Here is a 144,179-nt window from a genome sequence, read left to right as displayed (position 1 = left end):
ATAATATGTCATTCATAGACTTTAGCGAAATCCAAATTTTGTCCACTTGTTGCCTCAGCAGTCTTATGTGCTTAAGGTATTTAATAGTTCAAGCAAGCTTCTTTTTTCCTCATGTTATCTTCAATATATAGGATACAGAAAAATGATGAACTTGCATGTATGCTGTGACCTCAACATGGGAAATATTTCGATAAGGCCTAGTTGTAAATCTTTTTTGTTTTTAAATAATCCTTTATTAAATATACTGAAAAGGGAAAGAATTCAAAAACCTTCCCGGCAAGATTCTACCCGGGCATTTTTTGAAAAAAGGGGGATTTTTTTAAAAAAATTTTGTAGTTTTTCCCCATTTTAGGTGTCAAAAGTTTCTTTATACATTTTTTTTTGTTTTGTTTTTTTGGATTGTCAAAAAAGGCCCTATCTGCCCCAAAACCCATCCTCTGTTTTTTCTCCGGATCCCATTGAAATTTATATATGTAATGTTAAATTATTTTAAAAAAATATCTTTAAAATTCGTACATATGTAATTTTTTAATTAATTGAAGGTACACAATTGGGGGGGCAGAAGCAGCCATTTTTAGGTATTCAGGTGCCAGTAGATACGCAGACAGATAAAGCTCCTGGAGATATACCATCACTGAAAGGTTATGACTTTCATGGAGAACCAGGAGGGCAATCTCTAGAAAAGTTAGTATATCTTTAGGCTAGACAGTGTTGTCCATAAGTCATAGACACTTTCAGAATCATAGCAATATATACTGCAATATTTACTGCAAGTTACCAGTTCTTTTGCCAAGACATGAAAAAATAAAAATGCTTTAAAATCACTTTAAGAGAGCTGAAATGTTGTCTTTTTACAAGTTTTTGCCGCCTTCTGTAACACCAAAGGAGAGCACTGGAGTTGCCTTATAATTATAATGTTACACCCAGGGCATTCTTATCATATTTCAAAACTTATTACTGTAGTATAAAATATTTAGGATAACAGTTTTGTTTAGATTATAAGTGTACAGTAAAACCTGCCCATGCCCAAGGAAATCAATCATAGATGGACAATTATGTGTAATGACTGTATGTCACACTATTAAAGATGGTAATGTAATAGAATTTCTTAAGTAGGTTAAATAAGAAAGATGACCATTACCTATAAGTGCAAACATGTGTTCAGCTCTTTCTTTAGAACATGTCAGTTGCACTGATTTTACTACATATGCTTTTTCTATTTCGATAAAAAGGTTGACATCTTGAGTTGCCTAATATATTTTTAGTGAAAATCAAATGTATTTTTGATATTTCATGTCTTTATTCTTCATTTCCAGAGCTTTGGTACATTTAGATCGCCTCAAAAATAATGGTCAGTTCAAAGCAAGGTGAAGGTCAGACTGGATCTGGTAGGAGTTACTCCCCTTTGTGCACATATGGAAGATAATTTTTAGACAACATAATTGATGAAATATTCATGACTTTGTATAATTGTCAGTGACATAAAAAACAACAAAGGGAACTTATTTATTTAGTTTTGGAAAATTACTGCAAAAAAATCCCTTTTTGATATTTCTTCTTTTTTTCTAGAAAATTTTTTGAATATTGGGACATTTTAAAATGTTTTCCATAATCGGGAAATATTTAAAGGGTTTACTTTATATATCTGTGTGGGTTAAAATTAACATTCTGCTGGCTTTTTTTTTTCTTAAATTATAAAATTGTTAAATCACTTTTATCAAAATCTTTAAAGCGTTACTTTTTTATAAAACAAAAATTTATTATTTTTACATTTTAAAAAGCTTAAAATCATTTATTTTGCCCTTTTACTTTTTTCATTTTTTTGACTTTTTAAATAGGGGGGGGGGGGGGGGAAACTGAAATAAAGGGTTTAATGATGAAAAAAAGCAGTTTTCTGGGTTTGTTGTTTTTGAAAGTTTTGATGTAATTTACAATAGAGTCTGTGAGACTTCGAGATCAATTTCAGCAGCATTTTCATAGTTAAATGCAATCAAAATTATATTACTGGAGAGTAACTTGAAGATGCATTTGACAATATTAATCAAAGGAAGCTAGATTTTTTTTTGTGTTAGTAATAAACAAAACGACAGCATCAAAAATTTGAAATAGAGACCCCTTTCCTACCTCAGAATTTTGATGTAAAAGTTAAATTTGGCTTTAAATTTATTACTTTAAAAAGGTGATTTTTTAAAATATTTAAATTCAATTATTTTTAGAACATTTGTAATAAAATTTTATTTTTTCGCAGATGATTTTTTTTTTAAAGAAATTCCCAAATTTTGTTTAAACTATTTTTTTCATTTTTTTAGTTATTTTTTTTCTTTGACATTTTAACTGATTTTACTAAAAATTTAATGGGGAAATTTCAAATAAATGGGTTGGAATAAAATTTGCGTTTTTTCATATTTTATTATTCCCCCCCCTTTTTAAATTTATGACTTACTTGAAGGTTTTTAAAAATGATGGGAAAGAAATTACTTTTTTTGGAAAAAAACATGAAAATTTTTAATTTTTCCTAAGAATCCCATTTTAAAACAACAACTATAAAATTTTATCCCCAACCCCCCTTGAGAAACCCTATCCTGCCATTTTTAATTCGGGGGGGAAATTTTTAGGGTATTTTTATTTATTTTTTGAAAAATTATTCAGAAAAAGTTTTAGAAAAACCCTTTTTTTTAATAGTTTTTTTTTTCTTTATGTATTTTAAAAAGAGCTAAAATATTTGGGAAATTTCCCAAACCCATACTGACTTTTTAATTAAAAATTTTATTCTTGAATTTATTTCTAGTTATTTTTAAAAGTTTAAAACTTTTTCAAATTTCAACACTTTTTGGGCTAGGGCTTCAATAAGAAAAACTTTGAAATTTTTTTCTTTAAAAAAAGGGGGCATAACTGGAAAATATATTTAAATTAAATTTTAAACCCTTTTTTTGCATAAAAAAACAAAAAGAATGGCGGGATTTTGCTTTAGTTTTCAGCAAATTTTGTACCAAATGGCAGGGAATAGTCCCATAAAAACCATGTTTTTGAAATCAAAATTTATGTGTTTCTTAGCTACAGTTTTGAAAGTTACCTACTGCAATTAAAAATTGGCCTAAAATAAGCAGGACAGATAAATCAAATGTTAGGACTGTGATCCCCAATTTATTTATCTTTTATCAATGTTCTCCTATATATTTGCTATATAGTTTTTAAATTAATCCCTTTTTTGCCTTGCAAAAAAAAATGAAGAAAACTATTAAAAACATATTTAAAATTCTTTATAAGGGAGCCTGCGTGGTCAAAGAGTTTAGGTCCCCTAGGTTTCCAGTCACCCTTTGAATATCCTGCTAATGGATATTGAATAGTTTTACTAGTATACAGGTTGTATGTTACAAGATGAATGGTTTACATTTAGTGCCATCTAATGCCTGAAATTATGCCTATCCCACAAGTAAAGCTTAAAAATTTGCAAATACGATGTTGCAGTTTAGGTGTTGGTGCTATTTAAAACCCAAACAAAAACAGGTTCTACAAGAAACGAAGTAATTGTAGTGTTCTTGCAGATTATTTCCCCAGTTAAAAAACTATTTTGCAGAGTTGCAATACCTTGAGCTACTTGCTTACTAACATCATTAGTATGGTACATACATGTACATGTAGTTTGGCAATAAACCCATTCATCATCTACATAATTAAGGTTTTAATCAATTATAGAATGATTGATTATTGATTTAGCATAGTATTCACCAAAGGTTTGGCAATTATTATCTGTTTGATTGTACTCTTAAATTTCCCAAAGATGCTATTATTGTTATTCAGGGATTTACCGGATGCAGGATCCAGCATACAATTATATCCCAAAGAAAATCATTTAACTACTCTGGTCCTGTGGTATGGAACAACATACCAATACATGTTCGAAATTCTGATACCCTGAGGAAATTTCAAGCCTTCATATCCAATGGCAATTTTCTAAACTAAATTGATTGTACATATGTTTCCAAAAAACAATAATTTAATGTATAAAATAAAAAGTATAATAAAAACTGTTATTAGAACAGCCCTATAAATGTCTAATTCTTCAACATTGATCTACTTTTTTTTTACTTTCCATTCTGAAGTTATGAAAATGTCACTTCTCTATGTAAAAAAAATAAAATGTTTATTTATTTATTGTATTGATATGATGTTTATAATGTACATATTTTGTTGTCTAAATGTTGATTGTGATTGTATTTTATGTTGTTATGATATATACTGAGGCCCCGCATGGAAGATCGGGAAACTGAATGTGTTAGCCTCATTAAATAAAAGTCGTTACTTTACTTACTTACTTACTTACTTACTAAAATGCCTACTTGGAATGCAATCAGTTCTTTTACCTCTTGCATTCAATGTTACAGGGGTAACTTCTGGCGTATGTTTTGTTAATTTAATAGAAATATATAAGAAAAAAGCCTTAAAAACATAAACACTTATAATACAAGTTAATTAAAAATACATAAAATACAACGATACAACAATGAGCAATGAGAATTATTTTAAGTGAAAGAATGAAAAATCAGTAAATAATAAGATATTTTCTTCTCAAAAATTCTATGATTAAACAAATAGAAATTTATTATTTACGAATACAGTTGAATTGTTTTGGACGTATCCGTGAATTTTCGCTAATAAGCGTACGTCACGGAACCATTCGATACGATACAATGGCAGATGAAAACAGTCGCCACGGAAACAAACGACAGTCGACGCATGCGTGGACATTAAGTATAATTAATTAAGTTTTTACGTGATCGACTATACAAATAAAAAAATAAGTTAAGGACTATGAAATATAGACAGGACTGACTTTGAGAATTTGGCTCCCTATAAGATGCTAGAGGCTTTTTGTAGTACAAGTGGTATCTCGGTGTATTTAACCTATTTAAGGTATGCTGAATCCGATAAAGGTGGATACCAAATTGAAAAACTTGATCTTGACCATTGAAATGGCCATTTAAAATGACCACTAAAATGGCCGCCAAATTTCTTTAACATGAAATGGATGATATATCAAATGGATGATAAAAAAACAAAACAATCCAATATGGCCGAATAATCCAAGATGGTGGACATTTTTCTATAGGCCAATATAATAGTAATATAGAAGTAATATTAAAGATAGTACTGAAAATTTTAAGGCATTTAAACATAAGGGTTTTTAAGTATTTAGGGTTTTCGCAGCGAACACTAGATATAGAGCTTTCATGTATTTTATCTGGCACTCTATGCAAGCATGCCTACTCAGTTTCCTACTGCGTGATCATGTGATCATTAAATTAAAGGCACCTTTCTCTGTTATCGGTCCTCGTCGCAGTTCTCTTGTTGTCAGTTCTTTTGTTATTGGTCGTGATCTTCGTTCTTCTGTAATCGGTCCTGTGTCAGTTCTTTTGTTGTCAGATGTTCTGTTATCGGTTCACGTCTCTGTTTTCGGTCGTCGTCTTTGTTCTTCTGTTTTCGGTTCTCGTTTTCGTTCTTCTCCGTTTATTGGTCATCGGTTCCCAAACTCTGTTCTTCTGTAATCAGTCCTTGTTCTCCGTTTTCTTGTTGTCAATTCTTCTGTAATCGGTCGTCGTCTATGTTATTCTGTTATTGGTCCTCTTCTCTTTTTTTCTGTCATCAATCCTCGTCTCCGTTGTCTTGTTGTCAGGTCACTGTTTGTGTTCTTCTGTTTTCGAACCTCGTATCTGTTTGATTGTTGTCAGTTCTGTTGTTATTTGGTCCTGTCTCTGTTCTTTCTGTTATTGGTCGACGTCCTCTGTTCGCTTGTTGTCAGTTTTTTTTTTTGTTCACGGGTACCTGTCTCTCTCTTCTTCTGTTTTCGGTCCTCGTCTCTGTTCGCTTGTTGTCAGTTTTTCTGTTATCGGTCCCTGTCTCTGTTCTTCTGTTTTCCGGGCCTCGTCCCCGTTCGCTTTTTTTGTCAGTTTTTTGCTCCCTTCTTCCTTTTTTGTTATCGGGTTTTTCGTTTCGGTCTTTGTACTTAGGTAAATTGTTTTTCCCGTTCCCTTTTAATCCTTTTTTTCTTGGTATACTAAAGGGTTTTTGTCCCTTTTTTGTGTCGAAAAGGGGCCCGGGGGGTTTTGGGGCAGTCTTGTAGTTTATTTTTTCGTTTCAGTGGGAGTAGCCCGGGGGGTGAAATCACGACCCCCTTTTATTTGGGTTAAAAGGGAGACAGTGTTAAACCCCCACTGCCCCATCGGTTTCCGGGTCGAATAATTTAAACCCTTTTTGAAAAATCTTTTTACATTAAAAAACTTTTTAATGGTAACAAAAAGGGGGTATTACAAAATATATTTTAACACCTTTTTACTATTGGTAGCGCCAGGCCCACGTGACTTTTATATATGGTGAAAGAAAATATTACTCGATTTATTACAAGTAATATTTTTATAGATAACTTTGCTGTTACCTTTTAAGATATCCTGGATTTATTTGGAGGTACCCCGGAATTCTAATGTATATCAAATGCCTGTGATTTAATCTTCTTGTAGAATTTTCTTCAAAACCGTGACTGAATTCCAAAATTTTCGAAGAGCTGGGGCCATGGTAAAAAGGCAAGCACACGTAGCAATCTCCCCGGTTTTCAGGACATTTTATGACTCGATGAAAATATGGTGTTGTTATTGTTGTTGTTGTTTTTTAACTTTTAACGCTTTAAAATTTTCAAAATTAAAATCAGTCACTTATTTTTAACAAGAATAGTCATTTTTGGTGTTTTTCTGTTTAATTTTTTGATGAATGCTGATGAAGTATACACTTCTAAGTTTAAGATGACTTTTTATCCATCGTATATCTTAATGCAGATATAATTGAATCTAAAAAAATGAATTATGCAGATATAATTTTCAGCAGAAAACACAACAAATACAGACAAAAACCACACACAAAAAACTTACATGCAGCATACATGTGTAATGTTCACAATGTGCTGAAAAAACGGCTCTTTATTAATTTCAATATTTCAGCAAGTGACACATTTTATAAAAGAATGGGACAGAAATATTGTTGTAACCATTTAAAAAGTAGGATTTGTAAAAATGTGTAAGTTGGATATTTTTTACCTAGTTTGCTCAACACTCAATTAACACATTTTTATATATAAACCTGAAGTAGAAAACAACTTTCATAGATTGAGATAGAGCCATAATGTCGTAGATATTTGGGTTACAAAAAGTTTTTGATCCTGATAATGTTTCAAGTAGGATAAACATATTACAAGCTTATATTCTTAAATTTTGTACTGCCTTAATTCATTATTTTTAAAATACGTGCAATTATGTATTATTATGTCTTTAGTTAATAGTTTCTAGAGAAAAGGCTTTACAAAGGTGGTATCTTTTTATTTTATATATAAATTTTATAATGTGTCACATGTCGCCTTTAAACAGATTTTGTGGTGATTTTGCGCATACTTAATCCCGCTTTTGCATGTTGGAACAACAATATTTCAATATTTTATTTGTTTGTATACACAGCCTAATTGCTTATTTTGTATAGTCTTATTTTATTGACCTGTCAATTATGAAAACATTACAGCACTCATTGAAATATTAGATTCCACTTCGATTTCGTTAGTAAAGTTTACGAAGAATTAATAGAGGACATTTTGTTTGTTTTGTCTTTATTTCATCGAGTGGGCTTTAAAAACAGTATTCCCACGAGTGGCGTAGCCACGAGTGGGAATACGGTTCTTAAAGTTTACGAGTATAGTAAACTATAAAACTAATGTTAATGAAAGGGGGGGGGGGGGTTGCAGTATATATTTTAAAACACTTTTGTCTCGGTTTGTGTTGTGTTTATGGCATTAAAATGACATTTTTTGACATTTCAAAAATAATTTAAAAGTGACATTTTCCACACTTTCTCCCGTAATTGTTTTTACGAGATAATAATTCCCAATTAGAAAATATTATTTCGTTTTAACGAAATATAAAATCTTAATTACGAAATATTGATTTGTTATTACGAAATATTATTTCGTAATTACGAAATATTAATTTGTTATAATGAAATATTCATTCTTTGGTAATATTTATAAAGAAGGATTTGAAACTAAGTTTATTGTTTTAAAAAATATAAGTCAAGTAAACAAAACATAAAAAGTGATTTTCTTTCAATCTTAGTCTTATACCTTAACGCGCTAGTAAAAAAACAGTACTGTATATAACTGTTATTGAGCCATTAGGCTTATTTTCGTTATATTTGGTGGCCAATCTCATTAAAATCTGATCATATTGAATAATCATTTGATTTTGACAAGAAAATAATTAATTGCATCATATTGTATCATAGTTTTTAATGGCCAATTTTAGTATTTTTAAAGCGGCCATTTTGAATTGACGTTTTGAAGGTCAAGGTCAATTTTATTATCTTGGTATCCACCCTCATCGTCCCTTTAGGCCATAACCCCCTATTTTGGTTAAAAACTCTCTCGATATTCTTGTACATAAAATGCCTCTTTTGCCCTTCAATTTTTTTCTAAATCCAAATCTGGGCTTTTAAATTTTGAAAAAAATTTTTGTTTCAAAGAACAAAAAACATCTATTTTAGTTATTAAAATCTATATGGGCCCTTTTTTTGCATAAAAAAACAGGGGTTTGGGTGTTAAAAAACGGATGGGGGGAAACCCTTTGACCAAAAAATTTGTGCGTTTATATGGTCAAATAATAGAGTTGACAAAACCCTCCCAAAACCCCGGGAAGAGGGTTTTTCTCAAAAAGAATAAAAAAACCAAACTGCAAAATCCCTTTCATTGGAAGCTTTTTTCGCGGACAAACTTTTTTCCCACAACCTGGGGGTAAAAAGGGATAGCGATAAAAATTCGGGCACTTGATGCGTTATTTGCAAAAAATGAAAACAGGCGTATGCCTACTAAAGAAAAGGAATATGTCAAGCTTATTGCAAAAGCATCTATTGAAGAAATGCAAAAATACGATGTTTTACTTTGCACTACAGCAGTTGGTGCAAATCCAAAATTAATTAAAGCATCAGACGTGTCTCAGGTTAGTTTGTTTTTATTTTTTCAGGCCCTACAAAATGTTAATACCAAATGAATTTACAAACACGTTATATAAGGTGTTATTTAATTAAATTGTATGTGAGTTAGATAAAGTAGAGTTTTCTTAATTCTAAAATTAATATTTCGTATAGTTTGATATCATTAAAAATATATATGTTTTATCACTTGAATGAATATTAATTTTGTTACATTGCATTTATCTTCTGGTATGTTTTGTTCATCATACGAGCATATAAAACATTTCGTCCGGAAAATCTTATACCATTGGCACTCAAGATATTAATAATTGAAAGATTTTGATTATACGAGGCAAAGCAACAATGTAGTAAGAACTTTGAATATGTCTAAAAAGTATAACTGTCGGTGTATAACATTATCATTTTAAGATCATTATTGATGAAGCTGACATGTGTCCAAAACCACACTGCCTTGTTCCTATCATTGCTACAAATCCGAAACAGGTCGTTCTGATTGGGGATCACAAACAGCTTAGACCAATCATTATGTGTATAGAGGCGGCAGAACTCGGACTAGACAAGTCATTGTTTGAGAGCTATGCGCACAATCATTCGTCAACGGATGCTTCATTCGTTATGCTAAACGAACAGTACCGGATGGTATGTTTAGCTGTAATTTATAATGCTACAAAAAAGATGATATGATCATATATAGTTTTATATATATAACAGATATAACAGAAAGACACGTCCGAATGTTATAATATAATTTATATTGGTGTGATATGTAGGAATATGTAGTTGATGATTACAGCGAACCTTTAAATGTAGTGTGTAGTCATTACTAAGATTGACTTGTTAAAATGCTGCTTTGCCTTATTTGCTTATCATTATCTTAAGATGAACAAACAAAAAGCAAACTGTTGACTTTAATTTTAGATATTTGACAACGTCTTCTACAAAATGTTCTACAAAGTTTTTTTCTTTGTAATACACGAAGACTGGGAGGGACATTTCAACATCACGAATACATAATCGATTTTCGATTTCATCATTTTGAAAACAAGACCTGTGTCATAGTAATATGTCTGATTTTAATTATTTGAAATGTACCAGAGTAATATTATTATTTTAAATGATTTTGTGATTTTTATCAGGAATTCTCATTTAAATAAAAAAAATAAATATGTTGTTTTAATTAAAGCAAGCAATTGAAATGTTACATATAACAGTAAGGTTATAACCTTTTGTACGTGTTTTTGTAATTTTGATATCAAATGATTCAAATCTAGCGAATATTAAAGGATGCCTGTATTTTCTTTACAAAGCATCCTCAAATATGCCAGTTTCCTTCTGAACAATTTTATGATGGTGCTTTGAAGACCGGTAGAGGCGTTTGGACACATGAGCAATTAGATATCTGGCCGCATGATCATCACAATGCGTATCCTCATGTTTTTATCCATATAGAAGGTGAGGAAAAATTTCTAACAGTCTCTACAGAGGAAGGGAACGAACAGTCGAGAAGTAATTTTGAAGAAGTTAAACACGTTGTGAGTATGCAACTAATTTATGTTGCACGTTAACTTGTTTACGAATAAAACGTGGCTTTTTTCAGAGTATATCAACCACTTATTTTTCTAAGCACAAAAATAAAATTATTTCTTTCTAATGTAATGATTAAAATGTATGTATTTCATAAGTTATCTTTAAAGATAATTATCTGGGGCTTTAATCAATCCTGATTAAAATGTCAGCAAATGTTTCATCCCGCCATTTAATTTTCTAATTCAGCTAAACTGAGATCAAACAATTGCCAAATGGTGATGACCATTAGAGCTAATTCTAATTAGCTTGAAACAATTTGAATATATAAATGGAAAAAAGATATAATTATGGAAAAAGTTTTTGACCTTTGTTTTATTTATTAATTTATGTTCCAACCTAATCGTTGAATACGAAAATACTTACAAATATGTGCAATTTTTGAAAAAATGACATACTCATTTAAACTTTAATGTTTTAAGCACTCAATTAATATAGATGTTTATAACATGTTTGCTTCCCTTAAGGTCAATGTGTATAGTTACTTCACAAGAACAGTGCCATCAGAGTCCGTTCAAGTTATTTCACAATACAATGCGCAATGCCATGAAATAAAAGCAGAGCTAAGAGAAAAAAGGGTTTGTTGATGTAAATGTCAGTACAGTTGTATCGAGTCAAGGTTTGTATGTTTGAATTGCGTTTATAGAATCATTATCATTAACGCATATTTTTCAAAGTAAATATTGCAAATATTTTAAAACATTTTTATAATTAAAATGTGTCTTTGCATCAGGAAAAGCATTATTAACGGATAAATTTATGCAAGCACGCGCCGTTACTGCACTCTTTTGTTGTTGTTGTTGTTGTGTTGTTTTTTTTGTTGTTGTTTTGTACATAAAGTTGACTCGGGCTGCCAAACTGGGCATTAATAGTTACGATAAGGTGAACGAAAAAACCTCTTTTTATTTATAACAAGAAAATAACTTTTGTCAATATTTACTTTTTTCCTAGGTGGAGAATGGGACTATGTAATATTCAGTACTGTCAGGTCATTACCTTCGTATAAGATAGAACGACATCCAACTCTTGGGTGGTGCAAACACAATCTCGGCTTTATTACTGACAGAAACCAAGTAAACGTTGCCTTAACCAGAGCCAAAAAGGGACTGATCATAATAGGTGAGTTTATCCAATAAATATTGTCAATAACTATTTATAGTATCAACATGATTTTCCGAAAGAAAATAATTAAAATCCTAATTAATGTTCTTGTGTTTTATTGCAATGATAAAATCAAACTACGTGATGGTTTATATTAAATAGAAATATTGCCTCCCAACTTTTTATAAAGATATTGTATTACAATGACTGTAATTACCTTCCCTGACGTGACCTTTCACAGAACCTTTATATTACCTACGGCTCGGGTTATATTTGCAAATAGCCTTTTATATAGGGCCATATAACCTGTCAACAATCTTTATAACGAATTTATAATACAGCAATCATCTTTTTTTAGAGAAAAAAGTAAGAGTTCTTCATGAATCGACAGCAGCCGTGTATATAAAACTTTATAATACTGCACGTTTGTAACGTCATTTTTCATTGGATAATCGTGACGTTTATACAGTTTTATATACACGGCTGCTGTCGATTCCTAAAGAAATCTTACTTTTTTTCGCTAAAAATGATGCTTGCTGTATTATAAATTCGTTATAAAGATTGTTGACAGGTTATATGGCCGTATATAAACGGCTGTTTGCAATATAACCCTCGCCTAACGGCTCGGGTTATATTTACAAATAGCCGTTTATATAGGGCCATATAACCTGTCAACGATCTTTATAACTAATAATATAAACGTCACGATTATCCAATGAGAAATGACGTTACAAACGTGCAGTATTATAATATGTTATCAAATAGATTTCTTAAATGAAGCCAAATATTATGTATTGAGTATGTTTTCTGAAGATTTTTGTTGAGATTCTTTAACGATATGTTATCCTCGAAATTGATATTTGAAACTACAGATAATTGCTACATGGTCTCTTTTAAATAAACATTTTTAAGTACACATAGAGAAGATATGTTGCGCATTAAGCTCTATTAAGTAAAGGTAAACAAAGTATGAACATAGCGTGAATAGAAAAAAACTGACAGTCTTTTTAAGAATGGGCCAAATTTATCTGACCAGTAATAGGGAAAAAATCTTCCGATATATATTTTGCACATATTCCTAATTGAAATAAGACCTATTCAGTAAGAGTTCCCTAGATTTCATAAAATTTATGCTTTAAAATGATTTTTACCCAAAGATGAGCATATCCTGAAGGAAATTATGTATATATAAATTGCATGAACATTGATTCTTGAAACATAAGTAATCTTTCAGAGATTTTTATTGTTTCGTATAGGAAACAAAAATCTACTTTCGTGTGATGAAGTATGGAAAAATCTTATTGACTACTACGAACTAAGAGGTTGCATATTGTCTCCAGATAAATTCCCATCACCTTTCAAGAAAACAAGGCAACAGATTATGGAAGAGGAATTCGAAAAGCATGCGCGGAGATTTGGAACTAAGAGCAAGAAAGTGCCACAAGGAAAGATAATTCATCATCAGGGAAAGGATAGAAGGAAATAATTTTGTGACAATAACTTTCAATATTTGTAAAGCAATATCATTTTAAATGATATTAATAAAATTTGTGCAGCATGTAAATGTGAATAAGATCATGAAGTGAAATGTATTGCTTAATTTATCAAGGCTAATGTCATGATGCCATAAAATAGTGAAGTCATAATTTTTGCAATGTCTATAAATACATTGTATTTTGCCATAATTCTACATGGTTTGTGCAAATATTAATAAGTTTGAATAAATTACATGTATATACATTTTCATGTCGTGAATGTTAGATTGTTTGAATATAATTCGCTCTGATATTTCATATGTCTACAAAAGGCTTTTAGCAAATGTATGAATGACATATTATTATTTTATATATTGTATATAGTAAATGGTTGAGCAGGATCAATGTTAACTCCCTGTCCACCGCAATTAAAATATGGATAGATGGCAATATTGACCTTATGTACATGCAAATTATTTTGTTTGTGTTCATATGTTAAAAATGTGACTGCTTTGGCAACCAGTTAATTTGTAAGATGCATATGCAAAAAATTGTTTCAAACTTTAGAAGACTGTAGATTTTTAACAAGATTTATGTGATGAGACCCGAAGGGTCAGTTTTCTGACATGTGAAACTCTTACATATGATGTCTTAAAGTAATTTTCCGTTTTTATATTGAAAATGTTTAAAAGCATTATAATATATATTTTTTAATTTCTTTAGAGCCTATCACTATATGTGAATATATATGTGTTATTGTTAGTTTATAAGATACATTCCATTCAATAACTTTTTCCGTTCTATTGACAACAATTTGCCGCTGATAACTTAAGAAAATATAGCTGATTGTTCATTCTCCTGAATTTTTGATCTGAACAGACTTTTACAACTTAGTTGGGTGTTACAGGTCATACAGCGACGTGCATTTATAACTATGTTTGTTGGATTGAAAAAATGTGTGTCATTTACTCATTGTATACGACAACAGTATTCATTCCTCTTCTCTTTTATTATAAATCATTATTTGAACTTTGCAATATCAATTGTTATTCCATTAGTTTAATGGTAGTTCTTTCTAGATTAAAAAGTACTAGTAGGTAGGAGACTTTTTCACTTGAAAATATTTGCACTTGAATTTTACATTTTGAATTACTTATATTACTGTTTGCATCAGCTTGAATATGCCTCTTTCTAAAGTCTGGTAATATAAGTCAGTTTGATATCAGTTAATTCATAGCATTCATAACAAACCATTTTATGAGTGTCTTATGCCATTAATAATGTCTACAATAAATAGTGTGTATATTTGAATTAAACAGTATATATGTATTTGAAGAAATATACTACTAAACAAATTGTTCAATGTAGTTTTTATTTCCATGTAGTTTTTTTTTCTTGCATTCATACGTTACAAATATGACATACTGCACAATTATTTTAGTTTTGGGAAAAAAAGAGAAACAAGTATTAATTAATTGAAAGAAAAATGCTTAGATGTTATTCGGGGAAGAATCTCAATTAAAACACATATACGTGCCTAGCAAATTTAACAAATGTATCAATTTAAAATTTATTAGGCGAACAAAATACATAATAATTAAAATAACATTATGAAATTAGATCAACGTTTGCCATAAGGTTATAAAAATCAAGATAAATAGTAGAAACTGTATTATGATTGATCATTAAAAGCTATCCATTTAAGTTTAACCATGTTTCATGTGTATCAGAATGCTTCTTATTGGTGAATATATTATTCAGTCCCAAAATTAACACAACGTTCATTTGAATTAATTACCAGGCCATCTGTAACATAAAATAAGTATTCCTTGGGTACTTCATTCGCATTAGCTAGTAGAAGTGAGTACCTATACTCAAGTGATTGTGATAATGACAACATATCCAGTACATAATTGTTTAGATAAAAACAGAGACATAGAAAAGACGTGCATGGTTTATAATAGGTAGGCATCGAGACTAGGTTTTGGTATTGTCACAGGAGTTATCCATATTGTGTTTATATTATTTGTTTAAAATTTGTTTAAAAATAAAGTTAATTAATTTACATTCAAATCATTTTAAAATCATTAGTATTCAATCATTTAGGTAAGGAAACCTAGAGGAAAATTATTAATGTATTACGAATATTTATAAGCTCGGTACACGTTACAGAATCGGTGGCAGCGTCGGTGGGATAGATCTATTATACATGTAACTTATAGATGAAACACAATCACCAGTGCCAACATTTGAAGAGATACATTTTAAAGGGTACGTATAATTTGTAATATAAAACAAAACAAAAATATCTTTTGGAAATAGCCGAAAAAAGAAAGAAATCAACGTTCATTGATGGATGATGAATATATGTAGACTCAAAATAGAATTTTGAAGATAGAAAGAGTCTCAGACTACACACGAAAATTCGAAAATCAGTACAAAAAAGTACACCAATGAAGAAAGATTAATCAACAGAAACTAATAAATTATAATTAACAGAAGCAAATAAATTTGACAATGACAGGAACTTATCGCATATTTTATTATCACGTATTCATACCTGTAATAATATTCATACCCGTAATAATAAAGAAAATGGGATGTCAATTGTTTATGAATGAGGCGGAACATAGGACAGATTTGTAACAAAAAGGCCACGATTTCGAAATCACAATGAAAGTCATAATAGTTTGAAGTCTGAAAAAAGTGCAGTTTATATGAATACAGCCCTGGCTCTGGTTCCGGGACTGATTTACATTTTAATTTATGTCCACAAATATTTAAACGGACGGATGATAAGAAAGGTATATATCTAGCGTTATTGTTGCGTGGACAAGCACAGCGTGTATTTAATGCGGTGATGAGTATAATTCAAGAGAGCGTGTTACTTTTTTGAAGAACGTTTGGCGCCACCCAGTTAAACTGAGTTGCACACATATAGACAGAACGCAGCTCCGAGCAAGACGCCAGAGCTGCAGAGTCATTGTCAGAAATGGGTCAATATATAAAACGATTTACGAATTTAGCTTATCATTCAGCCCAAGCAGATGTTAGAGAAGTGCATGATAAAGCAAAGTTTATTGACTCACTTATAAGTACACAAATGAGGCCTCGCATTTTAAGTCTTAATAATAAAAGGTCGAAATAATTTTACCACGTTAGAAACAACTTTATATAATATAGCGTTTTCACCATCGTACTTTCGACCTTTCACCGTCGTGATTTCGTTGCTTCGTTATTTCAGACTTTTTATCATCGTTAATTGCCAAAGCACGTACAAAAGAGATGATCGAACGTAAACTTAAAATGGTACAGCATTGTTAGTTTGAATTCGGAATAACTAAAACAAAAGATAATTCAGCCAAAAAGATAGAAAATGACAGAATTATAATATTTGTGTCAACATATTGAATTGTAATTTTCTTGGGACAACGGCCGATAAAAGTAACTGTGATAGGATCGAGCCTTAGAGTGACCGTAACTTCTCTATCTGATTTTTTCTTCTTTCTACGAAGGATCACTGGTACTGAAAACAGGCGTCCGTCAATCTGTTTTCTTTTAGCTTAATAACACGGGAAAATTGACATGCCAGGTCAAAATCTACTGTAAGGTATACAACTTTTACAAATATTGCTAGCACGGAACGTGATCTACTTTTTGCATAGGTCATTCGTGCTTCAAATGAGTTGGTTTAAAATTTTTCCTGCCCTTTCAATCCAGATTGAAAGGGATGTATAATATTTCCCTTGTAATAAATATGCTAAAAGTGCATTAACATCCCTTAGACAATTTCTTTCTTGAGAGGTCAGGGTACACATTACTATAAAACTAAACTATATCCAAAGCACATTGCCTCGAAGGTGCTTGAACATCTGTTTCGCAGCATACCCTTGTTATCTATATATTAAAATGATAGCAGGATTGTAATAGCAACTGTAACGGGCAAGAGTGATGTACTTTTACTTTGTATTCATACAGATAATAAAACAATAAACAATTACGTCACGTCATCCTCGGGAATAATATGAAAACCAGATCGTTTGTCATTTACATAATCAGACCAGGTTTCCAGAAATAATCTCAAGATATAACACATAGTCCTAAACTATTTAACATTTATGCAGATACAAGATGATTCAAAAACGAAAATAGTTTTGATTTACGGTCTGTACATTTTTACATATTTGAAATAATAACTGACATTTTCAAGCATCTAGATATATGAACCTTTTTATTATAAAATCATGGTGTCAATGCATTTTTACAAAGCATTTGGAATATAATCTAGATCTCTTTATAAATCAGTGATCAAATATTTACAATCATGGAAGGAGATTGCGGTCGAAAAACTAACCCTAATTTTATAAGACGTCGTGTACTTTCTGAAGACGAATATATAAATATATTTTAGGATGATTGTACAATAGATAGTTTATTTGAGTATCTGTAATGATATTCCTTTAACAAAAATAATTTTACATATAAAGTCCCCGACAGCTAGAAATTGACTTTTCACAAATTATTCAAATTATAAATTAATTCAATTTTTTAATGCATAATGTTGTGCTATAATGATGTATAAATGGTAACTGAGTATAATATTGTTTTTCGTTGAAAATGTCGTAAAACCTTAACAGAACTGTTAAAAAGGTTTTGTAGATGAAGATATTTAACGATCAAAAAGTTCAAAAACTATTGTATCAAAGTTTATAGCCAATCTTTCATACATAAATTGAATGTGATCAAATAATAGATATAAAAGATCTTCAGACAAATAATAGATTTTTAGAGGATATGATGTCATGAATAAATCGATGACATGAATAAGTCAATGCAAACTGACGTAACAGAGCAATAGGTCATTATAATGCAATAGTTAAATGAGCATTGTACAAGAAATGTCAAAAGATCGGTGACCAACTTTGGTAAGATATATGTCAATATCAATAAAGACACGTACACGTTTTATCGTTCTACGATAAAAAGCTCGGAACATGTGTATCTTCCTGCCTGATATGATATGGTAAACAAGGAACAAGAACAAAATCACGAAAGAAACCATGGGATATATAGTTGTTTATTGTTTCTTCCGTAAATTATCACATGCTTTCTCTTCATTCATTGCTCGTAGGGGATTTCCGTTATTCAGATTTTATGTTATGGTAATATGAGAAATAAATCAAATTCTTATTACAAACAGTTTTTACTGTGTAAGTTTAATCTTTAATACTTATGTAGTACTGCAAAAGATTTGAATTATATTTGGTATCGTCACCTTTACTTATCAGTACGAGGTGATGTCTAATTGTAGTGCCTGTACTATTACTTGTATGGAGAGGGCAGAATATGGACTTACAGAAATTGATAGCGATTCTAATGCTGACTTTCACCTTCGTGAAAGGTAAGAGATTTTTAGTAATTTTCTCATTACGATATTAAATACATATTCAAACATAAGAGTGGCAATATGGAGTATAGTTATGTGTACATTTCCATTTCATATTAAGTACAACCAAAAAGATAAAGAAAGTATCTAGAGCTAAATGATAAAAGGATTTTGTACTTGAAAGGTCTCCGTTTCATCTGAGGAGTGTTGTTGGGGCTATTTAACATTTATTCCGAGAACTTTGCCCTTCCTTTTAGATTAACTTTCTCATATTGTGTAATGGCATAAGAAATAATGACTCATTGTAGAAAAAATATTGAAAAGAAGAAATGACTGAATTGAATTTGATTTAAAAAGGATAAAGCATCCCCGCTATGAATAATAAAATAGATAATTTATACAAATTAACATATAATGTGACATTACAGATGGAAACATATTGAAACATAAATAAGTTATTTACAAAATTGCTACAGTATATAAAGTTCTTCGAGTAAATAGGCATTTTTAACAAGTGAAACGTAAAATTATATTGACTTACTGAGGTGAAGGAATCCAGAAGGATCCAATTCATATATTTTATAACGAACTTAAATTCTTAAATTATAGTTCTCTACTCACAGTTAACATACAAAATATTTGCCTAATTGTCGACGAATGTAAGTTTACACTTAACATGATAACCGCATTTATACGATATCAAAGTTGACTTTCAATCGTAAAAGTGTATAAAGTTATCTGTCTGCAGTCTGTAGTTTGAAACAAAAAGTATGCCGAAGTAAAACTGGTTAATTTGCATATGTAAGTTTTCTTAGGTTTTCTTGCAAAGTCATATAGAAATGTTAGCATAGCTTGCATAACAACGACATAATAATTTCTTGAAGAGTTATAAATCTTGAAAAATGGAACACTTTAAGATGTATGTGTTTCTAAACGAATATGTCGTGTTTAGGTAAGTACGTGAACTTTTCTAACACCAGCATCTATGCAGTCGGTAGTCAATTATTTTTATAAATACTTAATTAATATGCAAAAATATACAAAAATTGAAACATTGTATCAATTGAACACATCAATAATCATATGTTAGAAACTTATTGGACATCATAAAAAAAATTATGATAAGTTCTGAGATTATTTTTGTTATTTTGGACAAAATTTAAATTTCACTAGAAAATGTAATGAGATCTGATTGCAGTGTTTAATGTTTTGTGGGAGAAAGTATTGTTAAACAGAACTTAAATATCTGAGCAATTAAACTAGACAGTTAAAGAACTATCCTGTACATTTAATTTTAGAACCATCCTTTACATTTTTGTTTTGTAATGGCAAGAACTATCCTTCACATTTTAGTTTAGAACTATATTATAATGAAAGAAATGTCATTTTTATTTGTTTCATTTGTTCTTAGAATGACCAATGAGATTCCCAGACATCATTTTGTAATTTTAAAATGAATAGTGAAATCTCTTCCTATATTCAGTTCTTCTTGTAAATTTTACAGGAATTCAAATTGATTTTAGACGGGCATTTGGCCGGCAAAATATTTTTTGAAGAAAAAAAACATCCGATGAACCTGTATGAAAGAAGTATAAATATATATGTCCCTAAGATAATTGCTAAACGGTTACAACCTTATGATATTTTGTTAGGGAACAATTCATTCTCTTAACAAACAACTTTCACACGTGTTAAATTACAGAAACCTTCTTAGTTTCAACCATAGAAGGAACATAAGTCTTACTTTCAAAGCTATAGAAATATCATTAGATATATGTTTACACCCTTTCAGATGAAACATGAAACGAAATACCGACTCCAGAAAAATTATATGTGTTTAATTTTGTTTTGCTGCAGATTCCGTGTCTTTTAACCATGTCGGATTGTTAATATCTAAGTACTACTACAGCATTGTCTTTTTGTTGTTGAAATAACTGTCAACTCCTAAAACGTAGCAATTTGTGTCTCGACAGGCTAAATTGATTGTCTTTAACAGACTAAAATTAATGATGATATAAATTCCATGTTTTACCTAGCATACATAGCCTATCCATTTTATCTTTCAGAACTATATTTACCCAAAAACAAATGGTGTTACGTGAAAATGTTGCAGTTGGCCATCCATTATTTTAGATGATATATACATTTTTCCTATCACTTATGGTTCATTGAATCAAATGCATTATATGTGGAAGTTTTAATAGTCCTGACGTAAGAGAGGGATGATACATATTCCTTCATGTGTCATGAATAGATTCGATCAAGTGTGTTCGCAATTTATAACATTTTTGCATTTTTTCTGTTAATTTCTGCTTTTCAGAATTTATTGTCATTAGATAATAGAGATATAAATCTTATTCTTTCTTCGTCTGTATTGACATTATTATTTGTAGGTAAAGATCATTATTATTTATAGGACAAGATCATTATTATTTGTAGGACAAGATCATTATTATTTGTAGGACAAGATCATTATTACATGTATTTGTAGGACAAGATCATTTTTATTTGTAGGACAAGAAGAACTCAAAGAAGTATGTGGTTGTCAAGATAAGTGGATAAGATACAATGGGTCTTGCTCCTTTATCAGTGAAATTGCATTCTCTTTTGCAGATGCAGAGGTATAATATATGTTTCTTTATATGTTTCTTAATATCTATGTGATGTAGTGATTGTCTAGTAAATTCTAATTTGCGTCTGGGACATAATTAACCTACCATATAAGATTATGGAAAGCTCTGCCAATCATAAAATGTCTCGTAAAATAATGCTTTACTTCTTTTGATATCATGTCAAAACCATTAAACTAAACATAAAACGGTCTTATAACATAATACAAGTATATTCGTTTACGTTATTCAATATAAAAGCTTGGTTATCATTATCCTCTTTTTCTAATTCGGACTCCAGATTGCCAAGCTTAAATGCAGGTTTAAATAATGTTACAAAACCTAGATACTAGTATTATTGTTTCTGTATGCACATAATATATGCTTTATATATTTAGGAGCAATGAGTTTCTCGTGATGTTATCATTTTAAGCAAGCTTTTGGTTTGTGAGCAGTCATATGCTCATCTGGTTCATATAGACACAGCTGATGAAAATTCTTTTTTGAAGACATATTTGCTCAGAATGAAGGGTATGTCTTACTTATTTGTTTTAATTTTTTCTAATGTGCATCATAATTAGGAAGAATAAACATTTAATTGGGGAAACACAAAGTGCAGTTTTTCAACTGACGACTATATAAGTTATATTGTACCGGATATTTAAAAGGTACTTTCATTTTCTCTCAATGGTCTTTGTTGTGTCTGATTAAATAAGCAAGTAACTTAGTTTTTTTCTTCTTTTTGAAATTATCTAAGTTTAAGATACTCTTTTATAAATTTACCAAGACATGAAAAAACAATTTATCCTTACAGATGTTAATTACTGGATAGGTTCACATGACCGATTGATTGAGGGACTATGGACACCTTCACGGATTGGTCTCCTGGTCAGCCCGATTCTTGGCATGGACATGACGAAGATTGCGGTCTCCTGTATTTCCCTCACAAATATATGTGGGATGATGGTCCCTGTGGCAATAAAATTCACGCAATCTGTGAACTTAGGTACGTAGATCTTTTTATTCTTCTCCCAAGTAAGTTGATGAAACAGTAACTCTTGCTTTGTGATACATCGTTTTTTTTTCAAATTCTCATCAACTTTAAGCTTCTTGTAAATGTTCATTATGTCAAAATTTAACAATTAAGAAAAGCGGATTAGAGGTTCGATTGACCACACGAATCTAAGTAGGGCACAACAGAGGATGTTTGATATGTTGACATTTGTGTACGTGTATCTAAATAATAAAATCATTACCTGACACCGTTTTTTCCAGAATAAGCATATGTATTGTGTAAAATGACCTTAAATGAAAGGTAATGCAAGCACAAATTATCGATATTCAATTTACTTCTGAAATAATGTGCAGATTTTTCAACTTTAAGATCTTCACTTGATCTATATACAAATTATCAGTTAATTAAGTTAAAGAACTTTTTAACCTAAGTGGAGTTCCATTAATCATTAAGATTTGACCTAATAAACTCTAATTTGTTCGATGTATTATGACTAAATTTTATCAACAACATTTTACCTCTTAAAGGAAGCGACGACAGGGCCCCGCATATCGTTTACGTACAGATATGTCGAAAAGTTTTTATCAAGATAATTTCATTGCGTGCTACTCTGTTTAAATTAAATTAGTAAGTGTGTCACGATTAATAAATGACCTGTAGATAGCATTTATATATTTATGTGACACAAATTTTATCTTCTTTTTAAAAGGATTCTATTATCTGTTACTCATGAAAGTGCCAGTGTGACTTTAATTTCATATAGCAAACAAATAAAATATTTAAACAAAGAACAGATGAAATACTTTCAAAATAAATTCTATACTCCTCTATCAACATTGTTAGCACAGTAAAGAAGCCAATCACACATTCGAAATGATGGCTGAATTTTAAATCATTAAGCTGGGTAAAGCCCGTGGAAACATAAGACTGATTATATTTCCAGAGATTATACGCTAAGACAAAACATCATTTTGCACCCTATAATATCAGAATTTAGATTATGTCCTCTAGTTCATATGAATTTATAAATGAATGAAAGATATAGCATGCTGTTCCCAATTACATTGTTGTTAAAATTTGTCATTTTATGTTTTTATATATTGTTCTTACGATAATTTTACATTACTTTTCATGCAGGTTGCCAGAGGGAAACCCATTGGAGATAATTGGCTGATCGTTGTGAATAAATATAAAATTGGAAAAGTCAAACTTTCAAATACAACATATCATATCATGTGCTCTTGCTTTTTGTATTTTTTGTATAGTGTTAGTCTTATCTTGGTCATTTACAACAAATCATTCCTTGTTACTTTTCAAGGTCTGTGTTTATATATGTAAGATATATGATATTAGTGTTACAAACTTATCACTTAACTTTTTTATTCATCTAAATAGAGGAAATGTTGTTGTATTAAACCAAGCAAAAGACCAATCATTTATCTATTTAATCAAAGCAAAGCGCTACTCTGATCAAATTCACATTCTTACTCTTATTCCTATCTTTATTTTTATTTATTTTAATAAGGAAGAAATTTGAAGTTATTTGTACATGTGCTTTGCAATTATAATTACAATAATTTGATATTTGTGACCAAAAAGTCGATTCATAATATGTATGGTTGAAGTTGTCTTATGTAGTGGACATGGCATGTATTGACTCATTGGCGTTAAAAATACTCCAAGAGAATGTGGACAAATGTATTTCAGCAATAATTGTTTGTTCTTTTTTCTATCAATGGACGATGACTTATGAAAAATTTTCATGATGTACAAACGATTTCATAATTTTTAAAATGTTTGATTCCTATTACCAAAAGCACGCTTTTGCCAAATTATGCGTTTATCTAACATTCCAATCCACGGACTGACCTTGAATCATGCAAATTTTATTTCGAATTTTTGAAATAAATATCAATTTGTTGTGCCTTGTTGTTGAATAGTTCATATGCGCAGAATATAATCATGAAAGCCGATTGGCCTATATGATTTGTTGTAAAGCATTTGCACGAAAAACCGTGCATTATTATACTATAATGCAAGAAAAAAAAAATATATATCCGTTTTCTTGCATGCTAATAAAAAGGGATTTGCAAAAATTAATAGTGGTGAAATACAATGAGAGGAGACGTCATTTTCCTGACATCATTTGGAATATCCAGCCCGAGGGTAACTGTTTATTTCGAATTTACGAGTTTACGAGTTAACTCGTAAGAATAAAAAATACTTTTAATATAAACCGAGGCACAGATGTGTAATAAAGCCATTAAATAAAATGGTTTTAAAAATGTACCAGAACGCTTTTTTAGGAATCGAAATCTTCCTGTCTTTTTTAGTTCATTTTTTTTTTCATTTGAAGCATGATATCAAGATTTTATTTGTTTTGAGAAAAGGGTTTTCAGACGATACACTCTTTAGTCAATGCATTTTTATTGATTAAACCATCTATGCATTTGAGAAAAACCCAAGTTTTCATATTTTAAGTGCTTCATCATAATCATGGTCATCACCATTACCATCATACTCATCATTTATAGTATTATCATTATATAAAGAACATTCGCTGCTTTATAAAATCAATATCTAGGGAAGAATTCAAGAATCCAATGCTATTAACATTTATGGCAAGGAAAAGGTAATCAAATACAAAACACCAATGAACAAATTTAATTTTGGTTATTGCAATACATTTATTTTAATTCTTATTAGAATTCGATATCATAGTATGATTAGTTTTTTATTTTTTACCATGTTTTTACAAAACATTATTTTCAAATGAAGCGAGTAAACAGACGATTTATTGACAAAACAAATTGACCAAGTTTTATGTGACATGTCATTTTTTATGATGATTACCATCCTCATCTTCTAATTCTTCCATGAATTGATCTAGCATTTCTTCAGACATAGTTGTATTCTTCTTTATCGCATTGGCGAGCTCAGATGGCGAACATCCTTTGGTATCAATGCAAATACCATTGAACTTCAGATCGTTGCCTTCACAAAACTGGCGTTCTGGATTTGTTATCTTGATCCCTGGTCCTTCCATCGGTTCACACAAACAACATCCTACCGACTTATATCCTTCTTTACATTTCGGGTAGCACAGGGCACCATGCAAATCTTCATTTTCGCGGCACCTATGGCGTGATGCCAGACTAAGAACTATTCTTGGTCCACCATGTGGTTGACAAATACAACAACCAACAGGAGAGAAACCACTTTTACATCTTGGGTAGCAGCGAACGCCGTATTTATCTTCTGTTGCTTTACAGCTTAGTCTATCGAACAAAGTGGTCTTTATTCCTACATCGAGCTTTCTACACGTACATCCGTCGTCACGATATCCACTTGGGCATTTGTTGCAACACCCCCAAAGTGTACAGCAACATCCTTTCCCATATATGCGAGCATCACTCCAACAACTTGTACCATCGTCTCTGAGTCCAGATCCGCACGGAGCTTTGTCAGTCGGACGACCCACTCCTCTTCCGTATGAATCAAGCCAACAGCTTGTTCCATCGTCGCGTTGACCATTTTGACATGGTAGTTTGTCAGGAATACGCCCAGCACCTCGTGGGTAAGTGTCTTTCCAGCAGCTTGTACCGTCATCCCTTAAACCGTCTGGACATTTACGAATTTGAATGGGCTTTATTTTTGTGCTACAATCTGTATCAGCTGAAATATGATATTCAAACATGAATTGATACTGGAATTTAGTATATGTTTATATTTCGTTACGATTACAATCCATCCATATAATGAAGAATTTAGTATACAAACATTTGCAATAAATGCAATATATAGGCCAATACAAAAGCATGAATTATTGATTAAAACATGTTTTATTTTATTTATTAGGATATGCTCAAAAACATTTTTCTCAGTATCTATACCATCAGATAAAACAAGAAGGAAACAAGTGTAGAATGTGTGCATTCAGTACCAAACTTACCTTTGACAAAGCAAACGATGACAAACAGAAAAAAAATTTCCTTGCAGTAAAATTTGATTTGTTTTTCCATGCTTATTTGCAGATTATACAGGTGTCCCTAGCTGGTGATGTTCTGTAAATAATGAAATTTAAACTATGAATTAACTTAGTCTTTTATGGCGTTAAGAGTATATAATGTCATTTTGTATAAAATAACTGGAAAACATCTCAAATAAAGATAACGTTATTGTTCCATGGTAACATAAGAATAGTTAACATGTTCAAAAGTAAAGGATTGTGGCACACTGATTTTTCCAATAAACTAATTTGTCATTAAGAATGACCAGAACCATTTTTAAGTACGATTTAAATTATTTAGTTTCATTTTTTCACCAAATGTTATGTTCCAGGATATAAGAAATGTTTCCTTTTTGTTAGATACGTGTCAAATATTTGATGACAGATTACTAAGGTTTAATGCGTAACAGCCCAGGTTTTTTTTATTTATGTACCATATCAAGTAGTTAAAACCCCATTACAAATATGCAAAATTTTTAATTATTCACCACATCTATTCTCCAGAAAAAAATAAAGTTTTTAACTGTGCAAAGGCTAAACAACGAATATGATGTTTAAAAGTGCTCAAGTGATCAATAAACTGATATTTTAGAATCTACTCTTCATATAATATTGAGTTAATTTAATTCAAGTTTGTTTAATAGCTTTCAAAAAGTCAAAAAGTGGAAGAGTTTAGACGGTTTTCATAGTCATTACAGAGAACAGCATATCGAAGGAAGGTTTTTTAATAAGTTAACACATTTTATCATTATAAAGATAGTAATGCATGAACTTTCAATAAAAAAGAACACTTTAAATAACCCCAACGAAGATACAATACGAATTAAAAGAACTAACCTTTTCGTGTTGTCAGAGCGCCGTCCTCACAAATACAAAATATTTTTGGGCTCATGTTTATATAAACCTGGAAAATGCGCATGCGTATGGCCTGCTTCAATCGTTGAACCGTAGTTATAGATGTCGTTGGATGTATTCAGTATATTATTACCGCCTGCACCTTATATCAAGGTTTTCTTGTGTAAATAATGCACATTATCATGCGTAAATATACTCGGTTTTTAATCTTAAACTAGTTGCTATTAAAAATAGTATCTAATCATATTAAGAATAGCTATAAACATGGGTAAAGTAAGGTGGCTGATTTGTGCAATTCATGTTTTCGTCCCGTCACCCCGCCAAGCGAAAAGTTGAAAATTAACAAGTTAAAATGGCGGAGGCGTGCAGCGAAAACATGCTAATTAGTGACGGTGCCAGGTGAAGTTTAATAAATAAAACTTCGCCCCGTGGGGGCGCAGAGCGAGATTTAAGAACGGTGGGGTCGCAGGACGAAAACACAATAATAAGGGGGCGCGGAGCGAAGTTAAATAGATAAAACTTCGCCATGCGCCTTCGCTAATAAGCGTGTTTTCGCCCCACGACCCCGCCAAGCTTAAAATCGATAATTAACAAGTTAAAATGGTGGGGGCACGGGGCAAAAACACGCTGATAAGAGGGGGCGCTAATAAGCGTGCTTTCTCTCCGCGCTTCCGCCGTTTTATTTCTTAAATCTCGCCCCGCGCCCCCGCAGGGCGAAGTTTTATGTATTAAACTTCACCACCACGCCCTCACTAATTAGAGTGTTTTAGCTCCGCACCCGCCATTTTAACTTGTTAATTATCGACTTTTCGATTGTCGGGGTCGCTGGGCGAAAACACGAAGGGCACAAATCAGTCATAATAGTAACGTAATGTTAGATTTATGAATGTTTGTGTGTAGCTTGTGAACAATATTAGTGACTCAATTATAAACATCGTGGTTTTTTTTGTTTTGTAATCTCATTTTCCGTGGATACGATCTACTTTAACTATTTAATACATTCTAACACAAATTGATTGGTGTACTTGCAACTCTTCATGATGCTTTTAACACAACTTGGACTCACAAATGACAGTTTGAAACTGTTTTGAATTGGTGCATTTGTTGGAAAAGCTGCTTTACCGTGTTTGCTTCGTTTAAAGATTTTCTGTACTTTTTTTCGCATAAATACTCTGCTTACCTTCCATATGGCAATATCTACTTATAGATACAGATCCAAATGTCATTCGATTCATTCTTTAAGTTTTTAGTGTAGTAGATGATTTTTTTAATTTATGTGAAACCGATAAATGAATTGTTAAATTAACATAATATGTGACCTTGGGAAAGGTACTAGAGAAAGTCTCAAAATTTCGACAAGCAGTGATGCACATTCTTAATGGAGCTAAGCATGCATTTAACTACTTTTCAAGGAGCTTGAGGTCATGAGTAATTATAATTATTATTTTTATTATCATTATTATTATTATTACTATTATTATTATTATTTTTAAAACGTCTGTTAATACCTTAACATTTTATGCATAATCTATAACAGATCATCCAAATCCCGACGGGGTCTTCATTCCCCACGCTTCATGATCCACGCATGAATGCCTTGTTTTACAATTAATTAACTGAAATTGGGTTAAACGTGTTATGTTATGGGCGTTTTATAATGTCTGTCTAACAAACTCATGTAAATAAGAGCCTTTGAATTAGTTTTCTTTGAAAAAATGTGAAAAACGTATGTAATAGATACATAATTTTTTACTGAAAAAATATTTGCATCGTTGTATTATATGATATTGAAAAAGTGATACTTAAACAGATGTTCTACAGTTGCAATTAGGCATATGAATCATATAATAAATACAGCTACTTTATGGTAGTAGTAATGTAAACGAATGAAAATAAATTATTAATAATTTCCGAATAGGGGAACAGATTAGTTGTTTTGTTCTACGCTGAATCAAATTCACACCACAATCTCATAGTCATTATAAAAAACATTTTTTCGGGAATAAAGTTTCATATCCGGGAGCTCAAGTAAAAATAGGAATTGTTAAGTTGCATATAATTCTCTTATCAATAGGGTTATATCATTTTAAGAAAACATCCGGGAGTAAAGTTTAACCGGGTGTCATAAATTAAATATGCGCAGTAGCAGCTTTTGGGTGTTGCATTTCATGTCTCAAGGTTGCTTAACATTCTTATTCGCAGGTGTTGATAAAACCATGCCTAAATGTTCTCTTTGTTAACAATATATGCTATTCGATACTGTAGGTGTTTCAACGATATTTTAGGAGGGTTTGTAGTTTTGCTCTAGTGCATATGTAACACTATTTTAAGATGACCTAACTATACCAGATTTTTTTTTCATTTTTGAAGGTTGCTAAACAGCATGTTTTCTTAAAACTACAATTAAGTACATGAACATGTAGTTTATTCGCCCACTGTCCTGCTCTTTATACCATTTTTATTCTTCCTTACATTTTTGTAACTTCTTTTCAGGCCGGAACCTTCCTTCCTATCCTGTAGGACGTTCAGTTAAGGTATTGCTCCTATCTAATTCATTTTATTATATATTTTGTAATAAAAAATGCATTTTGTTTTATTTTAACCAATAAAGTTTACTTGTGAAATGAAATGAGAAATAATTTGCTATTTCGTATTTATATATCAATAATTATATGTTCGAATTCTTGATTCTAAAACCCTCAAGAAAGTGGCCAATGAACATGATGGTTTGTACAATTGATGTACGGCAAAACATCGGAATGCAGGTGCATACGTGCCTTCCTGCCAAGTGAAAAAATTAGCATAATGTCATTTAATTAGGGCAGGAAGTTTTTGCTCAATCATATGCCTATTGACATAATTCTAATTTTAAACAGGTTCAAAAGCATTTGGGTTAACAATCTGATGTTCAAAGGACGACAACTCAGACAATCACTTATTTAGAGTATATTGTTCAGGTATGCTGCAAAAATAGGCAACAAAGACTGCTTTTTATCATTTATTCATGCATTCATTCTAAGATAAGTAAGAAGATATAAAATATACGTACAATATAATACTTTCTTATAAGAAAAGATAGAAACTGTAGAATTGATACTGGTTAAAGATCCTGTCTGTTGTATTTAAGGATGTAACAACACTTAAGTGAAATTTTTATATTTGTATATAATTATTCTTCTGAAACACTTTCCAAACATCCAATAATATGTTAGATGCGTACTAAAAATGTTTATGTGCATTTTAAGTAATCTTTAAAATATATGCATTCATTTCTTATTGCAAATTTTGGCTGAGACTTTATCAAAAATAAATATCTAATTACATAAAATGTAAATTCGGTAATATCTTTACAAGTAATGCTTATTGGAAGTAACAATATTGATAAATCTTCATTTGAGCAACATATTTATGATATAAAACCATAAAAGTTACAGGTTCTTTAAAGGTTTAAGCATAATTAGAGTTTGCTTAATATTTACCTTTTATTGGAGTCTAAACAGCTAATTAACATGGAAAATACAAGGTATAAATCTGGTACAAAATATAAGAAAATGTATCATTTATTCATGCATTCATTCCAAGATAAATTAGAAAGCATAACAAAACTACGTACAATATGTTTATGTCTTTAAAGAAGTAGATAGGAAATGTAGATTTTTTTCTGGTTAAAGGTTTAAGCAAACTTATTTTTTACTTATTTACCTATTAACAGCAAATTAACATGAAAAATACAAATTATAAATTTGGTTAGAATATAAGAAAATGTGTAATAAGAATAATTTCCATTATAGCTCAAAAGTTAATTCTTCATAAGTTTATAAGCTTTTTTAACACTTCTTCCAGGGTGTCTATCAAACATATATGTAAAATTGTGTGTACCTGTTACTTACGAGCACGGATATGGTACAAAATTAGATTTGTAAAATTTATTTGGTGACAGACAACAAAAAAAAACTAAATAACAAATGCAGGAGTTGCGACTTGTTATGATGTTGAATAGGACTAAATATATCTCCGGTATCAAGTTACAAATAATCATATTTATACCATGTATACAAATGCATATATTTTATACCTAATTATTAAATATCAAATAACAAGAGGTTTTAGATTGAGTCATTGCCGTCTGAACATTTTACCGACAGCGTTTCAGAAAAGATGACACGCGGTTGAATGATTTTAAAATTCACTTAAAATATTTAAAGTTTATCCTCAAATAATGACAGAGTAAACTTTTCCTATTTTAACAACAACATGGCCTTAATCATATAAGATTTGAAGGCAGTAAACTTGTAAAGAAAGTGTTTCCTTTAACTCTGTGTTTTTGAAAATATATATTAGTTATCAACTAGTATGAAAAGCTTGTATTGTCTATATATGAGCCGCGCTATGACAAAAAAACATAGTGCGTTTGCGACCAGCATAGATCCAAACCAGCCAACGCTTCCGCGCAGTCTGATCAGGATCCATGATGTTCGCTATCAGTTTCTCTACTTGGATAATGTGATAAGACTGCGCGGATACGCAGGCTGGACTGAATCCATGCTGGTCACAAACGCACTATTGACAGCGCTGATCATATATTTATCTGTCATTTGGATACTTACTGTACGGTAAGTGTATAAGATATAACATTATGGTATACAGTTTGTGAAATGAACTAAGAATAATGGACAATTAAAATCGTTTACAATACAAATAAGTTAGTATCTCATTCCTTATTATAGATCGTTATAGCGCTTTGATCTAAGCATTTGTATTTGATCAAGTCCACTTGTTTGCCTTCCTAAATACTGCAGACAAAAAATATCTCAAAAGAAACGTGGAAGAAAAAGAAAGAAAACGAGCAAAAAAATCGGTTTTGTCCGATCCATGTCCTACCCCATCAACAATCCGACAAGCTAATATACATAATATCTACAAGCTGATATAATGAATTGTTAATATTACTAAAAACGTTACTTAAAAAGTGTATTTCAATTAACGATATAATTTGACAAAACATTTTCTTTTTTTGAATGTAGTATACTAATAACGTATAACAGAATTACGTTTCATCATCGATTTCTTGTTGCGGTTAAAAAAATTATTTAATTGTTTGTAATAGTTATTGTACATGTATCGAGTTAGTTACGAGGATATAACACTGGGTAGGGCGACATCAAGGGATGTTTCTGCTAAATAATGGCGAGGCCGATAGGCCGAGACAATTTTTTGCAGAAACACCCTGAGATGTCGCCCAGCCAGTGTTACATCCTCGTAACTAACGAGTTTCATATACTATAACTGTTTTATCACAATGACATAATGTTTTCTTTTTTGTAAAAGAAATAAATAAATTAATTAATTAATAAATCTTTAGCAACATTACAGTTTTTTTCAAGTTGTTTTCGCTGCCACAATAAAATATATAAAAAAAACATCCAATGTTAGAGGCGGATAGTAAACTGTTACCAATATTGATTCAAGATTAAAAGGCTTGCTTTTTTCGGTGGAAATAATTCATTCAGCGGATGTACCTTTTGATTAAATGAGAGTAAATTTCTTTTCAATAATTATCTTTGTTGATATTTGATATTTTTCATTTATTTTATTTATTTATTTATTTTATTTTATTGATTCCAATTTTTGTTTTGCTACTGGGAATGTTCGTTACCACTGCCCCATTGGAGCCTCTGTGAAAAAAATACAAGGTGCGAAAAAAAACTCAAACGCTATATAACAGTCGAGTTTTTTTTCCCTATATGAATCAATGAAAAACTGTACTGCTTTATATCAATACAGTTTTCAAATGCTCATTGAAGTGTACTGAGTATTATTGGTAAGAAAGAACAAAGGAAAAGTTCCAAACCATGCGATAAATAGAAATAAAAAGATCAAGTTTACTATTTTTGCTTGTCTTATTGCAAATGACTAGTCTACTTAGGCATGTACCGTCCAATTAGCTCAAAAGGAAAAGCGTTGGACAGTAAATCGCGCAAACCGGGTTCGATTACCGGACGATGCAGGTAACTCGTTGTGGTTGATCATGAAATCTTTTCTACGGTCATTCGTAATTTTCCTCTGCTTTGGCATGTACAGAAGTTATTAGTTCTTTGCAAAAATGAAGGCAACTAGTACTGATAAACTGATTGCCTTTCAGGGGACGATGCGGTGGCTGAAATCTACTCTGGTAAATTCAGTCTTACTGTAAACTTCCTACACCACTTATTAGGTATGTTTATCTGTATTTAAAGTAGAAAGTTTGACAAATGTAAGATTTTAATAAAATAAATATAAAACAACATTTGTTGATCAAATAGCAGAACCAGCAGAACTTGACTTCCATCTTCATTTTTTATATTTCTTTATGAACAGTTTACTCTTAAGAGAAGGTGAGTCAAAAATTATATTCTTGTTTTGATAGTGAATATAGTGCTTGTAAAGGGAAGAAACAAGTTTAATAAAAGGAATGTCATTTTCGAAAATAGCAACCTCTCTAGCATACAAAACCATTATTTTAAACAAAAAGGAAACCAGAGACATATAAATAAAACGTTTAAAGAGTCACACGAATGAATACACTAATAAGCTTACTAGTACTAGTACTATATGATATAGTTAAAACAATTGATATACAAAAGATAACTCATCTACATGTATGTATTTTGTTCTACTTAAACTCGTTAACAAGTTGTCTCATAACGTCTTACATATCAATGAAGTCCTCATATAAAGTCATTACTTTAATCGATCTAGTGTGAATTCATTTCATTTCGTGGGCATGACATTTTGGAAAAAACACAGTATCGTCGGTTCTTAATTTCGCGGATTAAAAAAAAAATTAGAAATTAAAATGCAAATTATTTTTTTTTAATAATCGTTCAACAAACGACATCAAATTTAGTTTGAACTTAAAACCACGATAATCTGTGTCCAACTAACAATAATAACATTTCAATAATCACCATGTTCTTTTAATATGTGTCTATGAGATTGAATCTAACCCACTTAATCAACTTAACTCTTTATAAAATTATCATACAATAACATTCAACAGCATAAACAATAAATTCATAATAACTACTTCATATGTTTAATAATAAAATGCATAAGTTCATAAGGATCATACATAATTTCATAACTTGGCATTCATACTAACTTGTTCATACGTTACATAATAATATGCATAAGAAACAGACACATTTTCGTAATTTAGCATTCATACTAAGTAGTTCATATTTTACATATTAATATCATAGGGAACATGCACATTTTCATTACTTAGCATTCATACTAACTAGTTAATACATTACATGTTAATATGCATAAGTTCATAAGGAACATACACATGTACATAACTTAGCAGCAGCTTATACAATAATCACACAAAATACAACAATCGATTTTACATTTAATCATTTTTTACAAACATTCTGCTATAAATGTTTATCAGAAATTATTATAGTTTATCAGATATACAAATACAATGTTGTTTATATCAATCAAAAGCTTCCTTGTTAAAATTTAATATATGCAGGATAATGTAAAATGGCACTCAGCTTCGACTATTCCGTTGGTGAATGCAATCGATATTAAATAACGTCAAATTTTAATTACTAAATTGTATGTTCATATACGAGAAAAAGTAAGATGTGTTCTCAAACCAGTCGTTTTATTTGTTACATTGACAGTTTTCAAGTTCATTTTAAAAGGCATTAGCTTACTATCTGTATATTGTCTATATTCTTCTTTGAATTTATCTGAAAGTACTAGTATCAACATAAAAATTCAAAAACATATTACTCAAGCTATACTGGATAAATATGATTTATCATAATAAGTTTCAAAGACATAACTATCTTGAAATCAATATATAACTGCATGTATCTTAAGATCAAATCAAATCACTTTAATCATCAATATAATTATACACAACCTTTATTTTAATTAAAAAGAGTTATTACATTGTTATAAAATGTTACTCATTCGCGAAAATTTCACCTTTGTTTTCAAAGAAAAACACAAAGGCATGCAAAAGTACACGTATCAAGTATTATTTTAAGACATTTCTTTTCAAACTAGGAGGTTAAATATGTTTAAAAGAAACTTATTTCAGCACCCAATCGGTCTATTCGTACAAATTAACATGAATTTTACATATTTCTTTCTTTTTCTACAATCGGGATATAAAATAACACTAGAATGCCATTTACCTTACTTATATATGAAAATAGAATCTAGGATGCAAATTTTTCTTGTAACATATATCATTTAATAAATTGTTCATTCAACAATCAAGATAGTAAAATAGGTAAAAAAAAATAATAAAATAAGAAGATCTATGCTTGAAGTCATTTGTTCATCAACTATACGTGGGGAAAATTGAGTTGTTATTTTTCTATATCTTTTTCACTGTCATTCTGTACAATACTTTCCTAATAAAAAATGGAACAATTAATGAAAAGAAAAGCTATCATAAATCTTTTAAATATACAAATCTACAAATTAAAAAGGAAGTAAAATTTACGTTTTCGTCTTCTCATTTAATATCAATTTAAATCTATTTCTACTTTTTCGTTGATAAAGGTAAGAATTCGACATAATTTAAGAAATGCAATTTTTGAAGGAAACAAACTTTCTAATTCTTTAAACAAAAATACAGAAGCGAATAAAGATTTAAAACAAGCATCGAAAACAATATTATCAAAGCTCAGAACAGAGGATTTCAAATCGGATCTACTTTAATTTCGTTCGAATAAGTAGGCATCTTATAGTCACCGTATGGTTTTGGAATCTGTCTAGCTTATTGTATCTGTATCAATAACTAAAATCATTCACTATAAATGTATCATTAGCTTGTGTAAATAATGCACATTATCATGCGCAAACAGACTAGGCTTTTTTAACCTTGTAATAGCTTTTATTGAAAATGGTATCTAATCATATTAAAATGGTTATAAACATTGGTTACGTAATGTTAGACTAATGAATGTTTGTACATGGTATGTGAACAATATAGACCCTTTCATTTAAGAGATAACAGTCAGGGAAGAGTTACTTCCCTTACCGGATGTGACGTAATTGGGGGATAAAACTATGCAGGCCGCATAGAATGTTAGCTTATTGAAAAGTTAAATGCGTAAATACTGGTCGTTCAATAAATTCAATATCAAGACAATAGAAAAGAATACAAAAACAAAGATTGAGATTAATTCTCGCTTCAGAGTGAAACAGCGAAATTTCAAAGTGAATATATTTATTAGATCTAGATTTTCTCTTATGCCAGGATAAAAAGCTAGTAAATCAAATTTTAATATTTTAAAAAACACCCATACACACTGAAATTGCCTATTATAAATTTAAATGGTCATTTTCTAGTTTTCTGTGTTATTTTCTGTCATTCAGAAAATTCCGGCGTATTATTTTATGACAAACATGAAAATAAGATTGCCAATGTCTTTTAATGCTTGTTTTTCAAGCTTTAAAAGAACAATAACAGAATGCATTCCTGTCAATACTTACTGATTCTTTTTCATTATGCCGTACAAAAAATATTTCAAGAACCAGTAAAGGATATAATTTTATAAATAGTCCGGAAAGAACGAAAACCATGTGGCAATGACTTTTATAATTTTAAATTCGCACCAGACGATAATAAGATAATTTTGATATTAAACATTATAAAAATAAAGACCTTTTCCCAGTAGCTCATTTCATAGATAAATAGATTTAAGCGCCACTGGGCTGTAACATATTAATTAACAGGGTGCATTTGTTGTATATACAAGCGGCACTTGGCTGTGATATCATAAATCACCAGGGTGCATTTTTCAGAGTTATAACATTACATCAGATAACGTCACTTTTGTTAGTTGTCAAAATATTTATGGTCCGAATTTTGTGATGGACCATCCTTGGGACTTTATTGGTCATGCCTTATTGATTTATCGATACTCGATGCAGGGTCCTACAAGCTGGCACAGTCAAAAATACGTAAAATTATAATTCAGTTTATAACGAATTTCTTTAAACGTGTTCACAACTTGTTTTTTTGGTGTGATTGTTTTTAAATTTGATAAGCAGTTAATGAATTAAAAAGTATCAAGTTGAAAATATTACTTTACCAGCTTAAATATATTGGTGTGATGTACGATTTTTTGAAAGTGCATTTTTTGCCGACACAAACAGTATACAGTCATGCACATTCAAAAGAATTTTTACTTTATTTGCATTTACATTTTTTTTTAAATTACATAATTTTGATTATATTTATATTGTTGTTTTTCTTTGTCTTAGAAATGCTTAAATAAAAAATGATTATTAATAAACCAGTATCTTGCAACTAATTATAACGCAGCCGTTTTTCGAAACGACAGAATCCTTACATTTTTGAAACTCAAAATATCTTTTGGGTATTGTTTATTAGCAGGGACATATGATACATTATCTTTTTCTCTGATATTAGCAATTAAGTACGATTTAACTGCCTGGTAAAATTTTCATTGTTAAGAATCTAACGAAAATGTTAATCATGATCAGTTACCCAGCAATATGGTCTACTTTTAAAACAAATCGTTAACCTTATTATTGTAAACATTTTATTCATTTCACCATCCTTTTTATGTATTATCTTATTCAATTACACATTTTTTTGCAATTTCAATCTGCCAATCTTAAAAGAGAAAAGATAAAGATCTTTATATCCCTCTATTATTGTACTTAATCGTATCGGCATTGTCCACCGTATCCCCTATGACGTCATCCAAGGGCGACAACTTGAATACGGTCTTAAATGAAAGGGTCTTTAAGTTACTCAATTATAAACATCGTGGATTTGTTTTGTTTTGTATGGATACCATCTACTGAAATGATTTGCTACATTCCAAGACAAAATGTACTTGGTGGGCTTGCAGCACTTCATAATCGACATTTTGCAATTGTTTTGAATTAGTGCATTTGTTGAAAATCCTGCTTTGCTGTACTTGCTGAGTTCATAGATTTATTGTACTTTTTAGATTGACGAGCGTCTAAACATTATTTATCAAAGCGCATATCATACACTTGTTCAAAAAAGTAGATGATTGTTTAAATCCATGTGAATCTGATAAAAGAATTGTTAAATTAATAAAATATGTGACAGCCCAGAGAAGGTCTCGAAATTTCGGTAAGCGGTAGTGCATATCCCAAAGGGAGCTAAGCAATTTACTACTTTTCAAGGAGTTTGGGGTTCTAGGTGGTTATTATTATTATTATTATGCTTCCGAAAGGTGAGCATATTGTCGCCGTTTTGTCCGTTCGTCTGGGCTAACATCCAATGGTCTGTCCGTCTGTCCGCACTCACAAGACAGTAATTATGTGGTAAGAGGGACAATAGGTAACTGTTCTTTCCCTTTGATGTCATTCATTCCGTAATCCATTTATGTAGCTATTTTTGTTAGATATTTCAACATGAAACTTTGTAGGTAGATAGATCTCATTGGATAGAACTGCAGTGTCAAAGAACCTAAACACAACATTGTCTAATTTTGAAGTTATTGCCCTTTGTTCATTTTTACATTTTGAATTTTACCCGGGACATAACTCTGAAACTATAAAAGATATCACCATGAAACTTTTAGATAGATCTCATTGAATAGAAGTGCAGTGCAAAAAAAACATAACTCTGTCTTGCCTTATTTTGGAGTTTTTGCCCTTTGTTCATTTTTTTTCATACTTTCCTGTGTCCAAAACCTTCTCGGGAGCATCTACCGGTTCAACCGGTTCTTGTTATTATCATTTTTTTTTATGCATGATTTTCATTAAAATTTTTCATTTTCATTTTCTTTTAATACCTTAATATTTTATGCATAATATAAAACAGATCATCCGAATCCCGACGGGGCTTTCATTCCCCCCACTTCATGATCCACTTATGAACGCCTTGTTTAACAATTATTTAACTGAAATTTGCGTAAACATGTTATGATATGATATGGCTGTTTGATAATGTTTGTTTTTCCAAAAAGATGGAACAAACTCATATGGAAATATTAAGAGCCTATGAATTAGTTTTCTTTGAAAATATGAAAAACCTATGTAATAGATAACTATTTTTACCGCAAAAATATCGTCGTATTATATGGCATTAAAAAGTGATACTTTAAAGATGTTCTACAGTCGCAATAAGGCATATGAATCATATAAAAAATACAGCTACTTTATATTCTGTTCTGTTCTGTTCCTTTATGGTAGTAGTAATGAAAGCTAATGAAAATAAATTATTAATCATTTCCGGATAGGGGAACAGATTGGATTGTTTTATACTACGTTGAATCGAATTCACACCACAATCTCATAATCATTATAAAAACACATTTTCGGGAAAAAAGTTTTATGGCCGGGAGTAATGTTTTACAGTTCAAGTAAAAAAAGGGATTCTACTGCACTGGACCACATAGGGTTAATGAGATGAATATTTGATCTTATCAGATGACCAAGCAGAACGCTAAAAGTATCCTATCAGAGTGGCTGCAGTTAATTTCTCTTAATTTATGAGTTTATGTGTTACTATTAGAATTGAGATTTATTCAATTATTCTTGTTAAACGGATTAATACAATTACTTATTTACTTTTGTAAAATGGATTAAAACGGACAAACCGGATTTGTTTGTTCATAACTTGATTTTAAGTGACAATATTCTGGATAAAACAATTGCTTCTGCTTTTGATTTGATTATCCATTTATATTTTCCACATGAATTGCTACAAGAATGGGCAAAGTGTTCAGTTCCAGTTGGGAACTTCACTTTTAAAGAAGCCCAACAGTCGCTATAACCAGTACAGTAGGTACTGAGGCGTACTGCGAAGACCCCAGAGTTTGCGGACAGTAGGTACAACATAACTCTGCAACAGAGCAGAACTTGGAAAATCTAGAGTTTGCAGACAGCAGGTCCAATATTAACTCTGCAACAGATCAGAAAATTCTGTTTCGTCATCATGGAATGATCGACAACAGTATGAAGCCTTGGTCATCTGCAACACGGATGATTGATCTTCCAAGTTTTATGCTACAACAACAAAAACTACTACTACTATTACTACACAGACAATATTGCTTAAACTTGAAGTTATCAAAGAAAGAAAATTAACAATATACTATTTAACAATTTAATTTCTTCGGATTATTCAAAATTCTAAATTTTACCAGTTCATGTTAAATGTTGAATTCTGCTAAAGCCGGTGCTAGGGGGCATGGACGGTAGTTTGCACTTGACAGTACCGTCCATGAACAGGCTCAATCAAACCGAGCCTGAAACATTTTCAATTTTGCCGTGTTGGGCTTTCTTTAGGGATTCTTATTTCACTCTATTTTGCTTGAAAACCATGGAAAACTTCAACAAAATATCGTTTATCACTTATCAACGCAATTTTTTTCACAATTTTTCATTTGAGAGTCCAGATACAGCACTTAATATCTTGTAATGCGAGGGGATGTAAATTGCTTAAGTCATTTAGTAATAAGCTTAAGTAATATCACTATATGTGAGAGAATTTGATGCTACACGTATGTGTACATTTAATGTCAAACTTGTTTGGAATTTTCTGTTAACTATATGCAATGTAATATTGCAGCAGGGGTCAAGCCTAATGACCTGAAAAGTTAATAGTCGTAGATTGAATGCTAATCATTGTACTTGGTTATGAAGTTTTAACGACTTATCAAAATGTGAGCATGGTATCTAAAATCTCATTAACCCTAGGTAGTCCAGTGCAGTAGAATTAATCAATTAAACGAGACTTACCTGCTTCTACTGCTACTGGACCACAGGGTTTAAGGCCCATCCGGTTACCCCTCCCGTATTATTAAGCCAAGGTCGCATTTTGCATAATAATGTATGCTCTGAAAGTCTGCTTGGTCATTTGATAAGATCAAATGTTCATCTCATTTAGCCCTTTGGTCCAGTAGCAGTAAAATAGTAATTGAATTTCAACTTCCAGGTAAGTCTCGTTTAATTTATTAATTTTTAAGTTGAATATAATTCTCTTATCAATAGGGGTATATCATTTTAAGAAAACATCCGGGAGTAAAGTTAAACCGGGTGTCATAAATTAAACATTTGCAGTAGTAGCTATCGGGTGTTGCATCTCATGTCTCAAGGTTGCTTAACTTTTTTTTTCGAAGGTGTTTATTAAACCATTCGGTAAAATGCTTTTATTGTTAACAATATATGTTTTTTCGATACTGTAGGTGTTTCAAAAATATTTCAAGCTGGCAGGGGTCTAACATATAAGCTAATCGGCGATCGTTATCAGTTTCACGCTAAGATGTCTGCAAAATCCGCCATTTTCCTTAGACAAACTATTTATATAAGACAATGGTGTTGCAGTATTTATATTGAAATTATTTTGATTTTTTGTCAATTTAAAGCTATTAAATCGGTATATCAAAGTTACCAACTATCCTGGGTGACATATAGACAGATGGAGTCATTTAGTTCATTTTACAAAAAAAAATATCAGTAACTTTGTATATATGAATATAATAAGTTATATAGCAGGTACAAAAGCAGTAACATAGATATTATCTAGATGTTGTCTACATCTCTGAAAAAAGTTAAAATAGAGAGAAATAAAGAATACCTAAATAACGTACAAAACGACAAAATTGAAAATGTTGCAGGCTCGGTTTGGTTGAGTCTGTTCATGGACGGTAATGGAATGTGCAAGTAACCGTCCGCGCCCCCTAGCACCGGCTTAAGCTGTATTCAACATTAAACCTGACCTGGTAAAATTTGGAATTTTGAAACATCCGCAGATGTGTTCATATGGTGGTTATCATGGAACCTTCAATGTGACACGTTAGTGCCATTCCATGAAAAGCGGCTTAAGGTCCCGAAGTAAAAAAAATTGCGTTTGCCCTAAACGAAAAAACAATGTGCAGAACTAAATAAAATGGAATTTTGAATGGCGGTCAGAGGTTATGATGCACTAAACAAGGAAAAAATTAAACAAATACTCTATTCCTTCCTTTATTATCCCCCGCCGAAAGGCGGTGGGGGATATAGAAATAGTCTTCGTCCGTCCATCCGTCCATCCGGACTAAATCTCAAAAAGTGTTTGAGATATCAACTTGAAAGTTCATAGGTGGATAGACCTCATTCAGGAGGAGTGCAGTGCACAAGAATGGTAACTCTACACTGCATACATTTTGAGTTATTGCCCTTTGTTATTTTTCAAAATTAATTTTTGTCCAGAGCATAACTAAAAAAGCCTTTGAGATATCAACATGAAACTTCATAGGTGCATAGGACTTACTCAGGAGGTATACATCGCACAAGAATGATAACTCTACCTTTTATAATTTTTGAGTTATTGTCCTTTATTTTCATACTTAATTTTTCACCTGAGTTGAGCATTACTTAAAAAGTGTTTGAGATGTCAACATGAAATGTCATAGGTGGATAAATCTTATTGAAGAGGAATGCTGTGCACAAAAAAGATAACTCTTCCCTATATAATTTTTGAATTATTGCCCTTTGTTCTTTTTCATACTTTTTTGTTAGGAGCTTATATCAAAAAGTATTTGAGGTATCAACTTGAAACTCCATAGGTGGATGAATCTCATTGAGGAGGAGTGCAGTCCACAAGAATGATAACCTACCCTGCATAATTTTTGAATGTTTGCCCTTTGTTATTTTTCAAAATTAATTTTTGTCAAGAGCATAACTCAAAAAGCATTTGAGATATCAACATGAAACTTCACAGGTGCATAGATCTCACTCAGGTGTGCACAATGATAATAATAACTCTACCTTTCATAATTTTTGAGTTATTGCACTTTGTTATTTTTCATACTTAATTTTTCACCTGAATGGAGCATACCTCAAAAGTGTTTGAGATGTCAATATGAAATGTCAAAGGTGGATAGATCTTCTTGAGGTGGAATGCTGTGCGCAAGAATCATAACTCTTCCCTATATATTTTATGAGTTATTGCCCTTTGTTTTTTTCCATACTTTTTTGTCAGGAGCTTATCTCAAAAAGTTTGAGGTATCAACTTGAAACTTCATAGGTGGATAGATTTTACTGAGGAGGGGTGCAGCACACAAAAATGATAACCTACCCTGCATTATTTTTCAGTTATTGCCCTTTGTTATTTTCAGCCATCAGTATTCACATAGGTTTCAAATCTTCAGCCATCAGTTTTCATTACCAAACGATCTCTTAAAATTTAATTATTCTGCTCTACTACATATACATTCTTCCAATGAGCAAACACATTCGACGGGTGATGACCATGTTGACACGGCTCTTGTTACAATTATGTCTATTCATAATCACATAATATATTTTAAGGTCTGATATGACATTTTTGTTTGTTCTTAACATAGTGTCAATAAAATGCTGCAGTAGAAAAATAAAATGAGAGAATATGCTATGAATATTTTATGTGACATTATCCTACCTAAATATTTCTATTAAAGCTCAATGAATCAAGATTAAATATTTCGATACATCTGCTTCAATAACATCATACCTGATCATGGGTTTAATTTAAAAACCGAGGTCTCACCGGGTCTGGTGTATGCAAACTTATTTAGAAGTGAATAATATTGCGTTTTATCACGAAACATATCTAATGTACAAATATACATATAATCATATATCATACTACAAAGTTACACAAGAGCAATTTTCTCATTTAATTAAAGTACCATCTTCATTGAAGTCAACGAGAAACATAACAACATTTTTGCCAAACGTTTTATTCATAATAAATGCATGAATGAAGTTATTTGTTACTCTTTTAGATACCATTATACAGTGAACTATTCAAGAAAAGCATTAAACTTATATATATACCAAATTATATCAGGAAAATTCATTAGTAACTTAAGTGGCATAATAGTTTCCTGTAAACGTCGGTACCGTGTTTTGTCTCAGGTTCTGAATGACCAGGTCACGTGAATCAGATGGCGGAGCAATCTCTTGTCTGGCGTAATGTCAATAACATGTAGTTTATTCGGCCACCTGTGTGCCTTTTGTGCCGTTTCTATTTTTCCTTACTTTTGTAACTTCTTTTCTGGCCGGTAATTTTCTTTCTATTTCTCCAAATGTGTGTAAGACGTTCCATAACGTATTGCTTCTATCTTACTCAATTTATTATATAGTTTGTAGTAAAAAATGCATTTTGTTTTACTTTAACAAATAAATTTCACTTGTGAAATGAAATTAGAAATATTTTGCTATTTCTTTTTTATATATTAATAATTATATGTTCTGATTCTTGATTCTAAAATCCTCTTGAACGTGGCCAATGAGCATGGCAGTTTTGTACAATTAATGTAACGGGCAAAACATCGGAATGCGGGTGCATACATGCCTTACTGCCAAGTGAAAAAAATAGCATAATGTCTTTTTTATTAGGACATGGAGTTTTTGTTCATTCATATGCCTATGGACACAATTCTAATTTTAAACAGGTTCAAAAACATCTGAGTTAACAACGTGAGGTTCAAAGGACGACAACTCAGACAATCACTTATTTAATGTATTTTGTTCAGGTATGGTGCAAAAATAGGCAACACAGACTGCTTTTTTATCATTTATTCATGCATTCATTCTAAGATAAGTAAGAAGATATAAAATATACGTACAATACAATTCTATCTTATAAGAATAGATAGAAACTGTAGAATTGATACTGGTTAAAGATCCTGTCTGTTGTATTTAAGGATGTAACAACACTTAAGTGAAATTTTATATTTGTATATAATTATTCTTCTGAAACACGTATTTCCAAACATCCAAAAATATGTAAGATGCGTCATAAAAATGTTTATGCGCATTAAAAGTAATCTTTAAAATAGATGCATTCATTTCTTATTGCAAATTTTGGCTGAGACTTTATCAAAAATAAATATCTAATTACATAAAATGTAAATTCAGTAATATCTTTACAAGTAATGCTTATTGGAAGTTACAATATTGATAAGTCTTCATTTGAGCAACACATTTATGATATAAAACCATAAAAGTTACAGGTTCTTTAAAGGTTTAAGCAAAATTAGAGTTTGCTTAATATTTACCTTTTATCGGAGTCTAAACAGCTAATTAACATGGAAAATGCAAGGTATAAATCTGGTACAAAATATAAGAAAATGTATCATTTATTCATGCATTCATTCCAAGATAAATTAGAAAGCATAACATAACAAAACTACGTACACATGTACAATATGTTAATGTCTTTAAAGAAGTAGATAGAAAATGTAGATTTTTTTCTGGTTAAAGGTTTAAGCAAACTTATGTTTTACTTATTTACCTATTAATAGCAAATTAACATGAAAAATACAAATTATAAATCTGGTTAGAATATAAGAAAATGTGTAATAAAAATAATTTCCATTATAGATCAAAAGTTATTTCTTCATAAGTTTATAAGCTTTTTTAACACTTCTTCCAGGGTGTCTATCATACATATATGTAAAATTGTGTGTATTTGTTACTTAAGAGCACGGATATTGTACAAAATTAGATTTGTAAAAGTAATTTGGTGACAGACAACAAAAAAATACTAAATAACAAACCATGGAGTTGCGATTTGTTATGATGTTGAATAGGACTAAATATATCTCCGGTATCAAGTTACAAATAATCAAATTTATACAAACGCATATCTTTTATACCTGTTTATTAAATATCAAATAACAAGAGGTTTTAGATTGAGTCATTGCCGTCTGAACATTTTACCGACAGCGTTTCAGAAAAAATGACACGTGGTTGAATGGTTTTAAAATTTACTTAAAGTATTTAAAGTTTATGCTCAAATAATGACTGGGTAAACTTTTCTACTGGCATTTGAAAGAATTTTAATAATATAAGATGTGAATGCAATCTTGTTACGAAGGTATTTCCTTTCACTCTGTATTTTTAAAATATATATCAGTTATCAACTAGTATTAAAAGCTTGTATTGTCTATATATGAGCAGCGCCATGACAAAAAAACATAGTGCGTTTGCGACCAGCATAGATCCAGATCAGCCTGCGCATCAGCGCAGTCTGATCAGGATCCATGATGTTTGCTATCAGTTTCTCTTCTTGTACAAGGCTTTTTAAAAGCGAAAAATCAAGTTTACTATTTTTGCTTGTCATATCACAAATGACCAGTCTACTTAGGCATGTATCGTCCGATTAGCTCAAAAGGAAGAGCGTTGGACAGTAAATCGCGCGAACCGGGTTCGATTCCCGGACGATGCAGGTAACGATCTAAGGTCATTCGCAAGTTTCAGTACAGAAGTTATTCGTTCCTTGCAATATTGAAGGCAACTAGTACTGATAAACTGATTGTCTTTCAAGGGACGATGCGGTGGCTGAAATCTTTTCTGGTAAATTCAATCATACTGTCGTGATTCCTACACCACTTAATAGGTATGTTAACATCTGTCTTTAAAGTAGAAAGTTTGAAAAATTTAAGATTTTAATAAAATAAATATGAAACAACATGTGTTGGTCAAATAGCAGAAACAGCAAAACTTTAAGTTTGACTTCCATCTTCATTATTTGTATTTCTTATTGATCAGTTTACCCTTAAGAGAAGGTGAGCCAAAAATTATATTCTTGTTTTGATAGTAAATAAAGTGCTTGTAAGGGAAAGAAACAAATTTAATAAAAGAAATGTCATTTTCGACGATAGCAACCTCTTTAGCATACAAAACTTTTATTTTAAACAAAGAAAGAAAACAGAGATATATTAATAAAACGTTTAAAGAGTCACACAATTAAGATACGCATATTAACTTACATATTTTGTATTTGTATTATATGATATAATTAAAACAGTTGATTACAAAAGATAACTCATCTACATGTATACATTTTGTTCTACTTAAACTCGTAAACAAGTTGTCTCATAACGTCGTACATAACAATGAAGTCCTCATATAAAGTCATTACTTTAATCGATCTAGTGTGAATTCATTTCATTTCGTGGGCATGACATTTTGAAGTTTGGTTTAAAAAAGACATTATCGCGAGGTTCTTAAATTCGCGAATTGACTTTTTTGCAAAAGAAAACAATAGACGAAATAAAGTTTCGTAGAAAAAGAAATAAAAGTTCGTTGAAACCTAAAATCTTGTATAGACTTATCCATTAAAACCAGGTAAATCTTTGTCCCACAAACAATAATGACTTTTTAATAATCACCATATGGTATCTTTTAGCTTATCTATATCAAACAATAACATTCAATAGCATAAATAATAAGTTCACATTAATTAGTGCATACGTACCATATTAATATGCATAAGTTCATAGGGAACATTTATATATGTTCATAACTTCACAGCAATTTTTACAGATACAGTAAACACACAATATACATTATTAAAAAGATTTTACAATTAATCAATATTTCACAAACCTTTTTCTCTTAACATTTATTCTTATATTAAAAGAATTAACAACAGTACTTGTATGTGTATTTTTTCATTTGCTGGGTTTATTTATAAGATATACAAATATATGTCGCCTATATTCAAAAGCTTTTTTCTAAAATGTGAATATGAATATGCAAAATATATAGGTAAAAAAGAACTCAGTTTCAGCGACTTGAATAGTTAATTTATCGTTATTTACTAACCTTGAGTTTCAATATTCAAAATATTAGCTCATCTATACAAGATTTAGTTAATGCATTATCAAGCAGACGTTCTTAACGTTATAAAAATAGTTTTCAATTTCAAAAGTTTCTTAAAGTATGTAAATTACTCATTTTTGGCGCATTTAGTATATACGTACAATACTAGCATATTTTTTTATGTTGATCTTTTATTCTCATTTGTACATAGCGAAAATACTTAACTCTATCTACATCTTAAAGGGACTCCACTGAGGTTTAAAAGCCTAAAACATAACATTTGAATTTTTTACATAAATGAGCTAGGGCACTTTAAACAGGAAAATCGTACTGTTATGCTTTTCTTAGCCCGATTTAAGTGAAAAGCGTTTAAACGCCTTTCATTTTGGGTCATTTTTTACCATTTGAATAATTATTCTGTAAAACGAAGTGCGCGAATGATCTGAAATTTTACACTAAAATTAGTGTTCTAAACCTACATCAAATGATACATTATCTGGAAAAAAATATTTTCAGTCCCATCATGTCTAAAAATTTCAGTGGAGTCCCTTTAATTCAAAACATACAGCTAAAGCCTTTACTGGTTAAGTCTATTTCTTACTATATTCATTCACAATCTTTATTATTAAATCAATTCAAACCATTACTATATGGTGGATATTTGTTTGTTTGTGTGTAAGATGAAATTTTATTTCATCGAGTGGGCTTTAAAAACAGTATTCTCACGAGTGGCGTAGCCACGAGTGAGAATACTGTTTTTAAAGTTCACGAGATGAAATAAAATTACATCTTACACAACAAACAAACAAATTTTCTTTTTATTTTAGGCTTAAAAACAAGTTAAAACGAAATTTCCTTAATATTTACGTTAATATTCTGTTTCCCCATTTAGAGCCTCAAAAAAGTGGAATTTCTCATTAAATATAAGAAGTCATGGGCTGAAAAATAAGTTCCACAATCAACGTTAAATGGTGGTGATAGTATTCATTTTATTAAAACAATATGTCTGATCGCATGTTTAAATAATAAAAACAAACAATTCTAGTAGGAGAAAAAGTCCAACCATCCATCTATATTTCTGTTACTGACTGCGAATTTATATTAGACCTGGCTATGTTAAATGTAAGCGGCCGCCATTTTTAAAGTTGTGTATTTCACTGGAGGAAAATAATTGTGTTTGATTCAGAGGGATATCATTAGGATAAGTTAGTCATACACCTTTTTAAAAGAAAGAAAACTTATTTGAGGATTGTAACAGACAATAAATCAGTGTTGACAGATGTGTAAACATTAAAAAAAGTGGATAGGAAATTGGAAAACTTGGAAGCCTTACGAACGCTGGGTTGTTTACATATTCTTCGACTGAAAGCTGCGGCATTGCTTTTCAAGTTTTCATAAAGCATACGGCAGTTTTTGCTCGTAGGATACTTAAATATTCCCAAATGTCATCAAGAGCAGTTTTGAAAGAGGAAGGAATGTATTTTTCAGACTGTAAAAATGAAACAAAAAATTAAAGAGACGGTATTTGGTGATTGGTAATTTGAATGAATAGAAGTAACTTACTGTAAGTTTTCTTCTTTTTATTACTTTTGACATATAAGTTATTTATCAATTTCAGTTTTGCTTTTCTTTAAACAGCCTGACATTGACTGAATAGTCAGCAAAAATAAAATTGAGGTACCACATGGGGAAAACCTTAAAAAAGTAGATTCGTCATTGAAAAGTGTGAAATTATATTTTGATAATTTTCACTGTGAAATTATCAAATATAATTTTCACGGATAAATCAGTAATCCGCTGAAAAGCATAAAATAAACATGTATATTACGTCTTTTTTCAATTAAAAAGAATAATAACGTTTTCATTCTATGCTGGTCATGAAAATAGTTATATTTAATACATTTTTACCAATAACATTCACATTCTCACATAAGTATATTTCAAACATTATCTAAAATATATCCTCTAAGATAGATTTATCTTTCTTTATAAGATAAATATACAAATTAACATGACTTTTACATATATACCATCTCAGAAACAAGGCATTATAAAAGCACTATAATGTCATTCGCAATCTGTATTTGTAAATACGAAAACATTTATCATTAAATGGTAAAGCATAACAGTTTTTTTTACAATGCAGAATAAACTTGCATTTAATTGATAAATAACATTGGTAAGCAAGATACTGCAAAAGTTAAAAACACTCATCAAATATATGCTTAAAACGACAACAGTTGAGAAAACTAAAATACTTAATATCTTAAATTATTTTAAGGTTGATTTTTGTATTTTCTGACCGAAAGCTGACGTTCAATCTCTGACACAGAAGTTCCCGACAGACCTAACAATAAGTTGTTCTCAAAACAGCTTAAAACTAGCGATTTAAAAGAAAGAAATATTTTTATTTTGTTACAAGTATCCAACAAATTATAACGCATTCAAAGTTTAAAAGTAGCGTTGGCTTATAGAATTGTCAATAAATGCACACTCACAAATTACGCGGATGAATTTGATTTTAATCAATGAAAATGCTACTTTTAGCGATGTCGATAACCGAATACAACACAAATAAATCTGACCTCGAAATAAATAAGGATTACAAACCCGGAATGCAATGGAAGTTCTAAATTTAGAACGACTTGATTTTATTCAGACATTGTACAATAACTACTCCGTGGTGCTGGTTTAGTGTGTGAGAGGTCTGGAGTTCAAATCCTAGTCGAAGCAATTTTTTTTAATTCTTTTTTAAGTGTCTTTGTTAAGGAAGTAGCCATGATATGCAATGATAAAGTGTGGCTGTCATAAAAAATGAACATAAATGATTTCTTGATGCAACTCTACTGTAGTTATGCAAAATTCCGATTGTATCAAACTCTGGTGCTTTTCAAGATGAATTATAGTACATAAAAATAAACTTATACAGGAAAATACATACAGATATAAAGTACGATTTAGATTGCAAAGATCAGAAAATACCACAGAGCTTGCAGCCCTTTGATTCTCTTCATTCTTTACATTTCTTACTTCATATATAAGTCATAAATGAAGTAAGAATTCACCATTGGTATTTCTTTATAACATTTAAAAATTGCGATTCTGAATATTTTCTTTTAAATGAAAAGGGTTGTGAGCAGGTATTTGTGCTTTCGTTTTATATTTTAACATCAATGATTCATTATTTCTTCTTTACTTTGGAAAAAGATATGAATTCAGAAATACAAGAAATGTCAATATAAAAGGATGCAACACTTTAACTTCTTATACACACATATACATAACATAGTCATTAAATTTTTGTTTAAAACGCGCGGCAATTAGCATTCTATGTCTTTTACTTAAAGTGTTCAAATATGAATACACCTCAATATTGCGAAAAACACACGAAATGAAAGATATCGGTGCTTTACATTGATACCACATTCATTAAAATCTGTTCAATTTAGCTACTGTAAATCATCTACTCGTATATAGTAATGCAACAATAGTTGGTAGAAGATCAGATAATGCCACTGAAGTGCGATCTTATATTAAGAATCGTTGTCTCCTTGGCATAGGGTTAATGAAATTTAGCTGTTAAGTATATGGACAAAATAAAATGGTTTTTTCAATCAGTTATTTGATGGTTAATCATCAAATGCGGGTTAATTTCAACTGAATATGCACCCTATCGTCGGTCATTAACAGCAAAACCTGCCAAGATTATCTCAAGAGTGTAAGAAATAGTAAATTCCGATGCAAGATACACGTCTAGGCAAATAACTGGTGTCGCTGGAATCTCATTTGGAGGAGCTCATACCATTCGCGAACGTGATTTAAAAATGAGAATGTTTTGTGCTACATTGATTCCCCATTTGCTGGCAGATGAGCAGAAAAAGGCTCACGGGAAATGCGATAAGTTGTTCTCAAACTGTATCCAAAATACAATGCACGGTATTTTGCAAATGTCGTAACAAAACATGGGTTCATTTTCATTAGTCAAAACGAAAACACCTAAAAAGATTTGGACTACAAAGTCTGGACTATGCATTGAGAGAATTACCATCATTAAAAGTTAATGTCTGCCATTTTTTTTACTACTCAGGGTCCCATCAGTTACAAGTTGGAAAATCTGTTAATTCAAAATTTTACAGAAGTATTCGAAACTTAAACAAATAAGTTCAAAAACGAAGTTCCGCCACATGTCAGATTGCTACATGACAATGCGACATCTCACAAGTCGTCTATAATGTAAGACTACCTAATGTGCTCCCCCATCCTACGTATTTCCCTCCTGACCTTGCACTTTGTGACTTTTTTGTTTCCGAAGCTTAAGAAAAAACTTTTCGAACACTTTTTCAGCACAAACATTTCAGTTCTGCAATATTCCAGTGTCTTCAAAGTAAACCTAGAAGGACTATGAAAATGCTTTCAATTAACAAATCCAACTTTGAATATTGAATAAAACTTATTGTATCTGTTGGAGGTAAATACTTTCAGAAAACAAAAAAACTGTGAAGAATCAAATTTTCATGCTTAGATGCATTCATATTTGAACAGTCCACGTATTAATATCAAAACAAAACAAAGCAAAAAACAAATACAATTACTTTTGAAATCAAAAAGAATCTAGCCTTCATTCATTTTCATTCAATCTCGTAATGTAAGCTTCTCCGAATGGTTTTAAACAAAGTTGAAAGATACTTATGAATCATCACTTTTGCCGATCCAGTGAGTAGGCATGAAATAAAGCTTGATTATTGGTATTGGTCTACAAAATTATATATATATATAAACAAAAACAGCAAGTCACGTGTCACGTTACTTGATCAAATAACAAATGACTTGGTGTCTCAAAGAAACAAAATATATTATATATGTTACATCATTGACATATTATACATTATTCAAAGTTTTTTTTATAAAATAAAAGAGATTTAGATAGAACCATATTTCATTTTGCTGTCAGACAATTGCTTTAAATTATACAGATTAAATCTACTCAAAACATATTTCTTGAAACATGTTTATTGTGAAAATAATTTTTTTATAACATGAACATTCTAAAATAAATGATACAAATCTGCAATCTTATTGCAAATCGTGCTTTTCCTATAAGTAACATTATACTTCTATCCCGGTGCTATTTACTCTGCTTTAAGATTATGTCGCCTGTGCCATCTACTAGTTTCCGTTTTAAGATTATGTGAAAGTATCAATAGAGCTTGTATAAGTTTCTCAAGAATATCAAAATCAATTATCCCTTTGAAAAGGGCTGCGTGAATTGAATTAACTAAACACTCGTGTAATAACAGAAAATTATTATCAGGAATATGTTGTTTTGAAATATTCATAAAGCATCAAAATTACTTACACCCCTGTGCACGCCATTCTTAATAAAAACACAGTGTAGATAGTTTATATCTGACTATAATAACCCGAAACATTTTATTTGGGTGTATATCTGTTTCAGTCAAAAAACATATTATACAACACTCGTGTATGTTGTTTGACACTGCTATTTTATCAGTTGAACGAAAATATAGGTATGACAATATATATTAAGTCTACCTTATTACTATATACATGCAGAACGCTTAACTCTTAAATACTTTTACGATACATATTATGCACTCGTCCAATGTTTCAACATTGTGAAATTCCAACATTTCACAAGAATAATTCAAAATTGGCAATATATATCTATGAATGGACACATCTGAAAAGTTAATGAATATGCTTCTTAATTGGAAATTGCGTTTTGTGCTTCACTTGCTAAAGCGCGTATTGTTGAATGATCTATCTTGTGTACATACAATACCAAGATATGACTGAACAAATATCAAAGACAAAAATTCATGTTTTGTATTTTTAGTCTTGAATACTTTTTACATTTAAAATCAGCATTTTGCTTATTTACAACCACCAAATATGAAAACGTTATACAATTTGTTAAGGTGACAAAAGCTCTGCATATTACACCTAATAATTCTTATTTATTTGAAGAATATAAGGTATTCTGGGTATGCTTGTGTATCATTAAAAACAACAAACATTTGATTATAATCGGGGTCGTCGATGACCGAATCGTAGAGGTTGTGAGGTCCGCCAACAGGTTTTGCTGGTGGCTGGCGTAATCCGTGGACACCAGTGGTATATTCACCGGTGAGTACTCGACTGTAATATATTCTCTTCACATCATTTGCGTCCGGTACAGAGTAAGTATCGTCACATGAGTAATCAGCTTCAACGGCGAAATAGACACCATATCCAAAAGCCACAGCTAAAAAATAAAATTGTCAGCGTTGTTCATGATGTATATGAAATAGATAAATCTGCAAATGCAAATTAAAACAGCATTTAACTTTTCTGAATTTGAGTGGTTTTTTTTCGTCAACTTTACAACGTATTTACTTACTTTTGAAAAAACTAACGATAATATTAAGAATGTATCCCTTTCGCTTCTTAATAAGAAACCTCCATGACTTCATATTTAAACCTCCATAGTGTTATACTCTAGTTATCCGATACACAAGTTAAAAATGTTATTGTGCTTAATAAGGATGACGGAGACATTACTGTGACGGTTTCCGATGGATTAATTTTCGTCGGATGTTCGAAAGTCAGCATACTCTCAGCTATTCATTTTAAGTGTCATGGCTCTAGCAGTTAATGTTTACCTTACTTTCGCACGACGCAATCCCGTCTACATACAGAAAATAGGACGGTCGTTTTATATCATTATGCTACAGTAGTTTAAAAGAACATTCATTCACCATTTTGTCCACAAAAGCTGCGATTAAATCCGTGAATATTAATACTGTCAACTGCTTCAGCTTTCGTACCATGCCACAACATTCTTTCGTTCTGGGTCTCTGGTTTATTTCTTGCTTCCAGTTGATTCCGTTTACTTTGGTACTGTTCCCAAAGAGTTTTGTTTTGTATTTTCTGAATCTGAAGTCATACATTTGATTGAAAATCAAGGTTTCTCAAAATAACTCTCATTTAGACTGTCAATGTAAACATTACAGAACATTGCAAATGTAAGCCTCAGGTGAACATTTTTGCGATCATAAATAGGAAATAATTTTTTTATAGTGATGTAATCTATGTGCTTTGCATGCGTTTAATGATATATTGACATTTTATTTTGAACGTGTGTTACAAAATATGTAATTATTACATTATTGATAAGCACCGATAGCACATTATTTCGTAAGAAATTTCCATTTAACATCACAATACGAGTTGAACTAGAAATGTGTCGAAAAGAAACAGATGCCCCACATTTTACTGTTTTTACAGTCCACTGACGTACATTAGAAAAGTACAAAAGACGGACGGACAAAGAAAATTCTGCAAGACTTTCCCTGCCCATAATGTTGCTTAAAAGGAAAGAGAAACAAGCAAAATTCCAGATGCACAACTACTGATGCTGACCTATTCCTTTAAAGTGTCATGAACTTTTTCGGTTATGCTAAAAAAGTTGCAAATCTTTTTGTAAGTCAAGGGCAAAAATACAAAAATACTGAATAAATGTACAAAATGATACCTAGATGCATAACTTCACAAACTAACTAACATTCCTGTAAAGTTTTATGACTCTAGGACGAATTCACTTTAATCACGCGCAATACAAATTTACAATTGCAAATTTTTACTAAGTCAAGGGCAATTACTTTACAAATACTGAATAAATCCACAAGCACACCCAACAGAAGAACGACTTCATGTGCTGTCGATCAACATTTCCGTTGAGTTAAATGATTTCATGTCAAATACTTTTTGGGCTACGCGTAACACAAGTTGAAATTACGTCAACGGCAGTGCATAGATCTCTGACCTGTCTGAAAAGTGGTTCCACAAAGAATATCACCACAACTGGTTTGTTATGAAAAGAACACATGTCACTGTCTGTGGTAAAAATGTATAATTATTCATATAAAAGGCCAAAGTAGAGTTCTATCAGAAGAAATGTCGAACGACATGTATGCCCCCTTTCAAGCCCTCAAATCTTATTATTGGCTATTTTGTCACCAGAAATTTGCCATAAATGGGCACATGGAAGTGCTCAGTTATGGACAAAAGAAAAATAAAGACCTACTAGTTATAACCAATTAATATGTAAAACAAAAAGACCTTGATATTTGAACTATGAAAGCTTTGTGACAATTAGTTTTCAAGATAGTAAGCGGAAACAATTCTGACATTTAGACCCCTGTGACATTGACCTTTAAACTAGTGACCCCAAAATCAATAGGGGTAATGTACTAGTTATGACCAATCATTACGTGAAATATGAAGCTTTTGTGATAAATAGCTTTCAAGATAACAGAAACCATACTAACATTCAACACCCCTCTGACCTTTACCTTAGACCAAGTGACCCCAAACAAGGGTCATCTACTAGTTATGAACAATCAGTATGTGAAATATGAACACCTTGTGATAAATAGTTTTCAAGATAATAAGCGGAAACCTTTCCGGCCTTTTATGACATTAAAACAACTGTGACCTTAACCTTTGAACTAGTGACGCCAAAACCAAAAGGGATCATCTAATAGTAATGTCCGATTGTCAGGAGTAATGACTGCCTTGATGTTATTTAATCTAAGAAAAGATTTAGTTATAAAAACAAAAATAAATTTCCAAGATATGGAGGCTGGGCAGCACCGCCTGACTTAAAATTGAAATATTCTTTGTTGGAAAACTAGCGTGTAATTGTTTAGTTAACAATATTTTTTAGGTATCTTTTATCTGTTTTCTATCTCAAATCCATATTTGCATTACATTTAAACTACAAACTCTGATCATTATTTACACAAAAATCAAAGAACTCGGATCATTATTTACACCCAAAACAAACACACATCATTTATCAGCCACTTATATGAAATATCTTTTCACGTATACGTCTTTATACACACCTGGTGAGCCCAAGCTCTAAACAGCTAATGATCAAACAAAAAAATAAAATAACCACAAAACGAAGAACACAAAAATAATATTTTTACAAATCTAAGATACTGTATAAACCACAAACTTTCAACAAACAATATAAACTTAACAAAATCTAATCAGCATCAGAAAACAACTTAACCTAAACATATGTGAAATATGAAGACTTTGGTTTTGAAGATAATAAGCGGAAATTATTCTGACATAAAAATCAACTGTGACCTTTGACCTAGTGACCCCGAAATCTATTGGGGTTATTTACTAGTTATGACCAATATGTAGTTTTTGGAATAAATAGTTTTCAAGACGATGAACGGAAACCGACGGACCGACAGACCGACCAACATAAGCAAAACAATATACCCACACTTCTTCGAAGGAGGGGGGCATTATAAATCTTCCAGCATTTTAAAGCTACACGTAGCACAACACGCACGCGCATATGCACGCACGGACAAGGAGACATAGAGTGGAGGTATAACAAATAGGGATTCCTTTTGCTCCGGCTTTTGTTGTGCTCATGATTTGCAAATTTATTTCTGTATCTCTGCTGTGCACAGAATGTTATGAATATACGAAATTTATTAAGATGTCAACCACTGATCAAAATTTAATTTAAACCTCTAGACTCGGCTGAACATATCATCGCTAACTTCAGTATTATACATTTAAAGTAATGCAATGCACATCTAAAATTCTAAACTATTACAGAAAATATTTCAGAAACATTTTTACATTATTAAAGTTATTGAAAGTTTAACCCTTTCACTACCCTAGGGACGGCTTATGCCCTCTTTTTTTCGGCGTATTTGCCATATAGACGGCCTTTAGCCGTTTCTATAATAATAATAAATTAATAATAATAAATTAATAATAATAATAAATAAATAATAAATATAAAGAAAATTATACCATCGACAATAATTATTATTATACTAACAGATTTGGAAACATATAAAATTATTATAATACTAAAAACAAATAATAATAATTACATTAATTAATAATATAGTAATTTCTAAGAAAACCCTCTGGCAAATAGGTGATCAATAAAACAATAACACTCTGGCAGCGAAAGGGTTAACTACACAATGATATGGAATGAAGACAGGGAATGTTGAAAAGCCATTTTTCATCTGATGTCCTATTTAGAAACAAGATAACGGCATGCAGAATATTTCTTCATTCCATGCCTTTCAACGATTTTTATCAATACTAACACGTTAGTATGAAAATGGAAATCAATCGTATAGAAACAGATGCCAATTTATTGTATTGTTGTTAAAATGATGAGCATATTGTCGTTCATTGTAATAAATCATTCTAGCCTGTCGGCTTTGGTCGTAATAAAGCAATCATCTATATTTTTACCATGCATAACTACACAATCATAGCACTTTCCATAAAAATTTATTTTCTAACTTATAGCTACTAAGCAACCGCAAAAGAAGCTTTGACGTGAAAATGAAAATTATACAGCCTATTCCATAAGATCGATTTAAGTATTGTGTTATGAAATATATATATACCTTTAAAACTTCGTAGTCTGAAGAAGCAGAATCCAAAAATTTCTGTTTCATTTCTATGTACTCTTGAGCATCTTGTTTAAGATCTATAACTCTGAGATTGCCTCCTTGCATATCACCCCAATTAGGCGGAATATCAAATGAACCTCCTTCAATATAATTGTATACTGTTTATTAAAAAACTTGTCATCCCGACTTATTACAGTTTTGCTTTTGAAGCTAAAGTCTTATCTTTGTCGTTCATTAATTACATTTCACATTATCTTGCAATTATTTTTTCTTCACATACACCCGACTTCAACTTATGGAAAGGTTATGCTTCCTGATACTTACCTCATTGCTAGCGACCGAATAGACGACTATGCAGTCTTATGATAATAAAATATAAATGAAAATCAAAGTATAGTAAAAGATTATATACCATGCAAACTTCAAGCGCATATGATCTGAAAACGTGCTTGATGGACACTTTTTAAGGTTTAAATAAACATGTACAGTTTCCCTTTGCCTTCATGTCTACATAAACATTTTATTTAAGACCTTATAAAACAAGAGCCGGTTGAACCGACTAGGATTTGGACACAGAAAAACTATTGTAGTTTCAGAGTTATGTCCCAGACAAAGTTCAAAGTGTGATAATTCCAAACTTAGGCAATACAGAGTTACTGTTCTTTGCACTGCACTTCTAACTCAATAAGATCTATCTACCCATTTGCGCACGACACGTCGTCTCAATATGGTGATCATTTCTGTGAAAAAGTTGTAAAATCCGACTTGAAATAACAAAGTTATGGGCCGGACACGATTTTGCTGCAAGATCATGCTGTGACATTGACCTTCAAGGTAGCGACCCAAATATTCCGAGCGACACGTCGTATTTATATGGTGATCATTTCTGTGAAATAGTTGTAAAATCCGACTTCAAATAACCAAGTTATGGCCGGACACGTTTTTGTTCTAGGTCATGCTGTGGCCTTGACCTTCAAGTTAGCGATGCAGATGTTGCGTGCGACACGTCATCTCAATATGGTGATCATTTCTGTGAAAAAGTTGTAAAATCCGACTTGAAATAACCAAGTTATGGGCCGGACACGATGTTTGTCTAAGGCCATGCTGTGACCTTGACCCCCAAGGTAGCGACCCCAATGTTGCGCCCGACACGTCGTCTTAATATGGAGATCATTTGGTGAAATATTTTTAAAAACCGACTTCAAATAACGAAGTTAACGGCAGGACAACATTTTGCTTCAAGGTCATGCTGTGACCTTGACCTTCAAGGGCGCGACTAAAATGTTGCGCGCGACACGTTATCGTAATATGATGATCATTTCTGTTAAATACTTTCAAAATCCGACATCAAATAACAAAGTTATGGGCCGGCAAGATTTTGTCTCAAAGTCATGTTGTGACCTTGACCTTCAAGCTAGTGACCCAAATGTTGCGCGCGACACGTCATCTAAATATGGTAATCATTTCTGTGAAATGTTAATTCTGACTTCAAATAACAAAGTCCAAACCAAATCTATAATAAAAATTCATCAATCGGGACTCGATTCGAATTTCACATGCATTCATTTACAAAAGTTTATAGTAAATACATACATATCATATAATACATACATGGTGAACATATTGACTTTATATCGAAATTATTTTTAAGTAATATGCAACTTTACTTCTTTTATTATAAAACGCATTTGTCTAAATAATGGAAAATAAATGACATGTACTTTCTTGTTGTTTATGGTTCCTCTATCTAGAATGGAAGCAAAGTAACACGGAAATTCCGAACCGTAGTGATAATTACTTGTGCATTAGTTATGTCGAAATTAAAATAAGTAAATAGAATTATGTCTAAATTAAAATGAATTCATAAATTTTAATTGTTTACATTTCTGCAGAATAGTTTCGATTTCTTATCCATGTTCAAAAGCTAGGATCGAGCACGAATATAGTAAATGACCAAGTTAATTAATTATTTTAGGATTATAAATATAGGAAATAAGATTTAATGACGAATAAATGTTATGTTTAAGTAACTTTCGTACGCTTTTCATTTATGTTTGCGTTTAAAGATTAAGTTAACACAGATAAATTATTGTTTAACCAAACCTTTCACAACATTCCTTCTAAGAACTTTTGCCACTGCCGTTTTGTCAGTCTCGGGATATTCTTCCATTGCTTCAAAGTTAATGATGTAATCCCTACCGTCTACACCGCTGTATTTGAAAAAAAAAATATTTACGATTTTAATACAAAGGCAACATTCTTAAACATACTAGATGATTGGGTACATACATTTCGGTCGTTGCTGAGATTTTTCAGTTTTATAAAATTATTCAATTCCTTTTCCATGTATGAGAGTTGGAAGATCTTATAATAGGTGGCTATTTGTCATATGTTTTTATGAAGATTGAAATCTACTTCATTCTACTTATCATAATTTAATTTTTCAATATCATTCATATTGCGGTGGGCAACTATCGCTCAACATTCTTAAATATAATAAGATTAATCACGAAAAATATATCAACATCAATACAAAATCAATCTATTTATTCTTTTTGAATTGTTCACCCTTTTGTTTGCTGGATATATTTTATAGTTAAAAAGAACGATAAACATGGATATATTTAAATAAATGAATGAATGAATAAATGAAAATTAAAATTAAAATTTCCAGGTAGCCTATACAAAGCATTCAGTACATTTGAGAGATCATTTTGCCAAACGTTTAAAACAGACTGTACAAGATTAAGAACAGGATAAAATACCTTAATAACGGTTCTTTTTCTCTCTATATTTTAAAGGGGTTCATTTCTCTATAAATATGCATATAAAAGGCAAAGGTAAACTGCCTAAATAAGAAATCTTACGTATATCCCATTTCCTGAGCATTTTGTTTATAACGTGTTTCTATTTTCAGGTTAAGGTCTCTTTCATACGGTTGAACATCTTCTCCGTCTTCTGTTACTTCAATGACATACCATTGAGCAATGTTCGACATGTAATCCATTTGTATTGCATCCTTGATAAAACTACGTAAATGGAAAGAATTATTTAATGAATTTAGAACACTATTCTAGCATGACTCGTGATTTTGTCATCGCACATTAAACAAAACTAGTGTAAACTTCAATCTGACTAAAGTTCAGATATACTTTAGTTATTTCTTGCATGTAGATCTGATTACCACCGTATTTGATTTGCCTTCATTGTCATTTGTTTTGTTTTTTCCGAGAAGATATTAAAGCCATGCAACCACATCATCCTTTACAGATAGGCATTAGACGAAGTATCAAAATATCGTATTCCGTGGAAGTAAAAAATAATGTGATTTTTGTTGGACAAAACTGTTTGAAGTATTTCAAATAAATAAACTTATAATTATAGACTTTATTTTACTATGCAACGTCCATAACTCATGGGTTGTGATAATAGTATAGCTTCTTTTTAAAAGAAATTGCTGATGCAACATCAATCTTCAAATTTACTTAAGGTATTGACTTGGAACTTGATGCATGTCTTAAAGATCATAATTGGAAAAGGACGAATAGCTTTTTTTGAATTCTTCGTTTAAGTTCAGCCTTCAAAACTAGTAATTTTAACGATAATTGATTCTTGAACATGCGTCTGCGGCATCATAATTCCATTGCAACTCAATATCCAAGGTTCCTAACTTAATAATGGCCCTATGTGAACTTAGTTAACTTAGAAAATTCTACATTAAAGTTGTGCATGCAACGTCAATCGTCAAAATTACAAAAGGTAATTGTTTGATTCTTTGTGCTTTTACGAAATATTTGGAAGATGCCTCAAATCAGAATTTCGGAATTATCAAAACAAGTAAAAACATTATACAACACTTAAGTAAGACACAATGAAAATAATGAAGCAGATTAAATTTATAAATTTGCAGAATTTAAATATTATCATAAGGTCGTTTATTCAAGTGTACCTATATTTATTTAAAGACCTTCTATAACTAACCTGTAACAGACTGTTGATACATAACATAAAGTTAATTCGTTAAGAGCACGTTATATGTAGAACCAGCAATTAATCTTTTTCTTTATCTTTACAATATACTTCTCAGCTCTATCATTCTCAAACTTTAAATGAAAGACTTGACAGGTTGTCTTTCTAATAGTTGTCTAAATAAATGGTCACTGCTGATGGATAGTTCCCTATTTAACCCCAACCTGTCTAATTCAAATTATTAGATAAGTGCATTACAATAACATAACATGAATTATTTAAAAAAACACACACACATGTCCATGTTTGTGGTTTAATTTATTGTTATTCAAATTAAAGGTCAAAGTAGGCAGCTACTAAGAATTTGAAGGTATTGTAGTCCCAAGTATAATATTCCTTCATACCTTTTTCAATTTACGGATTTAAGAAGTAAATTATACTTGATATAACCTAAATTTTATCTGAAAATTCTTCAAAAGTAGGAGTTTAACAGTTCCGGAATTCAGAGGTATAAATTACATTATCTCGAAATAGTCCCGATTTAAAAAGTTTCCGTATTTGAAAAGTTCCATAATCCTGCAGTTACACCGTTGCAACTGTTGATATATATCAGGTAACATTTTGAATATCACTGAAAGCGATTGATGCTTTCCGAATGATGCGCATTTGTCAATGTAGTTAATGTACGCATTGGGACAGATTGACATCTAGATTTTTCCAAACTACAAATGCATCAATACACATGCCGACTAACAGTTCTTTAATGTTTCATGACTATGACAAATACTGTTTAGGCTACGGAGGACAGAAGTTGAAAATTGAAAAATTATACAAAGTCAAGGGCAATAACGAGGTTGTGTCCCTTAGTTGTTTAATGACGTGCGTAAATTAACTTTCAAGTATTTTCAAAATGGGGAGAGATTAAGCTATCTGTAGGATTCGTATTGGATTATTTTATTGATATACAGTATAGATATGACGAGTTGAACGAAATTACAGGGAGTACTAGACCGAGACTGGCTTCACAACAGCGTGGTACGGAAACAATAACGTTTTTCGTAATAGTGGTGGTGAACTTGTTTTTGTCAAATCTGCATTAATATCGAACAATATAATAACTAGAATTTGAGCAAATTTTATTGATTGTGAAATTTTATATATGTAAAGTTTCAGGTTTCATTGTATGCAAGATGTTCTATTTTATATAGCATATGTGTGGTCTGAAGGTTCCAATATTTACAATAACAAAAAAGTGAAAAATGGGATTAAAAATATTGATGATAATATACTTATACTTAAAAAAAACTCTACTCTGATGCATATATCTATTTAGCGGGCGATGTCAATGCACGTTCTAAAGACGTGTTAGTTTTTATCCCTGCTGATAACAATAATAATATTGCTTGTACGAAAATTGATTATAATAGTGACGATTTCGAGATGAATCGGATTAGCAAAGAATTTGAGCGATATAATGGCTATGTCAAATCCCTAATTGAGCTTTGTTGTACATATAGTTTACATATTTTAAATGATAGATTATATGATGGCATTGTTGGTTATTATACATTTCTTACTCATGATGGTTCCGGTGAAGTTGACTACCATATTGTTGCTTCTTTATTGGTAACATTTATAACCTCAATGTTGATGTTAAAGATGACTCACACCACGTTCCTTTTAGATCTAAATTAAGCTTTATTAAGCATATCGATGACCATTCCGGGGATCGACAAGACGATTTTTCAAATGATTTTGAAAGAGTTTTTAAATACAAATGGTGTAATTCATACAGAGATACATTTATTGGGAAAAAATGACCAACGCATTTAATTTAAACGCGAATAATATCATAAATAGCATTGATATTCACATTAAATCCGCGGTGAGATTTTTATGCCCCCGCCATGTAATGGCCGGGGCATATAGTGTTTCCCTGCTCCGTCATTCCGTCATTCCGTCATTCTGTCATTCCGTCATCATCAGTTTCCGTTCATTATCTTAGTAACGGTTGCACACATTCAACTCAAATTTGACATATGGATATGTCATGAAAAATACAGGCCAAGTTTGAATTTAGTCATGGTTTGATGATTTTTGGCAGAGTTATGCCCCTTTTACTTTGAAATAATATGAAATTTTCAGTTTCCGTTCATTATCTCCCCAATGGTACAACACATTAAACTCAAACTTGACACATGGCTATGTCATGAGAAAATACAGGTCAAGTTCGAATTTGGTCATGGTTCGATGATTTTTGGCAGAGTTATGCCCCTTTTACTTTAAAATAATATGAAATTTTCAGTTTCCGTTCATTATCTCCCCAACGGTACAACACATTCAACTCAAACTTGACATATGGATATGTCATGAGAAAATACAGGTCAAGTTCGAATTTGGTCATGGGTTGATGATTTTTGGCAGAGTTATGCCCTTTTTACTTTGAAAATAATATGAAATTTTCAGTTTCTGTTTATCATCTCCCCAACGGTACAACACATTCAACTCAAACTTGACATATGGATACATCAAAGGAATGCGCAGGTCAAGTTAAAATTTAGTCATGGTTCAATGATTTTTGGCAGTGTTATGCCCCTTTCACTTTGAAAATAATATGAATTTTCAGTTTCTGTTTATTATCTCCCCAATGGTACAACACATTCAACTCAAATTTGACATATGGATATGCTTTTGGAATGCCCAGGCCAAGTTCGAATTTGGCCATGGTTAAATGATTTTTGGCAGAGTAATGCCCCTTCACTTTGAAAATAATATGAAATTTACAGTTTCTGTTCATTATCTACGCAACAGTGTTACATATTCAACTCAAATTTGAAATATGGATATGTCAAAGGAATGGGCAGGTCAAGTTGGAATTTGGTCATGGTATCATGATTTTTTGGCAGAGTTATGTCCCTTTCACTTTGAAAATAATATAGATACATCTTAGGAATAAGCAGTTTAAGTTTGAATTTGGTCGTGGTTGAATGATTTTGGACAAACTTATTTTTCCTGAATGTTGGAAAAATTTTGAAACTCATACTTTTGTGGAAATGTATGTAGCCATTATTTTGGCTACAAATATGCAATATGCTATTTTCAAAAGGTTAAGACTGAATAATTTCAGTGCCTTGAACATGAAAATGGTTTGTGTTAACATTGAAAACTTTTAAGGGCTTTGAACTTAAAATGAAAAAAATAATTTGTTCAAACAAATTTGGAACTAAATATTATAGCATCTGAAATTTTGGCTGCATGCGGGGGCATCCGTGGCATGATGACACATTTCTAGTTATCATAAATTTATGAATCATCTGCACAGAATATGCACATATACTATAGATATTGAGTTAAATAAAATTAGGTAAAAAGTCCTGGTGGGACGAAAATTGTAGTCATCTGAAACAAATTAATTACGCTGCGTTACGACGATTTTGATGGACAGATGATCAACAAGATTTTCAGAAATATATTTATATGCACAAACAGTTTAAGTTAAAAAACACCTTTATCAGCATACTAAAAGAAATAAGTCTTCTTGAGTTTAATAAAAATCCTAAAGCATTTTGGCAAATGTTGCAATCTAGTCAAAGGAAAGATGAAATTAAATCTCAAAATATAGAACCAAATACATGAAGGAATTGTTTCAAACGAAGAATAATCTCACAGGATTAAATAATATTGATTTGATTGAGACTGACTTAACCGACGAACAAAATGCTATTTTGAATATGCCAATTTTAAAAAGTATACATAATTCAAAAATCGGGAAATGGCAAGGAAAAGAGGGATTTGCGGCAGAATTTTATAAATTTTCATCAGACATCATTACGCCTTTTTTAAAGATTACTTTATAGATTTTTTGAGACTGGCGATTTTCCTGATACTTTGAGAGACATTTTTATTGCACCTGTTTGTAAGTCTGGCTATAAATTCGAACCATCAAATTATAAAGGTATATTGTTGATAAATGTTATTTAAAAATATTCTCAAATATTATTTACGATTGCTTATGTACATGGGCTGAAGAATTTCACAAAATAGACAAGGCTCAAGCAGGTTTTTTGGGCAGGATGTTCTACAACAGATAATATATTGACTTTGCAAAGTTTAGTACAAATATATCTTAGCAAACCGGTTGGTTGGTTTTATTTTCTTTATTTTGATTTTCAAAGGCCTTTGATGTATATTACATCACAAAGTGTTTAATATTTTACATAAGATTGGGGTAAGGGGAAGTATCTTGCGTGTACTTATATCTATGTATTAAAATCTACGCGGTTAAGTCGACAAAGTAACTTAGCCGTATAACTATAATGTTGGTACAAGGCAAGGGGGCGTATCTAGTCCAATAATTTTATTTTCAGTATTTATAATAATGAGTTATCTCGCTTCATGCTAATAACAAAAGGTCATAGAGAAATAAAATTCATAATATAATATGTATTCTTTTTGAAAATGACGTTGCAAATTGCACCAACGAAACAGCAAATGAAATACATTTACAATTAAATACCATCGAAGAATTTTGTAGTAATACGGGAATGACTATAAATCAGTCACAAACCGAAATAATCGTGTTTAGAAGTGGTCCATTACGGTCATAAGGACGTTGGTCATGGTGTTCCTGTAAATTGGTATTACATCTTGTTACAAATACATGGAATTAATATTAAAACCTAAACTTTCTTGGTCTAATTCAAAACCAGAACGTGCTGCACTAGCCAAAGAATCTGTTTTTGCTATTAAATCCTACATGATTTTTAACACAATGAATATTTTAAATCATTTGATTCAATGGTCAAACATATTCTCACCTATGGAGTGGAAATATATGGCACTAAATATTCGGATATTTTAGAGCAAGTTAAAATTCAATCTTGTAAAGATTTCTTTTTTGTGTTAATTCTTCAGTAAATGATTGTGTAGCTTTGGGGGAAGACTTTCATTGTGTATCAAATCATATCATATCAAATGTATAAATACTGGATTAATTTTTTATGTATGCCTGATTATAGATTTATTTAATGTTGAAACAACATGATACGTGACAACATGATACGTGTAGGAAGAATTAATTGGGCATCTTCTATTAGAAATTTATTATATAGATATGGATTTGGATTTTTTGTATAAACCAAACTATCGGTGATATTAATGTTTTTCTGTCTTACTTTAAACAAAGACTTGTTGATTGTAAATTGTATAACTGGTATCAACAGATAAATGATTCGTCACGTTTTGATACATAAAATTATAAACAATTCAAAACTATATCAAATCCTGAAAGACATTCATGTACTAATTTACCATTTTATATAAGGAAAGCATTTGTTAAAGTCATTGATTTTTTAATTAAAACTGGATTGGTTTTCTAAGAGAATATTCTTATTGTAAATATTGTTATGTTAATTTTGATACACGATATCTTAAAGATTAATTTCATGTCTTTAATGTTACAGATATAGACATGAACGACAACAATTTTTACTTAAATATCCTGTAACTTTTTTATTACCGAATTTACATTTCATGAAAACAAAGGGATGTAATTAAAAATTGTTTTCTATAAAGTATAAGCCAAATTTTTTCAATAAGAAATGAATGCATATATTTTAATGATTTTATTTACATAAAATAACATTAAAATTTTCAGTACATGTTTTATATATTCTTAGATGTTAAAATTTTTTTTTAGAAGCATGATTATATACATATATTAAATTTCATGTAAGTGTTGTAAAAACCTTAATAGCAACATGCAGGATCTTTAACTGGTAAAACGGTTTATTTGATAAGTTAGTCGCCAGACAAGCTTTACCGGTATTATGCATAAACAAGCTAACTTATGTAGAATTATTGTTCTTTAATATTGCACTTTCAGGGTCTTACCCTTTAAGATTTGGTGTATGGGACAAAAGTCTTGCATTACTGTTGAATTTCATAATTTTCCAAAGGGAAACAATCCGACAATCTTGTCAGACAATTTTCAAGGGATATTACTCTATTTGTATCAACTAATTTTATCTTATGTTTACATTTATTGGATGTGTGGTTAGTATTAAGAAATCAAATGATTGGTTTTTAAATGATTGATTTTAAGGTATTTTAATGTCGTCATTTCTTGATTGGAAAAGTCATTGTTTTTGAAGAAGAGATGTTGGAAAATTGATGTTTTGTGGTCAAGTTCTTTATTTCTTAATTTGGTATGTACTTATCCTGACTGTTGCTAAATGCTTTATTGTAAATATGGAGAATGCATTATTGTGAGTCTGTTCTATTTTGGTCCAGTCAATGATTGTGAAACTCGTAAATAAGTATGTGTTTCACTATGGTATAGTGATTGCTTATCTCCCTTTCTATTTCAATTAATGTAAACGATATTGAAGATACACTTTTACGTGAAGGATTTAAAGGCATAAATAACGGTTTTTTAAAACTTTTTCTTCTTTTATACGCAGACGATATTGTGATAATAGCCGAAAGTATAGATGATTTACAAAAAGGCATGGATATTTTAAAATATTATTGTGAACGTTGGAAACTTACCGTAAATATTAATAAAACAAAAGTGATGATTTTCAGAAAGAGTGGACGATTACCAAGAAATACTAGGGTTATGTATAATGGGTCTGAAATTGAAATAATGAATAAATTTATATATATTGGTTTAGTTTTTTCTTGTGGAGGGTCTTTCGAACACACATATAATGCATTGTCAGGTCAAGCATTAAAAGCCATTTTCAAAATGAAACAATACTTACAGAAATTTACTTATATAGATATAAAACATAAAATTGAATTGTTTGACAAGTTAATTAAACCGATTTTATGTTATGGATGTGAAATATGGGGCATGAATAAAGCTGATAAAATTGAAAATATACATACAAATTTGTTAAAAAATATTTTAAGGGTAAAATTACAAACCCAGACTAATTTTGTATACGGCGATTTAGGTAGAATGCCTTTAAAACAACAAAGAATAATACAGGTTTTAAAATTCTGGTTAAAGATAATTAAATGCGATAACGTGAAACGTACAATTTGATGCTTGAAGATATTGAACGAAACAATGAAAGTGCTAATTGGGCAACGTCTGTAAGAACAATTCTTGAAAATCTAGGCTTTGCATGGATATTTCAAGAAATAGGAAATGAAAACATTTTTATAGCAGAAGTCAAGCGAAGACTTGAAGATAATTTTATTCAAAACTGGATGTCTGAAGTTGAAACGTCACCTAGGGCACATATAAACTTTTCGCTACTTTCGGGTTTTCGAAATACATAGAACAAATCAATCTTAGTAAATACCGAGCTGCTTTAACAAAATTTCGTTTATCGTCATGCAGATTGTATATAGAAACCGGCAGATGGCATAAACCGCATCCGATTCCAAGAAATGAACGCAAATGTATCTTATGTAACACACTAGAAGACGAAATTCATTTTCATTTAGAATGCGAATTATATAAAGATTTAAGAATTAGATATATAAAACAATATTTTCGAAAAAGACCGAATATTCCAAAGTTTGTTGAACTTCTTTCCAGCGACCAAAAACAAATAAATACCAATCTTGCCATATACTTATTTAAAGCCATGGAACGCCGTAGCATAGTTTTATATTAAATGTGAGTCACTTTTCCTCACAAAATATATTTTTACATTTTTCTCTTGTGGAAGACTCTATTTTGATATATAAACAATATTTTTGTATACGTGTGCATATGTGTGTGCGCGTGCGTGTGTGCGTGTGTTTGTGTGTGTGCGTGCGTGTGCGAAGTTTAATACTCATGTTTTATACTCATTGTTTTTCTTTTCAATATCTCATTGACGATGACTATAATAGGTGTATAACTGTTTGAAAATTTGAGAAGATTTACATAAAAGCATTTATGATACTGTTGTTTCACCAATCGCCTCTTATAGTTCGCAAAATGATAATGATTGCATGCAGTGATGATTGATATTTTTTACGATTTCATACATTTATGATGATTTATATAGAATTGGACCGCCACTGATTATTTTGTAAAAAAAAACCCTTGTATTATATGTTTGTATATATGTACTCACAGGCATTTGCCTTTTGTTCAATAAAATTATTCATATTCATATGGAACTATCAAGTCAACCTTCTTCTTTTATTCACCTTTGACATTTAACATTGCAGTCACTGGTGTGATAGAGAGAATGTGTAATTTATTAGAGAAAAGGTGTAATTTATTAGATTGCATTAGAGAAAAGGTGTCATTTATTAGATTGCTGTATTCCACTCATCACTTATATGGTAAGTTGCCTGTGACGCATAGTTTATTGTATAAAATGTAAAATATGTTAAACTTGAGTAATTATATAATGATGCATATGATATATAAGGACTGTTGCTAAATAAAAAGAGCTGATTGGCCGCTACATATGTTGACGATTATGTTCTGGATGTGAAAATAAGATATGGATGATGATTAATGTAATACATTGATCCTTCTTTATTTTATTTTATATTTATCTATTTTTATATACTTGAGTATATGTCTGAGTGTTGTTTTGTACCTACTTGATGTAACAACCTAAAGTCAAGATTGATATATAAACATAATTGAACTATATTAAGCTGTTTGTTGAAATTGATTTAACAATCCCAGAATCTACATGACCCTCAGGGGCTCGGATAGTAATATATTAAATTTCGTCGGTTAATAAAAAAGCAATATGTTTCAACTTAGTCTCAGGACAATCATAATTTTATATCAAAAAGGGAGACCAACTAGTTCTATAATATTGCACTACCTCTGACTGGTTACTTTGTGCGAACGCTTCAATAAGATACTATTGCACAAGCATTATTTTAAAAAAAAATATCATAAAGGGTGATAATTGAAAAAAAAGCAATGTAGAATTATGATCCTTTTCGCTTCACTACATGACTTTTCACTGATATCTATCACCGATAAAATATTTAGTCATATTCCTCAAAAAAATTTTCAAGTTATTTTTTGAACAACCATTATTCAGAATTAGAAAAGGAGATAATAAATAAAAATAATCAAGGCAGAAATATGATAGTTCTTTAACACTGCACTTTCTATTTTGTGTCACTACAACTGTTTGTTTGTTTGTTTTTTACGTCACATCGACACAACATATGTCACATGGCTACGTTCAATCTTTACTGGTGGAGCAAGACCTCAGATGACCTTCCGTGCATTTTTTCTGGCACGAACTGGCACCTGAGTAGAATCACCGACGTTCCGTAAGCTAGCTGGATAGCTTCCTCACATGAAAGAATTCAAAGTTCATGTCGTGATTCGAACCTATAGCGGTGAGGGCAAGTGGTTTGAAGTCAACGACAACTGTTTGTAGTTGCAAAGATATCATTTTGGAAAATCCTTATTCAATATAATAAAGGGAAATGATTAAAAAAGAAAGTAATGCAGAATTATAATGGTTCTTTGACACCTCACTTCACTTGTGTGAATTTGAATGAGATATCTTTGAAAGTTTGCAAGATATACTCAGCACGAGCAATATTTAATATTTTGAAGTATCATAAAGATAGATTTAGCAAGATAACATAATTATTTTAACATTGCACTTCATTTTACTAATATCTATCACTGTGTGAAGTTTGAATAATTCTTACAATAGTTTTCAAGTAATTTTCGAACACTCATATTGAGAAGTAGGTAGATATTTTAAAAACTATTGAAGCAAGGTTAAATTGTGTTTTTTTTTACATTGAAGTTCACCCCTATTGCCTTTACAAATGTGTGTAAATTCTATTAGATATAATTCGTAATTTAAATTGATATTCTGGACAAACATCTTTAACTTAAGGGAGATAATTCAAAATTAGTGGCATGATTTTAGACACTGCGCTTCCTTTTAATGGATCTATTACTGCATGAAGCTCATATAAAATTCCTTCAATACGTTTTAAGTTATGATGGACGGACGGGAGGACAAGGTAGCGTCTACATGCTCTAACTTCAGGGAAAATGATAAAGATACAATATCTGCACCTTTTATTTTTCATCAGAATTTATATAGGAGGTATGATCAATTTGCTAAAACAAATTTGAACTGCAAATTAGCAAAATGATAACATGTTATCAAAATTAAAAATGTAGATTAATTTATTGATAACATAACTAGATTAATCAAACATTTGATCAATGAAATTATATTTTGTATTCAGACAAAATAAAATTTACATTATACCTGCAAAGTTAAAGCATCACTAAAAGCTTTTGTAAATATATTTACGTATCCGATATTTACATTAATTAAAATCCATTTTTTAACAATTTTAAAGCAATAGAGTAATACCACTTGTTTTATATAGTTTCGGACCTGAATTGCGTTTCAAAGCTTGTCAATGTATACTCTGGTATAGCTCTTATCACATTGCATTGCTTGGTAGAGTTCAAATTTATATACTGGTCAATTTAATTATTTAAGTATTTATCAATAAATGACATTTTTATGCCAGTGATTTTTTTTCAACTATTTTGATGTTTTTTAAGATATTTTAAATTTAAATTCAGCAGTGGGAAGTTATTATCTTCTGGGGGCATGCTTCTTTAAAGATCAGCGGATGTGGATTAAAAAATATTACCTTTGTATTTTATCATACGCCTTGAAAAAATTGTCCTTCATCCCACAGATCTTTATCATACAGCTTTGTTGATCTATTTTGATGTCAATGTTATAATGCTTTGCTATGGATGTAACTTCTGAAACCTAAAAATATAAAGCAGACACGTCTTTATGGAAAGATATTGAAGAAAATTTTGAATATTATGTCCCTCTTTCACAAAAAGGGAGCTTTAATAACATACCAGTATAAATATGTAAAATATAAGAACTTCTTGATTCCCGATAGGATTGAAATCTTAAAATCTTAAACCTTCAGGAGAAGAAAAAACATTATAATCTTTTAAAAAATGATTTTCTTGTTGTTTCAAAATATGCTTAAAATACCTGATCTTCATCAAGTTGCTGTATAATGTAATCAGTGAATGTCTTTGACTCAACTTCTTTTTCAATAAATGAATCAAGTTTCCTTATTGCCTTATCTATTTCATCCTCGCCGAGAGAATAGATATAAAATGTAACTTTGTTGACGTCAGTCTCGTCCTGTGACGAATCTTTTTGACTTTTATTTGGGTCATCATTATCGTAACTACCACTGAACACTCCTGTGTAATGTAACACAAGCTGTCACAACTATTACATTATATTAATTCAATTGCAACCAGAACAGAAAAAATGAAAGTATAGGAAAAATATGCACAACAAGCATTGTGAAAACAATAATTAAAATATCTAAAGGCTCTGTGGAATGTTTGGTAAATTCTAAACTACAAGGGTCAATAACCAATCACACAAATTTTCAAGACATAAATATAAATTTTCAAGGGTCATGTTTGGTAATACAAATGCAACTGATTATTTTAAAACTAATTAAATTAGTAACCAATCAATTTTATCTTCTTATCAGTAAGTTTTAAATTTAATCAAGAAATATTAATTTAAATTGAATTAGATCAAATAATTCAATAATACAGATAAACTTGCAACAATCAAGCGGAAATAAAAACGAATGATATAAAAATTTATCAAGCAGCTAATATTAAAACCAGCGATTTCAAACATAAATGAAGCTTGATTTTCTCTACATTTTATAAATTTTAAAAGGGTGTTCCATAATTAATTGTATGATTTTCATTTATCAAATGAATTTAATACTATTATTTTAAAAATTTGACTTAAAATGATGGCGTTTAAATTTGAATGCGCAATTGATATACATATCAGCATTACATGTTGATATTAAATATGCCTAAAATGATTAAACATCTGAATTTACCTTTGACATTTGACCACAGTTTCCCAATTAAACCTTTTTTACTTTTTATATCATTCGCATCATACGCAACTTTAATGAAATCTCGGAGCATCGGTCTTTGAAAAACCACAAATCTAACATCCTTCAAATGCTTTGGATTTGTATTCGAGAATTCTTCGACAGCATCGACCATTCCCCGACCGATAGTCGAAGAATCTGACGTGTTCATACCTAGAATTATTGGTTAAAAGTTCTCTGTTGAAATTGCATTAATAAATCGTTGATCTGATTTCGCAACATCACATAAACACACTGGCCATGGCTTTCGCAGAAGCGGTGGGTCCTTCGCAGCGGCGGTGGACTATTCGTCGCAGAAGCGGTGGATAAAATATGGCCGTTTGCTGTCGTCGGTCAGTATATGACTGGATTTTGTTTTATGTTTTAATGTTTTACTGGAAACAGTGATACTGGAGTCAACATATATAATCTTTTAACTTATTACAAACACCAGGTGCAATTCATTTTCATTTATGCAAACAGTTCTCTACAGTTTGACTAGGGGAATTCACTTTTGCCTAAGTTTGGTTAAAACATGTACAAATGTGTGCAAAACGACCCCAAAATACAACGGCATCACATCGTATGAATGATGTTTTCACAAATGAACCATTCTTTGGAAATTTGGGAAATTATTATTGCCTGTTTATGAAAAAAATGACAAAAAATGTTTTCAACGCAGACGGCAGTGGATTCGATTGAAGCCAGATACCATTTATGTATATTTTGAGGGTTTAACTTGACGTAACGCACTTTTCAATTGAGTACAACCATTTTCTTACTTTGACATCTGAGGAACGTGATTATTTGATGTTTAAAGCAATATTATTATATATATACGCTGGTACAAATAGATGTCCGAGTTCCGCTTTCAGTTTCCTTCCATTGAAAATTACTTTGGTCGTATTATCATAGAATAATCCACGTTCAAAAATTATTATTGGTTATTACTAAGTTTCAAGTATTTTTGTGCCTAAATGCACCATTTCAGTTGAAATGCGCAGTAAAGTAAGAAATATATAGTGTCCTTTAACATTATATTTGTATTTCCAAGTTCATCAGGGATCATGCATAAGACATCCCGGCAGAAACTAGGAGTCAAAATATTTGACCTTGATGCACCACCGAAAGGAAATTTAGCGATGCGCAGGGAGTTCCATAGATGTGATGAATCCAGACAAAATATCACGTGTCAGACATTTACATGTTACACGTGATCACGTGTTACACCTTTATACCGATGCCGATTTCTGACTATTTTAAATGGGCATGGCAGGGCCGTGCATATATTTTTGCACTACGGCATATGAGTTATACAAACATAAAGTTAACACATGTTCATGGCGTTTTCGAGAGTATCATATTAGTTATAAAGATTTTGACATACAATACAATATGGCCGTATATAAACGGAAAATATTTAATATATGTTTGGAAATATAATATATATATTAAATAAACAGCAGTCGTGTATATAAACTTTATAATACTGCATGTTTGTAACGTAACTTTTCATTGTATAAACGAGACGTTAATTTAGTTATAGACATTTTTGGTTTATTTGTAACTTTATTTTCTGATTCTTACCTACATGTACCAGTTTTATCACGAATTTCGATAGCTATTAATATTGAAAACAACCGTTTATATACGACCATTTTACGTGTCACATTTATTTCAAATAACGTATTCATAATACACCAAGCATTTTTTTAAAAAAACAGGTGAGATAATTTCATAAATCGACGTCACAATTATCAAAGGAAAAGTGACGTAACACACGCACAGTATTATAAACACATAAACGCAAAATTAAGGAGGTTCAATATGATTATATTCTTTAAATTTGGCATGATGCTAAAATATGATAACATAAACATTTCGAGAGAGAAAACACTTAGCAATATCATTTCTGTACTTTTCTGTGCGTGAATTTGATTTTTTCTTTATTTGGGGCTATTTCAGGGACGGATAACTTCTCTGAAAAAACCTTTTTTCCGCTTGTTATGTTCTCCAATATACGTGTATTTGTGTATATTTTCAAAGAAATACTAAATTCCATAAAATAGTTCTGTTACCTCTCATTTCACACATAGAATTCTTTAAAAATATACATGTACCATATTTGAGACCATTTTTTCTTCTATAAATGTCACAATTTTAAGAAAAAAAGAAAAAAAACTGAAGCTGTAAAACGCGCAGGTCTTAACAAAAAGTTATAGAGAAAACTTTTCTAAAAATAACTCTTACGCTGTAAAAAAAATTATATAAATTAGTTCCTTAGTATATGATAATATAACACAGTGACATTCAAAACTGAAATTATTTTCGTATTCAAAAAGCATGTTCTGTTTATCTTAACGAGTATCTCTTTTATATGTCTGTATGACAAAAACATTGAACCTGGAACTTTCGGTCCTTATAAGTCCAAGGTTGAACGTAGATTATTCTATGATAATTACGGCTAAAGGAATTTTCAATGGAAGAACAAATGAAAGAGGAACTCGTACATCTATTTGTACGAGCGTATATATAATAATATTGTTTTAAACACAAAATAAACACGTTTCTCAGATGTCAAATTAAGAAAATGGTTGTACTCAATTGAAATGCGTTACGTCAAGTTAAACCCTCAAAATATACATAAATGGTATCTGGCCCACCGCACTGCGTTGCAATCGAATCCACCGCTGTCTGCGTTGATAACATTTTTTCTATTTATTTTATAAACAGGCAATAATAATTTCCCAAATTTCCAAATTATGGTTAATTTGTGAATGTATCATTAAAACGATGTGATGCCATTGTATTATGGAGTCGTTTTGCACACATTTTTATGTGTTTTAACCAAACTTAGGCAAAAGTGGCGTTCCTTTGTCAAACTGTAGAGAACTGTTTGCATAAACGGCAATGAATTTCACCATGTGCGTGTAATAAGTTGAAAGAGTACATATTTGGGTTCCAGTCTCACTAAGTGTTTCCAGTAAAACATTAAAACATAAAACAAAATCCACTCATAAACTTACCGACGACAGGAAACGGCCATATTTTATCCACTGCTTCTGCGACGAATACTCCAACGCCGCTGCGAAGGACCCATCGTTTCTGCGAAAGCCTTGGCCATTGTGATAAATACTACAAGGACATAAATATGTGATAATTATGTGTAAATGTATAAAACTCATAAACTTTAAAATGACAAGTGGCTATTTTGTTGTTGTGATTGAGCAAACTGATGTCTCTTACTTCTTGTAAATTTGTAACCTGAATGTAATTATTTGTTTCTTAACAGTGAGCAATAGGAAAACATTTTTCATAATGATGATATTATGTATTATTTAGTATTTCCTCATTTCTGAAAAAGAGCTCTTCTAATAGCAAAGTTTTAGTGCAGAAAAAAAATGTTCATAACTCATAAACCACACGGTAAATTTTATTTAAATTTTGCATACAGGTGACCTTTAACGTCATATGTTGTCTATTTTTCAGTTCTTTATAGTGCCCATCAGGGGTGGTCTACCTTATCTTGCAACTTGTACGTAAAACGAATCTGAACGGAAATAAAAATTTGCAAATAACATTGTTTTGTATCCAAGTAAAATCTGATTAAGATATAAATGATATATGTCGAAATTCGAAGATTTTATAGTGTTTGCAAAGTAAAAATACAGTTTTACATAATATTTCAGTTGAAGTAAACATACATTGAAAAACAACTTCATCGCCTCCAGCCAATGTATGAAAATGAAAAAGAATGCAAGAGTGTGAAAAACGCTATGCCACCTCATTAATAATACATTAAATAGTAGGAACAGTTGATCTAATTTGTTTGTGTACACCTGAACTTTGCAATAATGAAAATGTGTCTTGTAAATTTGAAAGTCATGGTCATATTTCAACATGTTTAATGAAAGGCAATGTGCAGATGTATCTAATGCACCGATGTAAATGCTGTAGTATAATAATTGATTTAAAATAAAATTAAAAGTATTCTTACTTGGTAAACATTTAGACATTTATATAGCTGTATTAACCTTTGAAATACTGTCAGTTATTATCCTTAAATCTTTTGATTTAAAAAACATTAGCTAGTTCTGAAAACATACACAAAAACACACCATTAGAGACAATAAACATGTAGATTTAAACTAATCTAAACTACATTTCTTTACAAGGGAAAGGGTAGATTTGTTTGAATCGTTATGTTCTTATAATGTACTCAAATCATTTCATAAATATCTCTGAAAAGCAAACATTTCTCTTGCTAGAGAAAAGCAAGCATTTCTCTTCTTGCTATATATTCAATGACCTAAAAATTAAATCTCAGCTTTTGAAAAGAAAATTCGATTGAAACCAACAAAACATACCATGAAAATATGTACAAAAAGAGTTGTTTCCATTTCATTATTTTTTTCTTTATAGCAACGGTGTTGATTTTAAGAATTATAACCCAAAAGCTATAAGTTGAATACTCTAAGTAGAGGTTCACAAGACAATGTTTTATGCTTAACACTTGTAGCTTTGTAGGATTTTTAAAATCTTTGTTTCATACATATAAGGAAAACACATAACATTTCGGACTGGCCAATTTTGACCACAGAGATATAGTTTAACCTTTTACTCCATGAGCATGTTGCGATAAATGGCCGTTTTCATTGAAAAACTTCCTGTAACAAGTTCAAGCTGCTATGAAACTATGAAAAATGCTTCAATACTGATGAAACTTGGCACAAATGTTGACTACACCATAGCCTCTGTAACAGCATGCTCAATCGTAAATTTCCTGTTACCATGGCAACGGGGGGACGTCTCAAAATTGCCCAAAATCACTATTTTGCATTGTTTTTTCCATCAAAACTGATTTCAAAGTTCTGCAACTTCTCAATGAATTGAGATAGAGTAAAAGGCTTTTCAGCTTCAGTTACTATTACCCTAAGATCGACCAGAGGCCATTTTTAGCCTGTCGCATGGCCAAAATTTTCTTGGCGATGAGGGGACTCCGTCCCCCTTCACCCCCCCCCCCCCAAACAGAAGGGGGCACATCCCCCTTCTGGCAACCCCCTGATGTAACTTTTGGATAGGGGACGGCACCGAAAAAGTGGTCACTTTTTTAACAACATTTCTCAAACGAAAACCAGTGTTTGGGGCCTAAATAGGGTATTTTTTACTGTTTGAGGCCTCAAAAAAAGGGGGGGCAAAAAGCCGTCGAAACACGCTTATATGAGGGAAAAGGTTAAACAATCTTAGTAGAGGCCCACAGGATAATGCCTAAGGCAAAATATATTTGCTCTTAGCCTTTGTTTAAAAGAAAGTCCAATAATATTCTTTTCACTTGCCAATGCCATGACAGCCATTTTAAATCATTGAAACAACTTTGGAAGCCCTTTACCCAAGGAAACATTTTGCAAGTTTAAATAAAATCGGACTTGTGGTTTTTAAGAAAAAAAATTGTGTACACTTTTTAATCTTTGTAACGTGGCATAAAAACTCCATAACAACGTGTTAATAAATACCATTTGCATAAATGTAAAATATTGATTAAATAATAAAATAAACACATATCAATGAACCTGTGCCAAGTGCTGGGAAAGCTAAGCTTGTCATTTTTTGCTGCTCTGCTTCTTCCAGACATTTCAGGACAGTCTCTGTTATTTCATCTGTATTCACAACAATGTGCATAATTGAATTACTTGGTAAGTTTGGAGCACTTGTCACAACTAAAAACTCACTCTTCATCATATTCTCTGAAATGATGAAGAATTTATATTACAAAAACATTAAGTTTTTACAATGGAGGCGAGTCAAATTACTCAGTTGAATCACTTGAACAGTTACAAAGAACACGTTAAAATAAAACAGGTATTCTACATATGTATATTATTGCACTTCAAAATGTTTGTATTCGTTTATTTGATTTATTGCTATTTTTATTAACATGAACTGTCATTAAGGAAACACAAATAGGCTGTTTATGTTAATTAATATAATTGTTACAAAACTGTCTATGATTACAACTGATTATGAGTGTCACGTGACCGATTATGAGTTGCGGCCCGGGGCTGAAAACTGATAAACATAATCCATCAACGTCACATTTTATGTCATCAAAACAGCTAGCTGTAAAAATGAAAGTACTATTTTAGTACAAATTGCTTGATTTTAAGCGTAAAATGTACAAATACAGTCTTACTATAATTTCAAGAATAAAAATACGGCAATTTCATTCCAAGAAAGTGAAACGTGCTCCTGGATTCTAGTGGACTGTGTATGTACAAGCAACTCTGTATAAGTTACTGTATATTAGAAATTTACAATGAAAAAGAATTTCAATGAAGGGAATATCAATTTGAAGGCTTTTTGGGGTTTTTTTAAATGCCCCTATAATATCTATCAAGTGTATTAAAGACATTAGTACACGTCATCGACGGGCCAGAAAGTGGTTTACGGTCCTGAAATGAATAATGCCCTCCGTCATTCACGCCTACTAAACAGAGCCATCGACCAAACCGTAAACAAAGTTTCTAAAAATATCCAATTTAAAAGAACATGCTTGTTTTTTCAAAAATCGAAATATGCTATGCCTTGTAGAATATTTTTCTCATCATATCGGCTCCATCACATTTGCTAGGACTCTTTCACATTGCCGATGGCGCCAGTACCGTGTCGATGGCTGGATCACATTTAAATAAATGAAAGTATCTCATTTCTAACAAATATCTTTGAAATATTTTATGTGTTGAGCCAAAGGTGAAGTAGCACATTGGTACATGCAAGATTATGTGGGCCAAAATTAACTTTATGGTTGAGAAATCACTCAAGATGTGTCTTTTCGCGAAAGAAAACACACGAGCTGATATTTGGTAAAAAATTCAAGCAAAGTCAATTTGGGGTATTTAGTATCGAAATTGCATCCGAAATGATGAGAAAAATATTCTACTTTGCATAGCATTCTTCGATTTTTGAAAAGCAAGCATGTTCTTTACATCGGATATTTTTAGAAACTGTGTTCACCTTTTTCAGCTTTATTTTGGTCGATGGCTCTACAACGGAAGTGCCGAGGGCTCTAATTTAAACAGATCACCGAAATGTGAAAGAGCCACTGTTTAAGTAGACGTTTCATTGTGCGGGGCGATAATCAACTTACGGTTTTGAATGTTATAATAACTTGATATTAATTACTTAAAAAATAAGAGTTTTGCTTTTATCACATACATGTATTTACTAAGAGATTAATACACGACAGAATATATAATGTGTATTAATGTCTTTAATACACTTGATAGATATAACGGTAACATTTTTTGCAGATTGCAGATTTCTACTTTACAGTTAGTTCTACAGTTGCCTCCCTTACTTCTATAGAGTTGCTCTCTTATGTGTTTGCTTATATGAATAAAGTTTTCTCGGAATAAATTTTTAGTATTGTTTTCGTTAATTGCAGCAAAATTGTGTTTGTACAAAATACGCTTAAGTTCTCAGTATAAATTTCAGCGATTCGTGCGTAAAACTTACTTTCACTTTTTAAGTTAATTGTTTTCATGACATAACGTGTGACTTTATTGTTTCAGATTAAGCACGTACTCCAATCGGAACTTCCTCGGTAATTATCTATAATAACCTCGGAGTTAAAACGGATCGAAAGTAGTTCTACCACGTGATTTCAAATGTAAACAGAGAGTGTATTCTTCGAGTTGTTTCGGTACAATTAAGATTGAAAATATGTCTGACAACCTATTTAAATTTAAATATGCCCACTGATGTACAATTTTAAACAAATGCGACTTAAAATCAACAGGTTGGCATTTTGTATTTTCGGTTCCTACAACCATGATTATAATTATATAGATAATGTATTGCTGTCTTTTATATCTATGAATTTGTTTAATTCAGGTGGACATTTACATGATATATTGGAAAATTAACGTCAACAACTCCTAGCATAACATTACCATTTGTTTACATGTTTAGTTTCTTAGCGTAGGTTAGACCGAAATAACGTATCCGTTCTGTGTATTCAGAGGTTTTTAGCCGAAGACTGACGGAATGGCCGAAAAGTTGCGATTGTCATAATCAATTGAAATCATAGGCAGTTTTTTTACTATATATAGTAGAGTATATATTAATTTACTGTAATACTACATGTATCACATGCATAGATACGACCGGTGTGTGTGTTTGCGTTTATTTATACTCGCCATCGGTTGCACATATGGGCGTGTCCTCCAGAAGAGTATTAGTCATTTTAAATTTTGGAGGATAGTGAAGTTTCAGATACAGAAAAACGCCCCAATTTCAGAAGCTTCTCCTGGTTCTTTAGCGCGCCAAGTGTTTAAGCACCCATACACGGGACCTCGATTTAAAGTCTCATCCGAAATACTGATTAGTAATTTTAGTTGGCCAGCCCGGGAATCGAACCCACAATTCCGAGATTACAAGTCTTGCGCTCTAACCGATTTAGCTATGCAAGCTGGCTAAAGATACGACCATACACAGAAATTACGTTTTATCAACATAATGTCATCAAGAACAAAGGAACTGTTGTCTTTATGCACGTTAAGTTGCGCATTATACGATCTTAATTTAAGAAATCCCCTCGAGCTCAAAATATTTTACAAAAGTAAATATGATACTGCGCTCATGTTTATATAACCTATAAACACGACTTCTGTCAATTCATATTTACATACTGGACAGCAAGTTTGCGGTATTATAAACTCGTTATGAATAAAGATTCTTGATGGGTTTTATGGCCGTATATAAACTGCCGGCTCGAGTTATATTTGTCAACTGTTGTTTAAATAGGACTGTATAGCCTGTCAAAATCTTTTTAACTAATGATATACTTATTATATTTTTGAAAGAAATAGTTTTGTTTGGCAAATAAATAAGGAATTAATTATTTCTAAAGATTGATGAATAAAACGTACTTTTTCGATCAAGCTCTGCTTGCAACATCTGACCCCCTTGTTGTAAAATAACTTTTGATACGGCACCTAAAAACAAAAACTTCCATTTCATTACATTAAATAACAAATATATAAATGTTCACGTGACAGGAATGAATAGTATGTCACTTTTGAATCACAATAACAAAAAAATTATTTTTAATCGAAAAAAAATATGTCAGTCAATATACACAACTTTCGTGAATAATTCTTCAATCTTCAAACAAATGGCACCTAAGCAAACAGAATATATTGAAGGAAAATTAAATATCAAATGGGATCATTATCAAAATGATTTATGATGATCATTAATAAAAACGCTCTGGAAGAGATATTGTGCATAGAAGAAACAAGAACCTTCCCTGATTATGCAATTCATACCTTGAAAAAAAGTAATATAAATGTTGTGACGGTGTCAATTGTATTTTAATACATCTTTATTTATCTTTACATCTCATAAATGTATTTAATCAAAATTTAAAAACAAATACTAGTACTGTCATACCAACAGACAAATCCAAATCTACATTGGTGCTGTTAACGATACAGTGTGCCTTCTCTGCCAGTAAATCACCAAGTTTTACAGTAAGTGTGACCCTTCCGAACATACGTGTGATAGATTCGCTGTCATTTGACGGTAATTCATAGCACGTGTCTTCAAAATCATCTGAAATTATCTTATATTAATATTAGCTGTTTTTAAACACTTATCATATATGTTTTTGTGAGAAGAAAAAAGTTCCATTGTTTCGTTATCCGCACTGTATAATTCAGTGTCACAATTACTCGTTATTTATTAGCTTACAATACGAATAACAGAAAATACCATTCGTCAAAACAATGATATACGCTTATGGTGTGATGAATTACACTCAGTTGAACCTATTCATAATCTCAGCAATCTCGAACTAAATATCAGACAAATAAAAAATTATAATATTAATTTAGGAAAACATAATATATTTTGACTGAAATTACCTCCCTTTTTAGCTGATATTCCATTGCGAAGTATCTTTGACTCTTCATTTTCAAATGCCTTAAATAAAATATTTTAATAATAATGAATGTATCTTTTGAAATTTACAAGTTAATAAATAAGGTTAATGGAGATACCTCTTTTAAAAGTTAATTGATATCACATTTTTAAAATTACTGACTTTATTATACATGTATATGGAGATATCTATACAACGACAAGAGGGTAAAGTATACAAAGACGTCTTTATTCCAATTAATGCCAGTTATCAGCCAGTCATCCAGTGGAAACAATAGCCATGTTAACATGGCCATTAACATGGCCATCCCCCGCCGAATGTGTTTGCTCATTGGAAGCTAGAATGTACTTAGTATATGTAGTAGAGCAGAATGATTCAATTTAAGGAGGTATTTTGGTAATGAAAACTGATGGCTGAAGTGATTACTGATTTGAAACATATATGAATACTGATGGCTGAAAATAACAAAGGGCAAAAATTTAAAAATAATACAGGGTAGGTTATCATTCTTGTGTGCGGCGCTCCTCCGCAATGAGATTTATCCACCTATGAAGTTTCAAGCTGATACCTCTACCATTTTTTGAGAAAAGCTACGGACAAAATGTATGAAAAATAACAAAAAGCAATAACTCAAAAATGATAAAGGGTAGAGTTATCATTCTTGTGCACAGCATTCCTATTCAATAAGATCTATCCACCTATGCAGTTTCATGTATACATCTCAGAGACTTTTGAGTTTTGCTCCACTCAGGTGAAAAATTAAGCATGAAAAATAACAAAGGGCAATAGCTGAAAAATTATGCAGGGTAGAGTTATCTTTCTTGCGCACTGCACTCCTAAATATGATCTATCCACCTATGAAGTTTCATGTTAATATCTCAAAGGCTTTTTCAGTTATGCTCTGGACAAAACTTGAGTATGAAAAATAAAAAAGGGCAATAACTCAAAAATAATAAAGGGTAGAGTTATCATTCTTGCGCAGAGCATTTCTCATTAATAAGATCTATCAACCAATGGAGTTTCATGTTGACATATCATAGACTTTTTGAGTTATGCTCCACTCAGGTAAACATTAAGTATGAAAAATAACAAAGTGCAATAACTCCAAAAATATGAAGGGTAGAGTTATCATATTGCGCACTGCATACCTCTTAAGTGAGATCTATACACCTATGAAGTTTTATGTTGATATCTCAAAGGCTTTTGTGTTATGCTCTGGACAAACATTAAGTTTGAAAAATTATAAAGGGCAATAACTGAAAAATTATGCAGGTTAGGGTTATCATTCTTGTTCACTGCATTTCTCATCAATATGGTCTATCCACCTATGAAGTTTCAAGTTGATACATCAAACACTTTTTTGAGATATGCTCCACTCGGGTAAAAATTAAGTAGGAAAAATAACAAAATGCAATAACTCATAAATTTTGAGAGGTAGAGTTATCATATTGCGCACTGCATACCTCTTGAGTACGATCTATCCACCTATGAAGTTTTATGTTGATATCTCAAAGGCTTTTGAGTTATGCTCTGGACAAACATTAAGTTTGAAAAATTAAAAAGGGCAATACTAGTAACTGAAAAATTATGCAGGCTAGGGTTATCATTCGTGTGCACTGCACTATTCATCAATATGGTCTATCCACCTATGAAGTTTCAAGTTGATACCTCAAAAACGTTTTTGAGATATGCTCCGGACAAAAATGTGGGACGAAATGACCGACGGACGGAAGGACGGACGTTCTAACGGGACAGTAATAATGTGGCTACTCTATTGTTCTCACTATTGTTCTTTTTAGCCACACAAAAGAAAATAGCCACATAAAAGCATTACGAAATGAATTACATCAAAGAGAAAGAACAGTTACATATTGTCCCTCTAGCCACATTATTACTGTCCCGTGAGAGCGGACAAACGGAGGGAAGGACAGACGGACGGAGACTATTTCTATATCCCCCGCCGCCTTTTCGGCGGGGGATAATAATTCGCGAGGGTATGCATATTAAAACGCGTTTTGTAAATTGTCTTAACTAGGTAATAAGAAGTATCAATGCAAATATTAACAACCAAAGGTCAGATTATATCCACCTAATAATACTAGATAGTATATGTACATTCTTTTAAATTATAGCTTAAACACCTAAGAAAACAAAGAAACAAGTATTTAAATTGAGTTTATATACACACAACAAGACACACAGGTATGTATTGGTACGTGTACAGCCGTTGTACATAACTATTGATTGTCCATTCTAGTGTTCATTTCAAGTTGGGTATTTGATAAATACGTAATCATAATTTTCAATATATCAAATAACTATAAGGGCAATCTATTCAGCTACAAATGTAGCTCAAATCAATCAGTTGGACTATCAAACATGCCTTTTTAGACATTGTAGTAAGAGGATTTGCAAAATACTTGTTGGAATTTGGAAAATTTCAAGTTAATAAATGTACCCATACCGAAATCGTTTTTCTTTTCTCTTAATCTTAGAATCTTAGAATACGGGAAAGGGGAGATACCTCGAAAGCAATATGGCATATGTATCTAAATTAGGGTCAATAACTTATACCTTTTTTAAAAGACTACTAATTAATGCTACATACAAATAGTTCTCGGCTTTTATAGTTAAAGAATTAAAAAATGAAAGAGATGTTTATAAAAATCTGAATAAAGTGTATCCCTCGGAAGCATTAATTACAATAGATTACATGAAAATTGCAGACTTGGTTTAATTGAGTCTATACATATTAAGGGATAATGAAAAAATGCAACATCCTTCACTCCCCGCCCCACTTACCCCTCATCATTTGCTCGAGTTGTACTCAATTTTTAATTTTATAAGTCTACATAAGTGAAGTGACCCCAGAGTGGGGCCGATCTTTACCACCTGTGTTATGATTTATGTGGAGGTCAGGTAAGCAATGCTACATTCCAAATATTTAAGGTATTGGCATTTACATTCCACACAAACACTTAAATGTTTTTTGTTGCTTTATTTGTTTTTGTTGTTTTTTTGTTTTGTTTTTTGTTTTGTTTTGTTTTTTGTTTTTTTTTTGGTGAGGGTGGGGACAGAAAAGCAATATTGTATGTAAATTTCAGACTTAGTGTGTTGAGTCTGTTTATCAGAGAAACTGTTTATGTCCAACTTCTATCACGTTCTTCTGCCATATGATCTTGTTCTCGCATATTTTAAACTTGTTAAGGTAGTCTATATAAAATTTGATTAAAAAAGTAATGCGATGCAAACAAGGAACATATTTTTTACGCTTTTAACATCCCATTATAAAATTGCATAAAACCTAAAATAACTCATTTCTGTCACTTCTTGTACTCTTATTATTTTTCAAAAGACTGACCATCATACCTGAATACATGTATCATCTTTGTAGTACAAAACGAAGCGCACGTCGTGTAATTTCTTTTTTAATCCTGTTCTTCCGAAGGTAATTACTGCTTTATACATTTCCTCCGCAACTACATCTTGAGGATAATCAAGCTGTCCTGTTCCAAAAGCTGGCAAAGCTATGCTCGAGTTTCCTTGATTATCAGCTTCCTCGAGACACTCAGAGATAAGGTCAAACAGGCGCTTCAAATATATTCGTAATTTTATGCACATATAATCTTATGCATGGATGCATGTTTATCATTTTTTAATTTAATTATGTACAGTTTTTACATCGTGTTAAGTTTTAAGGTCAATAAATGTATCGTTTCATTAAATTAAAAATAAAATTAAAGAGAAACAAGATTGCATTTGAGCAAAATGCTATGCCACCGCATTAATACAATACTAAATAGTAGTGTAGGAACATATTATTTTTTTGTTTCTATACAATTGAAGATTGTCATAATGCATATATCCCTGACCTATCTAATTCTTATTATCAGATAAGTGGTTAAATCTATTGTTAATCCAATAAAAGATCAGAGTATGAATATATCAATGCACTTGAGTCTAGTGAATTTGTTGGTGAAGGTCATATTTCACACAGCCTAAATTTCATGACTACACAGTAAGACACTTTGTAAAAAATATCAAAGTTCAATTTACATCTTAATCTGTGCACATGGTTCAAATTTCATAACTGTACATCAAAGGACAAGAAAGTAGGTAACATCATCAAAATCTAGGTCACCTGATATCAAAGTTCAATTTTACAAATAAAACTGTGCACACGGTCAAATTTCATTGCTGTACATCAAAGGACAAGAAAGTAGGTCACTGTCCCTTTGGACAAGGCAAAATTTTGACCCAAGGGTTTAATTCAAAACAATCTCGTTACAGGTCCACCAAACAACACTTCATGTCAAATATCTAAGCTGCAGCTTTCTCCTATTCAGAAAACATTTGTTTTATTTTCTGTTTTTACTATGTGTACATAATGAGAATCACTGCCCCCGGGCAGGGCCAGTTTTGACACCAGGCGAAAAATTTTAACAACTTTGGAAGAGGACATACAGTTGATATTATATAGCAATCATCAAGCTCTATGACCTGTACCTTCAGACAAAAATATTTTTTTCTATATGTACATAATGAAAATCAATGAAACCAATTTTAACCCCAGGGCTATAATTTGAACAATCTTGGTTAAGGTTCACTTCGCAAAGTCTCATGTCATATATTTAACCTCTGTCAATCCAGAGAAGAAGTTCTTCAAGTTTTTACTTTATACATATAAGGAAAACTATCGACTCTGGGGCAGGGCAATTTTAAAACTAGGGGCATAATTAAAACAACTTTAGTAGAGGACCCGTAGATTATATTATATACCAAATATCAAAGCTGTAAGCCTTGTACCTTCAGACATAAAGATTTTTTTTACTATATGTACATAGTGAAAATCAATGACCCATGGGGTTGGGGCCAATTTTGACCCCAGGGCTTTAATTTGTACAATCTTGCTAGAGGTTCACTACACAATGTTTCATGCAAAATATACTCTAGCCTTTGTAAATTTAGAGAAAATAATTTTTCAAGTTTTACGATATACATATAAGGAAAACCTATGGCCCCGGGGCAGGGCTAATTTTAACACTAGAGGCAAAATTTGAACAACTTTGGTAGAGTACCTATAGATGATATCATTTAACAAATATTAAAGCTCTAAGCATTGTTCCTTCAGACAATAAGATTTTTCGATTTTTTACTATATGTATATATTGAAAATCAATGACCCCCGAGGCGGGGGCAATTTTGACCCCAGGGCTATAATTTGAACAATCTTGCTAGAGGTTAACTACACAATGTTTCATGCAAAATATCTAAACTCTAGCATTTGTCAATTGCTATAAGAATTTTTTTTAAACTTTTACTATTAGTTTTTACCATATACATATAAGGAAAACCAATGACCCCAGGGGCGGTGCCGATTTTGACCCCAGGGCTATAATTTGAACAATCTGGGTAGATGTCTACCAGACAATGCCTTATGCGAATTATCTAAGCTCTAGGCCTTTTGGGTCTTTACAAAAAGTTATTTTAAGTTTTTACTATATGTACCAATGACCTTCGGGGCGGGGCCGATCTTGACTCCAGGGCTATAATTTGAACAATCTTGGTAAGGGTCTACAAGACAATGCCTTATGCAAAATATCTAAGCTATAGGTCTTTACAAGAAGGTACTTTAAGTTTTTACTATATGTACATATAGTGAAAATGAATGACCCCCGGGGCAGGGCCAATTTTGAACCCAGGGCTATAATTTGAACAATATTGGTAGAGGTTTACCAGACAATGCCTTATGCAAAATATCTAAGCTCTAGGCCTTTTGGGTCTTTACAAGAAGATTTTTTTTTAATTTTCTTATAATTCCTTTTGGTTGCCATGGCAACCAGATTTCTGCATGGAATGAATTTCTTTTGAACAACTTTGGAAGCCCTTTACCCAAGGATCAATCCTGCCAAATTTGGTTGAAATTGGACTACTATTTTTCACAAGAAGATTTTTTAAGTTCACTATATAATCTATAGAACACACACACACAAACACACAGGTGAATCGCAGATGCTGCGGTGGCATAAAAAACACTAACAGCTCAATCTAAAAGAATAGATAAGATATGTTGAAAGGCGGTTTTACCTTTCTACACTCCATTTCCTTGTTGGCATCGAACTGGTCCAAAGCAGTGTGATAAACGTGCTTACACTTGAGTTTGTAACCCGATGTTATAGCTATATTAATATTATTTAGACCATTTGGATATTTTGAACGGACCTCTTCCTGCATTTTTTTACCAGCCACATTCAGTAACGAGATAGACACAGCTCCGTTTGCTAGGGTCAAATCACTTGATGTTGAGTTTACAATCACATTAACCTGCAGTATGTTTATAAAAATTGTTGGGAAAATAAGTCGTTAAAACTATATCACAAGTACTAAAAATTTTTTGATTTTCAAAAGCCTTTGTACATGTTATTTTCAATAACTTTGTTTGCTCAAGTTTAAAAAATAGAATTATTCTTTTAAACAATAGCTTTGTATGTCAATATTATAAATGTTTTCGGTTATTAAGTAGTTTCATTAAAATTTGTCAGATTTAATCTTAAAAATTTATTTATTTAACATGATAACAGGAAAACGTATTGCCCATAGTATAAGTAGTAGTACTTCTACTAAAAATATTAAATACATCACCATTCACTTTTTGAAATACTATAGCAATGTAAGGAAATATATAAATATAATTTCGACATGAATATCAAACATAAGTTCAGGATAATCTGATAAGAACAAGAACAAGAGAACCGCAAAGACGAGACAATATGCGCACAAAAGTTAATTTTTTTTAAGTGAAGAAAAATAATCTCTTATTTAGGGTAAATACACAATCAAGAAACATGTCTGAAAAAATGTTTTATCCTCAGTTAATTATCCATATGATACTTCATGACCACCAAGACAAAGGCATTGTTACTCTAATTTCATGATTCATAAAAACTTTTATAAAGGTCTATACAAATACATGCTATATGCTAAATACACAGGCATAGTATTTATCCACAAAAATAAGATGTATTTTCCTATACATTAGTAGAAGCAAGGGACCTGAGGTTCAAGATAAATATTCCTTTTGAAGAAACCTACAAATTGATGCTACATGCCAAAGCTCTGGGCTATGTAATTTCTCTTAGTAAGACATTTATGTGTTTCCTATAATAAAAAGACCCTGTCGTTGACCAACTTCAACGCTTAGGGTATGATTTATATCAATTTTTCAGGCGTTCAAAGATTAAGTTAATGCTAAATGTCTTAGCTCTTGGCCTTGGAATTTCACAAAATAAGACTGAGATGTATTTTCTCATACAAGACCCTATCAACATTGATCCAAAGGGCATGATTAATACCAGTTTTGTAGTGGCCAACTAGACAATGCTAGATGTCAAATATCTATACTCTAGGCATTGTAGTTTCACCAAAAATGTATTAATTAAGTGACATCGGATGCTCAAAATGATGTGACATGCCAATTATGTCAGCTCTGGACATCGTAGTTTCACAAAATTCTCAGATGTGTTTTCTTTTTAAGTCTATATAAATCAAGTGACTTCTTGGACGGGGCCATTTTGAACAACGACGCATGATTCATATCATTTTTGTAAGGATCAATAAAGCAATGATATAAGATAAATACCTTAGCTCTAGACATTGTAGTTTCATACAATAAAGGATTACTATATAAGTGTATATAAATCACTAATGCCTGGGGTGGACCAATTTGGACATCAGGTAGCATGAACCTGTGTTTTACACAGTGTTTAATTATAAATGATAATTCTGCCAAGAACTTTATTTTTCAATCGATTCAAAAGATACTGAGTGGACCAAAATTAATAAAATGATACAAAACTACGTTATGCATATTGTCTCATACCTGCCAAGTAAATTCATTTTACTTCTACCGATTCGAAATATTCAGACTGCACACATAAACTGCTTACAGACCTAAGAACACGGATGAATGACCAGGTGCATACACCTGTAAATTTTTGTGCGTGTAAAAATTAAATGATCTAGAGAAAATTTAGTTCAAAATGAACAGATGTTATCTCTAATTGCACAGTAAAGAAGTCGTTGTACAAATATGTAGATTCGTTACATATTTTCTTTTTCAAACCTTTTCTGACGAAATTTCTCCTTTAACAATCTTGACTTTCAATTTTCCTATTTGAACTCCATTTAAAATCTTCAATATCGGTATTTCGACATCGGCATCTAAAATATTACAGGTTTATTTTTTGCATTTGTATCAGTTTTTATGCAAATAGCTTATATGAACAATTATGCAAAAAAAATCAAAAAGATAATTATCAATCAAGAACAAACGTTCTATTTGTTTTGTTTCGCTTAATCAAATAACCATTGAGAAAAAACAATAAATTTTATCAAACGAAGTAAAGTGTCTGTCAATATGGTAGGATTTTTATAGAAATATCGCCAAGTGAAAGAGATGTTCACAAAATGCGGCCGTGAACAATACCAAAATATACAGGTCCATTAAAAAATCACCAAAATGCAGTTGGAAATTTACCTTTGGTTTTTGAAATCTTCGATTTCGAAGATTTCTTCTTTCCCGTCATGTTCACGGAGTTTTTATTCATATTTCCAATGAGAGGCTGAGGATCTCTGCTAAAAGTTGACACTTTGTCACGCCCAAATTCGGAACATAGAGCATTCGTGAAACATTGAACCTTTTTCTCATCATAATCACACACATAAACTTCCGTAACAGGACTATGCTGCACTTCTAAGAAAAATTGTTTGACAGATCTTATGATAGTTTCTGTTGCGATGTCAGGTGGAAACCTGAAAATCATTAAGAAGGCCGCCTTTATTTTGGTCCGCAACTTATAGACTGTTACAGCACTCTAGAAAGGCAAATTATTAACTGATTTTGATCAATTCATACTCAAGTTGATAATTCCCCATAACATACATGAATATATTTAAAATACCCCCGCCCCTATAAGGCTTTTAAAACATTTTGAAAGGACGAATTCTCAGATGATAATTTATGCCCATTTGATTTATAATCTTGTTCATAGTATCATATATAAATAGTAGATTTGTTTTGTTTTTTTTATATTAAATGGGCAATTGCTTTTTTTGATTTATTTTGTTTTACTCCCTTGGTGGGATACGTAATACGAAAAGTACTATGATTGGAAAAAATGAAATACACGTAATAGGAAACTCATTTGATTAAATTAAATTTTAAACAATTACATGATACAAAATACGTACCCGTTCACACCGCAACCAATGGCAGGTATTGCTATAGAACTTAACCTCCGTTTCGTGGCCTCTGTCAAACAGTTAAAAACGGAATCACCTAATGTTTTTATTTGGTTGCCGGTTCCTTTTCTCCATTCATGGCTTAATATATGACTTACATACTTTGCGTTCAAATTTCCTCCCTCGCTTACAAAAACATCATCAACTGCCAGATCCCCATTTTCTTTGATAAAGTCTTCACATTCTTTTTTTATACTTGCACCACCTTCAAAAAATTATAAGATTAAAAACAAATGTTAGAAATGATTTATTTCATGTAAATTGTTCAAATTAATTCTGTTGTTAATAATTCAATACAACCGAGTTAAACTGCGTATAAATTTGTAAGGACATCACATAGTTTGCTGCAAGATCAATAGAATTACAGGCCCAACATTAGAATAAAAGTTTTCCTTCAATTAACTGTTTCTAATGTAATTCATTCACTTTGAAGAATATTTAGATAAAACAAATTAAAGCAAAATGTATGTTATTTAGGACTATTAATTCGAATCACACTTTGGTAAAATTATTTTTATGTCTTTTTTGTAAATTATCAATGTATCTAAAATATCCTATATTCAAAGGAAAAGTGTTGAATATACATAACATTTATTGGCGTGTACATGCTATTTTTAGCGGCTACATAATGCTAAATTTGTAAGCAAATAGCTTAAACATTCAAGATTACATACAATCAGAGTAAAAGTTTTATAGGATCAACAAATACACGCTTTCAAATAATTTGACATACTCTGAAAAAGAATATCTCAATGATTTAGATGGCAGCTTTTGAAAAGAGTGAGTAGAGTAACAACTATTAATTTCAAACATTTAAAGTCATATCAATTCTTTATCATACATAGCTTGTTATCCTTATGGTATTACTTGTTGTGGTAATAAGATTAACATTTTTACAGTGTAACTCCCGGATATTTAGAAAAATCTGAAATTCGATCAATTTTCACTGTCATAAAAGTTTTAACTGTAAATTATGCCAACTTCTAAATTCATAACCTTTTTTCTGGTAAAAATTTGCTTTTTTGTATGTTTTTTTATCAATTTAAATCTACTTCCATAAAAGAATTTGATATAATCGCACTTACAAAATATCTTTGCCTTCTAAATAGCAGTGACTAATTAATCTAAAACCTTTTACAGTCACAGCCTGTCAAGTATGTCAACCCCTCGATTAAAGAAAAAAAAACATTTTGTGAAAAAATACAGGTTAATAGTTGGAACTCTATTAAATATCTTTAAGGATAAAGTTTGATAATTTTCTTTATGCTTATGTATAAACAAAGTCAAATATTGGTGATAATAAAATTTCATAAACATTTTAAGGAATTTCATATTTTGATATTTTATTAAATTTATCGACTATGTTTTTCAGCATGACTTACATAAACAACTTATGTTTAATTATGATACTTGTTTAGATTTTTCTGAGCTTTTGAGTTCCGGAAACATCCAAAATCCAAATTCTTTTAAACATTTCCACAGGTGTTCGGTTTAAAGAAGTAAACTATAATTTTGAGCTATTGTTTCTTTAATTTCTAAAATAAGCTTGTGCGGTTACTTTTGGCCAACTTGCAATGTACTTGTAATCAAAATGATAACCTACTTATAACTAGCATCCACATATGATTTTGTATTTTTTTGTATTTAGCGCGATTTATATTAAATATTATTGAATAAGAGTTAAAAAATAACGTTTGTACCTTTAGAAATTATGGCTCTTCCAAGGCCACCATGGAAATGTATTTTTTCATCATCTGGATTGATAATCATATCAACTTCAAGCTCCGTCATATCGCCGACAAATGCAAATAACACTCTGCCATCCAGAAAAGTACATTCGGCGGCAACACGTTTCTCTCCAACTTCTTTATTACCCTGGTCACCTCCCTCAATCGAAACAATACATTTCAAAACTGTCTCAACCGTATTTATGTTGTCTTTCCCCTTAGCTTTTCCAATGTAATCAGCAACACCAGGTTTTCTGATGGTGTGTTTTCTTTTCTTTACTCTGTTGCACAATTTTTGTAACTGCATAGATGCTTTTTCTACTCCAAGGACTAACCCATGCACTTGCATGCCACTGTAATTTTCGGCCATTAATATTTCAACATGGTATGCACTGAGTTCTAGTGTTATAGCAGTTATGTCTGATTTATGATGCTTTTCAATTAACCTTATTACATCTTTCGGAAAAGAAAAGAACTTTGACAGTATCGTTTTTGAATCTATAAACCTATTTACTTCTGAAATGACTGTCGCAAGTATATCCTTAGTTGCACAGACAATAACTATATTTTCTTCAGTACTAAATTCTACGTTCCCCTTATAACTGATACGTAAATTGTCTTGTGTTCTTCGCCAACTGTCGGCCTTCATATCAGGAACAGATTCAGCATTATATTCAATTCGTTCTTCTGCAAGGCTTGTTAAAATAATTTCAGCACATTTTTCGAGCATCTTGTTCTGTGTGCAACATACTATAAGGGAAGAATTCCTGATTTCCCACAAGGCTTGTAAGCCACTTTCTTGAAGAAGATTTTGGATGAAACTAACAGCCTCTTTTGACTGATACATTGAAATTAACATGTCTGAAAATAACTCAACTTCTTTCCGCCCAAAATTGTTTTTCATCTCATAAAATTTTATTTGAGCATCCTTGACGGAATGCAAGGGACCCTCAAATATTATAGCGTTTTCTTCATCGTCGATTTCTATGGTTAAGTCATCAAAATGTTGTTGTATTACTTGAGCTGTATTTGTAACGTTCATAAGTCTGACCTCAATTGGCTGAAATCCTCGCATATATTCCCTAACTTTCTGTCGGTCTTTCTCATATTCCTGCTCGAGCTTTTCATTTTCACATAAAACTTTTTGTTTTACTTCTTCTGCAACTTCTTTTCTCCCTACTATATTAATGACATTTTTTTCTTTGATCTGATATATTTGCACATCTTGTGGTTTGTCAACTGAAATTGTTCGCACATAACCAATAAGTTTTTCCCAAATATATGTATGAACGTCAATTTGTGTAAAGGACAGATCTGCCAATAATATGGTAATTTTCTTCTCAACTCGTTCTTGCCATGTCTTGGCATGTTTAAAGCAACCACGGACGGATAAATCAAGCGTACACGTTATAAATGTTTTATCTGCTGGTTTCTTTGGCCACACTATATTTGCATACACTTCTGACATTTCTTTTTCAAATTTCGTTCTATAAAAGGGTACGGTATGGCAAAATTGTATTATTTCTGGTGCAGTATTTGACAAGTCAATCGGGTTAGGCACTTTAAGAACTCTTTCATGTGTTTCTTCAGTTCCCTTTAGTAGGTTTTGGTAACAGCTTACTTTTAGTTCTCTGCCTCCGAGAGTATGTTTCATTTCCAAAACACTATTGACAACTGAAAATATGCAGGTCAAACAAAAGTTTGTTATATATATATATATATATATATATATATATATATATATATATATTATATATATATATATATATAATATATATATATATATATATATATATATATATATATATATATATATATATATATATATATATATATATATATATATATATATATATATATATATATATATATATAGGAATATACCTCTTAAATATTGCTTTGCGTCATATATAAACAAATAATTTAAAACTTATTGTCAGACTATTACGTTTCTGTTTTCAATTTTGCTGTTTGTAAATGTCATAATATTATTTTTTTAACGCTTATTTATAATTTGAAAAACAACTTAAATGCTTTTTTCTCAAAAAATAATAAATGTCTCCCACGTATGTACTCGAAGGATAGAACAGCGGCATGAAAATGCAACCAGAAGTTTTACTTGTCAAAGCCGGACAGGATTTTTCTAGTCTTAGCTCGGGCAGTCAATTCTTGCAGCTAAGCAAAACATGCTAGCGATATGCACGGCAATGGTTGTGTGAAATATTGCCAAAATCCCACCCGCAGTAAAATACAGATAAGGATTGCCGTCATTATAACTGGTAGTCGATTTGTGTAGTAAATCAGAACATGCCAGCAATATGCATACAATGGATTGGTACTGATAACTCCCGTGAAGTTTTGCCAATATCCTGCCGACAATTTAACCTGTGACAACCCGATAAGATTTTTCTTTTTTAAGCCCTTTTTAAGGATTTTTGTCTTTAGCTCTGGTGGCCATTTTTTGCAGCGAAGCAGAAGGTGATGAACATCTGCACACGAAGGTTTATACTGACAGCTCTTATGAAGTTTCGTCGAAATGCCGCAAGCATTTTCACCTGTGAAAGAAGGGCATGGATTTTCTATTTTCAAATCTAGCAACAATTGTGTGCCGGCGATATGCACAACAAGGGTTTGTACTGATCACGCTAGTATAATATTCGTCGAAGTCTCCCAAGCAGTTTGACCTGTGAAAGCTTGTCAAGGTTTTTCAAATATTTATCACTTGTTGCAATTTTGTGCAGTGAAGCGGAAAATGCTGACTACAGCACACCTAAGACTGGTACAGATCAACCCCGTAGGGTTCCAGCAGCTTGACCTGTGACAGTCAGACAATATTTTTCTGTTGTTAGCTTTAGTGGCCATTTTCTGCAGCGAAGAGGAACGTTCCAGAGATACGCATAACAAGGGTTGGTACTCAACACTCCTGTGAAGTTTCAGAGGAATCCCGCCAGGCAATTTACCTGTCACAGCCATCATTGATTTTCTATTTCTAACTCTGGCAGCTATTTTGTACAGGGAAGTGGAACTTGTCGACAATATGCACAACTAGGTATTGTATTGATCACCCCTGTGAAGTTTCGTCAAAATCCCACAAGCAAATTGACATGTGAAACCCGGACACTTTAAATGCGAGTGGACAGACAAACGGAGACGACGAAGGCAAAAGCAATATGGATTATTATTATAATAAGTATGTAATACAGTATGCATTGCTTTTACTTGTGTTATTCACCGATTTTTATACAGTTTAACATTTGAGAATTTTTGTGTTACCTTTGTAATTTTCAAAATAAACTAGACAAATTCCCTCTGATTTGGTCAAAAGTACTTTATCAACTTTTCCCTTTTCTCCAAATTTGCTTTCAAAGTAATATCTCAGAGTATCTTCTGTTATTTCAGGAGAAATGTTTGCAAGATAAATACAGCTAGATATAGGTATTTTATCAATCGTGAGCCTTGCACCTTCCAAAGTGTTAAGTCGGCATGCCTCTTTAAACTTTGTGAAGTCTGCAATTTAAGAAGAAAGTTTGAATTTACTTTCGGACAATTATCTATAACATGTCATTCATTTTACAGAAAGGTACTGTATATAATATAACATATAATGAAGGACAATGTACTGAGTGTAAGTTTTTAGGTAATCAACGTTCAATTCAATGAAAACGAATTAAAGAAAAATAGACCCCTGAATTCCTGATTCATATTTGACTCAATCCTGTTGCAAGTCCTGTCTTTCTGGATTATTGCTCTAAAGTCGTTGCTTTGAATTGCTTGACTTTGTTAAATTGAATACCATGCGCTAGATGGGCGTGAGTGATGTTGCACTTTTATTATCCCTCATGTACAGACACTAACCGGGTCAGCAAACTTCATGTTATTTTGTTGCTTTCCTATTTTGGTTGCTTCTGACAGACCGGATCAAGTGGAACACTCTATGACGGACCGTTCTTAAGGCATTTCGGTCTGAATTGTTTAAATATAATTTCTTGCTGCATTGGACCTTTGTATGTGTTTTTCTTGCTACTATGCCTTCCTTTAAGGCGTCTATAACTTTTACTACGATGATAACGATGATTGGATTGTTTATATACTACTCAACTTTTGCTAAGCACCATATATTTCAGTGTGACCATTCTTTGACTTTAATTTTTTAAAATCAGTGCACCGCCTCCGTGGTCGAGGGGTTAGAGTCGATGACTTCTAATCCAGTTACCTCTCTGGCGTGGGTTCGATCCCCGGGAGATGCTTTGGTAGTTTAGCGCGGAGGAAGGTTGTCTAGTACTGGTGTAACTCTCCAGGAACGATGGTTAGGAAACTACCCGCCTATATGACTGAAATACTGTTGAAAAAGGCGTAAAATGAAACAAACAAACAAACAAACAAATTAAAATCAGTGCGAAAGGTTTAAATTTTGATTTACTTTTTTATCAATTCAGCTGAAGGACGACTTTATCCCTATAAATTAATTTTACATTGATTTTGTGCTAAAGAAGAGGATGACCCCCCCTCCCCACTTTGAAGTTTTCAGAACATGCAGCGTGTTTTTCAAATTTGTTTAATTGTTACTTTGTTGTTATTTCCTTCTGGTGTTTTTTTAAGTTTTATACTTAGTACCGTGTGTGTGGCTATCAAGGACAGCTGGGCAGCATCTTCTCATACTCTCGATTAGGTATCTGATCGTTCTAACGGGTATGGCTGCCCAATTTTGGACCAACATAGCTCCAAGCTGGATTGCAGCTGACGAGTTGAAATTCTAACCTGCAGCACATATCACATGTGTTCTATTGGATTTAAGTCAGGTGAGCGAGCTGGCCAGTCCATGCGCTCAATAGACTCCCTCGCTAGGTAGTCCTGGACCGCCCTGGTCCTTTAAGGTGAGCATTATCGTCCATTGAAATAAAGTGATCGCAGACTGACTGCTCCAGCATACAGCCTAACCTGGTAGTCTAACACGTCGTCTATGTAGCGCTGACCTGTCAATGTGTCTCTTTCTAGCACAGCAAGGTCGTCCATCAAAACTGATGCCACCTCCCCACACCAACTGACCCACCTCCGTAGCGGTCATGCAATATTTGCAGCATGAAACTGTTCACCTTGTCTTCTCCAGACTGTGGCACGCTGATCTGCGAAGTCTAGGCAGAACCTGTACTCATAAGTGAACTGAACGAGTCTCCAGTGTGCATGGTCCATCGTGAATGTTCCATGGTCCATTCCAAACGGGACTTTGTATGTCGATGCGTCAAGGGGATACGTATGCAAAGTCTTCTAGACACTAATCACCTTCATGCAGCCTTATACGTACCGTTTGCTTGGAAACACGGACCTCCGCAGCATAAGCAATGTCATTTCGAAAAGAAGTTGCTGTCGAAAACATTTCTCGACGTGGCTTAACAACCATAAACCGGTCCTGAGCTGGCGTTGCGACCCTTTGCCTGCCTCCAGCATGCCTCCTAGCGGGTGCACCATGTAGCCAGTATATCTCACAGGCTCTGGTAAAGACTATGTGGTGTACACCGAGCGCCGCACCTACCTGGCGGAAGGTGCCCCAAGCTGAACCATCCCTACAGCCCTCCATACTTCTACTTCTCTCAAATACCGCCTTATGTTAGCATTCGCCTTATCAAAGTGACAGATGTAAGAAATGTAAGCCATTCAATGACATTTAACCGGTAATGTCGCAGTATAACAAAAGTCATATGATTGTACACCCCATCAAAAACATGAAAATATGGGGGTGCATGCTTTTTATGCTACCAATACAAGTTGTAATGGATAAGTCAACAAGGAGTCATGTCAAGGGACTATCTCAAAACATTGCTAAATAGGAATTATCAAAAATTGAAAAGAAATATGTTTTATACTTGTGATAATAAAAAAAACTTATGGTGCTTAGTAAAAGTTGAGTAGCATATTTACAAGTGCTAGTAAAGTATCCATATTGCTTCCAAGTCCGCTGGTGTTTGACGGTTTATCTTATATTGTTTCTTGCTTGTAAATCAATATATATTGATGAACGATTTATAGATTCACGATTTAAAGATACAGAGATCATACAACTTGTTTGTTACAATGATAGATATTTATTGCATACCTTCCCCACGGTCAAAAGCCTTGGACAGCTTCTTTTAAGATTATAAGTATATCATATTATGCCATTAATCTGTAACTTCTTACTACTTATTTCAATAGATTTTACAATTTTATGTCAGGTATATCTTTAGATATCAATTCTTATATAGAAAGTTATAAACATTATTACATGATTAATCCTGTACATAAAAAAAGAGTAAAACTTGCAAACAGATAAAATGGAAACCCAAAGATGGTTAAAGTATTATTCTAATACATGTATTGCTGTGTGCAGACTAATGGCTTACAGGGTAATAGTTGAAGCAAATGTGAACAAAATATCAATGATATTCCCCTTAAAACGTTACATAGCGCGCTTATTTTTTAAAATGGCGAGCGATAAATGTTGTGACCCTTGTTACGGAGATGTTTTCTTGAAGCAGTCACTAGACGCTAACGAAAAGACCCATCTTCTAAACGCAAAATGGGACTCTGTTCATCATTACGCATTTCCGAGCAAGTATGGGGCTTATATTTATTAACCTTTTGTGATTGATTAACTAGATTAGAGCTAGGTCTAGAATCTAGTTGTTTGTATTTAAGTACAAATGTTTTTGACCTATCTCTGTTAGTTAAAAAGTATCGCTAGGCCTATAGTTCCCTTTACATAAAAATTAAAATACCTTCTTGTAAAGACCCAAAAGGCCTAGAGCTTAGATATTTTGCAAAAGGCATTGTCTAGTAGACCCTTACCAAGATTGTTCAAATTATTATAGCCCTGGGGTCAAAATCGGCCCAACCCCGGGGGTCATTGATTTTCAATATATGTACATATAGTAAAAACTTCAAATACCTTCTTGTAAAGACCTAAAAGGCCTAGAGCTTAGATACTTTGCATAAGGCATTGTCTGGTAGACATCTACCGAGATTGTTCAAATTATAGCTCTGGGGTCAAAATCGGCCCGCCCCGTTGGTCATTGGTTTTCCTTATGTATGTATGTAGTAAAAAATTCTGGAAACAAAGTGATCCCTCGGAAGCATTAATCACAACAAAATAACATAAGAATTGCAGACTCGGTTTGATTGAGTCTGTACATGAGGGATAATGAATAAGTGCAACATCCCTCACGCCCCCTAGCACCGGCTTGAGCGGTACTCAATTCTCAACACTTTATAGTGTTGGCATCAATGATCCCGAAGGACCAGAAAATATAACAACACTGAAGTGAAGTAAAACTTATAGTAAAAACTTTTAAAAAATTTCTTCTATCAATTGACAAATGCTAGAGGTTAGATATTTTGAATCAAATATTGTGAAGTGAACCTCTAGCAAGATTGTTCAAATTATAGCCCTGGGGTCAAAATTGCCCCCGCCCCGGGGGTCATTGATTTTCAATATATAAATATAGAAAAAGGTACAAGGCTTAGAGCTTTAATATTTGTAAAATGATATCATCTATAGGTACTCTACCAAATTTGTTCAAATTTTGCCTCTAGTGTCAAAATTAGCCCTGCACGGGGGCCATAGGTTTTCCATATATGTATATAGTAAAAAATTAAAAAATCATCTCTAAATTTACAAAGGCTAGTGTTAAGATATTTTGTATGAAACATTGTGTAGTGAACCTCTAGCATGATTGTACAAATTACAGCCCTGGGGTCAAAATTGGCCCAAACCCCAGGGGTCATTGATTTTCAATATGTACATTTAGTGAAAAATTAAAAAATCTTAATGTCTGAAGGTACATGGCTTAGAGCTTTGATATTTGACTAGAGGTTAAGTATATGGCATGTGACTTTGCGAAGTGAACCTTTATCAAGATTATTCAAATTATTGCCCTGGGGTCAAAATTGGTTCCGCCCCGGGGGGTCATTGATTTTTATTATGAACATATAGTAAAAAAATTAAAAAAATATTTTGTCTGAAGGTACAAGGCATAGATCTGTGATGTTTGCTATATTATATAATATCATCTATGGGTCCTCTACCAAAGTTGTTCAAATTTTTCCCCTGGTGTCAAAATTGGCCCTGCCCAGGGGCAGTTATTCTCATTATGTACACATAGTAAAAAAGAAAATAAAACAAATGTTTACTGAATGGGAGAAAGCTTCAGCTTAGATATTTGATGTTGTTTGGTGGACATGTCTCAAGATTGTTTTGAATTAAACCCTTGGGTCACAATTTTTCCTTGCACAAGGGGACAGTGACCTACTTTCTTGTCCTTTGATGTACAGCAATGAAATTTTGACCATGTGCACAGTTTTAGTTGTAAAATTGAACTTTGATATCAGGTGACCTAGATTTTGATGATGTGACCTACTTTCTTGTCCTTTGATGTACAGCTATGAAATTTGAACCATGTGCACAGATTAAGATGTAAAGTGAACTTTGATATCAGCTGACCTAGATTTTGACAAAGTGTCTTACTGTGTTGTCCTTTGATGTAGTCATGAAATTTAGGCTGTGTGAAATATGACCTTCACCACCAAATTCACTAGACTCAAGTGCATTGATATATTCCTACTCTGATCTTTTATTGGATTAACAATAGATTTAACCACTAATCTGATAATAAGAATTAGATAGGTCAGGGATCTATGCATTATGACAATCTTCAATTGTATAGAAACAAAAAAAATCTGTTCCTACACTACTATTTAGTGTTGTATTAATGCGGTGGCATAGCATTTTTCTCAAATGCAATCTTGTTTATTCAGTGGTAAAGGTGAAATCTCTAAACAAAAATCACTCGCAACTGTCCCTCTAGTCGACCCCAGCAACATCGGAAAAACCATTCAAGCTCATGCAGTTTCAAAATTGCATAGAGAATCCTGCGAGGCTGCCCACAACTTTATTTCTGTGATAACCGGAGACAAAAAGGACATAGTATGCAGTCTATCGAGCGCACATGAACAGACCGTTGAGAAAAACCGGAAAATATTAGTTGCTATTGTGGACACTTTGATATTGTGCGGAAGGCAGAATATTGCGATTCGGGGTCACCAAGACGACAGGAGTAACTTCGCCGCTATTCTTCAACCTCAGGCAAAGCATATTACAGTCTTACGAGACCACCTTGAAAACGGCAATCCTCGTACGAAATACACCTCGCCAAAAATCCAAAACGAGTTAATCTCTATATGTGGCGAGATCATCAGTAAAACAATTGTGGAGGCATGCAACGTCGCTCCATTCGACAAGGCCACAGATGCAGCGACCATGAAGCAAATGGCTATTGTTCTTAGGTACAGATAAACATTACAGTATATTGAGTTCTTTTATTCATTATTGTGTAAGTTTAAAAATATATATTTGTATATCTCTTTTAGTTCAACACATGTATAGGCATAAAGTAAATATGCGTTGAATATGGTCATAAACATACAAAATAACATATCATAAAATTATTAAATAAATCACATAACGTCTCTTGTTTTTCATGACATGTAAAGTAGCATTATAACCATAACGTCATTCTATCACACTTTAACACTTTAGTCGCGTCAATGAAAAAAAAATCAAATTTTAAAATCAACACGATTATGTGATAAGTAGAGGATAATGAATTAGTGTAAGTTCAATACTGAAATTATTGAACAAGTTGAATAAAATCATATTAAGCGAGCCTCTTGCGAGGAAAACATTGTTTTATTCAAATACTGAATATATTCTTATTGAACGAGTTGAAAAAAAATAATATTATGTCTCGGGAGCAAAATATTATTTTATTCAACTCGTTAAATAAATTCAGTAAAGAACTAACACGAATATATATGAATATTTACTGCTTATACACAGTGGAACCAAATTGCATAGAATTAGATGATATATGCTTATTATGATTGAATGAATATGCTATATACCAGGTTGAGATATGAACAATTGCAACAAAAGCGTAGCACAATTTTCCGTGTGATATATGCATATTCGCTCAAAACAAATAAGTTTTCTTGTATTATGTTTTATAAGTAAATGACAGTCACTTCCAAGCGATTCATTGTGGCGCTAGAAACAGAACCACGTGCGAAGATGATATCATGCAGACGTTTGACTGCTACGCGAACATTGAGCAAAGATGACAGTCATGACTGCGTTGTAACTGATAACATCTTAGTTTTTAGTTCGTAACGATTCGTAAATTGAGAAACAAAAATCTAAAATAAGAAGAAAAGGCATTAATTTCTGTAAATTTAAAAATTGATGAAATGATACTAATGAAAACGCTCGCCCATAAATAAATAAATAAATTAAGCACTGGGAAAATCGCCCTAATGCACCCTCTCAAACTCCATTAGAGTACTGGCGGATCAACATGTATCTGCCATTGGTGGATCACCTTGTTTCCAAGATAGAAAATCGCCTTCTTCAGAATAACGATGGATACGATGGATAGTTTCTCTTGCCAGACAGGGTAGTCGACTTGGACTGTCAACGGATGGATGAAATTTATTCTATCGTACAAGAGGATTTGGTGGACGATCGGGAAAACCTTTTTGTGCAAATGTGGATGCTGGGAGACACGGTGCGAATCTTCGATGTTGCAGGCTCCGTCAACAATAGAATCTGTGCTACAGGATTTACCGACAGAGCTGTAACCAAATGTTAACAGGTGCCTCCATTTGCACCTGGCAATGCCAGTGTCTACCGCTAGCGCTGAACGTTCATTTAGCAGCATGAGAAGGCTGAAGACGTTCTTGCGGTCAACAATGACCACTGGTCGTCTCTCGGGCTTAGGACTTTTGCAAATTCACAGAGACAGGGGGATTCAGGCTGACGTTGTGGTAGATACTTTTGCACGACGTAAAAATCGCCGTATGTCACTTTTATTTGCTGATTAAGTGACAGCGATATTTATCTGCTGGTAAATTCATGCAATGTATATCCTTAAAACGTATAACGTTCATCAAAGACTCCTTGAAATATTGTTATACGATCAAGCAATTATATAGTACTGTAAATCACGGCGCATATTAACACAAATCTTATTGCATAATCTATTAAATATTAAATTTAAATTTTTTGGACTGCAAAGGGGGCTATAACGGCCCCCTTAACCCCCCGCGAAACTGTGCGTAACATCAATTTCGGTCTAGCAACGCCCCTGATCATGCAATTTTATGCTAATTTGTGGTTTTGTTTGTTTGTTTGTTTGTTTGTTTGTTTCATTTTACGCCTTTTCCAAACATATTTCAGTCATATAGGCGGGTAGTTTCCTAACCATCGTTCCTGGAGAGTAACACCAGTACTAGATTACCTTCCTCCGTGCTAAACTACCAAAGCATCTTCAGGGAATCGAACCCACGCCAGAGAGGTAACTGGATTAGAAGTCATCGACTCTAATCCCACGACCACGGAGGCGAATTTGTGTACAATAGTCACTATCACCAACAGAGTAAAAAATAAAAACGGATCTGAGTTAATTCTATGAACTACCGTGTTACCGACCTCATCTAGCTGCATTACTGCCTTACAGTGGGCTCTTGGGATACACATGGATATGGCGTATTTTTAATATGGAATATGGTCCGAAAATTGAATGACTAACGTTGCCGAGTCATTCAAAGTTAAAAGTTGCCGACGTGTCTTTACTTTGCCCTTTCGTAGGTACGACAAATTTATTTTCAATAATATATTTATATAAATCAGCACTTTTGGCTGGCCAAAGTGGGACACGGATGCGGTGCTTATGCAAAATGGTTTTGTCCACCTACGTACATGCAAGGAACGTTGTCCTTGGCCAAAGTCATTCGGGTGATGGTCTTGAAATTCAGTACGAATAACCTGGTATTGGTATCGTGGGGCGGCATTCAGAAGACCTTCACCATTGCCATTTGTGCAAAGTGCATTTTATTAATAGAGAAAATGATACCAAAAAACTGGTCGTCTAGATTTTTGTATAAAATTTTATACACCAGTGGCCTGGACCCCAGTAACTGTATCCTAAGTGAGAGGCCAACACAAGAAATCTACCAACCAAATAAAAAAGTCATCAGTCAATTAATACAGGCTTCATTAGCAAAATTGTAAAAAAAAACATTTTTTTCATTTTGTCTGGTAACCTTGACCTAAGTGAGCAATTCGCCACCTAAAGTTATCATACCAAACATGATATTAACATATTTAGTAAAGAAGACACGAGTCATTATATTGGTAAAAAGCACAAAAACCCAAAATCTTGGCATGTCCGTTGTCCCTTTGTCTAGTCCAGGATATAACCCTGAAACTACAAAAGGTATCAACAAGAAACTATTAAGTAGATAGAGCGCACTGAGTAAAAGTACAGTGCAAAAGAACTGTGATTCTGCTTTGCCTAATTTTGGAGTAATTTGCCTTTTGTTCATTTTTACATTTTTACTCTGTGATAAATTGTCCGGAACTTAACCCTGAAACTATAAGAGATATCAACATATAAGTTCTCGGGTAGATACATTTATTTGGTAAATGTGCAGTGTAAAAAGAACCGTTACTCTGTCTTGGTGTCTTGATAGCTAAAGGAACTTAGACAGTTATTGAACATTTGTGCAGAGTATTAGTGGCTATATTCGGTTACACAGTCCAAAATTTGGTAAATATTTTGGACAGGTGAGGCGGATGATTTTGTCGGGCCTATTTGTACCTGCTGCACCGGTTCTAAAGTTTTGTCATCAGTTTTCGTGGTAAAGAAATTTTGAATTTGGAGGCATTATAATTGATTTTAATAACTGAAAATGTCTATAACTACTACGGACAAGTTAAGTGATATTTTCTTACCATGCCAGTTCACTGACAGTGATAAATATGTCACAGAAGTCATGTCGTCACAAGTGAGTGTTGTGTCTACACCAGTTAAAAGGAAAAGGAACAATTCCTTACCAGATGATATTATTTTAAATATTGATGAACCTACACCGCAAGTGAAAAAGAAAAAGGTGAATTCACACATTGAAAAGACTGAAGTTGTTGTTGTTGCTGAAATAAACGGTAAGGAGCCAGAAAAACCAGATTTTGAGAATTTACAAATACCAGATCTTGCTAAAATGATTTTTAACATGACATGTGATATGAAACTAATGTCTGTAAATATGCACCGCATTAACACTGATATTCGTAGTATGATAGAATCAGTGCATAAACGAATAGATACTGTAGAGAAAAGTGTTAATCAGAAAATTAAGGACTCCGAACAGAAAACTGCTAACAATATTGATAAGCGGTTTCATAAAGAAATGTCAAAATTGAAACAGTATGTTGAAGACAGTACAAAAGATATTTAGTTAGAGGAAAAGAGCTCAATCGAAGACAATAAACAGGCCATTGGTGATGTCAAGACTACACTTGCGGGTCTGCAGGGAACAAAATTACAGCTACATTGATAAATCGGCTAAACATGTTTTGCGCAATGTACATAAAACGACTAGTGAGGACACGATTCAGACAGTTAATAACATTTTTAAGAATGGTTTAAAACTCCCGGTGAAGGCAGTTCTAGCTGAAAGGAAAGGAGTGTCAGATGGTGGTAGAAGTTCAGGACCCAGAGTGATAGTGGCACGCATGTCGTGCAGTGAAGATAAGTCATCTGTTATGAAGGTAAAAAGTTCTCTTAGAAATCATAGTCAGTATTCTAAAGTGTGCATTCATGGTGACCAAAGTAAAGAGGAAAGAACACATGCAAACAACCTTAAAAAATCATTGATAGTATGAAAAGTGTCAATTTCCAAAATCTAAATATACGTGGTTCCAGAGTCACTGTGAAATCTCATCGTGATAGTGTGAGGGAAAATGACAGAAACAACCATGATAGGAATGGTGAAAGTGAGCGAAACAATAGATACAATGTGAAAACATATTATGAAAGTAGAAAAGAAAGAGGTAGCCATAACAATCGTCATAACAACGACCATGATAATAGCAAAAGGCATTCTTTTAAAAGACAACAAAACTCATACAGGCAAGCTAATGGCAATGACTGCAGACAAGCACAAGGACATGGTAGGAAACACTAGGAGTAAGCATGCAGCTTTTGGAATATTAGAGGCTGGAACATTAATAAAGCATCAGCTAGTTATAAATTAAGAGAAACTTGTATAAATTTCTGTAATTGTGATATCATTGGCTTGGCTGAGACTCATTTAAAAATAATGAAAACATAATTATGTATTGATGGCTATAATTGGTTTGGTCAGAATAGAAAAAATCTTCATAAGAAATCTAAAACCGGCTCAGGTGGTGTTGGCTTTCTTATAAAGAATTCAATTTTAACTGATTTTAATTGTGAAATTTTAGATAATAATTTTGAGGGAATTTTATGGTTGAAATTAGCATATAAAAATGATGTTACGGTTAAGAAAGGTATATGTGTTTGTTACTTACCTCCCCAAAATTCTACAAGGCAAATTGATGTGTATGATTTTTAAGAAAATATAATGTGACAAGTACACACTTATCAGCGTGATGTGATATGTCTCTCATGTATATTTGTGGGGATTTTAACAGTCGTTGCTCAGACAACCTTGACTATATACCAGGGATTGATGATATCCCAGAACGAGATGTTTTAGATTTAACTCTTCACAGTTATGGTAATGTTTTAACTGATTGTTTAGAAGATATAAATTTTTGCATTTTAAATGGAAGAAATTCTATTAACAATGATTTTACATTTATTGGTCCACAAGGAGCATCATGTGTAGATTTTGTCATTAAACATTAGTAGTGAATCATATGATGATGGTTGTACGGAAGAAAACATTACATTAAATAAAATTATCTATGATACAAAAAATGTCCTTGATGATTTTTTATCAGGAAATGTTGTTGTACAAAAGTTAAATGAATTGGTTATTTCTTTAGACACTGTTAATAATTCTCAAACAAAACTTGATTTAGCTTATGAAAATTTAGTTGAAATATTTAATGCAGAAATGACAGAGAAGTTACAACATAAATGTGTTAAATTCACCACATCCAGGCGCACATATAAAAACTTACGAACCAGTAAGCCGTGGTGGACTAATGAATTCTCTATTTTGTGGTCTGATATGAGTAAATCTGAAAAATCATGGTTGAAATCTACTTCACATGAAAAGAAAAAGTTTAAACAACAATACCGGTATGTTGAAAAGAGAAGGCTTTTTGACCGTTGTGTCCAACCGACTAAGAGAAGCTATGTATCTCATGCCCAGAATAAAATTCATGATCTTATTGATAAGAACACAAATGATTGTTGGAAAGAAATTGGTAAGATAGGAATTGGAAATGAAAGAATGAATAAGATACCTTTTGAAGTAGTTAGGCCTGATGGTTCCATTAACAAAAATGCTGGTCAAGTATTAGATAAATAGGCACATGACTATTCTGGTCTCTTGAACACAAATGATGAAAATGACGCCTCTTATGTAATGCCATTGATAGACGCCAATCTCAATAGGATAGATGTTGATGACGAAAATATATCAATTGCGGAAACTCATCAAGCAATTTTACGAGCTAAATCGGGTAAATCGCCAGGTTTTGACAATATACCTGCAGAGCTTTTAAAAAAATAATTCGGCCCTTTATACGCTTGTAAATGTTTTCAATTACTGTAACAGTTATAAGACAGGAAAGGTACCATCTGCCTGGTCCAAAGGAATTATAACACCAGTTCCAAAATCATCAACATCTGACCCTAGAGATCCTCTATCATACAGAGGTATCACTTTAGCTCCTTCCATTTATAAAATTTACTGTAGTGTATAAAATGAACGTATAAAGAAATGGTGTATATCAAATGAAATTATTCATGATGAGCAGAATGGGTTTATAAAAGGTAAAAGTACTATTGACCATGTACAAACATTAACCAATATCATAGAAACAAGAAAACTTTTTTTAAAAAGTACATTTACAGCATTTATAGATTTTAGAAAAGCATATGACTTTATCCTAAGACATTTGTTGTGGACGAAAATAGAAAAATATGGACAGCAAGGCAAACTTTTTCAAGCGGTTATGTCGCTTTATAAAGATGTTAAATGTTGCATAAGACTAAATAGGTTTGATTCTCGGTGGTTTGAAGTCAAATGTGGTCTTAAACAAGGCTGTCCTTAGTCGCCAATTTTATTTAATTTTTATATCAATGACTTAGTTACGGTTATTAAAGAATCAGGTATAGGAGTTAAATTCAATGATGATATCATCAATATTTTACTATAAGCAGACGACGTTGTGCTTATTGCTGAATCTGCTAGGGATTAACAAAGTTTGCTTGACATTCTCAGTGTCTGGTGTATTAATAATAAAATGAGTGATAATGGGGATAAATCAAATGTAGTTCATTTCAGAACAAATAGTTGTGTCTTAACAAATCATGTTTTTAGTATAGGTTCGACACTGATACCTGTTGCACATAGTTATAAGTATCTTGGTGTTATTTAAATGAATTTTTGAATTTTGCTGAAATTGCTAAGAATGTAGCTCTCTCTGCAGGAAGAGCACATGGTCTTATTATTTCCAAATGTAAAACTTTTGGTGGCTTTCAGTTCTCTACCTTTACAAAACTTTATGATTCTATTGTCAGGCCTGTTATTAGCTATGCAGCCCCGATATGGGGAGATAAGTCATATTCGTGTATAAATGCTATCCATAATAGGGCAATGCGTTATTTTCTAGGGGTAAGTAAATACACCCCAAATTCAGCAGTCCTAGGTGAGATGGGCTGGAAGCCACTGATAGTTCAGCAATGGGGCGCTGTTATAAGACAACACTGTAGAATGTTAAATATGCATGACTCAAGATTGAATAAAAAGTCTTTAATTGGTCAAGATCAGTAGCTAGTATTAGGTGTAAGAATAGTTTTTTCGAATTACTGAAATGTTGCAAAATATTAATTTTGAAGACCAGATTTATTTTTACACAAATCAAGTGCATACTAAAGAAATTGTAACAAAAATTGAGGAAAAGATGTAGAAGTTAATAAATGGAAACAATCATTAGAGCGTGTGTCATCAATATCAGGAAATGGTAGAAATAAGCTAAGAACATATAGAATGTTCAAGAATGATTTTGAAACTGAAACTTATGTAAAACAACATTTGCCTTTTCATTATCGAAGAGATATGACATTATTTAGATGCGGTGTTGCACCGATAAGATTGGAAACGGGAAGGTATGAAAATCTGTTAGTACATGAAAGAACTTGTTTTAACTGTACTGATACCGTAGAAGATGAGATACATGTTATGTTACACTGTCGACTCTATTTACAATTCAGGAAAGACCTATTTGAATCTGCAAGAACAACTGTTAATAATTTTGACAACTGATGTGGAGAAAATGTATAACGTTTTTGGTAATCCATGTATGACTAAGTTTACAGCCAAAGCATGCTTTAATATTTTAAAACATAGACGTCTTTAACTTTATTGTAGGTCACTATTCCTTTTATTAAGTAGGTATTTTAAGATAGAGTGTTGCGAATCTTACAGATAGAATTCATTTCATTATTATACATTTTAGATTTTGTTTCGCCTTGAAAAGGGCGACATATAGGGGTTACTTTTGTCGGCGGTGTCGGCGTCGTTGTCGGCGTCGGCGTCCCCTTAAGCTTGTCCGGAGCATAAGTCAGTCATTATAAGTTGGATTGACTTCAAACTTGGTATGCATGCTTCTTATAATGACCCAAAGTGCAGTGCACAAGAACCGGTACTCTGCACTTCTTATTTTTTGAGTTATTGCCCTTTATTAATTTTCATACTTTATTTTTGTCCTGGCCATTTCTGCTAAAGTATGAAATTTATGGACTTGAAACTTCATAGGATGATAGATCTCATTCAGAAAAAGTGCAGTGCACAAGAACTGGTACTCTGCATTTCTTATTTTTGAGTTATTGCTCTTTGTTAATTTTCATACTTTATTTTTGTCCGGGCCATTTCTCCTGAATAAAAGCTATGGACATGAAACTTCATAGGGTGATAGATCTCATTAAGAAGAAGTGCAGTGCCCAAGAATTGGTTGTCTGCATTTCTTATTTTTTGAGTTATTGCCCTTTGTTAATTTTCATACTTTATTTTTGTCCAGGCCATTTCTCATAAACCAAAAAGCTTTAGACTTGAAACTTAATAGGATGATAGATCTTATTGATAAGAAGTGCAGTGCACAGAAACTGCTGCTCTGCATTTCTTATTTTTTGAGTTATTGCCCTTTGTTGATTTTCAAATTTCATTTTTGTCGTGGCCATTTCTCCTAAACTATATTGTTCACAAGGCGACACATCCGACTCGCGGAGTTTTAGTTTTATTTCTCTTAACTTTCATTACAACTGTTGTACATCAGACTAGTGAATTGTTTTAATTTATATATAGACTTTTAGACACATTAGTAGGACTATGAAAGCTTAAAAATAATAGATTCACAGCATTCCCAATTCTTTTATTATAAGTGTGTATAGATCTAATCATTTAAGTATGTAAATATGATCTTTTACTATATTTACCTATAGACGTAAGCTTTGCTTACACGTCTCATATAATTCTATATTGAATGGAATATGTACTTATACCAGTTTTATCTATTTTGATTGTGATATATGTGTTGTACATGTGATGAGACGTAAATAAACTATTTGAATTGAAATTGAAGTCTTGCCTATTTTGAAGGTATTGTCCTTTTTTAGCTCATCTGAGCAAAAAGCGCTCAATGTCAGCTTTTGTGATCACAATTTGTCCGGCGACCGTCAGTGCGTCGGTGCATCCGACGTCAACTTTTTATACAAATGACCTTTCTCAGAAACCACGGTGCAAAATTTATGAAATTTTCCTTGGATGCTTATAGCATGAATCTTTACTAAAATTGTTCAAGTGGTTCTGCTCAATTGAACTTTCTCTGAAAGTGCAAGCCCTCAGGTACAAACTCAATCAAACCGAGTCTGCAATTCTTATGTTATTTTGTTGTGATAAATGCTTCCGAGGTATCACTTTGTTTCCAGAAATTAGATATTTTGTGTGTAGCATTGTTTCATAAAACTCTAAAAAAATGCTCAAATGTTATCCCTGGGGTCAAAATTGGCCTTGCCCTAGGGGTGCAAGGCCTAGTGCTTAGATAGTTTGTATGTAGCATCATCTAAGGAAACTTTACAAAAGAAAATCAAATTATAGCATTGGGTCAAAAAAGGCCCCGTCCCGGAGATTTTTTATTTTCATTATATACATATTGTAAAATCTTAAAAAATCTACTCCTCTGAAAGTGCAATGCCTAGAGCTTAGATATTTTGTGTTAACATCATCTTATAAAACTCAAATTACAGCCTCGGGGTCAAAATTAGCCTCTTCCCAGGGGGTCATTGATTTACCTTATATGTATATATTAAAAACTTAAAAATCATGTTTTCTGTTTTGACAAAGGCTAGAAGTTAGATATATAACGCATGAAATATTGTTTAGTAGACTTCAAATTTTAGCCCTGGGGTCAAAATTGACCCCGCCCCTTAAGTATTTAATTTTCATTATGTACATATAGTATAAACTTAAAAAATCTCCTCTCTACGGAAATTATGAAATATAAAAATCTTTTGCCATGAAAATAAGATATTTGGTATGTAGCATAAAACCATAATTACTTGTAACAAAAATATCATATCAACTTCCGCTCTAGATTTTGGACATTATTGCATCATAGTATAAATCTTTCTGCAGGGTCAGTTGCAGGTCAGTTAAGAGAATATAACTTGAATAATAAATTAGGCCTAAAGAAAGATTGCATTTGTTTCTTGTACCTTACTTACAAAGATGAGTTTTATGCTCAATTTTTCTTTTATTGAATTTTGTTAAAAATTGTCATATTTTTTCATTTTGAACCTGATATCTGTTTCATGTGTGTAACTTAATTTTGATAGCAATTTAGCTGTAATTGATATTTTTAAACTATTTGGCCTATTCTTTCTTGTGTTTTGATGTACAGAACATTACATTTGAACCAGGAATGTAATTTCTGATGCCGAATTGAATTTTGATCTCGACTGACCTACTTTTGATATTAATGATATCGTTTGACCTAGTTCTTCGTTTTTTATGTACATACTTGAAATTTTGACAAGGGGTGTATTTCTGATCCTTAATTGAAATTTGATATCAATCAGACCTGGGGTAATAATTAACTGTAATCATTGATTTTTAATCGATTACATGATTACACTGTTATCATCATGTAATTGATAACCTTGCCCAAAATTTATTAATTTAATTGAAATTAATCAATTACAAATAAAATTCAGTCAGAAATTATAATTAAAAATTGTTTGACATTGATAACTTTCAGATTTAACTGGAAACTTATTTAATTCAAAGGATTCCTTTATTTTAACATGATACCATTTTACTTTTATTTCACATTTATACAGTAAAAGCCCTTCATTAAGACCATCATCTGGGCAGGAACCAAAGTGGTCTTAATTGTGGGGTGGTCTTAATTGTGAATTTTCTTATCATTCCTTACATACTTTATGACCATGGTCTGTTTAAGTCATTTTGTATGGAAAAAAACAGCATGTATCTTAAGCTACAAATACAATATGAAAGACTCTATAAGAGTATTCTTTGATATCTGATGAGAGGAAAACAAATTTCTGAAGAAATTTAACGTTGAATTCTTTTTGGTCATATTTCAATATCAATTATTATATAATGTACACATATCACCAATCAAATAAAAATTAATTCTTCACAAAATAAATTTGCTGAAAGCAACATTTAACCACTCAAAATTTACCTTCTCACCTTATTTCATACAATAACCCAAAAATAACAGTTTTTCACACCTTGTGAAATTAAGTGTCATGCAAAGCTTAAGAACTTTAAGATCTAGATAGGTGTTGACGTTAATACCAGTTATCTCAATAGTTAGGTCAAATTCAGAATAAAGCAAAAAATTTGGACTGAATCAGGTGGTCTAAAAAGCGGATAAACGGTTGTTCTTAATTCTTAATCATGTAAACATTGATATAAAGAACCTTGTAAAAATAGTTTTATTAAGGGGTGGTCTAAATTCAGGGGTAGTCTTAAGTAGATATTCTACTTTACATTGAATGTAATCAATTATCAATCAATTACTCTCAAAGTAATTGTAATTTTTTGGTCAAGTTCTAATATGGGCCACCTGAGGTCAAATACTAGGTTACACTAAATATTGGAAACCTTGTTAACTCTTTTTGTATGTAAATAGAACTTTGTGCAATGCAAAAAAAAAACTGTAACTCTGTCTTGCCTTATATTAGAGTTATTGTCCTTGTTCACTTTTACACTGTGAGAATCAATAAGAAAGATTCTCGCCTGTCCATCATTCGTCCCCCTAAGATCATACAGCGCTAAAAAATTAAACTTAATGTATAAAAGGAAATAAATAATTACCGGTAACAGTACTCATTTATTTCAATCTTTAATAAGGATGAATCGTAAACAAAGCATGTATACAAAATAGTGTACATCTTTGTGTGCCTACGTTCGACACCTCGCAAAATGTGATGGCGTCACACCACGTGATACACAGTTATAGTCAATTAGGCAGTCGTAATAAACAGTTCGTTTCAACGAAAAACAGAAAACGTTTATTATATAGAACAGTAATAAAACTGTTTTAACACTTTACAGTTAAAAAGTTCATTGTCGCTAAAGGTTAGCATTTAGGCCATTTTGATGCATTGTTTACAGAAGAATATATCTCTTGTTCTGAGAATTCATATTTGAGTAAAACAAATTAGATGGACCCGATGTTTACATGAAAAACCATTTCTATGTCCATCACATTGTGCCCACTAAACAAAACCTATTGACACTGTTTTCCACGTCTGCAGGAGTATATCTCTGACAGACACAGCATTATTCCTGTAGAGAGTCAACATCTCACTACAGTCTGAAATTAAATAAAAATGTGATGGACCAGCTTGGGGTTCTACATTGGTGATACTTGTTTTTTTTTCTTAAGTAACCTGTTTTCCTTTTTTTACTTTACTGTCAGTGTCTGTTTTTCGGGGGGTTGTTTGTTGTTTGCTTTGTTTTGTTTTGTTTTTATTTCAGTTTTCTTTTGACCACATTCATGCTCTTTTATTTCATCTAGTACTTTGTTTGTATCAGCTTTTCCAGACACAATGTTGCTCATTGTATTTTTGGGTTTTGAATCATTGTTTCTTAGTTTCTCTGGTTTCTGTGCTGATTCCACCTTCAACTGTTGATTGTCATTGTCAGACTGTGAGGTATTTTAATTCACTTCAGCTGGTAAAATATATTCAGAACTTATAGCACAGGGGTCTAGTGGATATTTACCACTGCGTTTGAAACCAGACTGTACATTTTCAGTAGATAAGACTTAACGATAGACACAACAACTCATTTCACAAATATTATACCTTGTTATAATTGAAACTGTCTGCCTCAAAAGTTTATGGCATTGAAAAGTATACATTCTCTGAAATGGGCCTTAATATGAGACATCTAGAGGCTGTAAAATATGGGAAGTAGGTGGTGGCAAAATTAATAGATCCGAGAAATACAAACAATGGTGGATTTGGATGCAACTAGCACTGCATCCACCAATGACAGTGATTGTTTTCCCTTTGCCAGATGTAATTGCTGGTGGGCAGTAAGAAGAATCAGCTACTACAGAAGGTGGTTATCACTTATACTATTCTCATCTACATTATGGATGGTGTTTGTCAAGTAGATCATTGTCTTTCAAAGTTGTTTTGCCATTGGCAAAAGTACTCTGAAATAACATTTTCATGGCACATTTTGGCATGGACATGTTCAAGACCTCTAAGATCAAGGCACTTGATGCCATCTTTTTTAAAAACTTCTTATCCATTTCATGGATAGTGGATGATCTTTACTTCTCCTACCCGACTGGTTGGCATAGTCAGTGGCAAAGTATTAACACTCTTGGCGGCTATAGTCATAGCCATATAATGACATTTCCTTAAAATGTTTGACCAATTTGTATTCTTTATTATTGTCAAATAACGGGGCTTTTTCAAACACATCTTTGTTATATTCAACTTTACAAAGCACTCGATCTCAAATTGTAGTTACAGGGATTCCATAAATTTTTGCTGGCTTTTTAACAGACATGCCATGTTTTTTTATATGTTTGTATGTAATATTAAGTGATTTATCAGAGTAATGTCTGTATTTTTGACGAATTCTTTGAAAATATTTCTGATGAAGAAAAAAGAGAGAGAAATTAGACTAATGAGGACAAGAATATATTTTTCTTACTTGACCATATAAAAGATTATCTTGTGTAGGAAGTCACGATACATTCATTCATAAATATTTACAAAAACAGACGGAGGGAAACTCCATTTAAAAGTTGGCTTTTTTGTTATAAAATTTGGAGTTTATGTATAAATACACAGTGAACAAGGTAAAGTTTTACACAATCCAATACTTTTTGATAATAAAAGCTGACAACAACCTGTTGTTTTTTTTTTTCAAATTTTTCATCTTCAGTTTCATTGGACAGATAGCACGAAGTGCGTAAAATAATTTCCCAAGGTAAGTAACGAGCACCAGCACAAACTGGCGAGACTATGTTAAAAACGAAAATGGGGAAAACGAAGGGCAGGGACGAATCTAGGGCACTCTATGATAGTTTCTTTGTGTCCGAAACCTATTTGATAAGCATCACCCGGTTCAACTGGCCCTTGTTTCAAATGTTTTTAGATATTTTGTCCTACATCAATAAGATAATGTAGTCTGGTCTCCTTGGTTGTCTTTTCCCAAGGGATGTTGTTGCAAGTATGGAGACAATACACCAAGAACTTAAAAAGTTATGATCAAGGTACAAGTTCGCGGACGGAAAGGGATGTTAAGGCAATGGCGACATGATTGTAAGATTTTTTTTAAAGAAGTCGAGCTGAAAAGAAGTCGAGCTGAAAATGAACAAAGGACAACAACTTCAAAATTAGGGAAGGAAGGGTTACTTATTTTATGCACTGCAATTCTTCTCAGTGAGATATATCTACCTACAAAGTTTTAAGATTTTTATTATTCTCAAGTTATGTGCCGGACAAAGTTTCAAGTGTAAAAATGAACAAAGGGCAATAACTCCAAAATTGGGAAGGGGAGTATTACAGTTTTTATGCAATGCACTTGTACTTAATGATATCTATATAACTACAAAGTTTTAAGTTGATACCTTTTTAAGTTCTCAAGTTATTTCCAGTTTAAAATAAACTAAGAGCAATCACTCCAAAATTAAATAAGGGAGGGTTACGGTTACTTTGCACTGCACTTCTATTCATTAAAATATATCTACACCAAATTTGAAGATGATAATATTTCTTGTACATTCTGGGTTATGTCCCGGACAAAAAATCGGCCACGGACCAACCGACCACCAGCTGGCTTCAGTATACACCCTCAAACTTCGTTTGTCGGGGATATAATTAAATGTTTTTTAAGATTTAACATATCAATAGAGATAAATTAAGTATGGAAAGATTTCGTTGGCATCTATCACTGTTTGAAGTTCCAATGAAAGTCATTCAAAAATTTTGAAGGTGTTCTCTGGACAAACATTATTCAGTATTATAAAGGCAGATATTACATAAACTAAGCAAAGTAGGGTTATGGAACTTTAATCACATCTTTCCTCTTTCTAGTATCTACAACTGTGTATATTTTCAATGATATGTCTCGATAACTTTGAAGTTTTACTCCGAAGAAGCATATCAATTGGAGAGAGATAATGCTATGGGCAAAAAGTGGAAGGAAAAACGAAAACATAAAAACTAAGAAAGCAACGACTCAGATAATGATGTTATTTGTATGCACTGCACTCCTCTTAAATGAGATTTTTCAACCGGTGATACTTCGAATACTTGCCAAATAAACGTAGTTTTGACAAAAAGTAAGCATGAAAATAACATACGCAAAATAATAACGACATGCACTCAGGAAATTTCAGTTTTATATCTCAAATAGTTTTTAGTTAAAGTATATTCCTGACGAGTAGTAACTAAGAACATGAACAGTAGGTTCACTGAACTCCTCCCGAATAAAGTATACTTATGTAGTTTCAAGATGATATCTTCAAAACTTTGGCGCTATCTTTAACAACTTTCCAGTTGATTTCTCAAGTGTTTTTTTTCGGGTCTTGCTCCGGACAAATAAGCAGGACGGACGGAACTGTAGAGGATGGGTAATATCGCCATATTCCCGCTAGCTTTTTCGGCGGGGAATAACAATCGGGAGATAACAATAACAATGGGCGATCAAGACGTTTGAAGACTAACACTAAAAATGATAAAGAAATCTGTTACTACCATGTTATCATATAAATCTTTTTGCACATTATTTAAATACATTCAACAGTCACAAGAGGGCCAAGACGGCCGTTGATCGGTCACCTGACTCATTGAACACTCCGAACTATTAAGTAGACAAGCATCCTGACAAAGGTTGATGACAATAGTGTCAAAAATGTTAACACGGTTTTCCATATTTGGGCAGTGTGACCTAGTGTTTGACCCCAGGTGACCCATATTCGAACTTGACCTAGAAATCATCAAACCAGATGGCCATGATGGCCCTGAAATCGCTCACCTGTATATAGGCCCCCGGGGCGGGGTCAATTTTAACCCAGGGGCTTTCATTTGAACAAAGTTGGTAGTCACTCATTTGAAGATGTTTCATGATAAATGTCGAAGCTCTAGCTCTAAGAAGATTTTTTAGTTTTTACTATACACATATATTGAAAAACAATGATTCCCCCCCCCCCTCAGGGCGGGACCAATTTTGTTCCCAGGGCTTTTATTTGAACAAACTTGGTAGACACTCACTGAAAGATACTTCATGTTTAATATCTAAACTCTACCTCTTTGGGTTTTTTAACAGAAGATTTTTTAAAGTTTTTACTATATGTATATAGGGAAAATCAATGATCCCCGGGGCGGTGCCAATTTTAACCCCAGGGCCCTTATTTGAACAAAAATGGTAGACACCAATTAGCAGATTTTTCATGTTTTATATCCTAGCTCTAGCTCTAAAGGTTTTTTAAAAGAAGATTTTTAAGTTTTTAATTTATACATAAAGGGAAAACAATGACCCCCTGGGGTGGGGCAAATTTTGACCCCAGGGCTTTTATTTGAACAAACTTGATAAACAACCACTAGAAGATGTTTCATGCTTAATGGCTAAGCTCTTGCTATTTAAGTTTTTTAAAAGAAGATTTCTTAAGTTTTTACTTTATGCGTGTACTGTAAAATACAAATAAGGATAATCAATGGCCCCCGGCCGGGCGGGGCCAATTTTGACAACAGGGCATTTATTTCAAAAAACTTGGTAGACGCTGACTAGTTAATGTTTCATGCCAAATATTTAAGCTCTAGTTCTTACGGATTTCCGAAAGAAGATATTTTAAGTTTTTTCTTTCTGTTGCCATAGCATCCAGAGTTCTGCTTGGAATTAAATTCCTTGAACAATTTTTAAAGTTGACTACCAAAGGAACATTCCTGTGAAGTTTGGATGAAATTGGCTTAGTGGTTTATGAGGAGAGGTCGTTTAAATTAAAAGTTTACGGACGGACGCCGGACGAAAAGCGATCACAAAAGCTTACCATGTCACTTTGTGACAGGTGAGCTAAAAACGTGCACACCAATTCCCAGGATATTTTGATAACAATAGTAGCCACTAAAGAGTTAACAATGTTTTCTATTTTAAGATTGTGTGACTTAGTTTTTCACCAGAGATTACCCATGTCCCAACTCCTCTGAATAATTGATAAACAAGCATCATGAACAAAATTGATAACAATTGAGTCAAAATGTGACCACTAGAGTGTTAGCAAAGTTTTCCATATTTCTGAAGTGTGACCTTGTTTTTGACCCCAGGTGACCCATATTCGAACTTGACAAAACAAACTTTCAGACCATTTTTAAGGATATTTGGATCAAAACAATAGCCACTAGAGTGTTGACAAGTTTTATTGATTTTAGCTCCTGTGACCTAGTTTTTAATCCAAAATGACCCATGTTCAAACTCGTCCAAGCAATAACCTGGACAAGAAACATAACAAAGGTTGTTGATGATTGATGCAAAAATGTAAACACTACAGTGTAAACAAGGTTTTTCCATATTTGGGCAGTTTTTGACCACAGGTACACATATTCGAACTTGACCTAGAAATCACCAAAACAACTTTCAGGCCAATTTCCAGGATATTTAGATCAATACAGAAGCCACTCTAAAATAGAGTGTTGACAAGCTTTTCCTATTTCTAGTTCCTGTGACCTAGGTTTTCACCAGAGATTAACCATGTTCGAACTCATCCAAGAAATTAACTAGATTAGCCCCCTGATTAAGTTTGATGACATTTGAGTCAAAAATGTGACCACTATAGTGTTAAAAACGTTTTTCCATATTTGGGCAGTGTGACGTAGTTTTTGACCCCAGGTGACCCATATTCAAACTTGACAAAACAAACTTTCAGACCAATTTCAAAGATATTTAGATAAAATAGTACCCACTAGAGTTTTAACAGTATTCTCCTATGACCTAGTTTTTCATCTAAAATTACCCATGTTCGAAATCATCCGAGCAATTACCTAGCCGAGCATCCTGACAAAGTTTGATGATGATTGAGGCACATTTGTGACCACTAAAGTGTTGACGAACAAATATGGACGGACGACAGACAACAGACGATGGTCGACGGACATTCAACGACCCTAAAAGCTCACCCTGAGATAGTTCAGATGAGCTTACAAGCTATTGCTAATAATTAAAAAAGTTTGGTGATCCCGGAGCAAATATAGTCTTAAACAAAGGACGTCATAATTACATCAGAAATGCATGCGCACTTTGGAGATGAATGAACGATGTATGTCTCGATAACCATTTTGTGTATGTATCGCTAAACCAGTCACTGTCTTATGACGAAACAACAATTCGCTAATACAAACGCAGCTCGTTGGCGTTCCCGAGCCGCATCAATCGTATATTGCTTTGATGTCCGGGAAACTTCAAATTCTAAAGAACCTAAATATGAACTGTACGGTTGATTTTTTATACAAATAAAGAGATTGTGTAGCAATTATCTATATTTTCTAATAACAAATTTGACCATAGTATATCTTTAAGGGAATGCCTCCAAACATGCTGATAATCAATTCAAGAAGTAGAAAAATGGTTGTTTTTATATGCTCAAGGGTTGCTGATGCGCGTTTACTGAGAGAAATTATTTAAATTTCTATTTTGTGCAAATGTATGCTTGTGAAAAAGGCTAATCAACTTTTATTTAAAGTTTCATATTAATGCGACAAACAAGAAAAGCATTGATGCAAGCATTAAAGGGTGTCCAAGGAAGAAAAACAGCAAGTGAAGATGAACTAGTAGACATATAATGACAAGAAATTCTTATAAACTTTTCAATGGTTAATTGGTTTTTACCGGAAGTGTATATCATTTATGAATGGGTGGATTCATTATTAACTTTGGTAGGCATGCTAGAGATTAGAATTTTACTAGTTATTTTTTCCACATGAACTTGAAATTTTATCAATATTGTCGATAATATCCAAAATATACCGATCAACGATATCCAAAATATACTCCCCATATGGTATAAGTTTATTTATACTATATAGGGGGTATTTTTGGATATTATCATTAATATTGGTGATTTGATGGAATTTCAAGTTCGTTTGACATTTCTTTGGAACATAGAAATTAGCAGTCAAAATCAATAGGGAAATCAGGGTCGATTTTAGAAAAAGAGACTTGAACAGCAAATAGGTTTTATAGAATACTACAGCTTAAACTAAAACTGCTTCTATAAATAGATTTGCTGACTTTCACAATGTTAAGGTCATCATTCTATTTATAGCTTTCGGATACATGTACAACAATAACATACATAATAACCCACAGTGTACTACAAAATGATTAATAAAAAAAACCCGAAGAGCGCGATTAATTTACAGAAAAAGACTATTTCATTTGAATATGTTTGCATTGCGAAATTCTCAAGTTCGCTATTTATTGTACATATCGCGACATTTCATTTTTAATAATCAAACACCCTCATACAAACCGGAATGGTCGTCTATTATGCCAGACTTAAAGGCCCGAGAAGTTGCCATTGCCCTTTCACAAAATCTGATTTCATTCCATAAGGGGCGTCGCGCTTCGGCGCGGACGCCAATAATAATGACGCTGTATGAAATTCCTATGAACTTTCCGATCACCCCTCTTACTCGTATTATGACTGTTTTTTTATTGATAACTAGATATTCTTACGCTTTTAAATCAGAAAAAATATACAACCTGGCGGTTTCTCCATTGTCACAACAATAACATTGTCGTCCTCTTCACTAAAAGCAATTTGTAACACTTTTATTCCTGTTTTTGCCTCTAAGAAATTGAAAATACTGTCCTTTGTAGTTGTCAAAGCGATTCCTTTTACCAAAACCTTTGTATCGTAATAAGGTGGTGATTTATAGATACGTGTTTTGATAGTTTGTCCCTCGACTTCGTGACTTCTTCCAGCAACACACTCAGCAACTTATGTGCATAATGGTAATAACTATACATGGTCAATGGTGTTTATTGTTAACATAATCATAATTTTTTTGAAAAAATAGTGACATGAATTAAGCTGTGTATAATTTCTATAAATGTCCTTCTATTTTAATATCAGTTGAATACAGAAGTCGTTATCGAAGTGTTGTTTATGTTTTAATCTACTGTTGTTGTTGTTGTTGTTGTTGTTTGTTGTTTTTTATGGTATTTCAATTTATTTTAAGGCATACTTACAATTTACGAAATTTACAAAAAGATGTGCGAAATTATGATAACTGCAAGAAACATTTTAAATATGAACTTATCTTTACCTACCTTCTTTTTCAGAAAACTGAATGTAAATCACGTCTTCATCTTCTTGATCAGCTTCAATAGCTGCAATGCTTCCGCCACCGGATGCCAATTTATTTTCGAAATAATACTTGAGTGTTTCTCTTGCCACCCTTCTAATACCAGATACCCTTATCATGTTTGAAGGGACTTCATCCTCTTCGTGTTTATTATTACGAACTAATGACAGTTGTATTCCCTTCCAAACTTGTGAGTGGTCCTTAAGTAAAACTCTCTCAGCAACTTGTTTTAAACAAAAAGACGACACACTTAGTTTAGTTACATATATTTATATAGTCAGATATATTCTAGCTCTGAAAAACAAGTTTTGAGGCCAAATGATTATTGATGTATAGGAAAGGAAGCAACATTACTTTGCATTGATTATCTTATGATCTTTGCCATTTTGCATGAAATTTCGTTTTATATTTAAAAAAAAACACTACGTCCATTTAGATTCATTGTATATCATGTAAATAAATATAGTCATTGCTTTTGTACCTTAATAATCCTTTATAAAAAACAAACTTATTTCAAAAAGTGCCAATAAAAATACTAAGATATATATTATTACTATGAAGTAATCGTTTTTTCTGCGCCTTACCTGTCCCACTTTCAAATGTAAAGTATGCCTTGTTTGAATTTGGTTCAGCATAATATTCAACAATTTTCCCTCCTCTTGACTTATGACTGTTATTGAAGTACTGAAATAGTTTGGCAAGATGGTCTTCAATGTTTGGAATTCCTGTGACCTCTATTGAACATAAACTGCTGCATTGTTCCACGTAATATTTAATTTCAATTTCTTTTCCTTTTATCGTAATTGGCTTCCTCGTCAGCATGAAGGAAACAGCTGAAACAATCAAATGCATTGATCTATGATATCGTTATAACATTGCAAACTTCAAGAATAAAATAAGGAAATCACACTACAGAATATGAAGTAAGAAGCAAAGGGACCTATACAATAATAAACCTTGATAACTATGCTCATGCTTTTTTAAGAAAAGTAAATACAATCATATAACTTCTAACGGCACCTTAAAACTTTCCAAATTAGGAAATGTTGAAAGACTTAACATTATTCAAAACTGTCTCTGGTTATTGTTGGTAATATTAGTTATTAAATTACACTAGTATATCATTATATCGAACATCGCAATATTAATTGTCTTAAGCACAGATTGAACTGAACATTTATTTGTCGTATTTTAGGTTTACTTTTCATTTAACCTTTTAAAGCTATTCCAAGAAATTGGCAAAACTTGCCATAAAATTCATAAGATTGATGAAAAGTGCAAGGTATTTCATCCCTTTAACTTCAGTATAAGCAGTATTCTAGTTCAAAACTGTATTATATTGGAATTGAAATTGTTTTTAAAACACCCAAAATAACACTTAGTCATGTTTCAATTCGTACAACCTTAACAACATAGTATCACAGTAGGATAGTGTGATAATTTTGGATTATTTACTTGTAAATACGCTGAAATTTATTTGTAAGATCACGTGTCTCTTTCGACACTGCTTCATGTATTTACGACAATTAACGCCGCAAGATTCCACAGTGAGATGTTTCTATCATAGTTAAATTCACACGCACTGAATAACAAAAGAATATTCATGATGAAGAAAGAATCACCCTGCCACATCGACATACCACATATATTTATTCTGCTACAATTTTCTTGATAAACCGACCTAAACCCTGTGATATCATAATAAGACGGCTTGTTACTTTTCAAACAACTGAACTATGAATTTTTCTAGTCAGTTAACAGAAACAAGTCTCAACAAACATTTTATGTAATTTTGTAATTATGATTACCGATGCAAAGAACTTCGGGTCTTAAGTTTTAATGCAAAATAACGTTAGTAATGTTAGTGATGGAGCGGGAGAAGATCTCCTGTCGGGCTTAGCCTCTTTATAAACAGTTTAACTTCTCACACCTGGCCAGATCGTAGAAGAACTCAGCGTACGATAAACCACCTGCAAAATGGTAAACACCGTCGTATACGGTAGTTGAAACGTTAAGAAAGGGCCTGCTATCAACCATCTACGTTTGAAGTAAGGATCGTGCAGAAATGGCGCACAATGTACAAAACTGATAAAAAAAACTTCACGTTCCGGAAAATATTATATCATTCCTGTCCAAATATGGACCATTTACAAGTTTTGTAAAGGACCATTTCGTCTGTCACGATTCATATAGACCACTTCCACGTTTAATAGCGTTTACATTGATTAATTACAACCTATTTCGTATCTTATCCGCAAGGTTGCTGCCACGGCAAATTTTTTTATTGTTAACTCTGGCCGGGCATCCACGACAAAATATTCACTGGTGTAGCCCTCGAAAATATAGTTTTAGCATATCCAGAATGAACATGTATGCAGAGATAAAAAGCTCCTAAAATTCCGGTAGCAATGAACAGAGAAGATAATTTACTGATTGTTTCTCAACTGGTATGATCTTACTACGTCGAGGGCCTTTGTGTGCTCAGACTGAAATGAAACTCTCCTATCTGACCGGCCTTTTTATACATATCTCAAGACCGCCTGCACCATGTCAAACCAAAGTAGAATTAATCGATAGTTTTTATTTACACCTGAATTATAATATCAACAAAATGGAAAACTAGTATGACAACAGCGGTACAACAGTCTTTATGCTTTGAAAAAAATGTATACTTTATAGTATCAAAATTAAAATATAGCTTTATTAGTTGCGTGCAGTTATCGTGTATGTATTAAAAATTCACCTTCGGGACAATCAAACTCTATAATTGCAGAAGCTTCTTTGGAATCCAATATAACGCTGACAACATTGAAGTCAAATGGCATTTCTTGTTGTTCAAAAAGCGTCTGTAAGTACATTTCTGTAATATCATCTGGTAGTTTTGAAACACGTATTTTTTTCGTTAAATCATGACTCATGTTGTCTTCCGTAAACAGAGAAACGTTCAAAGTATGTCGGTCAAACACATGATCTGTTTTGGCAGCAACCCGTTCAGCAACTACAATCAAAAACGATTAAAAATATTTGACATAAATGTGTAGCTACATATAATCAATTACCCCGTAAATGCGACGCATTTATTATTTAAAGATGCATGAAACATTATCTGTCTACACTCTTTTAGAGCTACATTGCTCTTTCATACTTCAAATTAAAAAAAGCTTATTATGCTGTTTGGGCGCGTTAAAACAAATGTTTGATATGATACAATATATTTAATTAAATCGCATGTAATCAAAATATAAACTATTAAATTAAAATTGCAAACAAATATAATTTGCTCCCATGATGTCTTACTGTCAATTAGTAGAAATAACAAACCTTCTTTACTTTGGTAAGTAAAATACGCTTCGTTTCTTTTTTGGTCTACCCATTTATTAACAATCTGTGAATTGCCTTTTGACCTCTTGCCTTTAAAGTACATTTCAAGAAGTTCAAGTTGTTCATCAATTCTTGGCAACCCAGAAACTGCTATTGTACATGAATTAACTTTCCTTGGTATGAATCGTTCCACTGATACTTCAACATCTTTCAAATGAAGTGTGCGTCTTTCACACAAAAGTTTTGCAACTGAAATGTTTAGTGAACTCGTATCAGATTTTTTTATATTTTTTTTTTCAGTAGAAACTATTTAGTACCATTTAAACAGAAAATGTACAACAATTGTTTAAACATATTTACCAAATACTTATATATTTATTTTATACCTTCAGGATTGTCCAATTCAATAATTGCAGAATCATTTCCAGGCCGAAGATCCACATTTACAACATTGAATTCTGCAATTTCTTCTGCCATATCTTGACCCTCGAGAAATACCTTCAGGTGCGTTTCTGTCACTTGTTTTGGTAAATTTTGAAGTTTTATTTCAGTAAAGAACTCTTGATCTTGTTCATTTGAAGTATCTTTTCTCATCGTTTCGGTACATAAACGAACGTTCAACTTTTGTTTTCCCAATCTGTGTTGCCCCTTTTGGACTACGTTTTTTGCAACTAAAATTTAAATATTAAATATTTACACTATGTATATATATAGACAGTGTTGCTCGTAATGTTTTATTACAATGCCTAGAACATTTTTCAATTTTATCCCGACTACTTGATATATTAAAACTTTTAATAAGCAAATGACGAACGATCAAATTTGAGTATAAACGTAGTATATAAAAGGCATCAGACCCGTTACAAAATTTTACCAAAATAAATCAGCATACGTGTGAGCTCGCTTTATTATATAAAAGGCGGCTATTTAAGTTTTTGAAACCAGAACTATGTCGGCATAGCACTATCCAAACTATCTCAAAATACAAAACTTTAAATTTCTTCAATACGAACTTGTTTCTTAGTTTCTAAAGTCAACAAATGGATATATTTTAAAATTCAGATGTTTAATGACAGTACAATGCAATAGCACTTCCACCGATGCGTTTTGTTCAAATGCTAAACAGTTCCCCTTTAGATGGAGATAACGTGTTTATGCATGATTTAATTTTAGCCTGGTTCCATGATATAAAATCTTGGTAAACTACAGGCAGTAATACTGTCCATTTTTCGGGTACGAAGAGAATTGTCTTCCATCAGTAAGAAATGATTTTTAATGAAGCCAGAAATTTAAAATTGGTCATGAAGTGTAAAGTTTATGCATGTGAGTGTTTTTATGTAATTGTATCTTTATTGACGACGTGCAAAAATAATCCAAAATCTGCTTTTAGATGCAATGTTTACATTACATAATTTATAAAATTCATGAATATATTTTTGATTCAGATAATTTAATTATTTCATTTGTTTAGAAAAAAACATTTATTGAAAAAAAGAAGCTAAAAAAATATTTCGAAGACGTATTATTATGCCACCGCAGCATCTGCGATGCGGTGGCATATAGCGATTCACCTGTGTGTGTGTGTGTGTGTGTGTGTGTGTGTGTGTGTGTGTGTGTGTGTGTGTGTGTTTGTGTGTTATATAGATTATATAGTGAACTTAAAAATCTTCTTGTGAAAAACCACTAGTCCAATTTCAACCAAACTTGGCAGGATTGATCCTTGGGTGAAGAGCTTCCAAAGATGTTCAAAGAATTTCATTCCATGCAGAAATTTGGTTGCCATGGCAACCAAAAGAATTATAAGAATAAATTTAAAAAATCTTCTTGTAAAGATCCAAAAGGCATAGAGCTTAGATATTTTGCATATGGCATTTATTTTCTGGTAGACCTCTACCAAGATTGTTCAAATTATAGCCCTGGGGTCAAAATTGGCCCCGCCCCGGGGTCATTGATTTTCACTATATGTACATATAGTAAAAACTTAAAATACCTTATTGTAAAGACCCAAATAGCCTAGAGCTTAGATATTTTGCATAAGGCATTGTCTGGTAGACCTCTACCAACATTGTTCAAATTATAGCCCTGGGGTCAAAATAGGCCCCGCCCCGGGTCATTGTTATATAGATTATATAGTGAACGTAAAAAATCTTCTTGTGAAAACCAATAGTCCAATTTCAACCAAACTTGGCAGGATTGATCCTTGGGTGAAGGGCTTCCAAAGTTGTTCAAAGAATTTCATTCCATGCAGAAATCTGGTTGCCATGGCAACCAAAAGGAATTATAAGAATAAATTTAAAAATCTTCTTGTAAAGACCCAAAAGGCCTAGAGCTTAGATATTTTGCATAAGGCATTGTCTGGTAGACCTCTACCAAGATTGTTCAAATTATAGCCCTGGGGTCAAAATCGGCCCTGCCCCGGGGTCATTGATTTTCACTATATGTACATATAGTAAAAACTTAAAATACCTTATTGTAAAGACCCAAATAGCCTAGAGCTTAGATATTTTGCATAAGGCATTGCCTGGTAGACCTCTACCAAGATTGTTCAAATTATATAGCCCTAGGGTCAAAATCGGCCCCGCCCGGGGGTCATTGATTTTCACTATATGTACATATAGTAAAAACTTTAAATACCTACTTGTAAAGACCCAAAAGGCCTAGAGCATAAGGCATTGTGTTGTAGACCTCTACCCAGATTGTTCAAATTATAGCCCTGGGGTCAAAATCGGCCCTGCCCCGGGGGTCATTGGTTTTCGTTATATGTATATAATAAAAACTTTAAAAAAATTTCTTCTAGCAATTGACAAATGCTAGAGGTTAGATATTTTGCATGAAACATTGTGTAGTGAACCTCTAGCAAGATTGTTCAAATTATAGCCCTGGGGTCATCTTATTGTCTGTAGGTACAAGGTACAAGGCTTCAAAAACTTAAAATACCTTCTTGTAAATGCCCAAAAGGCCTAGAGCTTAGGTATTAATGCGGTGGCATAGCATTTTTCTCAAATGCAATCTTGTATTTATAACTAAAATCAAATAAAAAGAATTATTTCTTTTTCGGTTTTGTTTCAATGATATACCGACACTGTAAAGGCCATATGTCGACTTTCTGACGGGGTTAAAACCAACAGTGGTTTTAAGTTGGCGACCTTAACCACTAAGCAAATGTTAACTCAGGCCCCGATGTTAAAGTTTACAATAGTGAAATAAAATGTAAGAATAAATTTGAATTAAATCATATACCGGCTTCTTCTTCGTAAGTGAAAAATGCTGCATCTTTTTCCATGTCTACCCAGCTGTCAATTATTTTGGAGTTTCCTCCCGATTTTCTGTTTTTGAAATAAAGCTCCAGTTTATCCATGTACTGTTGAATATCATCTGGCCCTTGTACAGATATTGTGCACATTTTCATCGGTTTCCATTGCTCAATTATCAATTCGGTACCTTTTATGTTTAAAGGCTTTTTGTCCATAACTATTTGTACCGCTAGATAGGATATGTGAATTGTTAAAAATTCATTTAAGTAAAAAGTTTCATTAAAAGCCGCAAGATTTTTAGCAAAACAATATACAAGCGATTGAAGGGATACTTTATTTAATATTACTTTTTTATTAGTACAAACTCTTTAATTATTTGATAAGCGATTTTATAAAACAAAACGATTCAATGTGATGAAAATAAATTTGATATTAGATAACTATAATAATATTGATGAAAACATATGTAGACAATAGAGAAACAAATTGTTTGGGTCAAAGTTAATTGTAAATGGTATAACCACACATACAGTTACACATGTACCAGTTTGAAGACTTCATCACAATACAACAAAGAATTATGTCGTTGCAAAGCATTTTTATTTTTGAAAATGATATACCTTTTAAAGTTGAAAATTCAATAGTAGCTCTTCTACTTTTATCACAAAGTGATAATTCTTTCACTTCTATGTCATCATCTAGATTTTCAAAGAAATATATCAAGTACTCCTTGTCAATTTCTTTTGGGATTCCTAGGACATTTATTGTGTTGAGAGACTTATCTGCTGATGGATGTAGACCCTGTTTGTCAACTTTATTCATTTCTCTCAAATTAACGTCAAGTGGGTGATTTTTAAACGTATGTTTTCGATCTACAACTCTTCTGGCAACTGTTAAACAGTAAACAATAGTTTTTTATTCATGTAATATTTTTAAACATGACAATTCATTCGAGATGCTTTCAGCTTTCACACTATCATTACGAATAACATATTATTAAAGTAGCTAAAGTAATACTTTAAACATTTCAAATGTATTTTTGTTTGGCAATATTGACCTGAGACATTTGAATGTTCAATGGCCTTTTGTCGGTATTAAGCCGACTTCGAAGTAAATCATATGGATTTACAATATGGCATAACAGTATGCATGCTTTATGCATAACTGAAAGATCCTGTAACTCATTTGTTTATGGTTAATATCATAAATATGATGTTCAAATGCAGATCTATCATTATTATTAGTTATTATTAGTTCTAAAGAGCATTATTTGTAAAATTATTGCCGAATTTACATATCATGTAGATAAAGGGAGGTAATTAGAAATTTATTTTCGATAAATTCTAAACCTAATTCTTCAGTAAGAAATGAATGCATATATCTTACTGATTACTTATAATGCGAATAAATTTTGCAGTACATATTTAACATATTCTTGGATGTTTGAAAATTGTTTAAGAATAATAATTATAAACATATATAAAATTTCCCTAAAGTGTTGTTACTTCCTTAATTACAACACTTAAATGACTTAAAAGATAAAACCACAACACTTGTCTCACTAGCCTCAGTTACAAGGAAGTAAAACGATTGTTATTTCCACTTATGCTGCATATTATTGAAAACAAAATAGTTTAGACATCGGAAACGAATCGAGCATTCGAACTTGCAACTTCCCAGTTTGAAGGTATAAACCCTATATACATCAAATACATAAAAAATAAAGAAAAAGACATCAGAAACAAAACAAATGTTGTTTCTTCACTTATGCTTAATCGAGGATTCGAAATTGCAACTTCGCGATTGCAATCCAACATTACTTACAACAAGAACATCGAGTCGTAATTATGCATAACTATATACTATCATTACAATCCATAGATTAATTGTAATAAATTACCAAAACTAACGAAAAAAATTTCGAAACTTAAATCAGTCTCTGGTAAATATTTCCAAACAATACAACTTAGATTTTAAATAAACACTTGTTTGATCAATTATAAATACCTTCTTCGCTCACATAAGTGAAACATGCCAATCCAGGACATATGGAAGAATCAATAATTTCACTACCACCTGAAAACCGCTGGCTTTCAAAATATTTTTTCAACATTTTGATGTTTGTGTCTGAGACGATATGTTGTGGCCCATGAACTTCTATACCATTCCGTATTGGCTTGCACACTTTTTCAGGTAGATAGGTTTGTATTTTTATTTCACGATCTTCCATTTTTAAAGACGGTCCATTCAGTACCTTTATTGCAGCTTTGACAATTAAAAAAGATAATTCCTTGCTTAGGATATATTGCTTACAACTGAAGTTGAATACATTTAGTAACAAAACTTGAAATGTAGAATATAAAACACCAAAATCAACGCGTAAAAATACATAAAATAAAGAGAAATAAATAACCCTGAAAGAACACAAAGAACGCAAAAAACGACAAATTGAAAATGTTGCCGGCTCGGTTTCATTGGGCTGTTCATGAACGGTATAGTAAAGTGCAAGTTAGCGTTCACGCCTCCTATCACCGGCTTAAGCAGTATTCAACATTTGACATAAAATGGTGAAATTTGGAATTTTGAAACATCCGCAGATAACTTTATACGGCGGTTATCATGGAACCTTCAAAGTGATACGGAAGTGACATTCCATTAAAAACGGCGTATGATTCCCAAGTAAAACAATGCGTGTGCCCTAAACGAAAAAACAAGGGGCGGGACTAAATAAAATGGAATTTTAAAATCATTATGGATTTATTTTCCTGAACAACTCTAGATATTATGCAATGGTATGTGTAGCTGAATAAGGCAAATAAGTACATAAATTTCTTACAGAATAGTAGGTTTGTGTGAATTGTAAACTGACAAACCAAAGGGTACATAATTAAACATAGATAGGAAAATACTTCATCAAGGGTAATTTCATATTAACATACGCAGCATGTCTAAGTTGACACACCAGGCATGTCTTTCTACGTTTAGACCTGTCCTTTGCCGAGTTTGTCGTGACTTCAAATCACGTGCCCCTCACCACTGTGAGTTCGAATCCCGCAAGGGACTTTGATTCACGATCATGTGAGGAAGTTATCCGGGTAGCTTATGAAAGGTAGGTGGTCAGGTACCCTCTCTAGCATGGAAAAAACACCTTTCATCATCCTCTTCCAGTATAGCTGGAAAGTCCGTTTCTGCGTCAGAGTGTCTAAAACCCCAACGAAACGAAACAAAATTATTTCGTAAAAATACATTAAATGGAACAAAAATGGTAAATAATTTCACGCAACCTTGCAAATAAGATATTATGTGAAGATACTATAAGTTAAGGAAAATGTTACAAGTGAAGCAAAAATTCTTAAATGAATTCTTACCGTCTTTGTCTTTAAACTCCACAATAGCAGAAGAATGATCGTCATTAAATGTTACCAACAATACCTCTAAACCTTCGCCAAATATTTCTTCATCGTCAAAAAAGAGTTCTATATACTGGGCGTCAATCGATTCTGGTAGATTTGATAAAACTATTGAAGTCTGTTCGTGCTCACTTTCAACGATTTTGTCTATTGGTGGGTTGTACAATTTTACCGTCAATTCAACACCACTTAAACGATGGCTTTCTTTTTCAACAACTCTTTGAGCAACTGAAAACATTCAAAATTAATTACGATAATCAATCCAGACATGGTTGAAAAATATCTAGCGGGGTTTTCTATATAAAACTGAACAATACATACATGCAGATGTATATGTAAACAAAGAAGGAACCATTTACATTTATACTTTTCTGCTACTTATGTGCAATAAAATTACTTTGATTCAAAATTATGAAACATTCTTCTTATACTTGTACTTAAGTTATTCACAATACCTTCTTCAGTTTCGAATTGAATTAAAGCCTTATTTGACTCAAATTTTATTTCAGAAATCTTTCCTCCCTCCGATTTTCTCGAATTTTTGAAGTACATCGATAAAAGTGATTTGTTTCTTTCGGATATGATACTGGAATTTGGTGGTCCTGTGACTTCAATGGTGTGCAGATGAACGGATGTTGGCTCTTCATTGCAAACACTTGTATACTCTTCAACCGACACCATTGTACCGTCCATATCTAGTGGCGCCATTTCCTTGATTTTCTCTAAATCTATAGAAATTCTTTATTAAATGTTAAAGATCAACGATCTCTGAAAGGAATATTTATACAAACAAAAGTGTGATGAGAACGCTCAATGTAGTTGACATATGGGTTACAAAATAATATCTAAATTGACCCAAAACTCATAATATACTCAATAATTCAGATACACATTTAGCTAAATGATTTGCAAATCCAAAAAACGATTAAGAATTATTATACTTTTTGATAGCGTACTCTATGACAATAACTATAAATTAACTGATGATTGAAGAAGCATCTTAAAATTTTATTGACAATATCATACAATAGATTTATTTAAATATTCATTTTTTATTTTTATTTTATTTATTTCTCTATTCATGTCTATCATATGGATTTTCGTACCTAAATAGTTTAGTACTGTCAACTTATCTCCAAATATTTTTCCAACAATCATTCAAACACATCCATTTTGTAGCAGTTTAATGTTCTAATTTTCAGAAACATTAAGATACACCATGTCCGGCCTTAAATGGTTTGTTTTGTTGGGGTTTTTTTTGTAAATAATGCGGGGATCTATTGTACTTCTTCTCAGTTCAATGAGTGTATCATAACTAACGATGACACCCTATGCTGAAGTAGTTATAAAACAAGCCATTTAAGTCTTGTATATCCACAAAAAAAACTAATAGCAAAGATTGCTCCACGAAAGAAAAACTAATAGCAAAGATTGCTTTGCTAGCTGCTACAAGTGCCAAGATAGTTTATGTGTTTGATGCCCTTCATACTTTACAGTATCTGTTGGACTTAATGTCACCATGATATACAACGAGATGCGCAAACTCTACACATTTCTTATTATTGTCTCTACAACATCAGTGAAATGATCTAGATTCATTATTGTATTTTTACTGTAAATTTAAATCAAATATTTCATTCAGCTAACAACAAATCACAATGATAAACGATATTTAAGATTTGTCTTACCTTCCTTGCTTTCTAGATAAATAAGAGCTGATGTTTCGTTTGTTTCAAGGGACACTTTACATATTTTACAATCTCCGAACAGGTCATCGTCATTGAAATACAAATCTAAGTATTGTTGATTTGTATCTGCTGGCAGCCCTCGTATTCTTAATGTGAACGGTGTTTCATTTGTGCCTGAGACATCTAAAATAATTTATTATTTGAAGTTGACTATAACTGAGTTTAAAAAATACACTTTTAATTGATCATATAGTCCGATTACAGAAGAGGGTCTAAGATAATGTAGTAGCGTTTTGGTTTAAACAGATTTTTTACTATTTTTAAGTAGAGCTATGTGGAACATGCTGTTCATTCACATGAGCGCATTACCATAAATAATTGATATCATCAAAAGGGAACAATAATTTACAAGCTGTGGCGTCCCATGTTTTAGCAGGTTTTGCTATTTTCTGTCTTGGTCATCTGGGAAGGTTTGCATTTCTCAAAGGTTAGGAACAAGAAATATCTCTAGAAAAATTACTCGGCCGAAGTAAAACTGGTTAACTTGCATGTGTTAGTTGGAACACTTTTAGATGTGTGTGTTTCTAAACAAACTAATAAACTCAGTTTTTTCCACCAACATTTGCGAGGTCGGTTAGGCAATTATTTCTATAAATACATAATATGCAAAACTTTATTAAAATTATAAACATTTATCAATTGAACATATCAGTAATCATAAAATATGTAAGACACTTACTGAACATCATAAACTAAGGGTACCTGATAAGTTCCAATATTATTATCCTTATATTGGACGAAATTTAAAACTCAAGTCTTGTGTAAAATAAAATCCATAAGTTCTTGCGTAAAATAAACAAGCTGCCCACTATAAAATGTATTGTAAACAGAATCTAAATATCTGAGTAATTTAACTAGAAAGTTAAAGAACTATCTTGTACATTTTATTTTAAAATTTTCCTTTTACATTTTCGTTTAGAACTACTTTAGAATGACAAGAACTATTCTTTACATTTTACTTTAGAATGGCCAATGAGATTCCAAGATTTCATGTTATTTTAAAATGACCAATAAAAATTCTTCTTGTATTCAGTTTTTCCCTGTAAATTTTACAGAAAATGAAACTGAAAAACAGAGCGGCCTTCGGCCGGACAAAAAGATTCAAATAATGTAAATTTAATTGATTGGAAAATATTTAATACATAGTAAGCGCTATCTCTTAAAAAAAAAGAACATTTGAGCTGTTCACTGGAAAGAACTCGTACCTGTCTCCCAACTGAAAACGGCCGTTGCATGATAAACAGCCTAGTTGTTCTTATTCCTATATATATCTATATACACAAATGTACATTTTTGTAATTACTCGTATATATAATTTTCAAACTATTAAAAAACATTTGCAATTTTCTACTGAGACACTTATAAGTTTCTTCAAGTGTAGTGTAGTGTACGAGGTATGATCAAAAAGTTCTCGGCCCGAATTACTTGAAGCCACTTCACTCACATTTGCACACGATACGTCGATACCGATTTTCAAGATTACTGATCGAGTTACACGCGGTTTTACTCACATAAAGTAACATAAAACACAATTTGATCAGAAGAAGGGTGTTTCATTTAGAACAAATTGAGAAAGTTGAAATCAGAGCCGTCATTAAGTACCTCTGTAAGAAAAGTGATGTCACCCAAGGAATCCATTCCCGCTCCTATAGCACTGTGAAAAAATTGGCTGGTGAATTTAAGAAGGGCAGGGAGAGCATTGGAGATGATGAGCGGCCTGGGCGGCCACATGAGGCCACCAACGATGAAACTGCCGAAACTGTGCACGATCTGGTCATGTGCGACAGAAGGCGAGACCTGCAAAGCGTTGCTTGGAAAGTGGGTATAAGCTTTGGTTCAGTTCAGGCAATTCTGACTGATGTCTATGGCGTGTCAGAGGTTTACGCTAGATGAGTCCTCAGATAGTTGACTGACGATCAGAAACGGACCAGGCTTGACATTTCAAGATATCTTTTGTCTCGCTACGAGGATGAACCTGACTTTATCTACCGGATCGTAACTCAGGATGAAACATGGGTCCATCACTTCTATCCAGAATAAAAAAGCATGCAGTGGAAGCATCCTGGCGCACCCCCACCGAAGAAATTCAAGAGGGTGCCATCAGCAGGGAAGATCATGGCTTCATTTTTTTAGGATAGTCAGGGGATAATCATGATTGATTTCCTTAAGCAAGGTCGTACCATAAACGGTACGTATTATGCAGACGAAATGAGACGTCTGCGTCAAGTAATCGCGTGTAAAAGAAGGAAGGGGTAAACTGACTCAAGGCGTTCTGCTCCTGCACGACAATGCGCCAGCTTACACATCCCACACATTGCGATGGCTGCTGCAACTGACTGCAACTTTTACATTCGTCCCTATCACTCATATTATCCGGACTTGCCCCCCCCCCCCTCTGACTTCTTCCCTTTTCCGAAACTGAAAAACCAAGCTTCGTGGTTGACGTTTTGGAAGCAATGAAGGTATCATGGAGGCGGTCAATGAGTTCTTTGAAGACCAAAATAGAGGGTTCTACTTTTTTAGGGTTAAAGTAGTTGGAGCACAGGTGGGCAAAGTGCATTGATGTAGAGGGCGATTATATTGAAAATTAATGCCATTAGTTGGGTTCTCTGACTATCGAAAGTACATCGGGCCAAGAACTTTGTGATCAATCCTCATATGTTATCTTGAATATGACTAGTTTTATTAAGTATACAAATGCATATTCTAAGACTAAAAATACTTCATTCGTTATACATGTTTAGATTCTACTTATAATGAAGTATATTTTACTAATACATTCTCAGAATGACTATTGATGATGTTCATCTACTTAAAACTGCAAATATATATTTTTCAGTAAACACCATAATAGTTTTTAGATTACAGTAAACATGTTTTAATTTTGATATTGTCAAAATATCAATCACGAACATTTATTTTTAGGTATATCATCCTCCAATAAAATGGAGATCTAAATCTAAAACATTTCAAATAAACTCTTTATTATATTGTATCTAACAAATTATTCATTTAAGCACCTGTGAAAAGCAAACAATCACTTAGTATATATACTATTTTAAGTTTATTACATATAAATGGAATAACTGTGGAAAAATGGTTAGTACAAATCATAAGGATTGCTGCCCTTTAGTTTAAATGACGTCAGTTAAAAAAATTCTACCAATTATTTTTTTAAACCAAGGGAGGTAATTCATAGGATAAAATAGTATTCATAGGATAAGTTTCAGGTTTGGGTATATACGAGTAGATCTATCTTGTCTTATGAATTAGCATAGTTGGGGTTGATAAAAATTTCTAATGCAGTCATTTTACATATCTGTTTAATACATTGTATATTGTAGTCACGACGATGATAAAAAGTATTTGATTACCGTTCGCCTCATGAAAGAAATATGAACTAATATTTACAAACATTTTCACTATGAAGAAATAAGATACACATAAAATTGATGATTTTTTTAAGAAGAGCAACTTCTATTTAATTTGTCACTTTTACTTGTTTTACGTTTGAATTTATAAATTTTGTAACCATGTAATCATTTACAAATCTAACTAAAAATAAAACAAATATTCTCATTCCTTTAAATTTTATTTTAGAAATATGCTCTACATTTTATTTTATGGTGGCAAAACTATCCCTTACATTTCATCATAAATAATCCAATTTTATTTTAATATACTCTTGGTCATACTTATAACAAAATTTTCTGTCTCATGCTCGTAAAAGAAATTTGCTACTATCTAATTATCACATCAAATGCATCCTAAGGCATTGGTCATTAACGTATTATTTTTATTTCGACATGACTGTTTGGTTTCTTAAATTATATGAGTGGCAATGACTTATAACAACAGTAAATTTTGTGCCGTTGGTAATATCCATCAACCATTCTTGTCTTTTTCGTTTTCGGGACAAAGACTGGTTTTTCTTTAAATGGATAAACTTGAAAACTTTACATAACAATATATATATATATGCTTGTAATATTGTAATAGTCACCGTATTATTTTGTATAATATCTCTTGTTGTTAACCTAATTTATTAGTGTTAAGAAATTATTGTACATGATGTATCTTTGTATATAATGTATGTTCTGCTCTTCATAACTGGAGGAAATAAAGAATCTATCTATCTATCTATCCATAAAATTTTATTTTAGAATGGTAAGAACTATCCTTTACATTAATTTTAGAATTGTTAGAATTGTCCTTTACATATTTTTTTAGAATGACCAAAGAGATTCACCAATTTCGGTTTGTGATTGTAAAATGACCAATAAAATTCGTCTTATATTCTGTCCTTTTTATTTTACAGGAAGTCAAACTTATAACAGACGGACTTCGTCCGAAAAACTTGCTCTATTTCGTTTCACAGTATTTGTCAATAATTAATATACAGTATAATACAGATTCCAACGGTACATAACTTGCCAATAAATAAGTGTCATTAATAATTCCCGTTGTGTTTGAAAAAACACTTACATACACTGACAATAATATACAATATATTGTGAAAATCAAATGATCCGATTATTTCAGGGTATATTGTCCTTAGTACGTATAGAATATTGCGAAGACCATATTAACAAATTGAATACTTCAAAATATGGGAAACATATTCAAACATTCTGCAATGTAAATCAGTTAAGGGGGTAAATTTTCTAAAAGCGCCTAAATATTTAACTGAAAAATGTTGCCGTTTTACCCAATAGGCAATAGACAACTCGTTCATTTAATCGTTTATTAATTTTACTTTAACTTTCAATGGCATATAAGCCGATTGTATTGTGAATTCACTTGGAAAGTCAGTACCTCTTATTTTGATACCAACCTGCCTTTTTTTCAGCTCTTGAACCATCGTGTTGACTCTCATATTCATCCAAACCGAGGTTATCATTCTGAAAATGATACAAAAAAGTATCGCATATAAATAAACACAATCTAATTATGTATTTTAATGTGTTATATTTCAAATATATATATGAAAGAATAGTCAAATGAAGGTGAGTTCTAAATTAAGAATCTATTTTATTGCTTACCAGTTGGAAAAGCCATTCTTTTGGTACTGAAGTCTCCGTCGCCCTTTCAAAGCTGATGTTTTCAAATTCCCCTTCATGTTCTTCGTTGACTAAATCGTCAACAGCTACAATGGTGAAAAGATGTGAATTTATTTTAATTATTTTAATTATATTTAAAACTTTAGAGGTAACATAACGTGTGTGGTGTGTGTGTGTTGTGTGTGTGGTGTGTGTGTGTGTGTGTGTGTGTGTGTGTGTGTGTGCGCGCGCGCGCGTACGCGTGTGTGCGAACAAGGGAGGTGAATGTACAATGTGGTTATAATGATCAAGGAATGTTTTGATCAATATTTTCAAAAGTACAATAAAACTGATTATGACAGAATTATTAAGTTGTAATGTCTCCTTTGAATTGGATTTTACTTGCTGACAAAAAGCAAGTCAATATATTATATCCGCCTTTTTTCTCAAAGGAATGGTTTGAAAGTATTTTGAAATGTTCATGAACTCCAAATCCTTGAAATGAAAGCATTAAAATCATTAACATTATCTGGCATATCATTTGTAAATAATAGTGGCCATTTAACTAATTTTCCAAAGCAATACAATTTAAACACTTTGTATGCAGTCACAGAAAAGATGTTACAATAATTAATCTTAATGGTTTCGCTGGAAGTTTGTTGCTAACTTATCTAAAGTAATCGTTTCCCGAATCATGTCATATAATGGTCAGTTATCATTGGTCATTGTGTCTTGATTTTAATATACTTAATTTCCCTTTTGTCCTGCAACAATGTTTATCACATTATTCTATTTTGTGTCTATTTTCCTTTTTTTAGAATAAGGACTTTTCGTCGAAATTAAAATGTTATATATATTTGTTTATTTGGGTCTCATCTATGTACATATAACATATTACAAACATAAAATATCATAAGACATGTACACAGCCATTCTATATAAGAATTACAAGAGACAAGAAAATCATTCACACATAAAAGAAATCTACTTGCTACTAAAATCAAGTTACAAAAGTGGCTAAAAGTAAAAAATGTTTTTGTTGTTTTTTTTTTTTTGTTTTTTTTTTTTCAGAGTACCTGTAAAAATAAATTTATATATATTGTAAAAAATGAAGCTTGTAAAAATACTAATTACTAAAACCCCATATCAAACAGTTAAAATTTTGTACTTATGATGTATTTATCCTAATTACAAGATGATTAAAATTCTTTAAAATAATAAATTCCAGTTAGCTTATAAACATCTTTAAATTGTACTTGTATTAACAAATAAAACCATTAAAAACTTGTTAGAGTTGTGCTATTTTATAGTTAAACAATAGTGGTGGTGTTACAAATTTAATTAGTATTTCTTACTATATATATCAAGTTGTTTTCTATATTTAAGAGAATCTCACAGCAGGTTTTTTGCGACAGCAATTTTATCCTATGAGTGTCCTGGTGGGGCAAATAAGTACATAAACTTTTTCATGTTTTGACATTGTAGTAAATAAGTCACAAGTATAGTTGGCATAATCTAACAATGGTTTCCTGAAGTTGTCATACATAGAACAATTCCATTATTACATGCATTTCATTTTCAAATACCATTTAGACAAAGTGAATATCCTTTCATGTTCAGGTAAGTGTTCATATCGACCAGTTTCAAGACGGATAGGTGCAACTCCGCAACGGAATTTAGACAAAGCTGACCTGTTAGAAACAGGAATTAATAAACGACACAATATTTCTCTGTCACATACTCTTTTTGAAAAATGCCTGGTATTACGAAGTTTATTTCTCCCGGGGAACCATTGCTACTGTTTTCCCTGGAAATATCCGCTGTCCACTGAGCGATATGAACATCAACCAAAGCTTTAGTTAAATCATCAACCATACTTTTGCGATTAAACGGAAATGAACACATTGATAAACATCAAGTCCGAATGACAATAAAAAGTTTTCAACAATATAGCACCAGTTTTTTACAAATTTTTCCCTTTTTGTTAAAAGCCCAGTTGAAAATTTTCTTATTCATTCTACTTTCTCTAAGACAAAGAGTTTCTGTGCCAGTGGTTAACCCACTGCTTTCCATTGCTCAACAATAATTGGATTCCAACCTGTTTCACCATATACAGCAGCATTTGGTGTGTATTTACCGTGCCTAGGAAATACCTCATAGCTCTGTTATGAATACTATTAATTTACAACTATATAATAGATTTTGTACCCCAAAATAGAAGCTCCATATGTTATACAGGTACAACACATGTATAATACAATTTCGTATAAACATTAAAATGCAAACCCCACTGAATTTTTAAATTTTGCCTATAAGGAGACCCAATAGCGCGACTGCACTTTGAGCTACATGTTTAGCAGTGATATTGTAATCCAAATATTCGTTGCAACAATAGACCTAATACATGTATTGGTTAACAGTTTTCTAACGCAGACTCACCACATGTGTAAATTTGAATTTGATATTGGAATAGAAGAGTTTTTTT

The 144,179-nt window shown here is 32.1% G+C and overlaps 4 protein-coding genes and 1 pseudogene across 4 annotated transcripts in view; 3 read left to right on the top strand and 2 right to left on the bottom strand.

Annotated features, from left to right (window-relative positions):
* The window catches only part of LOC132748862 (uncharacterized), a 17,070-nt gene extending 15,588 nt beyond the window's left edge, over nt 1-1,482 (top strand). The window contains exons 9-10 of the mRNA XM_060738517.1: nt 563-684; nt 1,317-1,482. Coding sequence (XP_060594500.1) covers nt 563-684; nt 1,317-1,371 — 177 coding nt within the window. The 3' untranslated portion in view covers nt 1,372-1,482. The remainder of the gene's footprint in view (nt 1-562; nt 685-1,316) is intronic.
* Nucleotides 1,483-8,848: 7,366 nt separating this feature from the next.
* LOC132748861 (regulator of nonsense transcripts 1-like) lies at nt 8,849-9,727 on the top strand. The gene is made up of 2 exons (XM_060738516.1): nt 8,849-9,026; nt 9,430-9,727. The coding sequence occupies exons 1-2, from the start codon at nt 8,889-8,891 to the stop codon at nt 9,703-9,705; spliced, it is 414 nt and encodes a 137-aa protein (XP_060594499.1). The 5' UTR covers nt 8,849-8,888; the 3' UTR covers nt 9,706-9,727.
* Nucleotides 9,728-9,963: 236 nt separating this feature from the next.
* On the top strand, nt 9,964-13,192 carry LOC132748857 (helicase with zinc finger domain 2-like; annotated as a pseudogene).
* An 11,647-nt stretch (nt 13,193-24,839) lies between these two features.
* Nucleotides 24,840-27,148, bottom strand: LOC132748859 (cubilin homolog). The gene is made up of 3 exons (XM_060738515.1): nt 27,038-27,148; nt 26,144-26,255; nt 24,840-25,866 (listed from the first exon to the last, which is right to left on the bottom strand). Exons 2-3 carry the CDS (start codon nt 26,211-26,213, stop codon nt 25,025-25,027), a joined length of 912 nt encoding a protein of 303 aa, XP_060594498.1. The 5' UTR covers nt 26,214-26,255; nt 27,038-27,148; the 3' UTR covers nt 24,840-25,024.
* An 18,336-nt stretch (nt 27,149-45,484) lies between these two features.
* LOC132748858 (protein mono-ADP-ribosyltransferase PARP14-like) lies at nt 45,485-141,801 on the bottom strand (the record flags this gene model as incomplete). Its single annotated transcript, XM_060738514.1, is given in 33 exon segments — nt 45,485-53,921; nt 54,415-54,592; nt 58,126-58,271; nt 60,235-60,341; nt 60,999-61,160; nt 72,721-72,845; nt 73,086-73,303; nt 73,975-74,184; nt 79,581-79,754; nt 82,938-83,003; nt 83,461-83,622; nt 83,934-83,991; nt 87,320-87,541; nt 90,038-90,274; nt 92,073-92,170; nt 92,487-92,761; nt 93,200-93,455; nt 94,951-96,651; nt 98,251-98,484; nt 124,318-124,554; nt 124,888-125,145; nt 125,507-125,755; nt 127,666-127,920; nt 128,244-128,492; nt 128,630-128,914; nt 131,484-131,726; nt 132,118-132,387; nt 133,505-133,762; nt 134,866-135,135; nt 135,363-135,635; nt 136,596-136,778; nt 141,490-141,556; nt 141,698-141,801. Coding segments are annotated over 33 exon segments (8,117 nt in total), but the record flags the coding sequence as incomplete, so codon positions are not given.
* Between the last annotated feature and the right edge of the window lie 2,378 nt (nt 141,802-144,179).

This window comes from Ruditapes philippinarum, unplaced genomic scaffold (assembly GCF_026571515.1).
Source record: "Ruditapes philippinarum isolate M1 unplaced genomic scaffold, ASM2657151v2 ctg1749_1_1_1_1, whole genome shotgun sequence".
NCBI classification, from domain to species: domain Eukaryota; kingdom Metazoa; phylum Mollusca; class Bivalvia; order Venerida; family Veneridae; genus Ruditapes; species Ruditapes philippinarum.
This window is presented reverse-complemented; position numbering and strand designations above follow the sequence as displayed.

Coding starts and splice junctions, on each gene's coding strand:
- LOC132748859 (XM_060738515.1), bottom strand. CDS start 26,213: ATGGAAAAACAAATCAAATTTTACTGCAAGGAAATTTTTTTTCTGTTT. Junction 25,867..26,143: donor CATCGTTTGCTTTGTCAAAG/GTAAGTTTGGTA, acceptor ATCATATTTCAG/CTGATACAGATTGTAGCACA.
- LOC132748861 (XM_060738516.1), top strand. CDS start 8,889: ATGCCTACTAAAGAAAAGGAATATGTCAAGCTTATTGCAAAAGCATCT. Junction 9,027..9,429: donor AAGCATCAGACGTGTCTCAG/GTTAGTTTGTTT, acceptor TATCATTTTAAG/ATCATTATTGATGAAGCTGA.